The sequence below is a fragment of the Loxodonta africana genome, chromosome 3 (genome assembly GCF_030014295.1).
Source record: "Loxodonta africana isolate mLoxAfr1 chromosome 3, mLoxAfr1.hap2, whole genome shotgun sequence".
NCBI lineage: Eukaryota > Metazoa > Chordata > Mammalia > Proboscidea > Elephantidae > Loxodonta > Loxodonta africana.
This window is the reverse complement of record NC_087344.1, coordinates 134,197,769-134,320,858: the sequence shown is the minus strand read 5'-3', so window position 1 is coordinate 134,320,858 and position 123,090 is coordinate 134,197,769. Positions and strand designations below refer to the sequence as shown.

The 123,090-nt window shown below is 39.1% G+C and overlaps 1 protein-coding gene, 1 long non-coding RNA gene and 1 pseudogene across 2 annotated transcripts; all 3 read left to right on the top strand.

Annotated features, from left to right (window-relative positions):
• The first annotated feature begins 1,514 nt into the window (after nucleotides 1-1,514).
• Nucleotides 1,515-54,082, top strand: LOC100663326 (guanylate-binding protein 4-like; annotated as a pseudogene).
• Nucleotides 54,083-60,584: 6,502 nt separating this feature from the next.
• LOC135230743 (uncharacterized) lies at nucleotides 60,585-71,782 on the top strand. The gene is made up of 3 exons (XR_010321438.1): nucleotides 60,585-61,352; nucleotides 65,196-65,298; nucleotides 66,353-71,782. It is a non-coding gene; the product is annotated as an uncharacterized LOC135230743 (long non-coding RNA).
• Nucleotides 71,783-72,813: 1,031 nt separating this feature from the next.
• On the top strand, nucleotides 72,814-109,023 carry LOC100663607 (guanylate-binding protein 4-like). Its single transcript, XM_023549397.2, has 11 exons — nucleotides 72,814-72,831; nucleotides 74,115-74,310; nucleotides 78,876-79,003; nucleotides 90,771-90,880; nucleotides 91,082-91,278; nucleotides 92,961-93,206; nucleotides 94,281-94,561; nucleotides 101,271-101,483; nucleotides 102,429-102,531; nucleotides 103,037-103,224; nucleotides 104,133-109,023. The coding sequence occupies exons 2-11, from the start codon at nucleotides 74,121-74,123 to the stop codon at nucleotides 104,331-104,333; spliced, it is 1,857 nt and encodes a 618-aa protein (XP_023405165.2). The 5' UTR covers nucleotides 72,814-72,831; nucleotides 74,115-74,120; the 3' UTR covers nucleotides 104,334-109,023.
• Nucleotides 109,024-123,090: the final 14,067 nt, after the last annotated feature.

Here is a 123,090-nt window from a genome sequence, read left to right as displayed (position 1 = left end):
ACAGATCTGACTCTCACAGAAAAGGAAAAGGAGATCGAATGTGAGGAGCAACTCAGTAGACTAGATAGCCACAAAAGCTCTTAAAATGTTAAATAATTTGGCCGAGTAAACCTGTGATCATCAAAGTAAAGCAAGAACAGCTAAGATGTGTCTTAGCTGAGGAAGTCATTCTGAGTGTGGCATAATACAGTCAGTAGCCTTATGGTTTCCCAGGGGGAAAAAATGGTCAGCGGGAATTTCATCTATGAAGTAGCAACAATAAGAAGTAAGTGCAGGGAAAAAGAAAAAAGAGGTAACACTGCAACCCTACATGAATTTTCTTCTTTCTTTCCTCCTCAGTAGAACGTGTGAAAGCTGAATCTGCAGAGGCTGTAGCAAAAATGTCAGAGGAAATGCAAATAAAGCATCAGCAGATGATGGAACAGAGAGAAAAGAGTCATCAGGAACATGTGAAACAATTGACCGAGAAAATGGAGAGAGATAGAATACAGTTGTTGACAGACCAAGAGAGGATTCTAGCTCTTAAACTTCCGGTATTTAATATGTGTCATTTCAGTTTTTCCTTCCACTGTTCCTAATCAAAAACACAGCATGAAGGTTATAGCTTTACACCCAGAATAAGTTCTTTGCTAGCCCAGCATTCTGGTCACCTGCTTATTGACTTACTCCTAGTTCTGCCCATTTCTTATCTTTTACATGAACATTTGGATGGAACCTTTCATTATTACAATACTCAATAAACAGGGACTATAAATTGCCAGGCCCTACACAAAGTGTTTTACAGGCATTACGTATTTCAATTCTCATCTTATAGCATAGCATAGGAACTATTATATTCTCATTTTTAAATGAGGAAATTGTAATTTCATGAGAAATAAAGTTACTTTTCAGGGTAATACCTTATGAAAAAATATGTAGCCTGTCTTTCCTACTTAATGGAATCTACAGTAATTTTGTTTCTGTCATATCTGGTATGACTTTATCTCTGTAAGCTCCCTAATGAGTAGGAAAATTCCCAAATCATCTACTCACTTAACTGCACTGGTTAAGTGCCCAGCATGTCAGAACCTTCCGGTTCTTAGGCCCTACTCCAAATCTATGTTGAGTCTAGATGTTGGGTCAGAAATGCAGAATGGTTTACTGCAGGCCCTGATCTCATCAAATGTTTCGTCTTAGTCCTTCCACCATATTTCAGAGGATTGAATTGAATTCCATGATCAGAAATCTTCCCTGATTCTGAGCATCCTATAGGAACGTTCCCATTGATTTCAACCTTCCTTCTGAGCAAAAAAAAAAAAAAAAATTTTTTTTTCTGAGCCATATACATGAGAATAAATATTATACAGGTGAGAGTTGAAGCAAAAAAACAAAAACAAAAAAATGACAATTAATATAAACGGTTGTGTTCAATGTGAATTCAAGGATGCCTGGGTAGAATTCTGGGAAACCAATATTTCAGAGACTATAATAAAAAAAGCAACCCTTAACCTGGAGAAAAAACTCAAGAAAAATTCATAGCAAGGATAGGAGACTGAAGAGAAAGTGATATAATGGAAGTTAAGGGAGGAAAGTATTTCAAGAATGAATGTCAAAAAGATCTTGAGGAACTAATGGAGGTTCTGTATTATAAAGGAAACTAATTTGGCAACTTTGGGACAAAATTTAGTGATCCTATTTTATGCTGCATGAGACTCAGTATCCTCTTCCTCTTTAGGAATGGGAACAACTTCTCAAGGAGGAATTCAGGGAGGAGAGAATAAAACTCCAGAAAGAGATCCAGGATCTTCAGATGAGCAACAGAGAGACAAGTCTATTGTGTATCATAATTTAAAAATACAAAGAACAGAGCTTTCCTCTCCTATACCTTCTCACCAGGGCTTAAGTTCAACGAGCAAATTCAGAACAATTAGATAATTTTAACTAATGCAAACTTGAAATCGTGACGCCTGCTCCTTTTTTTAGACCCATAAAGTTGTAAAGATGCAATTTAGGTGGGAAGCCAATGTGCTTCCTATTGAATCTTTTCATTTCATACTTATTTTTAATACTAATATTAAAGATAGTCATAGACTGGATCCTATATTTGCAAACATGCACATTGACTCTAGAGAGATTGTAAATTTTATAATTGGGATGCATTTTACAATGAGGAGTTATCAGGCTAGTTCAGTTTAGTTCAGGGTTCACTTTTCCATCCTTATCCACACTACTCTTCTATATATCCTCAGCCTTATGCTCTTAATCAAGGGTTTAGTTGTATCCTGTAATGGAGTTGCAGTGTTGGGAACATAGACCAAATCAGACGAGGGCTTAACATATTTTTTGGGCACAGTTCAGCATAATTCCTGCCAGTTACCAATAGGTCACATAACGACTGCAATAAGACGGAAGTTCTCATATGCCATCAATGCCAGAGACAACTAACTAGCTTCAATGTGTAGACATTGTCCAGCTCTCAAATGGGTAGAGGTTGTATGGTCTTTAGACATTGATGGGGCTCCTGGGTCCTGGCAGCATGGAGAGCTCATGTCTGCAGGGAATGGATGTATAAAATGAGATTCAGCCTTCTCAGTTTCTAGAAGCCCTTTTGGTAATTATTGTCCCTCTTCCCAGGCCTGGTACACCTGGGATCATTCAACTACAGCAAAAACAGCAGACATGTGTCTTAGCTTCCAAAGCCCTTTCTGAGTGTGTATAATATAGAAAGTAGCATTAAGGTTACCCCCCAAAAATGGCCCCAGGGAACTTCCTATATAAAATAGTAACAATAACAAATAAGTGTGGAAGGAAGAAGAAAGCAAAACTGCAATTTTACATGATTTCTTTTCTTCCTATTCCATTTCAGTGGAACATGTGAAATCTGAATCTGTACTGACTCCAGAAGAAAATGTGGGAGGAAATAAAGTATCAGCAAATGGTGGAACAGAAAGAAAAGAGTGGCCAGGAGCATATGAAGCAATTGATTGAGGAGATGGAGAAGGATAGGGACCAGGTACTCACAGAGCAAGATAGGACTCTAGCTCTTAACTCTCAGGTATCCAATCATGTCATCTCAATTTTCTCTTCCACTGGCCGCAGGTCCAAAACACAGAGTAGGGGATGCATGACACCCTGAGGAAGTCCTTTCTAGTCCAGACACAATACTACATTTTTTTCATTCCCATTGTTTGAAATTCCACACTTACTGCCTCTTTACAGAGGTAGACGGTTTTTTAAACAAACACTTGTATGGCCATACTATGTCCCAGACATCTGGAGGTAAGCCATCTTGGACCATAAAGAGGCATGCGATAGTTAAGCAGGAAATAGAAAGAGCTAGTGTCCCTGATGACTCTGTGAGGAAAAGCCATGGACTTTTTCTTTGGACACATATGAGAGAGGGAAGTAAACTTTCAGGTATTTAAGCAACAGTTTTCTGTTATTCACAGATAAACTAAAATCCAAGCTGATACAGAATCTATGGTATAAATTTGGAACTCTATTATTCATTTTATATCATGAACATTAAACTGGCAAGAGACTCATTAAATATAAAATGTATAAGCAAATAAATGTAAGAAACTGGATTGGTTGTTAGGGACTGTCATGCCTTTCACAAAATATGAGTTGACCTTGAATCCTTTATGAGACACAAACCCTGTAAATAGGTTGGCCTAGAAACATCTCAGTAGTGTATTAAATGATGCTACAGAAATAAGAGGATCCATTCATATTATACTATGTATTACAGTGACTTCATATGTAATTAGTCAAGAGGAATCTTTTCATTGTTGTTGTTTTTGGTTTTCTCTTCCTTAATTTCTTCCCAGTTGATTATATATATATATATATTTTGATTGTGGTTTAGATGAAGGTTTACAGAGCAAATTAGTTTCTCATTAAATAATTAATATACATATTGTTTTGTAACATTGGTTACTGACCTCATAACATGTCAACACTCTCACTTTCTCAACCTTGAGTTCCGCATTATCAGCTTTCCTGTCCCCCCCCCACCCCCGCCATCTCTTCCTTGCCCCTGGGCTAGTGTGCCCATTTAGTCTCTTTTTGCTTTATAGGCCTGTCTAATCTTTGAGTGAAGGGTGAACCTAAGGAGTGACTTTAGTACTGAGTTAAAAGGGTATTTGGGGGCCATACTCTCAGGGTTTCTCCAGTCTCTGTCAGATGAGTAAGTCTGGTCTTTTTATGTGAGTTAGAATTTTGTTGTACATTTTTCTCCAGCTCTGTCTGGTACTCTCTACTGTGATCCCTGTCAAAGCAGTCAGTAGTGGTAGCTGGGCACCATCTAGATGTGCTGGACTCAGTCTGGTGGAGGCTGTGGTAGTTGTGGTCCATTAGTCCTTTGGACTAACCTTTCCCATGTGTCTTTGGTTTTCTTCATTCTCCTGTGCTCCAGATGGGGTGGGGCCAGTGGAGTATCTTGGGTGGTCATTCACATGCTTTTAAGATCCCAGATGCTACTCACCAAATTAGGATGTAGAACATTTTCTTTACGAACTACGTTTTGCCAACTGAGCTAGATGTTCCGCAAGACCATGGTGCCCAATAATTCGGTCCCACGGGGAGTTTGGATGTCTCTATGAAGCTTCCATGATCTTGCTTTGGTCAAGTTGTGTTGACTTCCCCTGTATTGGTTGCTGTCTTATTCTTCACTAAAGTTACCACTTATTTATTGTCTAGCATTTTTCCTTCCCCACCCTCCCCCGTTGTAAACTTCAAAGATTGTTTCTTTCTGTGTGTAAACCTTTTCGTGAGTTTTATAATAATGGTCTCCTACAGTATTTGTCACTTGCGATTGACTAATTTCACTCAACATAATGCCCTCCAGATTGATCCATGTTGTGAGATGTTTTACGGATTCATCCTTGTTCTTTATTGTTGCATAGTAGTCCTTTGTGGGTATGTGCCATAGTTTTTTTGTCCATTCATGTGTTGATGGGCTCCTAAGTTGTTCCTATCTTTTTGATATTGTGAATAATGCTGCAAAGAACATGGCTGTGCATATGTCTATTTGTGTGACAGCTCTTATCTGAGATATATTCCTAAGAAAGGGTTGCTGGATTGTATGGTATTTCTATTTTCAACTTTTTAAGGAAGCGCCATATCATTTTCCAAAACAGTTGTAACATTTTACATTCCCACCAGCAGTGCATAAGTGTTCCAATCTCCCCACAGCCTCTCCAACATTTGTTATTTTGTTTTTTGTTTTTGTTTGTTAGTTTGTTTTTTGATTTGTACCAGTAATGTCAGTGTGAGATGGTATCTCACTGTGGTTTTGATATGCATTTCTCTAATGGGTAATGATCATTTCCTTATGCGTAGGTTAGCTGCCTGAATGTCTTTTGATTAAGTGTCTGTTCATATCCTTTGCCCATTTTTTAATTGGGTTGTCTTTTCGTTTTAGAGGTGTTGGATTTTCCTATAGATTTTAGAGATTAGACCTTTGTTGGATATATCATAGTAAAAAATATTTTCCCAGTCGGTAAATTCATTTTTACTCTTTTAGTGAAGACTTTTGAGCACAACTTTTTAATTTTTAGAAGATTCCAGTTTTCTCACTTATCTTCTGGTGTTTGTATATTGCTAGTTATGATTGGTATGCTATTTATATCTACTATTCTTTTTTTAATTTATTGTGCTTCAAGTGAAAGTTTACAAATCAAGTCAGTCTCTCATACAAAAACTTACACACGCCTTGCTATGTAGTCCTAGCTACTCTCCCCTTAATGAGATAGCACATTCTTCCTCTCCACCCTGAATTCCTTGAGTCCATTCAACCAGCTCCTATTCCCCTCTGTATTCTCATCCCGCCTCCAAACAGGAGTTGCCCACATAGTCTCATGTGTCAACTTGAGCCAAGAAGCTCACTCATCACCAATATTATGTACTGTCTTATAGTCCAGTCCAATTCCAGTCTGAAGAGTTGGTTCAGGAGTGCATCCAGTCTTGGGCTAACAAAGGGTCTGAGGACCATGACCTTTGGGGTCCCTCTAGTCTCAGTCAGACCCTTAAGTATGGTCTTTTTACAAGAATTTCAGGTCTGCGTCTCACTGTTCTGCTCCATCAGGGATTCTCTCTTGCGTTTCCTGTCAGGGCAGTCATCAGTGGTAGCTGGGCACCATCTAGTTCTTCTGGTCTCAGGATGATGGAGTCTCTATTTTACATGATCCTTTCCATCTCTTGAGCTCGTATTTACCTTATGTCTTCAATGTTCTTTATTCTCCTTTATAACAGGTGGGTTGAGACCAATTGATGCATTTTAGATGGCCACTTGCTAGCTTGTAATACTCCAGATGCCACTCACCAAAGCGGAATGCAGAACATTTTCTTAATACATTTTGTTATGCCAATTGACCTAGATGTCCCCTGAAGCCATGGTCCCCAAACCCCTGTCCCTGCTACTCTGGCCTTCAAAACATTCAGTTTTATTCAGGAAACTTCTTTGTTTTTGGTTTAGTCCAGTTGTACTGACCTCTCCTGTATTGTGTGTTGTCTTTTCTGTCACCTAGAATAGTTCTTGTTTGCTATCTAATTAGTGAATACCTCTCTCCCTCCTTCACTCCCCACCCTCATAACCATCAAAGAATATTTTCTTCTGTATTTAAACTATTTCTTGAGTTCTTATAATAGTGGTCTCATACAATATTCTTGCTTTTGCAACTGACTAATTTCACTCGGCATAATTCCTTCCAGATTCCTCCATGTTATGAAAGGTTTCGCGGATTCATCAGTGTTCTTTATTGATGTGTGGTATTCCATTGTGTGAATATACCGTAATTTACCCATTCATCCATTGATGGGCACCTTGGTTGCTTCCATCTTTTTGCTATTGTAAACAGTGCTGCAATGAACATGAATGTACATATACCTGTTTGTGTAAAGGCTCGTATTTCTCTAGGATATATCCCAAGGAGTGGGACTGCTGGATGGTATGGTAGTTCTATTTCTAATTTTTTAAGGAAGTACCAAATTGGTTTCCAAAGTGGATGTACCATTTGACACTCCCACCAGCAGTGTATAAGTGTTCCAGTCTCTGCACAACCTCTCCAACATTTATTATTTTGTGTTTTTTGGATTAATGCCAGCCTTTTTGGAGTGAGATGGTATCACATTGTAGCTTTGATTTGCTTTTCTCTGATGGCTAATGATCGTGAACATTTCCCCACGTATCTGTTGGCTACCTGGATGTCTTCTTTAGAGAAGTGCTTGTTCATATCCTTTGCCTGTTTTTTAGTTGAGTTATTTGTCTTTTTGTTGTCGAGTTTTTGCAATATCATATGGATTTAAGAGATCAGGCGCTGGTCAGAAATGTCATAGCTAAAAATGTTTTCCCAGTCTGTAGGTAATATTTTCACTCTTTTGGAGAAGTCTTTGGATAAGCATAGGTCTTGATTTTTAAGAGCTCCCAGTTACCTAGTTTCTATTCTGGTATTTGTGCATTGTTAGTAATATTTTTTATACTGTTTATGCCAGGTATCAGGGCTCCTAGTGTTGATCCTATTTTTCTTCCTCGATCTTTATCATTTTTGATTTTATATTTAGGTCTTTGATCCATTTTGATTTTGTTTTTGTGCATGAAGTGAAGTATGTGTCTTGTTTCATTTTTTTGCAGATGGATATCCAGTGTCAGTGCCATTTGTTAAACAGATTGACTTTTCCCCATCTAACAGACTTTGGGCATTTGTCAAATATCAGTGGCTCATATGTTGATGGATTTGTGTCTGGATTCTCAATTCTGTTCCATTGGTCTACGTATCTGTTGTTGTACTAGTACCATGCTGTTTTGACTACTGCAGTGGTATAATAGGTTCTAAAATCAGGTAGTGTGAGGCCTTCAGCTTTGTTCTTCATTTTCACTAATGCTTTACTTATCCAAGGCCTCTTTCCCTTCCATATGAAGTTGGTGATTTGTTTCCCTGTTTCATCAAAAAATGTCATTTGTATTTGGATTGAGATTGCATTGTATCTATAGATCGTCTTGGGCAAAATTGACATTTTTACAGTGTTGAGTCTTGCTATCCATGAGCAAGGTATGTTTTTCCACTTATTTAAGTCTCTTTTGGTTTCTTACAGAAGTGTCTTGTACAGTTTTCTTTATAGGTCTGTTTAGTCTTTGGCTAGTTGACTCCTAAGTTTTTTACCTCCCTGGGGGCTATTGTAAATGGTATTGATTTGGTGATTTCCTCTTCCATGTTCTCTTTTGTTGGTGTAGAGGAATCCAACTGATTTTTGTATGTTTATCTTGTATCCCGCTACTCTGCTAAACTCTTCTATTAGTTTCATAGTTTTCTTGAGGATTCTTCAGGGTTTTGTGTGTATAAGATCATGTCATCTGCAAATAGAGATACTTTTTCTTTGCCAATTTGGATGCCCTTTATTTCTTTACCTAGCCTACTTGCTCTGACTAGGATCTCCAGCAGAATGTTGAATAGGAGTTGTGATAAAAGGCATCCTTGTCTGGTTCCCTTTCTCAAGTCAAATGCCTTCAGACTGTCTCCATTTAGGATGATGTTGGCTGCTGCCTTTGCATAAATGCCCTTTATTATGTTGAGAAATTTCCTTTTATTCCTGTTTTGCTGAGAGTTTTTATCATGAATGGGTATTGGACTTTGTCAAATGCCATTTCTGCATCAATTGATAAGATCATGTGGTTTTTGTCTTTTGTTTTATTTATATGGTGGATTACACTGATTGTTTTTCTAATGTTGAAGTATCCCTGCATACCTGCTATGAATCCACTTGGGCACGGTGAATTTTTTTTTTTTTTTTTGATATGTCATTGAATTCTATTGGCTGGAATTTTGTTGAGGATTTTTGCATCTATGTTCATGAGTGATATAGGTCTGAAATTTTTTTTCTTTTTTTTTTTTGTCTTTACCTGGTTTTGGTATCAGCAAAATGCTGGCTTCACAGAATGAGTTTGAGAGTGTTCCATCCTTTCTGTGCTCTGAAATATTTTTAATAGTAGTGGTGTTAACTCTTCTCTGAAAGTTTGGTAGAATTCTCCAGTGAAACCATCTGGGCCAGTGCTTTTGTTTGTTGGAAGTTTTTTAATTACCTTTCAATCTTTCCTTTGTTATGGGTTTATTTAGTTGTTCTACCTCTGTTTGTGTTAGTTTATGTAGGTAGTGTGTTTCTAGAAATTTGTCCATTCCTTAGTAATCTGATATGATGCTTTTAATTTCAGTTGGGTCTATTGTGATATCACCCATCTCATTTCTTACTTGGCTAATCGTTTATTGATTTTGTTAATCTTTTTGAAGAACATGGTTTTCTTCTTGTTAATTCTTTCAGTTCCTGTTAATTGTTTCCAATTGTTTTTCTGTTCTCCATTTCATTTAATTCTGCTCTAATTTTTATTTTCTTTCTTCTAGTGCCTAAGGGATTCCTTTGTTGCTCTCTTTCTAATTGTTCAAGTTGTAGGGATAATTCTTTTATTTTGGCCATGTCTTCTTTTTGAGTGTGTGCATTTTTTACTATATATTAACCTTTGATGACTGCTTTAGGTATGTCTCAAAGATTCTGATAGGAAGTGTTTTCATTCTCATTTCATTCTGTGAATTTCTTTATTCTGTCCTTAATTTCTTCTACAACCCACTCATTTTTGAGCAAGGTGTTGTTCAGTTTCCATGTGTTTGATTTCTTTTCCTTGGTTTTTCTGTTATTGATTTCTACTTTTGTGGCTTTATGGTCAGAGAAGCTGTTCTGTAATATTCAATGTTTTGGGTTCTGTTAAGGCTTGCTTTATGACCGAATATGTGGTCTTTTCTAGAGAATGTTCCATGTTCGTTGGAAAAGAAAGTATACTTGTCTTCTGTTGGGTGGAGTGTTCTGTGTCTATGAGGCCAAAGTGGTTAATTTTGGCATTTAAATATTCCATGTCTTTATTGAGGTTCTTTCTGGGTTTTCTGTCCTCCACCAAAAGTGGTGTGTTGAAGTCTCCTACGTTATTGTGGAGCTGTCTATCTTGCTTCTAAATGGTGTTAGAGTTTGTTTTATGTATCTTGAAGCCTTGCTATTGGTGCATAAATTTTTAATATTGTAATATCCTCTTGGTATATTGTCCCTTTAATCATTATGTAGTGCCCTTCCTTGTCCTTTATGGTGAACTTAACTTTAAAGTCTATTTTGTCAGAAATTGATATTGCCACTCCTACTCTTTTTTGATTGCTGTTTGCTTGATATATATATTTTTTTCCATCCTTTGAGTTTTAGTTTTTTTTGTGTGTCTTTAGGTCTAAGTTGTGTCTCTTGTAGGCAGCATATAGACGGATCTTGTTTTTTTATCCATCTCATTATTGGTGCATTTAGTCCATTTACATTCAGCTTAGTTATAGACGGGTTTGAGTTTAGAGCTGTCATTTTGATGTCTTTATTTTGTGTGTTGTTGACAGTTTTTTTTTTCACTTAATTTTTTGTGCTGAGCAGTTTTTCTATATAAATTTTCTTTTCCTCTTTTTCATTTTTGTTCATTTTGTTTTTGCTGAGTCTTTATGTTTTTCTTGTATTTTATTTTGATGTGTAGGGTTGTTAGTCTCCTTGTGGTTACCTTATTATTTACCCCTGTTTTTCTAAATTTAAACTAAACATTCATCTCTCTATATTGCCTTGACTTCTCCGTATGAAAGATCTATAACTAGATTTTTTCAGTCCTTCCTTATTGATTTAATGTTGTCATCTTTTACATACTAACACTGCTGTTTCCCTGTTTTGAGAGTTTTATCTTGATTTGTTTTCGTTATTTTCCTCTCTGGGTTCATATCTGGTTTCCCTGTCCTGTGTTCTAGTCTTGGGTTGTTATCTGATGTTATTGATTTTGTAACCAGAGGGTGTGCTTTAGTATTTCTTGCAGTTTTGGCTTGGTTTTTTCAAATTCCCTAAACTTCTGTTTATCTGGAAATGTCCTAATTTCACCCTCATATTTGAGAGACAGTTTTTCTGGTTATATGATTCTTGGCTGACAATATTTTTCCTTCAAGGCTTCATATATGTCATCCCATTGCATTCTTGCCTGCATGGTTTCTGCTGAGTAGTCTGAGCTGATTCTTATTAACTCTCCTTTATAGGTCACTTTTCGTTTATCCCTAGCAGTTCTTAAAATTTTGTCTTTAGCTTTGGTTTTGGCAAGTTTAATTATAATATGTCTTGGTGACTTTCTATTGGGGTCTTCCTTTTGTGGGGTTCAATGAGCATATGGGATAGATATTATCTTATCTTTCACGATATCAGGGAATTTTCCTGCCAACAAATCTTCAACAATTCTCTCTGTATTTTCTGTTTTCCCTCCCTGTTCTGGTACTTCACTCACTCATAGTTTATTTCTCTTGATACAGTCCCACATGATTATTAGGGCTTATTTATTTATTTAAATTATTTTTTTCTGATTTTTCTTTGAATATATTGGTGCCAAGTGTTTTATCTTCAATCTCACTAATTCTGACTTCCATTTCTTCAATTCTTCTCCTCTTTCTATTAATCTAATTCTGAAATTTTATTGTTAATCTTCTGAATTTCTGATTGCTGTCTCTCTATGGATTCTTGCAGCCTATTAAATTTTTCTTTATGCTCTTGAATAACCTTCTTAATTTCCTTCACTGCTTATCTGTGTGTTCCTTGCCTTGTTCAGTGTTTTGCCTGATCTCATTATGTCTTGAAGAGTTCTTTATATTAATCTTTTGTATTCTACCTCTGGTAATTCCAGGAAGATATCTTCATCCAGAAGATTCCTTGATTCTTTTCTTTGGGAGCTTGTTGAATCTATCATGGTCTGCTTCTTTATGTGATTTGATATTGACTGTTGTCTCTGAGTCACTGATAAGTTATTGTATTAATTTGTTTGATGTTTGCTTACTCTGTCCTAGCTTCTTGCTTGTTTTGTTTTGATATGCCCAAATAGGCTGCTCTAGTGAGCTAGCTTTATTATTGGAGACTTTGAAGCTTTAATGTCTGTCACCAGATGGCTAGAGCTGTTACCATGTATATGAGCCTGGGAGTCCATTCACTTTTCTTGTATGGCTTCAGCTCAGGTGTCCAGGTAGTTGGTTACCAAGTGTGTGGTGCAGAGTCTCACCTACAGTCTTAGAGGAGCAGTGGTAAATGGAGTATGCACAGGTTTCTGGTTGCAGCTGGAGATCACACACTGAAAAAGGCAAAGGGCTGACAACCATCCCCGAAGTGTCAGTGAGGAAGGAATGTCACTGTTCTCTAGAGCACACAGGTGGGTGGGCTCTGCAGCCATACCATAGGCACCCAATGCTTTTAGCTGTAAGGACTGGGAGACACCACTTATGCTTGGACCTCTTTTGCAGGTGGCTAGGTGGCGTGGGTAGTGCCACCAGTCCTCAGGCCCTTGATGTGAGTAGGTGAGGACCCTGCTTAATAAGCAGGGCAGTGTCAAAGGTAAAAAACCCTCCTCTCCACCACACAGCTGAAGCAGTAAAAGTCAGACTTTGGGCACATACACCCTTGTACCACAACAAGGGCCTAGCTGCTGAAATAGGGCTACACAGGTGCATGCAAGGCTGAGAGGCATTCAAAGTCCATGGACCACTTGTGCTTGGACAGGACCCACTTCTACCCTAAATTCCCAGCTTAGGGGAGCCAGCAAGTTATTTTTTCCTCATTTGTTAATTTGTTCCTTCTCCAAGGCCAGGCTCAGTGTGCACAGCAGGACCTATCTCAGGCCCAGGGAAATCGACTGTCACTGAAGCTGGCTTGGGGCTAGGGGCAAAGGGAGGAGGAACCAGATAAATGGGAGAGAGTTCTTTCAAAAGGGAAGGTATCTGATCCACGCAGTAAACTAGATGCAAGCTCTTGTCTTATGCCAAGAGCGCTGTTCTTCAATGATTCTGGAGGCTTGGGTAGACTCTGTGCTGCTGGCTCTCTGTGGCCAAAAGCTACCACCAGCCCCATCCCAGTTATGCCAGGGGATCAGGGCTGAGGGGCACTGGTTCCAGTTGAGTCTCGTCTGGCAACTCCTTGCTGCTTCTGAACCATCTCTCCTCCCCCCTGCAACTCAGTCTTGTTTCTTAACTTTGCCTTTGATGTTCAGGGCTCCTAGACTGACATATATATAATTAATTCACTTGTTTTTTGGGTCTTTGTTGTAAGAGGGACCACTAGAAGTGTCTGACTGCTCCACCATCTTGGCTCCACCCTAATAAATACTATTTATGTATTAGGGCCTTTAGCATTGACCCTATTTTTTCTTCTATGATCTTCATAGTTTTTGGTTTTATATTTTGGTCTTTGATCCATTTTGAATTAGTTTTTGTGTATGGTGTGAGGTTTGGGTCTTATTTCATTTTTTTACAGATGGACATCCAGTTTTGCCAGCACCATTTGTTAAAAGGACTGTCTTTTCCTCATTTAATGGACTTTGGGCTTTTTTCGAAGATCAGGTGACCATAGGGGAATGGATTTACACCTGAGCTCTCATTTCTGATCCATTTGGCCAGTGTGTCTGTTGTAGCAGTACCAGGCTGTTTTTGCTACTGTAGTTGTGTAGTTGGTTCTGAGGTCAGGTAGTGCAAGTCCTCCTACTTAATTCTTTTTCTTCAATAGTGCTTTACTTATGCAGGGCCACTTTCCTTTCTGTATAAATTTCATGACTTTTTTTCCATCTCGTTAAAGAATGTTGTTAGTATTTGGATCAGGATTGCATTGTATTCGTAGATTTCTTTGAGAAGAATTGAAATTTTCACAATGTTGAGTCTACCTATCCATTATCATGACATGTTTTTCCGTTTGTGTATGCCTCTTTTGGTTTCTTGCAGTAGTGTTTTTAGTTTTCTTTGTTTAGGTCTTTTATGTTCCCAGTTAGATTTATTCTTAAGTATTTTATTTTTTTAGGGGCTATTATAAATGGTATTGCTTTCCTGATATCCTTTTTGTGGTCCTTTTTATTTGTGCATAATAAAACAACTGATTTTTGTATTTTTATATTGTATCTAGCCATTATTCTGAATCTTTCTATTAGTTTCAGCAGTTTTCTTGAGGAGTCCTTCATGTTCTTTATGTATAAGTTCATATCATTCACAAGTAAGGATATTTTTACTTCTTCCTTACCAATTTGTATGCCCTTTTTATCTTTTTCTTGCCTTATTGCTCTAGTTAGGACTTCCAGCACAATGGTAAATAGGAATGGTGATAATGGACATCCTTGTCTTGTTCTGGTTCTCAGGATGGAACGTTTTCAGCCTCTTTCTGTTAAAATGATGCTGGCTCTTGGTTTTGTATAGATGCCCTTTATTATTTTGGGGAAATTCCCTTCTATACCTGTTTATTGGAAATTTTTATCAGGAATGGGTTGTTGGACTTTGTTGAATGCCTTTTCTGTGTCAACTGAGGTGATTCTTTTGTTTTATTTATGTGGTGGATTATGTTGATTGATTTTCTCAAGTCGAACCATTCCTGGATACCTGCATACCTTTTCAATGTCTTCTTTGGTTACAAGACTGTTCAGATTTTCAACCTCAGCTTGTGTTAGTTTAGGTATATAGTGTGTTTCTAGAAATTTGTCCATTTCCCCTTGGTTTTCAAATTTGTTGGAGTATAGTTTTCTGTAGTACTGTTATGATCCTTTTTATTTCAGTTGGGTCTGTTGTAATGCCCCCTATTTCATTTCTTATTTGGGTTATTTGAGTCCTCTCCTTTTTTTTCTTTTGTCAGTTTGGCCAGAGGTTTGTCAATTTTGTTGATCCTTTCAAAGAACCAACTTTTGGTTTTGTTGATTCTTTCTATTGTTTTTTCTACTCTATTTCATTTATTTCTGCTCTGACATCTATTATTTCCTTTCTCCTGGTGGCTCTGGGCTTCTTTTGCTGTTTTCTTTCTATTTGTTTGAGTGGTAAAGTTAACATTTTTATTTTATCCCTTTTTTCCATTTTGATGTGTGCACCTATTGATATAAATTGACCTCTGAGCACCGCCTTTGCTGTATCCCAAAGGTTTTGGTATGATGCGTTTTCATTCTCATTTGATTCTAAGAACTTTTTTTTTTATTACATCTTTGATTTCTTCTATCACTCAGTGGTTTTTAAGCAAGCTGTTATTCAGTTTCTATATATTTTATTTTTTCCTTGCTCTTCCTGTTATTAATTTCTGCTTTTATAACATTATGATCAGGGAAGATGTTTTGTATTATCTCAATGTATTGGATTTTGTTGAGAGTTGCTTTGTGGGCTAAGATGTAGTCTGTTCTGGAGAACACTCCATGTGCATTGGACAAGAACGTGTACTTCGCTGCTTTTACGTGGATTGTTCTATATGTGTCTATGAGGTCAACTTGGTTGGTTGTGGCATTTAGATCTTCTGTATCTTTTTGAGTTTCTTTCTAGATGCTCTGCACTTTAGTGAGAGTGGTGTGTTGAAGTCTCCTACAATTATTGTCAATTTCTTTTTTCAGTGCTGTTAGAGTTTGTTGTATATATTTTGGAGCCCTGTCATTGGGTGTTTATAGTCAAGAAAAATCATGCAGTTTCCCTATCAAGAAACTAATCAGAAAGAAAAATATACATATATTTGTTGGAGTTGATTCAGACACAAATTTTTGTAGTAGGTTGTGTAGCAAGACACGCAGATCAGCATTCAAACCTGATTTTCTCATTGACTGACTATGCATAAGCAAATCATTCAGCCTATCTATACTGTCATTTACCTACTAAGAAGAGATAAACCTTGTTAAATTTTAAGACTCTTGAAAGGATCAACAAGATAATGTACGTAAGTTATCTGTACCATGGCTTGTCACCCTGAGAGATTCAGTAAATAGAATATCATTTCCAGAGACGTGAGTCTTTGGAGACAAGTTATACCCTAAGTATCATCATCAATATTACCAGGCATTATGGGCATGATGAAGAAAGAGCTCTGTGATCTGCCAATGCCAAGCTACATATTCTTCCCTTAGAATTGTACAAAAAGTAAAAAGTTGATATAAGCAGGAAGCTGATATGCACATGACTTGAACACAATTCGAAGTGACTTTGGGATCTTATATTTTACAGACAAACTCTTCTGTGTTTGCAGGAAACCATGGCATTTAAACCCACCATGAAGGTCCCCATTTGTCTAATAGAAAACCAGAATGAACAAATGATGGTGAATCCAAAAGCATCAAATATTCTTGACAAGATTTCTCAGCCTGTGGTGGTGGTGGCCATTGTAGGGCTATATCATACAGGAAAATCTTACCCGATGAATTGCCTGGCAGGACAGAACCATGGTGAGTGTTGTTCTGTGGAAGCGGCTGTTAGTTTGGAACCATGATAATGTAGGCTGATTATGGCTTCTTGAGAGTCATCTTAAGAAATAGCCCAACTCCTCCCAATAAATAAAATTTCCAGTATTTACCACAAGATTTACAACCTCAACCCCATTTGTGGACAAAATCTCACCCTTTTCTACAGTAATAAAAATGAGTTCTCCTGTTCCTATCGAAAGATCAACCCCACTGATTGCATGAGTCCCACCCATCCTGCTCAGGAGCTGAGCTCTGATGATTATTCTGTCTTTTTCCTGCAACATTTTGCTAAAACTACAGGGTCATTCCAAGTGACAGACAAATGTAGTTTATTATGTCCTATTTACAAAAACGAAAGGAAGGAGGAAATGAAGGATCAATGTATATCTGATATCTCAGTGGAGCTACCGTTCTTTTTTTGATTCATTTCATAGCAAAATTTTTTAAGTTATACCCTCTTCTCTTTCATCTGCTATTAATCCTTTCAAGCTTGTGAACTATACATAGTTCACACAGAAGAGTACATAAATCACAAGTGTACAATAAAATTAGTGAATATAGAGTGAATATTTGTGGAAACATTGCCAGGTCAAGAAATAAAGCTTTATTGACACTTAAGAGCCCAAATGACATCCACTTACGACCTTACTACAGTTCATCAATATTTTGATTTTTATGGTACTGCTTTTTTTTTTTTTAGAAATGGTTTTACAATTTCTGTATGCATTTATTTAAAAAAAAGCTTAGTTTATCATTGCTTTTAAACTTTATACTAATGGAATTATATTGTACGTATTCTTCTGTCTATTGCTTATTTGCCTCATTAAGAAATGTATAGGATTCACCCAGTTTATCATGTATATCCATAATTTACTTCTTTTCACTACTGTATAGTATGCCAGTCTACAAAAGTGCAAAAATATATCCACTTATGATTGATGAACATTTGTATTTTATGCAGTTTTTATCATTTATGAATGAGGCTGTCATGAATTTTCTAGTACTTATAATCTTTACACATGTACACAGCTTCCCTTATGTAATGTATCTGATGTACCCAGAAGCAAAATTGCTAGGTTACAAGTTTGTGAGTTTTCAGCCTTTCTAGATAATACGAACAACTTTCCAAACTTTGTTTGCAGTTTACACACTTATAACAGTTATTGAATATTTTTGCATTCTTACCAACACTTGGCAATGTCAATTTTACACTTTTGCAGATCTGGAGACTGTATGGCCTTCGCTTCAGCGTAAATAAGTTTGAGCTCCTTTTCACTTATTTATTTGCAGTTCTTATTTTGTGGTCTTTTTTATTTTGTATAATTTCTATTGTTGTCATTGATATTTCGGAGAATCCCTTCGTGGCCCTCTTTGTTCTCTTGGTCCATGCAGACCACGAAGACCTTTTTTCAAATGTCTTACTCCCTCTGTTACAGGACCACTAGGGGTTGAGGCTCTTGTTCACTACACTCTCAGGATCCCATCAATCCAACTCTCTCTCTTATTCTCTTTATCATCCTCCACTTCTCTCTCCACTTCCTTCATTTTCCCTTCTTCTTTTTCTGCTTCCCAATCTCCCACTGGCTTCTAAACAAAATATTTTCTCTCTATCTTTTCTATAGGGTAATTCTTGATCACCACTCAGGGGAAGGCACTTTTCCTTGTCTAGCCCAAATAAATACATAAGAACTTTACTCACTTTGATGTGCTAAAGTTTAGGAATAAAAGAGAAAAATCCAAGAACCTGGACTATATGAAGAACTGGGCATCAGGATTGGAGGAAGACTCATTAACAACCTCTGATATACAGATAACACAACCTTGCTTCCTGAAAGCAAAGAGGACTTGAAGCACTTACTGATGAAGACCAAAAGCTACAGCCTTCAGTATGGATTACACCTCAACAGAGAGGAAACAAAAATCCTCACAACTGGACCAATAAGCAACATCACAATAAAAGGAGAAAAGATTGAAGTTGTCAAGGATTTCACTTTACTTGGATCCACAATCAATGCCCGAGGAAGCAGCAGTCAAGAAATCAAATGACGTAGTGCATTGGACAAATGTGCTGCAAAAGACCTCTTTAAATGTTAAAAAGCAGAGTTGTCACTTTAAGGATTAAGGGGCACCTGACCCAAGCTGTGGTGTTTTCAATCGCCTCATATGCACGTGAAACCAGGACAATGAATAAGGAAGACCAAAGAAGAATTGATGCCTTTGAATTATGGCATTGGAAAAGAATATTGAATATACCATGGACTGCCAGAAGAACAAACAAATCCATCTTGGAAGAAGTATAGCCAGAATGCTCCTTAGAAGCAAGGATGATGAGACTTCATCTCACATACATTGGGAATGTTGTCAGGAGGAATCAGTCCCTGGAGAAGGACATCATGCTTGGTAATGTAGAGGGTCAACAAAAAAGAGGAAGACCCTCAACGCGATGGATTCACACAGAAGCTGCAATAATGGGCTCAAGCATTACAATGATGTGAGGGTGGCTCAGGACCAGGCAGTGTTTTGTTCCGTTGTGCATAGGGTCACTATGATTTGGAACTGACTCAACAGCACCTAATAATAAGATTTTAGAACCTTAAAAGACAGATAACAGTGAGGGAGTTTCAACAACATTCTTTTTATTTTCTACTCAAAATAAGATCGAGTAATAACCAGGTAATTTCCCAGTGATCTTGTGAGGAATTCTCTGACCTCAAGATGTTTTAAACACCTTAAATATGACTTTACCACACCTTCCATATTCTTGTAAGATTATGAAGAAAGAAATTCACTCAAAATCAGTGTCCACGAGGAGGACTAAGTCACTACTTCTATCACCTTGGGTGACTTGCTTGCTTTCTTATTCCTCTTATGATGTAGGATGATGACCTCCAATTATACCTTATCCTTTCTCATTGGAGGCACTGAAGTTGGGCTTACTCTGTATTAATCGGCAAACAATCAAAAATTATCATGAAATAGAAGAGTACAGACCAATTCTTGCTTTCATATTTTTGCCTTGGGGGAAACCTTATAGTGGTTAAGTGCTACAACTTCTACCCAAAAGGTCAGCAGTTTGAATCCACCGGTGCTCCTTGGAAACTCTGTGGAGCAGGTCTACTCTGTTCTGTAGGGTCGCTATGAGTCAGAATTGACTCGATGGCAATGGGTTTGGTTTTTGCGTTTTTTTTTAATAATTTTTATTGAGCTTTAAGTGAACGTTTACAAATCAAGTCAGTCTGTCACATATAGGCTTATATACACCTTACTCCATACTCCCACTTACTCTCCCCCTAATGAGTCAGCACTTCCGGTCTCTCCCTTCGTAACACTTTTGCCAGTTTCCAACCCTTTCTACCCTCCCATCTCCCCTCCAGACAGGAGATGCCAACACACTCTCAAGTGTTCACCTGATACAAGTAGCTTACTCTTCATCAACATCTCTCTCCAACCCATTGTCCAGTCCCTTCCATGTCTGATGAGTTGTCTTCGGGAATGGGTCCTGTCCTGGGCCAACAGAAGGTTTGGGGACCATGACCGCCGGGATTCCTCTAGTCTCAGCCAGACCATTAAGTCTGGTCTCTTTATGAGAATTTGGGGTCTGCATCCCACTGATCTCCTGCTCCCTCAGGGGTTCTCTGATGTGCTACCTGTCAGGGCAGTCATCAGTTGTGGCCGGACACCATTTAGCTCTTCTGGTCTCAGGATGATGTAAGTCTCTGGTTCATGTGGCTCTTTCTGTCTCTTGGGCTCATAGTTGTTGTGTGACCTAGGTGTTCTTCATTCTCCTTTGATCCAGGTGGGTAGAGACCAATTGATGCATCTTAGATGGCCGCTTGTTAGCATTTAAGACCCCAGATGCCACGTATCAAAGTAGGATGCAGAATGTTTTCATCATAGTATTATTTTGCGAGTTGACTTAGAAGTCCCCTTAAGCCATAGTCCCCAAACCCCTGCCCTTGCTTCGCTGACATTTGAAGCATTCAGTTTATCCTGGAAATTTCTTTGCTTTTGGTCCAGTCCATTTGAGCTAACCTTCTGTGTATTGAGTATTGTCCTTCCCTTCACCTAAAGTAGTTCTTATCTACTAACTAATCAGAAAATAACCCTCTCCCACCCTCCCTCCCTCCCTCCCCTCCTCCTAACCACAAAAGTATGTGTTCTTCTCAGTTTATACTATTTCTCAAGATCTTATAATAGTGGTCTTATACAATATTTGTCCTTTTGCCTCTGACTAATTTCGCTCAGCATAATGCCTTCCAGGTTCCTCCATGTTATGAAATGTTTCCCAGATTCGTCACTGTTCTTTATGGATGCCTAGTATTCCATTGTGTGAATATACCACAATTTATTTAACCATTCATCCGTCGATGGACACCTTGATTGCTTCCAGCTTTTTGCTTTTGTAAACAGTGCTGCAATAAACATGGCTGTGCATATATCTGTTTGTGTCAAGGCTCTTATTTCTCTAGGGTATAATCCGAGGAGTGGAATTTCTGGGTTGTATGGTAGTTCTATTTCTAACTTTTTAAGAAAACGCCAGATAGATTTCCAAAGTGGTTGTACCATTTTACATTCCCACCAGCAGTGTAGAAGAGTTCCAATCTCTCCGCAGCCTCTCCAACATTTATTATTTTGTGTTTTTTGGATTAATGCCAGCCTTGTTGGAGTGAGATGGAATCTCATTGTAGTTTTAATTTGCATTTCTCTAATGGCTAATGATCGAGAGCATTTTCTCATGTATCTGTTGGCTGCCTGAATATCTTCTTTAGTGAAGTGTGTGTTCATATCCTTTGCCCACTTCTTGATTTGGTTGTTTGTCTTTTTGTGGTTGAGTTTTGACAGAATCATAGATTTTAGAGATCAGGCGCTGGTTGGAGATGTCATATCTGAAAATTCTTTCCCAGTCTGTAGGTGGTCTTTTTACCCTTTTGGTGAAGTCTTTAGATGAGCATAGGTGTTTGATTTTTAGGAGCTCCCAGTTATCTGGTTTCTGTTCGTCATTTTTGGTAATGTTTCGTATTCTGTTTATGCCTTGTGTTAGGGCTCCTAATGTTGTCCCTATTTTTTCTTCCATGATCTTTATCGTTTTAGTCTTTATGTTTAGGTCTTTGATCCACTTGGAGTTAGTTTTTGTCCATGGTGTGAGGTATGGGTCCTGTTTCATTTTTTTTGCAAATGGATATCCAGTTATGCCAGCACTATTTGTTAAAAAGACTATCTTTTCCTCAATTAACTGACACTGGGCCTTTGTCAAATATCAGCTGCTCGTATGTGGATGGATTTATATCTGGGTTCTCAATTCTGTTCCACTGGTCTATATGTCTGTTGTTATACCAGTACCAGGCTGTTTTGACTACTGTGGCTGTATAATAGGTTCTGAAATCAGGTAGAGTGAGGCCTCCCACTTTCTTCTTCTTTTTCAGTAATGCTTTGCTTATCCGAGGCTTATTCCCTGCCATATGAAGTTGGTGATTTGTTTCTCTATCACCTTAAAAAATGACATTGGAATTTGGATCAGAAGTGCATTGTATGTATAGATGGCTTTTGGTAGAATAGACATTTTTACTATGTTAAGTCTTCCTATCCATGAGCAAGGTATGTTTTTCCACTTAAGTATGTCCTTTTGAATTTCTTGTAGTAGAGATTTGTAGTTTTCTTTGTATAGGTCTTTTACATCTTTGGTAAGATTTATTCCTAAGTATTTTATCTTCTTGGGGCTACTGTGAATGGTATTGATTTGGTAATTTCCTCTTCGATGTTCTTTTTGTTGATGTAGAGGAATCCAAGTGATTTTTGTTTGTTTATCTTATAACCTGAGACTCTGCCGAACTCTTCTATTAGTTTCAGTAGTTTTCTGGAGGATTCCTTAGGGTTTTCTGTGTATAAGATCATGTCATCTGCAAATAGAGATAATTTTACTTCCTCCTTGCCAATCCGGATGCCCTTTATTTCTTTGTCTAGCCTAATTGCCCTGGCTAGGACTTCTAGCATTATGTTGAATAAGAGCGGTGACAAAGGGCATCCTTGTCTGGTTCCCATTCTCAAGGGAAATGCTTTCAGGTTCTCTCCATTTAGAGTGATGTTGGCTGTTGGCTTTGCATAGATGCCCTTTATTATGTTGAGGAATTTTCCTTCAATTCCTATTTTGGTGAGAGTTTTTATCATGAATGGGTGTTGGACTTTGTCAAATGCCTTTTCTGCATCAATTGATAAGATCATGTGGTTTTTGTCTTTCGTTTTATTAATATGGTGGATTACATTAATGGTTTTTCTAATATTAAACCAGCCTTGCATACCTGGTATAAATCCCACTTGGTTGTGGTGAATTACTTTTTGATATGTTGTTGAATTCTATTGGCTAGAATTTTGTTGAGGATTTTTGCATCTATGTTCATGAGGGATATAGGTCTGTAATTTTCTTTTTTTGTGATGTTTTTACCTGGTTTTGGTATCAGAGAGATGGTGGCTTCATAGAATGAGTTGGGTAGTATTCCGTCATTTTCTATGCTTTGAAGTACTTTTAGTAGTAGTGGTGTTAACTCTTCTCTGAAAGTTTGGTAGACCTCTGCAGTGAAGCCGTCTGGGCCAGGGCTTTTTTTTGTTGGGAGTTTTTTGATTACCGTTTCAATCTCTTTTTTTGTTATGGGTCTATTTAGTTGTTCTACTTCTGAATGTGTTAGTTTAGGTAGGTAGTGTTTTTCCAGGAATTCATCCATTTCTTCTAGGTTTTCAAATTTGTTAGAGTACAATTTTTTGTAATAATCTGATATGATTCTTTTAATTTCAGTTGGGTCTGTTGTGATGTGATCCTTCTCGTTTCTTATTCGGGTTATTTGTTTCCTTTCCTGTATTTCTTTAGTCAGTCTAGCCAATGGTTTATCAATTTTGTTAATTTTTTCAAAGAACCAGCTTTTGGCTTTGTTAATTCTTTCAATTGTTTTTCTGCTCTCTAATTCATTTAGTTCAGCTCTAATTTTTATTATTTGTTTTCTTCTGGTGCCTGATGGATTCTTTTGTTGCTCACTTTCTATTTGTTCAAGTTGTAGGGACAGTTCTCTGATTTTGGCTCTTTCTTCTTTTTGTATGTGTGCATTTATCGATATAAATTGGTCTCTGAGCACTGCTTTTGCTGTGTCCCAGAGGTTTTGGTAGGAAGTATTTTCGTTCTCGTTGCATTCTATGAATTTCCTTATTCCCTCCTTAATGTCTTGTATAACCCAGTCTTTTTTCAGGAGGGTATTGTTCAGTTTCCAAGTATTTGATTTCTGTTCCCTAATTTTTCTGTTATTAATTTCTAGTCTTATTGCCTTGTGGTCTGAGAAGATGCTTTGTAATATTTTGATGTTTTGGATTCTGTAAAGGTTTGTTTTATGACCTAATATGTGGTCTATTCTAGAGAATGTTCCATGTGCGCTAGAAAAAAAAGTATATTTTGCAGCAGTTGGATGGAGAGTTCTCTATAAGCCAATGAGGTCAAGTTGGTTGATTGTTGTGATTAGGTCTTCCGTGTCTCTATTGAGCTTCTTACTGGATGTCCTGTCCTTCTCCGAAACTGGTGTGCTGAAGTCTCCTACTATAATTGTGGAGGTGTCTATCTCACTTTTCAGTTCTGTTAAAATTTAATTTATGTATCTTGGAGCCCTGCCATTGGATGCATAAATATTTATTATGGTTATATCTTCCTGATCAATTGTTCCTTTTATCATTATGTAGTGTCCTTCTTTATCCTTTGTGGTGGATTTAAGTTTAAAGTCTATTTTGTCAGAAATTAATATTGCTACTCCTCTTCTTTTTTGCCTATTGTTTGTTTGATATATTTTTTTCCATCCTTTGAGTTTTAGTTTGTTTGTGTCTCTAAGTCTAAGGTGTGTCTCTTGTAGACAGCATATAGACGGATTGTGTTTCTTTATCCAGTCTGAGACTCTCTGTCTCTTTATTGGTGCATTGAGTCCATTTACATTCAGCGTAATTATAGATAAATAAGTGTTTAGTGTTGTCATTTTGATGCCTTTTTATGTGTGTTGTTGACAATTTCATTTTTCCACTTACTTTTTTGTGCTGAGATGTTTTTCTTTGTAAATTGTGAGACCCTCTTTTTCATAGTATTTGACTTTATGTTTGTTGAGTCTTTATGTTTTTCTTGGTTTTTATTTTGAGTTATGGAGTTGTTATACCTCTTTGTGGTTACCTTAATATTTACCCCTATTTTTCTAAGTAAAAACCTAACTTGTATTGTCCTATATCACCTTGTATCACTCTCCATATGGCAGTTCTATGCCACCTGTATTTAGTCCCTCTTTTTGATTATTGTGATCTTTTACGTATTGACTTCAATGATTCCCTATTATGAGATTTTTTTTTGTAATTAATCTTAATTTGTTTTTGTGATTTCCTTATTTGAGTTGATATCAGGATGTTCTGTTTTGTGACCTTGTGTTGTGCTGGTATCTGATATTATTGGTTTTCTGACCAAACAATTTCCTTTAGTATTTCTTGTAGCTTTGGTTTGGTTTTTGCAAATTCTCTAAACTTGTGTTTATCTGTAAATATCTTAATTTCGCCTTCATATTTCAGAGAGAGTTTTGCTGGATATATGATCCTTGGCTGGCACTTTTTCTCCTTCAGCGCCGTGTATATGTCATCCCATTGCTTTCTTGCCTGCATGGTTTCTGCTGAGTAGTCTGAACTTATTCTTATTTATTCTCCCTTGAAGGAGACCTTTCTTTTCTCCCTGGCTGCTTTTAAAATTTTCTCTTTATCGTTGGTTTTGGCAAGTTTGATGATAATATGTCTTGGTGTTTTTCTTTTTGGATCAATCTAAAATGGGGTTCGATGAGCATCTTGGATAGATATCCTTTCGTCTTTCATGATGTCAGGGAAGTTTTCTGTCAGCAGATCTTCAACTATTCTCTCTGTGTTTTCTGTCCTCCCTCCCTGTTCTTGGACTCCAATCACACGCAAGTTATCCTTCTTGATAGATTCCCACATGACTCTTAGGGTTTCTTCATTTTTTTAAATTCTTTTATTTGATTTTTTTTCAGCTATGTTGGTGTTAATTCCCTGGTCCTCTAGATTTCCCAGTCTGCATTCTAATTGCTCGAGTCTGCTCCTCTGACTTTCTATTGCGTTGTCTAATTCTGTAATTTTATTGTTAATCTTTTGAATTTCTGTATGCTGTCTCTCTATGGATTCTTGCAACTTATTAATTTTTCCACTATGTTCTTGAATAATCTTTTTGAGTTCTTCAACTGTTTTATCAGTGTGTTCCTTGGCTTTTTCTGCGGTTTGCCTTATTTCATTTCTGAGGTCATCCCTGATGTCTTGAAGCATTCTGTAAATTAGTTTTTTATATTCTGTATCTGATAATTCCAGGATTGTATCTTCATTTGGGAAAGATTTTGATTCTTTTGTTTGGGGGGTTGTAGGAGCTGTCATGGTCTGCTTCTTTATGTGGTTTGATATCGACTGCTGTCTCCGAGCCATCACTAAGATATAGGAGTGGTTTGTTCTATAATTGCTCACTGAGTCTTATCTTGTTTTGTTTTCTTTCAATATAAGTGAATGGGCTACTAGATTGTGCCGCCTTGTTTGTTGTAGCCCTTAACTTACTTATGACCTATTACCAGCTGGTTTGGGCTGTTGCCAGATATATATGCCTGAGTCTATTCACTATTCTTGAATACAATCTGATTTTGGGTCATCAAGTGTGTCCTGCACCCTAACACCTATCCACCTCGAGAAGTAGTGGTGATAGTTGTGTGCACCAGATTCTATTAGCAGCTGGGGTTCACACTCCAGGGGGGGCAGGATGCTGACAGGCTTCCCCCAAGTGTCAGTGAGGTAGGTGTGTCTCTATTCCTATAGCACCTTGGTGGAAGGGCACTGCAGCTGTACCTTTGGCCTCCAATGTAAGTACCTCTACTGATTGGTAGGTGTCACCCTCCTTAGACCCCTAAGGCAAGAGGCTAGGTGGTCTGGGGGGAGCTTCAGCCCTCAGTTCCCTGTTGTGGGTCAGTTAGGACTCTGTTGAATAAGCAGAGATATCACACCTGGGAAACTTGTTTTTCCAGTAAATCCACTAAAAAAAATGCAGTCAGATCCCTATCAGAAATGCCTTTGGATTATAACTGCCAGCTTGTTCCCTGTAAGGATGAAAGCCCGAGATTTGGATCATATATGCTTGGCTGGAGCTGGTTCTGTGTTTTTAGTCCAATTAGGGAAGGATTTTTGGTCTCTGGGTTTTTTGTGGTTGCTTCTCTCAGGCTGGAAGAATGGGTTAGGAAAAGACCAAAAAAAAAGGGAAAAGCAAAGTTGCCGTGGAGCCGGAGCTGGTCTCCCTCTGGCTCAGGAAATTCCAATGTTAATGAAGCCGCCTGGGAAGGGGGGTGCAGAAAAACAGGAGAGTAGCACCCCGAAACATAGCCAAAGTTGCTTATCTTGCTTGGGATGACTATTTTATCTGTCGCCTATGTGTGCTGGCTGTGTGGAGATTGCCCCCGAGGGTCTGGCCCGCTAAAGCCGTGGTCATATCCTCCGCTGCCAGTCCAAAGCCCAGAGTCAAGGTTCCCCGGCTGGGACGCTGCACTCCTGGCTCCAAAACCAGTCACTGCCTCCTGGGGACTTCTCGTCTCGCCCGCTGCATCACCACACCACCCCCGCGGACCGGCTGGGCCCCCTCCCGGGTTAGTTTAGGGGAGTAGGGCTGCACCCCATGTTTGTGCAGCAAGTAGATGCTGTGTTCAGCTCCCCTGCACCCAGTCCAAAGCCCAGCACCAAGTTTCCCCAGCTGGGATGCTGCACTCCCGGCTCCACAACCAGTCACTGCCTCCCGGGGACTTCTCCCACCAGCCGCGTCGCCATGCCGCTGGCGCGGACCAGCTGGGCCCCCTCCTGGGGTCAGTTCAAGGGGGTAGGGGTGCACCCCTTGTTTGCGCCGTCACAAGATTTTGTGTTCAGCTCTCCTGGGCCCAGTCCTAAGCCCGGTGCTAAGGTTACCTGACTGGGACGCTGGCTCCAGCCTCTGAAAACAGTCGCTGCTTCCCCATATTTGTTCGTTCTCTGTCTCTGTCATTCAGGTCAACTCTTTAAATCTGTGTTTGTTGTTCAGGGTTCATAGATTGTTATGTATGTGATCGATTCACTTGTTTTTCAGAGTCTTTGTTGCAAGAGGGATCTGAGGTAACGTCTACCTAGTCAGCCATCTTGGCCCCCACCACTTTTTTTTTAAGTGAGATTTTAATAATGTGAGCCATGCTGAACTGTGCTCCCCTAGGTATCTCATCACAACCATTTCTAGTCTCAGTTGAAGGAAGCATTGCTCAAAATCTTGGAATGCTGAACAGGACATATCATCAGGATTCTGAACATGGCCCTCAAATTCTCTTCACTGTGGGTTTAAGCCTTTGGAAATCAAAGCCAGCAAGAAGTCTCACACACCTTTGCTGCTTTTCCTTCTGTTATACCCCCATCCTAACACAGTAAGCCAAAAAAGAAGCAAAAATCAAAGAAAACCATTGATGTTGATTTAATTCCAACAATGGTAACACTGTGTGTCACAGAACTCATTATTCTCTTGAACAGGAGAAAGGGAAAGATGAATATACAGAGGGAAAAAGGGGGAGAAAATCCAGCCAAGGCTAATGCATTTGTCCTGGTCCTGGAAGGACGCAAATAACCTACTTAAGAGATCATTAAAGAAAATTTAATGGAGGGACTATTTAGAAGAAAACAGGCAGGCAAAGAAAGGCAATGAAAGATAGGGAAATACACGGAAAGTGGCTGAGTGAAAAGAGCTGTGACCTGAGGTAGAGAAACAGAGCTACTGGGACACTGTGGTCCAGTAGGAACTGGGGAGGGGAGACTTATGACTGACTTCTAGTTGCCTGTTAGTACCCCCCACTGATTGAAGTCTACCAGAATTTGGAACACAAAGAAGCCCTGGTAATACAGACCATAAAAGTCAAAATTCTGAGGCACAGGTCAGTATGCAGTAGAGTGAATCTGACAAAGGGAAAGGGGAGGTGAAAAAGACAACTGGTATATCAAAATCTTCTCTGCCACGCCAGAAATTATAGCTACTTCTCACCAGGATACAAAACCTCATTATTTCTTCCTTCTTCCCCAGCTATCTCATGCATTTACTCTCTACTATTTATGAAATCTGTTTCATTTCCTTTGTTACTACTTCCACCTTGATTGGCCACCCCGTTCCATCAGATTGTTGATCTATGGACAAGATCAGTGTAACCTACAAAGCCCCAGGCTGAGTCAGAGGGCTTTTGTTAGTGCAGTCTGTACATCTAACTAGCTCTATTAATGAGTGGCAGTTTCTGAATTTCACTTGCATCAACCACAAAATGAGTGAGTTGGACTAAATGATGGCTTCAGGCCTTCCCAGTTCTAAAATTCTAAACATCTCCTAACTACTCTAGGATCTCAGCAACTAATTACTCTTGTATTCCAAAACCACATTGATTTTCCTGAATATTTAGACTTTGTTATTACTCATCTCTAACACTTAAATGATTTCAGTTGTTTAACAAATCAAGACTCTTAAACTACATGCATAGGGGACCAAATTATGGATTCCCCAAATGTATTTCAGGTTCACTTTTCACTACTCTGCTACTGGAAGCCTGTTTCAGCAGAACTGGACTAGATAAACCACTCACTGCAGTTCTTCCCTGTGTTGGGGTATTCTCCTTTTGAAAGTTTTCCTCTTAATTTTGAAACCAAATAAAGAAAGAGATATACAGATAGGTAGATAGGGAGGGAGTGAGAGGGAGAGATAGTTTCCACTGGGTCGACTCCAACTCATGGATACTTTACGTACAAGAGAACAAAATGTTGCCTGGTCCTGCTTCATCCTCACAATCATCAGCTTTTCAAACTCATCTTTGAGGTTATTGTGCCAATTCATCTCCGAATGTCTTCTTTACCTGTTGGCACCTACTTCACCAAGCATGATGTTTTCCTCAATCAATTGATCTCTCCTGATTACATGTCCAAAGCAAGCAAGTTGGACAACGTTCTGTTGTCATCCATAATATTTTTATGTGCTAATTTTAGGAAGTAGATTATCAGGCTTTTCTTTCTATTCTGGCTTAGCCTACAAGCTCCACTGAAACCTGTCCACCATGAATGTCCCTGCTGATATTTGAAATATCAGTGGCATAACTCCCAGCATTGCAGCAGCAACAAGTTGCCCCAGTGTAAAAAACTGACAGATGAGCTGTGTGGTGGAAATAAGGAGAAGAAAGTGCTACATAAGGATGAACAGGAAATATAGAGCTTTCATCTCAGCTGTCTCTCTGATTCTACTCATAAATTTCATGCTTCTTTTCATCTTGAGTGTCAGATAAAAATATACACATTAATAGAGATTATATTAATTCTGTAAAGTGATGGAGTTTGAGCCTTTATGAGAATGAAATGAATAGAGGACACAAAGTATTTCTTGAGAAAGTCCTTAATATGTATAATGGTAAGATGGCTATCCTTGCTGAAATGGAAGCACCCCTCTCCACGCCAGACAACTGCAGTCCTTCAAGTTTAGTTAATGTAGTCCCTGAGCAGCCTGGACTGTCTGCTGTCATCGTATGTTGTTTTCTCCACTTACATTGCAGGCTTCCGTGCGGGCTCCACAGTGAGGTCTGTAACCAAAGGCATCTGGATGTGGTGTATACCTCACCCCTCCCAGCCCAATCACACCCTAGTCCTTCTGGATATTGAAGGCCTGGGCAATGTGAAAAAGGTAAGGCAGAGCATCATGGGAAAATCTTCTTTGCTCTTGATTATCTACTTGCCTTTTAATTCTCCTTCTTAATTAATATTTGTGACATATTCCTCTAAATTGAAAATCCAAATTATAGTTGTTGTTGTCATTATTAAAGGCCATCAATTTGATTTTTGTCTCTTAGTAACCCAATGTGTCAAAATATAATTGCCCCATAGGGTTTTCTAGGCTGTAATCTTTATGGCCGAAGATCTCCATGTCTTTCTCCCAGGGAACAGCTGGGTGGTTTGAACTGCCAACCTTTTATTTAGCAGCCAAATGCTTAACCATTGCACCACCAGAGCTCCACCCAAATTATAGATAATGAAGTTAAATTCTGTTTGCTTGAACTTATTTCTTTGGTAAGCTCAAACATTTTCGTATATTAGGGATAAATCTTCTTATTTTTATCACAAAAGTGAATAATGCAATTTAACAGATATTTACTGAGCTGCTGAATTCCAGGGCTCTGTGCTAAGTGCTACAGACACAGCAGTGAAAAAGGTAAAGGCCTAGGACCTATTTGGGAGACAACAGGTACACAGTGTGATCAGCACAAGGTGCCATGGATGCACAAATGTAGGCGCCTAGCTCAATTGTACAGGTTAGAGAAAGCTTCCAAGAGGAAATGGTATTTAAATTGCCACCCAAGAGGTCAATGGCAGCTACAAGTTAAAGTGTGGAGATTATGGGGTTGGAAGTAGGAGACATGTAAATAAGGCTTCAATGAACAATTTAACTAAATTACCTTCAGAATAGCATCAGCTATACTGGGAACATGCACAAAGGTTTTAGCCTACGTTTCTGGGATTTTGAGTTGAAATTTTAACTGACTTCTATAAAAGCATGAGCTTCACCCATGAAAAACCTCGTGAATGGGGTTATTTTAAGTATTTTTCTTTATTGTACCTGGTGCAGTTAATAGTTCCTTCTCATTTTCTATTAGTTCACGTCTAAATTGAAAGTTGTAGCAGTAGGTCTTTGGTTTCCATTACAGCAAAAATAAAAAGGGGGGGGGTGAGGGAGTGGGGTGAGAGGTTTACAAATTCTGAATTTAAAAATTCAATTTTAAAGTTCTCAATAATCACCTCAATAATCACCAAAGTACAGCTAAGATGTACTTTAAACTTATTTCATCCGAATTGTAATTATTCAAAAAACAAAACACACCAAACATTAAATGACTAATTGCAGCAGAAATACTATACATGACCTTAGAACTTGTGATGTGACTTGGATAGTATCTAATTCTATTAGCCTGGCCTTCAAGGACCTTCTTGTCTTATCTGGGGTCTCGTTTCCAACCTCATCTTCCACTCCTGCCCACCTACCCACAGCTCCAGTTAAATGAAGTAACTCTAAAATACATCTATAGAATCACTTTTTCTAATATTTCTGACTTAGCTTGTGTTAGTCATTCCACCAGCATGATTCCTTGGACATTCTACCAACTCTTTAATCTGTTTTCAACCTACTGCCATCGTTTCACAGCAGGACAGTCTCTTCTTGCTCTAAACACACTGGGTACTTGTTTCAGTTTATTTCACTTACCACTTTTTCTTTTAGATCATAGCTTTTGGTTTCACTCTTGAAAGAGATTATTATTTTAGTTGCTGTTATGTTTTCATACATATCTGCCCATCCGTACCATCATCTTGAGGGCAAAGACTGTCTTACGGAACTTTGCTTCCACACAACCAAATGCAGTGTCAGGCGTTTTGTAGATGCTCAATGAATACTTACTGAATTTAATGAAATAGCAGTGTATTTCTAATATCGCCCATGATAGGTAAAATTTATACAAGGAATAATTTCTCACTTATTACTGCAAACCTACTCAGTTCTGAGACCTGAATTATATAAACCCAGTGCCGTCAAGTCAGTGTCTTTCACTTCTTTTAATTACTAAAAAAAATCCTTAGATCCTGAGTGGGGTCCCTGTAAATACAAAAAAATGAGGTTCAGATTTAACATTGTCTTAAAAACTTGTGTCCTTAGACATGTTATTCAGCATTAAAAAAAAAAAAATACAAAACCACAGTTATCCAGTGGATTCTGACTGACAGCGACCCCATGGGGTTTCCAAGGCTGTAAATCTCTGTGGAAGCCGACTGCCTCATCTTTCTCCTTTGGAGCCACTAGTAGTTTCAACCACCAATATTTTGGTTTGTAGTCAGATGCTTTAACCACTGCTCTACCAGGGCTACTGAATAAACAACTGAATGAATGAATGAAGAGTAGATTCCCAAACCCCTTACTCTAATTTACTTTCTAGGGTGACCCAAAGAATGACTTATGGATCTTTGCACTGGCCGTGCTCCTGAGCAGCACCTTTGTCTACAATAGCATGAAGATTATCAATCACCAGGCCCTGGAGCAGTTGCAGTATCCTTCCAGAAGCTGAATGACCATGTTTTATTGAGTTTATAGGAATGGCAACTGAGACTGTTTCTTCTTTCTGTGACCCATTGTTATGGTTGAAGAGGTGGGGATATAGGGCAGAAGTTAATGTTTATAAAATGTGTTTCTAAATGATCTGGAAGTTATTATATAGGCCACAATTCCTTCCTTAACTAAGTTCCTAGCTATGTGACTGAACTAACAGCTAATCAGAGCAAAATCCTCCTCCAGATCTGAGTTTGGGAGTTTCTTTCCAGATTTTGTGTGGGTCGTACGGGATTTCACCCTGGAGTTGGAGATAGATGGAAACCCAATCACTGAAGACGAGTACCTGGAGGATGCCTTGAAGCTGATTCCAGGTATCAGAGTGTGTCCTGGATTATGAAAAATTCACTAGGTGGGATAAACTAAGCCTTGTCATCATCACTTAACTTTAAGTTTTACTTGAAACTTGATTGAGACACATGCAAATGGTGATTGGCAATTGTTGAATAGTGATTGAATAGTGATTGGTGTTTGGTTTTTGTGGATTGCTATTGCAGATAGTCCCTGACTTAGGACATATTCCAGTTAAGATGAAGCGCACCTACAACCACCTGTTTTTTTTTTTTTTTTTTTGTACATCTTTTCTTAGTAATATGTACTACATACAGTGTTGCAGCTCTTAAGTTGCTGATGTTATCATTGTCAGACATTCACTCACAGATGTTCAATGTTATGATTTACTGTTCAAAACACTGCTATATAGCGGGCTATGAAAACCAGAAAAAAAAAAAAAAAGAAATTTCACTTACATTGGAATCAATTTACAGTGGGGTTCTGGGAATGGAACCCTGTCATAAATCAGGACTACCTATACTTGAAAAACTTCAGTTACTTGCGTTTAAGCTTACTGAGGAAACTTCAGGCCCAGTGCTGGATTATTATCATATATTTTTTCCATTCTACATTTTATTTATGTCTATTGTGCTTTAGATGAAGGTTTACAGAGCAAATTAGTTTCTCATTAGACAATTAATATACTGTTTTGTGACACTGGTTGCCAACCTTGCAACATGTCAACACTGTCCCCTTCTTGAGCTTAGGTTCCCCATTTCCATTCGTCCAACTTTCCAGTCCCCTTCTGCCTTTCTGTCCTTGTCCCTGGGCTGTTGTGCCCAAGTAGTTTGGTGTACTTGGTTGAGCTTCATGTATTGTTTGTTTTGTGGGCCTGTCTAATCTTTGGCTGAAGGGTGAACCTCAGGAGTGACTTCAGTAATGAGTTGAAAGTAATGGATACCTGGGGACCATACTTTTGGGGTTTCTCCAGTTTTTGCCACACCAGTAAGTCTGATCTTTTTTTGTGAGTTAGAACTTTCTTCTACATTTTTCTCTAGTTCTGTCTGGGACTGTCTACTGTGACCCCTGTCAGAGCAATCAGTGGTTGTAACCAGGTGCCATTTAGTTCTGCTGGACTCAGTCTGGTGGAAACTGTGGTAGTTGTGATCCATTAGTCCTTTGGACTAATATTTCCCTTGTGCCTTTGGTTTTCTTCACTGTCCCTTGCTTTAGATGGAGTGGACCTGTAGAGTACCTTAGATGGCCACTCACAAGCTTTTAAAACCCCAGATGCTACTCACCAAGGTAGGATGTATAACATTTTCTTTATAGACTATGTCATCCCAACTGAGCTAGATGTTCACTGGGATCATGGTCCCCAGCCCTCAGTCCAGTAATTCAGTCTCTCAGAGAGTTTAGATGTATCTATAAAGCTTCCATGACCTTGCCTTGGCCAAGTTGTGTTGACTTTTTCAATACTGTGTACTGTCTTACCCTTCACCAAAGTTCTCTATCTCTTTTTTGTTAAAAATAGTTCTCTATTTTCTTTTTTGTTAAAAAGTGCTGTCTTTTCCCCCACTTAATGGACTTTGGGCCTTTGTCAAAGATCAGGTGACTATAGGTGGATGGATTTACATTTCTGTTCTCTATTCTGTTCCATTGGTCAATGTGTCCGTTGTTGTAGCAGTACCAGGCTGTTTGGATTACTGTAGTTGTATATTAGTTTCTGAGGTCAGGTAGTGTGAGTCCTCCTACTTTCTTTTTCTTCAATAGTGTTTTACTTATCTGAGGCCTCTTTCCACATGAAGTTAATGATTAGTTTTTCCACCTCATTAAAGAATGCTTTTGGTATTTGAATTGAAATTGCTTTGTATTTGTAGATTGCTTTGGATAGAATTGACATTTTCACAATGTTGAGTCTATCTATCCATGAGCATTGTATGTTTTTCCATTTATGTAGGTCTCTTTTGGTTTCTTGCAGTAGTGTTTTGTAGATTTCTCTGTATAGGTCTTTTATGTCCCAGGTTAGATTTATTCTTAGGTATTTTATTTTTTAAGTGGCTATTATGAATGGTGTTGCTTTCCTGATTTCCTTTTCATAGTTCTCTTTATTGGTGCATAAGAGTCCAATTGATTTTTTTTTTTTTAATATTTATCTTGTATCCTACTACTCTGCTGAATCTTTCTACTAGCTCAGTATTTTTTTTGTGGAGTCTTTTGGGATATCTATATATATGGTCATATCATCCGCAAATAGGAATGGACTTCTGAATTCTCTTTCAGGCAGTTCCGGTGCCTTTTCTTCAGCCAGAAGGTCATCTGGTATTTTATTTTGGTCACTTTTGGAGCCATCCTCTCCTTTTTTAAATTTGTTTTGATATTGTCTGCTATCCCTGGAAGATTCAGGAATTATTTTCTTCATTTATTGATGGTAGATTTATTTGTTTCCTTCTGCTTTTTTGTTTTATTTGGTTATATGTGGGCAGGTGGGATGAGTGTGTTTCGTTGCTTGCTCATCTGTGGGCATACTTCTTACCACCTTGTCCAGGGGGGAAGGGCCAGTTGCTCAGCTATGGTGCAGCAGGGTAAGTCCAGTGTGGGGGGGGATGGGGATGGGACATTTGCAGTATGAACTGGGGCCAGTAGAGCAGGGCCAGGAGGAAATGCAGGGCAGTTTCAAAGGTGAGGTTCTCACTGTTGCCCCTCAGGGGTGCAACACTCAGCACACAGTGCAGATAGGCAGGAGGGAAGGGAGAGGATGTGATATGTGGAGCTAAGTGGATGAGAGAAAGAAGGGAAAGAAGAAAGAGAAACAGAAGCAAAAAAATATGAAAGAAAAAAGTAAATAAAATGGTAGCACAGTGAGATTTGGCTGGTGGGGATAGGGCAGAATCGGGGAGGACAAGTGCTGGTGGCTCTCTAGCCAAGTGATGCCTCTCAACTTGTCGAGAAGGGATGTGGGAGGCACACAGGCACTAGATAGGTGGGAAAAAGGAGAGGAAAGAAGGGAGAGAAGAACCCAAAATAACAGCAACAACAACGAAAATAAATATGATGCTGAGGGAGCTGGCCATTGGGGATGAGGCAGAATTGGTAGTGGTGGAGAGCTGATGTCTCTAGCCCCAGGTGGCATAACAAGGCCCCTCAGGAAGGGATGGAAGTAATTCAGGGCCTGGGTGGGAGGGAATAGGACAAGGGAGAAAGGGAAAGATAAAGAAAAATAAAAAAATATGGCACTGAGGGAGCTGGCTATTGAGGTGGCGCAGACCAGAGGAGGCCATATTCCAATGGCTGTCTAGCTGAGTGGTGCAGCACAGCCTCTCAAGAAGGACCTGGCACAGCACACAGGGCTAGGTAGGTTGGAGAAAAGAAAGGAAGGAGGTGAGAGGAAGAGAGAAGAAACAGAAAAAAAAAGCAAACCAACTAAAAAAATGTGGTGCTGAGAGAGCCAGCCAGTGACAGTGGCACAGACCCGAGGAGCCCATGTGCTTGTGGCTTTTTAGCCAAGTACTGCCACACAGCCCTTCAAGAAGGGAGAGGGACAATGCACAGCACAATGTGGGCAACAGAACGGAAAGGAAGGAAGGGAAAGAGAGAGGAGAAACAGAAAAAAAAAATGACATTAAGGGAGCCAGCTGGTTGGGGCAGCACAGACCTGGGGTGGGAGTGTGCTGCTGGCTCTCTAGCCAGGCAATGTGACATAGTTCTTTGAGAAAGGGTGGAGAAGGCTAAAGGGGATACCTGGGTGGGAGAAAGGAAAGGAAGGAAGGGAGGAGGAGAAAAGAAAGAAACAAAACCAAGAAAACAATAACAAAAAAAAGTCACTCTGGGAACTGCCCGTTAGGGGTGGGTCAGACCCAAGAGACAGTGAGCTGGTGTCTGTCCAGCTGAGTGACTGTGGCCCATTGGAAAGTAGTGGAGGTTGTGTAGAGGGAAGAAGGGTGGGGGTGGAAAAGTGTATCCCTGGTTACTAGGTGCTCTGTCTCTTATTGGGTGTCCTGTGGAGTTGCCTTCCCATGCTACCTGTTCCTGATTCTTGGTGGTTGCTTTCCAAGATGGTGAATCTGTGCCTCATTAGCTGGTATGGGACCTCCAACCCATAGCTCTTCTTGTTATCTGTTCTCTCTTAGTTTCTTCTTCCATTTGGTGCTTGATCAAATTCTTTACCCTTTCACTTGATGCTTAGGGTTCCAGGATTGAGGTTTGTATATGTTTTACTCAGTTTTTCTGGTCTTTTCTGCAGAGGGCTGGCATGGTGCTTCTGTCGATAGTGTCATGTTGGCTCTGCCTCTATCATTATATTATTTTAGATCAATTACTACCATATCATGAAAAAAAATTTTTCCAGATTGAAATTGCTGCTCTAAATTCCTAAGTTGTACATACTTACATTCTCATGTTCCTTATTAAGTGCCGCATTTGTTCTATAATGAGAAATATAGCTCATCATATTGAGAGTTAATGAACACCAAATCACAGTGCTGTATCTTTCACAGAAAGAATATTTATACCATAAATGTTCCAGAAAAAAAAAATTCAACATACCTCCAGTAAGACTTTCATTTTGCCTTTCTCATGACTTCACTTTCTTCATTCTTACAACCTGATACATTATGTTACTATTTTAATATTATAAATTAACTACATGGATGGTACTTAAGAGAATGGACAACTGTGACTTCTGGAAGGAATATCCATTTTAATTTAGGCATTCTATCAACAAGTATTTGTTGAACCCCTAATACTGGCCACAAAATCACTCTGTAGGGCACTGTGAAGTTTGAATCAAGTAGATACAGAGAATTGTTGATGTTTCCAAATTACATTAGTTCAACCTTACTTTTTGGAGGTTCCTACTAAAGGAATTACTAAACGTATTTATACTGTTTGTATTCTGGGCACTACAATGTCTAAAAGTTTTTTTTTATTCCTGTCTTGGGTATTAACTCTCTTATGCCTGATATTTTCAAAAGCAATATCTTACCCTTATTTCTGGTATTACTTTATTTTAGGGCCCACATTTAATTTCTGACATGAATGGAGACGCTAGAATCAGAAGAGCACTACTGTCCAGTTTTTCCATTAGTCAATCATTCAATAAACATTTATTAAGTAGTAATCTACCAGAATCCATACGAGTGCAGAGGAAATCACACAGAAGTTTCCTCACTTGAAATCAGTGCTTTCCCTTCTTCTCCAGAAAAACTTCCTTGTCTCTTTGCTGTGTACAGAAATGGATTTTGCTGCCTTTGATAGATTGGCACAGGGTTGATTTGTCATGAGGATCACATGATTGAATAAAAGGAGATTTACAGGCACAGGAGCTGCAATGATGCAAACCCATTGACACTGAGTTGATTCTGACTCATAGTGACCCTATAGGACCAAGTAGAAATGACCCATAGGGTTTCCAAGGAGCAACCGGTAGATTAGAACTTCTGACCTTTTAGTGAGGAGCCAAATGCTTAACCACTGCTCCACAAAGATCCATGGAAACAAAAGTTGATAGGACCCTTGCCTGAAAGCTGTCCTTTCAATGATTGTTCTTTTTCCACTTCTGTAGGTGGGAATCCCCAAATCCAAAATTCCAACCTATCTAGAGAGTGCATAAGGCATTTCTTCCCCAAACAGAAGTGCTTTGTCTTTGACCAACCTACCAGTGACAACAATCTCTTACACCAGATTGAGGGAATGCTAGAAGAAAAGCTAGATTGTAATTTCTGGATGAAATCCAAAAAGTTCTGTTCCTATATCTTCAGCCATGCAAAGACCAAGACCCTGGGAGGGGGAATCGTCATCACTGGAAACCACAGGTCACCTTTGTCCCAAAGCATTTCTGTTTGTTGATCAATGTGTGTGAAACTGTGACTGTTCTGTGGGTTTGTCAGTAATTTTGTTTAAATCTGTAAATGTGAATGTGGAGAATCAAATGTTCATGCCACACGTAGAAATACATTTTTCTTAATTAAAGCCTACATATCTGAGGGTTTCCTGAACCCTAATATACCTGAAGATCCAAATCCACTAATATACAAAAAGACAAAATGGAATTAAAGAAAGAATGTCTGCATTGTGAGGACAAGTTCTATGGGATAAGTGCCTCACAGTGAGGATAGAAAGTATATTTTGTGAATTTACACTGGTCAGAAAATAAATAGCAGGACATAAGTCCATGCACACCACTTGAGACTTTGAGAAACAAAATTAAAATTTAATCTTATATACTCAGCTATCTTCATGGACCTGTGACTTGTGAAGACAACTAGTAACTCAAATGTCAGAAAGGCCCCAGTGTCAGAAGAAACCTATGCTTAGTGGAAGGCTTTTGGAAGTGTTGTCAAGTCCTTGATTTTTTTTTTTTTTTCTTCCACAAGACAGGTCATGTTTTTCCTTTTTACAGAGCCAAACAAATTGTGTTTCTGGTCTTAATTATGTACTTGACTTCACCTATCTAATCTACTCCTTTTTATTTTATTTGATGGGAAAATATATTTTCAGGATACCCTTGAGCGTATTGACTGTGATCTGTAATTTTAATTATAATGTGATAAATGGGGAAACAAAATGAAAGAGTGGACAGGAAAACAATGATGTTTTTAGGTGGAAATGAAGTCACAAAAGAAGAAAATAAATGAAAGTTCATTGTAATCAGTGCTTTTGTGATTTTTATAATGCAAATTCCTGAAGTTTGTAAACCACTGGGTTAGAACTCGATTTTATACATAAATTTCCTGGCTCATTCAGGGCTGGGGACTCTGGTGGAGACCTATGTGGATGCCATCAACAGTGGAGCAGTGCCTTGCTTAGAGAACACTGTGACAACTTTGGCCCGGCTTGAGAACTCAGCAGCTATACAGAAGGCAGCTGACCACTACAGCAAGCAGATGGCCCATCGCTTGAGGCTCCCCACAAACACACTCCAGGAGCTGCTGGACATGCACGGGGCCTGTGAGAGGGAAGCCATTACACTCTTCATGGAGCACTCCTTCAAGGATGACAAAAGGGAATTCCAGAAGAATCTCATGGTACTGTGTCTTAGTATTTATTTATACTGCCTTATTCCTGTCCATCTAGAATGATGCCTAGAGCCCACGTTTTTATCCCATGGCTCATCTCCTTCTCGTGGTAGGAGGAGCCTGGATTTTTGTGAGTGACAGGGCTCTGCAGGACTGCAGTTCACCTTTTTTCCTAAAGATGGGCACTTTATTAGTACAAACAAATTATCACAAACATAGCTGTAAAGCAACACACATTATTGGCTTAGGGTTCTGTAGGGGGTAGAGCCCAAGTAAGGTGACTCAGATTTCTGCTCAGTGTTTCACAAGCTGAAAGTGAGTTCTCAGAGGAGCTGCATTCTCATCTGGAGGCTCTGGGGAGCCACTAAATTCATCTGAATTTTTGGCCGAATCCATACCTATGTGGTTGTAGAACTGATGTACCCATTCTCTGAATGACTGTTAGCCAGATGGGTGCTCTTAGGTCCTAGAGGCTACTTTGGGCTATTCCATATATCCTCCTCTGTAGTCAAGCCAACAATAGTGCCACAAATCCTTCTCTTATTTCTACTATCTCTGACTTCTTCTGCCACTACCCAAAGAAAACTTTCCGCTTTTAAATGGTTCATGGGATTAGGAAATGCCCATCTGGGTAATCTGCACTTCTTAAAGTCAACATGTGGCATACAACGTCACCTAATGACAGGAGTAAAATCCATCATATTCATAGACTGAGGAGCTATGTAGAACGTGAACACCAGCACAGAGAAAGTTGATAAAAAGGCTATTTCTTCTTATCATAGGAACTTTCACTCAAATTCTACCTTTCAGTCTGTGTTTCATTGCCCTAAAGTGACAAAAATTTCTTAGTTCATATTGACTAAAACCAGCTGGATTAATTTACACATGGAAGCAAAAAGTTTCTGTTCCTATATATTCCCACGTGAAAACCTTCGCTGAAAGAAACCATGAAGTGTTCCAAACTCTGTTCAGAGTACACTTAGACATCATCACTGGGCGAGTTGCTATATTATATATACATTTTCATCCATAGCAACCCAGGTTCCCTAGGAAAGTCTACTTCCAATACAGTCAGATCTCCTTTGCTCATTTTTGATGGTAAGGTCACTGTTAATCATACTACGTTGTTGTTGTTGTTAGCTACCGGTGAGCTGGTTCTGACTCATACAGACTCTGTGTACAACAGAATGAAACACTGCCCTGTCTCGAACCATTCTCACTCTTGTGGCTGTGTTTGAGCCCATTGTTGCAGCCGATGTGTCAGTCCATCTTGTTGAAGATCTTCCTCTCTTTCATTGACACTCTACTTTACCAAGCTTGATGTCATTCTCCGGGGACTGGTCCCTCCTGATAACAAGTCCAAGTACGTAAGACAAAGTCTGGCCATCCTTGTTTCTAAGGAGCATTCTGGCTGTATTTCTTCCAAGACAGGTTTTTTCATTCTACGGGCAGTCCATGGTATATTCAATATTCTCTCTACTTGGGTCTTCTTTATTCATTGTTTAGGTTTTGCACGCATATAGAGTGATTGAAAATGTCATGGCTTGTGTCAGGTACACCTTACGCCTCAAGGTGCCATCTTTGCTTTTTAACACTTTAAAGAGGTCTTTTGTAGCTGATTTGCCCAATGCAATATGTAGTTTGATTTCTGGACTGCTGACTCCATGGGTGTTGACTGTGGATCGAAGTAAAGTGAAACCCTTGACAATTTCAGTATTTTCTCCATTTATCATAATATTGCTTCTTAGTCCAGCTGTGAGGACTTTCGTTTTCTTTACCTTAGTCGACTCAATGGCAATGAGTTATGTTGAAGTGTAATCCATACTGAGGGATTGATTGATTGATCTTCCTTCATCAGTAAGCACTTCAAGTCCTCTTCGCTTTCAGCAAACAAGGTTGTGTAATCTGCACATCACAGGTTGTTAACGAGTCTTTCTCCAATCTTGATGCTATGTTCTTCTTCAGGTAGTCCAGCTGCTCAGATTATTTGCTCGGTATACAGACTAAGTATGGTGAAAGATACCACCATGACACATAACTTTCCTGACTTTAAACCTCATAGTATCTTGTTCTATTCAAAGGTCTGCCTTTTGGTCTATGTACAGATTCTGCATGAGCCAATTAAGTGTTATGGAATTTCCATTCTTCACAACATTATCCATAATTTGCTTTGACCCACACAGCCGAATGCCTTGGCATAGTCAATAAAACACAGGCAAATATCTCTCTGGTATTCTCTGCATTCAACCAGGATCCATTTGACATCAGCAATGATATATCCTTCATTCCACATCCTCTTCTGAATCTGGCTTGGATTTCTGGCAGTTGCTTTCGATGTACTTCTGTAACTGCTTTTGAATTATCCTCAGCACTATTTTACTTGTGTGTGATATTAATGATATTGTTTGATAATTTCCACATTCTGTTGGATGACCTTTCATTAGAATGGGCATATATATGTATATCTTCCTGTAGGTTGACCAAGTAGCTGTTTTCCAAATTTCTTGGCATTAATGAGTGAGCCTTTCCAGTGTTGCATTCATTTGTTGAAACATCTCAATTGGTATTCTGTCAATTTCTGGAGACTTGTTTCTCATCAATGCCTTCAGTGCAGCTTGAACTTCTTCCTTCAATATCATTGGTTCTTGATCATATGCTACCTCCTGAAGTGGTTGAAGGTCAATCAATTCTTTTTGGCACAGTGACTCTGTGTATTCCTTCCATCTTCTTTTGATCCTTCCTATGTCATTCAATATTTTTCCCATAGAATCTTTCAATATTACAATTTTTGCTTAAATTTTTTTGTTAGTTCTTTCAGCTTGAGGAATGCTGAAAGTGTTCTTCCCTTTGTTTTCCTTTTATTTCCTTATGTATTTATATCATGCTTTAAGTGAAGGATGACAGAGCAAATTACTTTCTCAATTAATACACATGTTGTTTTGTGACATTGATTGCCAACCCAATGACTTGTTAACACTTTCCCCTTCTTGACTTTGATTTCCCATTATCATTCATCAAGCTTTCCTGTGCCCTCTTGCCTTCTTGTTCTTGCCCCAGGGCCAGTGTGCCCATTTATTCTCCTATACATGGTTGAACTACATGTATTATTGTTTAATTTATTGGCCTGTCTAATCTTTGGCTGAATAGTGAACCTTAGGAGTGGCTTCAGTACTGAGTTAAAGGGGTGTCTGGGGGTCATACTCTAGGGGGGTCTCCAGTCTCTACCAGACCAGTAAGAGTGATGCGTTGAAGTCTACTACTATTATTGTGGAACTATCAATTTCTCTTTTCAGTCCCATTAGAGTTTAAGTATATTGGAGTCCTGTTGTTGGGTGTGTAGCTATTTATTATGGTTATGTCATCCTGGTGGATTGTCCATTTAATCATTATATAATACCCTTCCCTTTCTGAATGGCAATACTAATCTCAGATAAAATAGACTTTTCTTAAAGTCTATTTTATCTGAGATTAGTATTGCCATTCCTGCTCTTCTGTTTGCTTGATATATTTTTTCCATCCTTTGATTTTTTATATATTTATGTCTTGTTTCTAAGGTATGTCTCTTGTAGGCGGCATATTGATGGGCCCTGTTTTTTTAATCCATTCTCTCACCCTCTGTTTCTTTGTGGGTGTATTTAAACCATTTACATTCAGTGTGATTTTTGGTAGGTGTGAGTTTATTGCTGTCATTTTGTAGTGCTTTTTTCTGTGTGTGTGTGTGTGTGGTGCTGACATTTTTTTTGTTCCTTTTACTCTCCTGTGCTAAATTCCTTTTGTTTGTGAATTTTGGTTTGTTTTTTTCTTTCATTTTTGTAGGTGTTGTTTTCACTGACACTTCAGGTTTTTCTTCTTTATTTTGATGAGCAGGTTTGTTAACTCTCTTTGTGGCTACCTTGGAATTTATGCCCATCTTCCTAAGTTTGGACTAGTCTTTTATTACTTGACATCATCTTGACCTCCTTTCTACTTCAAAGTTCTATACCTATACCATTTATACCCTATTTTATTGTTTTGATGTTGTCATTTACAGATTGATGTCTCTGGTTCCCTGTTGTAAAATTTTTTGTTTTTGTTTTATCCTTGAGAGTTCATTACCTAGGTTGGTATCTGGCTCATGCTGCCCTGTGTCTAGATTCAGGTCATTGTCTGATGTTGTTTGCTCTCTAACCAAAGGACGCCCTTTAAGAATTCTTGTAAGTTTGGTTTTGTGTTTTTACCTGTTACTTTAATTTCTGTTTATCTGACAATGTCCTAATTTCACCATCATATTTGAGTGAGAGTTTTGCAAGATCTATTATTCTTGGTTGGCAATTTTTTTTCTTTCAAGGTTTTATATATGTCATTCCATTGCCTTTTTGCCTTCATGGTTTCTGCCAACTAATCAGAACTTAGTCGTATTGTTTTCCCTTTGTATGTGACCTTTAGTTTTTCTTGAGCTGCTTTCAAGATTCTTTCTTTGTCTTTGGTTTTGGCAAGTGTAATTATGTTATGTCTTAGTGTTTTTCGTTTGTGGTTGATCCTATATGGGGTTCATTGTGCTTATTGGATGGCCATCTTTTCATCTTTCATGATATTAGAGAAGTTTTCTGTCAGCAAATCTTCAGTGATCCTCTTTGAGTTTCCCATTTTCTTCCCCTGTTCTGGAACTCCTATCAGATGCAAATTTTTGCCCTTGATTGTATCTCACAGAGTCCTTAGGTTTTCTTCATTTTTCTTTATTCTTTTCTCTTTTTTTTTTCCTCAAACAATGTGGTATCCAAGGATTTGTCTTCAATTTTGCTGATCTCATCTTCCACTGTTCCAAATTTTCTCCTAAAATCTTCTCTTGCTTTGTCCATTTCTGAAATCTTGTTATTTATCTTTTGGATTTCTAATATCTTTTTTGTATCATTTCTAATTATTTATTTTGACATTTTGTTCATGTATTATTGTTTATGAATTATTCCATTGCTTTGTCTATTTTCTCTGATTTCATCTGTATTTTCAATGATTCTGTCTATTTTTTCCTTAGTTTTGTCTGTGTTCCTTCATCTCTTTTCTAAACTCTTGGAGAGCCCTTAATATTAGACTTTTGAATTCCTTATCAAGCAGTTCCAGTGCATTTTTTCTTCTACTGGAATGTTATATGGTGTTTACTTTTGTTCACTTACTGGCGCCGTCATGCCCCCTTTTTTTTAATGCTTTCTTGTTGCTGCTGTCTCTGAGATATTTTGGAATTGTTTATTTATTTATTGGTTTATTGACTGCAGGTTTGTTTGTTTTGTCATGCTTTTTTGTTTTATTTGGTTTTGTCTGGGCTGGCACACAGGCATGTTTTGTTGCTTGCTTGTCTCTGGGCGAGATAATTCTCACCACCTTATCCAGGTGAGCAGGGCTGGTCTTTCAGCTATGTTACAGCAGAGTAGGTCCAGCAGGAGGTAGGGGGGCTGGAGATGCGTCCTTTACAGCACGAACTGGAGCAGTGTGACATGGGTTCAGGGGCTCTAGGTTTCTGTATCTGTGCAGCTCAGGGAGGCAATACTCAGTGGGGTGAGGCCAGGGGACTGTGTGGGGTGGGATCTGGGGCTGACACCAGTCTTTTCAGGGGCATGCAGCTCAGCAGGGTGAAGCCAGGGGCAGGAGGAGGTGGGGCTGGGGTCCAGGACCCTTGCAATTGCCACTCCAGGGCACGACACTTGGTGTTCTGTGCAGAGAGGCAGGAAGGAAGGGAAAGGATGTGATGTGCAGAGCTAAGTAGCACAGACAAATAAGAGAGAGAGACAGAAGCAATAAAATGAAGAAAAAATACATAAATAAAATTGTGCCACCTTGGGAGTCAGTTGGTGGTGGGGAAGCAACCTTGGGAGGATATGTGCCAGTGGCTGTCTAGCCAACCAGGGGGGCATGTCCCATCAAGAAGTGGAGGGAGCAGTGTATGAGGCTAGGTGGGCAGGAGAAAAAAAAAAGGAAAGAAGGGAGAGAAAGAGAAGAAACAAATGAATGGCAAAAAAAAAAAGGCGCTAAAAGAACTACCCACTGGGAGTGGGGCGTAAATGGGGTGGTGGCAAGCTGGTGTCTCTCTTGTCAGGTGGTGCAGCATGGCCCATCAGGAAGGAGCAAAGGCAGTGCAAGGCCTAGGTGGGAGGGACAAGGGAACAGGAGAAAAGCAAAGGTAAAGAAAAACAAAAAATATGGCAATGTGGGAACTGGTTGGAGGTAGCAGTGCAGACACAGGGAGGCCATGTGCTGGTGGGTCTCTAGCCAAGGAGCGCTTCATGACCCATGAAGAAGGGGTAGGGGTGGTGCATGGGGACAGGTGGGTGGGAGAAAGGAAAGGAAGGAAGGGAGAGAGAAGAAACAAAAATATAGCACCAAGGGATCTGGCCTTTGGAGGCAGGGTGGAACCAAGGAGGCAGCAAGGTGGCGTCTCTTGCAGGTCATGTGGCATGGCCTGTCAGGAAAAGGCGAAAGCAGTAGAGGGCCTAGGTGGGAGGGAGAAGAAAATGGAGAAAGGGAAAGATAAAGAAAAATAAAAATATGGCACTCAGGAAGTCAGCCAGTGGGGCAGGGCAGAACCAGGGAGGCCGTGTGCTGGTGGCTCCCTGGCTGTGTGCTGCAGCACCACCTGTCAACAAGAAGCAGAGCTGGTGCATTGGGCTAGGTGGGTGGGAGAAAGGAAAAGAAGGAAGGGAGAGAGAGAAGAAACAAATATGGCACTGAGCGAGTTTGACCTTTGGGGTCACGCAGACTCAGGAAGGCTGTGTGCCAGTGAGTTTCTATCTAAGCGGTGCAACATGGCCCACCAACAAGGTGTAGGGGCTGCACGTGGGGCTAGGTGGGCTGGAGAAAGGGAAGGAAGGAAGGGAGAGAAAGAGAAGAAACTAAACAAACAAAAAAAATGGCACTGAGGGAGCCAGCTGGTGGGGGTGGCACAGACACAGGGAAGCTCTGTGTCCTTGGCTCTCTAGCCGAGCAGTGGGGCACATTCCATCGACAAGTGGTAAGTGTGGCTCCTGGGACTAGGGGGGCAGGAGAAAGGAAAGGAAGGAAGGGAAAAAGAGAGAAAAAGCAACCATCTATCTATCTATCTATCATCTATCTATCTATCTATCTATCTATCTATCTATCTATCTATCTATCTATCTATCTATCTATCTATCTAATTTATCTATCTATCTATCTATCTATCTATCTATCTATCTATCTATCATCTATCTATCATCTATCTATCTATATCATCTATCTATCTAGCTAGCTAACTATCTATCAATCTATCTATACATACATACATATATACATACATACATATGTATATAGCACTAGAGGAACCAGCCATTGGGGAAGTGTGGGCCCAGGGTGGAAGTGAGCTAGTGTCTCTCTGGCTGAGTGACTGTGGCCCATTGGAAAGCAGCAAAGGCAGAATAAAGGGCAGATGGGTGGGGGTGAGAAAGTGTGCATCTCTGGTTAATGGATGCACTGCCTGGGAGCTCCATAAAATTACCTTCCTGTAACCCCTGTCCAGGTTCATTGGTGACTATGTGTCAAGATGGTGAATTCATGCCGTGTTAGTTGGTAGGGGACATCCACTCTGTAGCGCTCCTTGTTCTCTTTTCTCTGTTATTATTCCATTCACTGCTTGATCTAGTTCTTTATCCCTTCATTCGATGCTTAGGGTTCAGGATTGATGTTTGTATCTCTTTTACTTAATTTTTCAAGTCTTTGTTTTAGAGGAACAGCATGGTGCCCTGTCTCTAGTGTCATGTTGGCCTCACCTTGTTTCATTTTCTAAATCCAGGTCTTGCACATTTCATTATAATACATTACTTTGTCTTCTAAATCCACCCTTTGAAATCTTCTGTTCAGTTCTTTTACTTCATATTTGTGCTCATATTTGAAATACAGGTTACTTAGCTCCCAGCATCATAGCAACATACAAACTACCACAGTACTACAAACTATCATACAAGTGGTGGAATCATACTGTAGTCTAAGAAAATCATGAAGATCATGTCATCCCCACCCTTCATTTTACATATGATGAACCTGACCCCAAAGGAGTTAAAGATGTTTGCTAGATCACACAGAAATTAGTCAGAACTGGGAGGAGTAACACATGTCTCCTGATTCTGGTCCTTTCCATGACCTGTTTCACTGTGAATCTGTCAGACTGCTTTTTCCAAGAAGTCCACAGCTGGATCATTCTGTCTAAGAGCATCCTTCCATTGTATTTCTCTACATTTCCTTGCAGGAAACCACAGAGAAAAAAGAAGGAGGATTTCATTATACAGAATGAAGAGGCATCTGACAAATAGTGCCAGGCTGAGCTTAAGCAGGTTTCTGAATCCCTGATGGAAAGTGTTTCAAGAGGAAATTTTTCTGTTCCTGGAGGACACAGTCTCTACTTAGAAGCAAAGAAGAAGTTTGAGTAAGACTATGCATGGGTTCCCAGGAAAGGAGTTAAGGTGAGGAATAAGAGAACAGAAGAAAGTCCAGCCAAGTTGAGGCCTAGAGCCTTGTCTATCCTGAAAAATCTAAGACCACAGCACCAGTTTTGGGGACAAAACAGAGCATAGGGTATCTTGACATCTTTAGTTTTTATATGCACAATTAGTTTGATACTCTTGAAAAGACAAGAATATTTTTTCCCAAGGAAAGGATTTAGAATCAGGAATCCAAATGAAAGAGAATATCTCTTTCATTATCATGCAATGTAATAGTTTTTTTTTCTAAATACAGGTAATATAAAGATTCAAGACTCAATTTTGTTTGTTAGGTACTGTCATGGGTTGAATTGTGTCCCCCCAAAATATGTGCCAACTTGGTTAGGCCATGATTCCCAGTATTGTATTGTTGTCCTCCATTTTATGATTTTCCTATATGTTATAAATCATAATCTCTTCCTGTGGTTAAAGAAGATTAGGGTGGGATGTAACATCCTTGCTCAGGTCACACCTTGATCCAACATAAAGGAGTTTCCCTGGGGTGTGACTTTCACCACCTTTTATCTTACAAGAGATAAGAGGAAAAGGAAGCAAGCAGAGAGTGGGCAACCTCATACCATCAAAAAAGCAGTGCTGGGAGCAGAATGCATCTTTTGGACCCAGAATTCCTGCACAGAGAAGCTCCTAGTCCAGTGGAAGATTGATGACAAAGACTTTCCTCCATAGCCAACAGAGAAAGTCTTCCCCTGGAGTTGAAGCCCTGAATTTGGACTTCTAGCCTACTAGACAGTGAAAAAATAAATTTCTCTTTGTTAAAGCCATCCACTTGTGGTACTTCTGTTTTAGCAACACTAGATAACTAAGAAAGGTATTTATTAATATCACCTAAAATAAAGACAAATGTATAGTCAGTTAAATATGGTGCACTAGGAGTTACCATCCTCCACATGTCTGTCAGTTTGTCGTACTGTGAAGGCTTGCATGCTGCTGTGATGCTGGAAGCTATGTCACCAGTATTCAAATACCAGCAGGGTCACCCATGGTGGACAGGTTTAGCTGAACTTCCAGACTAAGAAAGACTAGGAAGAAGGACCTGCTGGTCTACTTTTGAAAACAAAAAAAAAAAATTAGCCTGTGAAAACCTTAGGAGTTGTAGTGGAATATTTTCTGATATAGTGCCAGAAGATGAACTCCTCAGGTTGGAAGGCTCTCAAAAGATGACTGGGGAAGAGCTGCCCCCTCAAGGTAGAGTTGACCTGAATGATGTGAAGTCAAGCTTTTGAGATCTTCATTAGCTGATCTGGCACAACTCAAAATGAGAAGAAACACCTGCAAACATCCATTAATAATAGGAATGTGGAATGTACAAAGTATGAATCTACAAAAATTGGAAATTGTCAAAAATGAAATGCATAAACATCAATATCCTAGGCATTAGCAAGCTGAAATGGACTGGTACTAGCCATTTTGAATCTGACAACCATATGGTCAACTATGCTGGGAATGACAAATTCAAGAGCAATAGCATTGCGTTCATCATCAAAAAGAACATTTCAAGATCTGTACTGAAGTATAACACTGTTAAAAAAAAAAATGCCTACAAGGAAGACCTGTTAATACATCTATTACTCAAATTTACTCTCCAACCACTAAGGCCAAAGATGAAGAAATTGAAGATTTTTACCAACTTCTGTAGTCTGAAATCTATTGAACATACAATCAGGATGCGTTGATAATTACTGGTGATTGGAATGCAAAAGTTGGAAACAAAGAAGAAGGATTGGTACTTGGAAAATATGGCCTTGGTGATAGAAATTACCCCAGAGATCTCATGAAAGAATTTTACAAGACCAACAATTTCTTCATTGCAAATATCTTTTTCCCACAACATAAATGGCAGCTATACATTTTTTTTTTTTTTTATACATGTAGACCTCACCGGATGGAATACACAGGAATCAAATCGACTACATCTGTGGAAAGAGGCAATGGGAAGGCTCAATACCATCAGTCAGAACAAGGCCAGGGGCAGACTGTGGAACAGGCCATCAATTGCTCATATACAAATTCAAGTTGAAGCTGAAGAAAATTAGAACAAGTCCACCAGAGCCAAAGTATGACCTTGAGTACATCCCACCTGAATTTAGAGACCATCTCGAAAAAAGATTGGCACATTCAACACTTATGACCAAAGACCAGACGAGCTGTGGAATGACATCAAGGACATCATATATGAAGAAAGCAAGAAATCACTAAAAAGACAGAAAAGAAAGGAAGGACCAAAACAGATGTCAGAAGAGACTTTAAAACTTGCTCTTGAATGCTGAGTAGCTAAAGCAAAAGGAAGAATTGATGAAGTCAAAGAGTTGAAGGGAAGATTTCAAAGGGTGACTCGAGAAGACAAAGTAAAGTATTATTATGATATGTGCAAAGACCTGGAGTTAGAAAACGAAAAAAGAAGAACACACTCTGTATTTCTCAAGCTAAAAGAAGTGAAGAAAATTCAAGCCTCGAGTTGCAATAGTGAAGGATTCTATGGACAAAATACTGAACGACCCAGGAAGCATCAAAAGATGATAGAAGGAATATGCAGAGTAAGTGTACCAAAAAGAATTGATTGACAGCCAATCATCTCAGTAGGTAGCACATGATCAAGAAGCAATGGTACTGAAAGAATTCCAAGATGCACTGAAAGCATTAGTGAGAAACAAGGCTCCAGGACCTGACAGAATACCAACTGAGATGATTCAACAAATAGACGAAGCACTGGAAGTTCTCAATTATCTATGCCAAGAAATTTGGAAGACAGCTATCTGGCCAACTGACTGGAAGATATCCATATTTATGCCTATCCCCAAGAAAGATGATCCAATCAAACGTGGAAATTATCAAACAATATCATTAATATCACACAAAAGTAAAATTTTGCTGAAGATTGTTCAAAACGAGTTGCAGCAATAAATTGACAGAGAACTGCCAGATATTCAAGCTGGATTCAGAAGAGAACATAGGACCAGGGATACCATTACTGATGTCAGATGGATCCTGGGATACCAGAAAGATATTTACCTGTGTTTTATTGGTGATGCAAAGGTATTGGACTGTGCGGATTATAACAAATTATGGATAATATCGCAAAGAACGGGAATTCCAGAACATTTAATCGTGCACATGCAGAACCTGTACATAGATCAAAAGGCAGTCATTCAAACAGAACAAGAGGATACTGCGTGGTTTAACGTCAGGGAAAGTGTGTGTCAGGGTTGTATCCCTTCACCATACTTATTCAATGTATGCTGAGTAAATAATCCAAGAAGTTGGACTATATGAAGAAGAATGCAGCAACAGGATTGGAGAAAGACTCATTACTCATTAACAACCTGGGTTATGCAGCTGACACAACTTTGCTCAAAGTGGACTTGAAGCACTTGCTAAAGAAAATAAAAGACTACAGCCTTCAGTATGGATTATACCTTAACAGAAAGAAAAAAAATCCTAACTGGGCCAATAAACAACATCATAATAAACACAGAAAATATTGAAATTGTCAAAGATTTCATTTTACTTGGAGCCACAATCAACGCCCACGGAAACAGCAGTGAAGATTTCAGACAGCGATTGGTTGGGCAAATCTGCTGCAAGAGACCTCTTTAAAGTGTTAAAAAAGCAACGATATCACTTTAAGGACTAAGGTGCACCTGAACCAAGCCATGGTGTTTTTAGTTGCCTTATATGCATGAGAAAGCTGGACAATGAATAAAGAAGACCAAAGAAGAATTGATGCCTTTGAGATGTGGTGTTGGCAAAAAATATGGAACATACCATGGACTACCAACGGAATGAACAAATTTGTCTTGGAGGAAGTACAGCCAGAATGCTCCTTAGAAGAGAGGATGACTTTGTCTCATATGTTTTGGACACGCAATCAGGAGACTCCAGTCCCTGGAGAAGGACATCATGCTTGGTAAAGTGGAGAGTGAGGGAAAAAGAGGAAGGCTTTCAATGAGATGGATTGACATAGGAGCTGCAACAATGGACTCAAGCAAAACATCAATCATAAGGATGGTGCAGAACCGGATAGTGTTTCCTTCTCTTGTACATGGGATTGCTATGAGTCTGAACTGACTCAATGGCACCTAACAACAGCAGGAGTTGTCATACTGCCATACACAGAATATGATAGTAATGATGATGATGATAATAGTCAACACATATAAAGCACTCATTTTCTAAATAGGAGTCGTGGTCTTAGGTGCTTTTGTTGTAGTATTAAGTTATCTAAGGTCCAACAGCCAGCAGGTGATAGAGCTGGTAGGGTAGTACAGAGTTCATAGTGACTATTAAAATTTGAGAAGAAAGCTTAGGAAAGCTTTCTGTAAAAGGAAATAGGAGGTAGAAGTTGAAGTACTGATAGATGTTGTACTGGTTGATAATGAGTAGTCAGCATCCAAGCAGAAGATAAACAGTGTGAAAATATATGAAAACAAAAGAGGTTATGTGTTTGTAGAACTGCAAACAAATCTGGTTGACTGTAACCTGTGTGGGTGGTAGGCACTATCACTAGAAGAGAGGGTTAGAGAGTTAGGAAGGAGCTGAAAGGGAGGGTTTTTGTGTCTCACAAATAAGCATGGAATTTATATTGTTGTTACAGAAAGAAAGGAAGCACTGGGGATTCCCAAGTAGCTTGAAAACTTTACAGGGTCATGCTTGGGGTTTTATCAAGCACTAATTTATTAGAAGAGACTTTATCTTTGCTACCTGATGTGTCTTTGCTCCTTTTTTGTTCTTCAGGTAGGTGAAATTCTCCAGAGCTTCCTGCAGTGGCAGCCGCCAATGGAGGAATCCATCTTACAGTCAGATAGAGCGCTCTCTGATTCAGAGAAGGCCAAAGCAGGTGTGCAGGCAGGGTTCAGTTACAGTAGGGTGGGGAGGCTCCTGCAATGCCCTGTGACAGATCTGACAGGCAGATCTTCCTGAAACAATAAGATTTCTCTCCTTCTGCAGAACATACACTCTGCTCAATCTGAAAATAAAGAGGGTAGTTGTGGTTGCATGTCCAGCCGGACAGGCAGTTCCTTTCCTATCACAGAGTCCTTGATGATGTGGATACTGGGAGAATTGAGAGATGTCAAACGCTTCCTTCAATTTAGAGTCTCTGATATCAGAACAGCAGAGCATAGGATTGACTGCTTTTCTTCCCTCCCTAAAACCTTTGCGGGACAGTGGAGCAGGCCAAGACAGAGGCAGCTGAGAATAAACAGGAATTGCTGAAAATGAAAAATCAGGAGCAGTAGAAAAAGATGAAGTCTCAAGAGGGGAGCTTCAAGGAAAACATGGAGCAACTGAAAAGGAAGATGGAGAGGGAAAGAGAAAACCTTCTGAGAGAGTGGGAAAGGGTGCTGGAGCATAAGCTGAAGGTAAGTCTGTCCTGGGCCTGGGCAGTGCATGGTGAGCAGTGCTCTGGTACATCAGAAAGGGAAAAGTCAAAATCTGAAACAAATTCATGAAACTAAAGGGAAACACAAACATCATTTAATTAACTATAAGCTCAAATCCAGCTGGATCCAGCTGAAGTCATTAACTCCATAAGACTACCAGCACCTTCTGTAGTATTAGGCTTTTGAGAGGATAAATAACATCCTCCAGATCTTTTCATTGGTATCTGTGTTGATTATAGGATGGCGTTATCATGTCCCAGTGGACTATGGTCTTGGACCTCTCATCTTATAGTCATTAGGATTCTTGGTAGCACATCAAAGAAACCTGAAATAGATCAATTCAGTCTTGAAAGTACCTGATTTGGCCTCATATAAAATACAAGGATCCTAAAGCTCTATAATTGGCTACACTTGTTTCCCAAACTGCCTGAGTTACCCTATAAAGCACAGAGAAAAATTCTTTCCTTGTCCCAACATGGTGGTTGATAATGAGTGTTATCTACAGGGTCAGCAATTCCCATTATTTGTTAGATGTGTGTGGCATGCTCCCTTGGATGAAATTGAAAACTAAGTCACATCAACCTACATTCCATCTGAAAGGGCATCATTTGGGCTGGAACACATTCTGGGAATCATTCTCAGGCCTGATTTAATTTTGACCCCTCCTCACTTTCGTTGAGATAGTTCTGAGAGAATCTTAGATTGATAGAGACCATGGATACTCTCACTACCCAGGCCCAAATAAATGGAGAATTGGACAGCTTCATCAAACAGACCTCTACGATGGTAGAGAAATAGACACATGAGCTTATACTGGATGAAGCTGTTATAGACAAAACCGGGACTCTTCATAACTGGAGATTTTCAAAATATATCCTTTTCTCTTTATAGGTTCAAAAAGAACTGCCAAATGAAGGATTTAAAAAGAAATCCGAGATGTTAAATAAACAGATAAATCGTCTACAAGAACAGATTGAAAGAACAAAGGAAAATAATGACTCATGGTTTTCAGAGGCCCTTGGTATAGCTGGCCAAATATTACTGACAGCACTACCTTTTCTGATACGTGTAGGAATGAGATTTATCAAATAACATATTAAATGTGGCTTGAATTCTTGTTAAGCAAATTAAACATTGAGAATTCTTTTGCTGATATTGTGGCTCATTTTTCAAGTTCATATGTTTGTGTTAGTTTCATTTTTAAAAGGTAAAAACTAAAAAGTGAGAGGTGGGGCCAAGATGGTGGAGTAGTCAGATGCTTCCTGTGATCCCTCTTAAAATAAAGACCAGAAAAAACAAGTGAATTGATTATATATGCACCCAATGACAGGTCTCTAAAATACATAAAACAAACTTTAACAGCATTGAAAAGAGAGATACGAAACTCCACAATAATAGTAGGATACTTTGACACACCACTTTCGGTGAAGGACAGAACATCCAGAAAGGAGCTCAATAAAGACACAGAAGAACTAAATGCCACAATCAACCAACTTGACCTCATAGACTTATACAGAACACTTCATCCAAGAGCAGCAAAGTATACTTTCTTTTCCAATGCACATGGATCATTCTCCAGAATAGACCACATTTAGGTCACAAAGCAAGCCTTAACAAAATCCAAATCAATGAAATATTACAAAGCATCTTTTCTGACTATAAACCCATAAAAGTAGAAATCAGTAACAAAGAAAAAGTAAGGGAAAAAAACCAAACATACGGAAACTGAACAACACCTGCTTCAAAAGTTACTGGGTTATAGAGGAAATTAAGGACAGAATAAATAAATTCATAGAATCAAATGTGAATAAAAACACACCCTACTAGAACCTTTGGTACACAGTGAAAACAGTGCTCAGAGGTCAATTTATAGCAAGAAATGCACACATTCAAAAAGTGAAAAGGGCCAAAATCAAAGCATTAACCTTATAACTCAAACAAATAGAGAGCAACAAAAGAAGCCCTTGGGCACCAGAAGAAAGAAAATAATAAAAATTAGAGCAGAATTAAATAAAATAGAGAACAGAAAAACAATTGAAAGAATGAACAAAACCAAAAGCTGGTTCTTTGAAAAGATCAACAAAATTAATAAACCATTGGCCAAACTGACAAAAGAAAAACAGAAGAGGAAGCAAATAACCCAAATAAGAAATACCATTGGCCAAACAAAAGAAAAACAGGAGAGGAAGCAAATATCCTGAATAAGAAATGAGATGGGCAATATCACAACAGACTCAACTAAAATTAAAATAACCATAACAGAATACTATGAAAAATTGTACTCTAACAAATTTGAAAACCTAAAGGAAGTGGACAAATTTCTAGAAACACACCACCTACCTAAACTAACACAAACAGGTAAAACAACTAAATAAACCCATAACAAAAGAAGAGATTGAAAACGTAATTTAAAAACTCCCAACAACAACAAAAAAAGCTCGGGCCCTGATGGCTTCATTGCAGAATTCTACCAAACTCTCAGAGAAGAGTTAACACCACTACTACTAAAGGTATTTCAGAGAATAGAAAAGTGTGGAATACTCCCAAACTCATTCTATGAAGCCAGCATAACCCTGATACCAAAACTGGTAAAGATACCACAAAAAAAGAAAATTACACACAAATATCCCCCATGTACTTAAAGGCAAGAATCCTCAACAAAATTCCAGCCAATAGAATTCAACGTCATATCAAAAAAATAATTCACCATGACCAAGTGGGATTCATACCAGGTAGGCAGGGATGGTTCAACGCTAGAAAAACAACAATGTAGTGCATCACATAAAAAATCAAAAGACAAGAACCACATAATCTTATCAATTGATGCAGAAAAGGCATATGACAAAGTTCAACACCCATTCATGATAAAAAAAAATCTCAGCAATATAGGAAGAGAAGGAAAATTCCCCAGCATAAGAAAGGGCATTTATACAAAATGAACAGCCAACATCATCCTAAATGGAGAGAGTCTGAAAGCGTTCCCTTTGCGAACAGGAACCAGACAATGATGTCCTTTATCACCGCTCTTATTTAACATTGTACTGGAGTACTTAGTCAGAGCAATTAGGCTAAAAAAAGAAATAAAGGGCATCCAAATTTGGTAAGGAAGAAGTAAAAGTATCTCTATTTGCAGCTGATATGATCTTGTACAAAGAAAACCCCAAAGAATCCACAAGAAAACTCCTGGAACTAAGAAGATTTCAGCAAAGAATCAGGATACAAGATAAACATACAAAAATCAGTTGGATTCCTCTACGCCAACAAAGAGAACTTCAAAGAGGAAATCACCAAATGAATACCATTTACAATAGCCCCCAAAAAGATAGTACTTAGGAATAAATCTAACCAGAGATGTAGAAGACCTATGCAAAGAAAACTACAAGACACTACTGCAAGAAACCAAAAAAGACCTACATAGGTGGAAAAGCATACCTTGCTCATGGATAGGAAGACTCAACATTATGAAAATGTCTATTCTACCCAAAGCGATCTACAGATACAATGCAATACTGATACAAATTCTAATGGCATTTTTTAGTGAGTTGAAGAAACCAATCGCCAACTTCACATGGTAAGGGAAGAGACCCTGGATAAGTAAAGAATTACTGAAGAAGAAGAACAAAGTGGGAGGCCTCACACTATCTGATTTTAGAACCTATTATACCACCACAGTAGTCAAAACAGCCTGGTACTGGTATAACAACAGGTACTTAGACCAATGGAACAGAATTGAGAATCCAGGCCTAAATTCTTCCACCTATGAGCAGCTGGTATTTTTCAAAGGCCCAAAGTCCATTAATTGGGGAAAAGACAGTCTCTTTAACAGGCGGTACTGGCATAACTGGATATCCATCTGCAAAAAAAAGTAACAAGACCTATACCTCACACCATGTACAAAACTAACTCAAAATGTATCAAAGATCTAAATATAAAATCTAAAACGATAAAGACCGTGGAAGAAAATAATGGACAATACTAGAATCCCTAATACATGATATAAACAGAATACAAAACATTACCAACAGTGCACAAACACCAGAAGAGAAATTAGATAACTGGGAGCTCCTAAAAATCAAACACTTATGCTCATCTAAAGACCCAAAGACTTCACCAAAAGAGTAAAAAGACAACCTAAAGACTGGGAAAATAGTTTTGGCTACAACAAATCCGATCAGCCTCTAATCTCTAAAATTTACAAGATACTGCAAAACCTCAACAACAAAAAGACAAATAACCCAATTAAAAAACGGGCCAAGAATATGAACAGGCACTTCAGCAAAGAAGACACTCAGGTGCCCACCACATACATGAGGAAATGCTCAAGATCATTAGCCATCAGAGAAATGCAAATCAAAACTACAATGAGATACCATTTCACCCCAACAAGCTGGCATTAATCCAAAAAAATTACAAAATAACAAATATTGGAGAGGTTGTAGAGTGGCTGGAACACTTATTCACTGGTAATAGGAATGTAAATGGTATGACCACTTTGGAAATTGATTTGTCCCTTCTGTCAAAAGCTAGAAATAAAAATACCATACGATCCAGCAATACCACTCCTTGGAATATACCCTAGAGAAATAAGAACCTTCACACAAATAGGTATATGCATTCCCAGGTTCATTGCAGCACTGTTCACAATAGCAAAAAGATGGAAATAACCAAGGTGCCCATCTACAGATAAATGGATAAACATATTATGGTATATTCACATAAAGGAATACTATGCAACAGTAAAGAACAACAATGAATCTTTGAAACATCTCATAACATGGATGACTCTGGAAGGCATTATGCTGAGTGGAATTAGTCACAAAAGGACAATTATTGTATGAGACCACTATTATAAGAACTCCATAAAAGGTTTAAACACAGAAGAAAACATTCTTTGATGGTCTCAAGGGTGCAGAGGGAGGGAGAGGTGCATTCACTAACTAGATAGTAGACAAAAATTATCTTAGGTGAAGTAAAGGAGAACAGACAATACAGAGGAAGTCAGCACAACTGGACTAAACCAAAAGCTAAGAAGTTTCCTGAATACAACCAAACAATTCAAGGGACAGAATAGCAGGGGCAGGGGTCTGGGGACCATGGTTTCGAGGGACATCTAGGTCAATTGGCATGACAAAGTTTATTAAAAAAATGTTCCACATCCCACTTGGGTGAGTGGCATCTGGGGTCTTAAAAGCTAGCAAGCGCCCATCTAAGATGCATCAATTGATCCCAACCCACCTAGAGCAAAGGAGAATGAAGAACACCAAAGACAAGTAAAATATGAGCCCAACAGAACAGGCCACATAAACCAGAGACTCCATCAGCCTGAGACCAGAAGAACTAGCTGGTGCCTGGCTACCACCAATGACCGCCCTGATAGGGAACACAACAGAGAGTCCCTGGCAGAACAGGAGAAAAGTGGGGTGCAGAACTCAAATTCCAGTAAAAAGACCAGAATTAATGGTCTGACTGAGACTGGAGGAATTCCAGAAGACATGGCCCTTGGACTCCCTGTTAGCCTCAAACTAAAACCATCCCCGAAGCCAACACTTAAGAAAAAGTTTAGACTGGACTATAAGACATAAAATGATACTTGTGAAGAGTGTGCTTCTTAGCTCAAGTAGATACATGATACTAAATGGGCAGCTTCTCTCCGGAGGCGAGATGAGAAGGGTGGAGAAGAGCTGGTTGAATGGACATGAGAAGTGCAGGGTGGAAAGAAGGAGTGTGCTGTCACATTATAGGGTGAGCAACTAGGGTCACATAACAATGCGCGTATAAATTTTTGTTTGAGAAAATGAATTGTAAACTTTCACTTAAAGCACAATAAATAAATAAAAACAGATAAAAAGTTATATACAAACATAATAAAGACTTGTACTAATGGTCTAGAATCACATACCAGTGGTTTAAGGTAAAATATCTAATAAGTATCATACCTTGATTCAGAAAGTACTGCATTTCAAATAACTTTAAGAAGTAAGGATAATGCACTCTGAAAAAATAATTTAAATTAATTTAAAGTAGATTCAATAATGATAGTCTACAGTGTTAAAAAAAGATGTGAAGAGTTTGAACAAAATTATTTTATGAAATGTGAGTATGAAAAAATGACATATCTACATGGGTACATTACATAAATATAATGTGATTTTTAAATATATGTATAACTAAGTTAAAAAGATTTTGCATAAATATTTTACTATTTCTTATGCATTTCAAAGGTTTATTTATTCAAATTGGGAAAAATTAGGTGTTTGTCAATATTTACTCCTTTATTGCATTGTTTTGCATTAAGTAGATATTATATACCCTCCCTTACACTCTCTGTTTCCATCTTAGAATGGAGACAAAAACCACTTATTTTGCCTTATTGTAGTCAGGGCTGAATTAGACATGGAAGATAAGTAATACTTAGAAAACAATCAATAAGAAAAAACTGCTCTTCTCATTACTATTCACTCGGCAAAGAGAGAAAGGCAGTGTAGTGAAGTGTTTCAAGAAGAGAGTTTGGGATCAAAATGGCTTAGGTTCAGTTTACTCATAGTGTTGTGCTTTTGGAAAGTGATTAAATCTTTCTGTGCCTTTGTTTCTATAAATTTATGGGGAAACATTTATTATGAAATTTATGTTAGATAACCCATGGGAAGAGATCACTATCAAACCTGGAACAAGGGTGAAATACATGGAAGCTACCCTTCTCACTGTGTATGGGAACTAAAAAAAAAAAAGTGCCAGGTTATGGCTGGGTATTCATAAATGAGTAAGATGTGTCCTTTCCCTCACTTATTGCATCTATAAATGTGAGTGTGTTAGTTATTTCAAAAAATTGTACCTAAAAAGAACATGATGCTTCTCATTCTAAGAGGCTTCTCAAACTGGCCTCCAAATGTGACATAAATTTCATTGCATTCAAACAATCAAATGGACATTCCTTTTTTTTTTTTTTTTCCTTCATAGCAAAAGATCTCTAAGAGCTTTGTCAAAAGTAAAAGGTGATGGTCTTAGTTGAGGAATTGTGCAAAACCCATGTACCCTCCCACTAGCATGTTGTTGTTAAAATGTTGTTGTTAGGTGCCATTAATTCATTCCGATTCATAGTGACCCTATGTACTACAAAACAGTTGAAACACTGCCCAGTCCTATTCCATCCTCACAATTGTTGCTTTGTTTGAGCCCATTGATACAGTCACTGTGTCAATCCATCTCACTGGGGGTCCTCCTCTTTTTCCCTGAGTCTCTGCTTCACCAAGCATGATGTCCTTCTCCAGGTACTGGTCCCTCCTGATAACATGTCCAAAGTACATGAGATGAAGTGTCACCATTCTTGCCTCTGAGGGACATTTTGGCTGTGCTTCCTCCAAGACAGATTTGTTCGTTCTTCTGGCGGTCCAAGGTATATTCAATATTCTTCACCAACACTGTAACTCAAAAGCATCGATTCTTCTTTTATTTTCATTGTTCATTGTCCAGCTTTCCCATGCATTTGAGGCAACTGAAAATCTATCATAGCTTCCTGCAGATCTTTCATGGTTGTTGAGTTACTTCCTTTCCCTCAGTGCTTTCAGTTTCATGTTGCTCTAATTCTGCGGAAAAGGTTGCTTTATTTACTTACTTCCTTCCTTATTCTTGAGTAAGTCCTGAAAGCCCCAGGTTTTTGGAGGGGTGAAATAAAAGTCCCAGGATCCAGAGAGAGACTGAGAAGGAAGAGAAATCTCTCCATCAATACTGTGGAGGAAAAAACAGGTGAGAATTCTTACTACTTTCTCATCAAGCAGCTTTCTCTTCAGCTCTTCTGCTCTAGGGCATAGAGCCTGTGATAACTTTAGGGAAGGGTATGGAAAAAAAAAAAAATTTTTTTTTTTTATGAAGGTATGCACTATGAGTCTTAATCCACTGGATGGCAATGTTTTTTTGTTTGTTTTTTTAGGAAGGTATTTAAATTTTTTTTTTTTTATTCATAAGGGTCAGTTAGTTTTCTTAACAATGACCAGCACCAGGATAGGCTGTCCTGAGCCTGAGGTGGGAAAGCAGTTCAGATGAAATCCTGGCTCCCTCAGGCTACAGGCACGTCCCTGACAGGCCCTGTCTTGCTCTGGGCTGAATCAGGCACTAGCAGAACCTGAACAGAGAGCTCAAAAGGCTTTAAGATTGTCTTTTTCTTTCTTGACAGTATCTGTGCTGACTGGGGACTCGATTAAACTACCAAAGACTTTGAAGGAACTTTCTCTGTACTGTTCCAACTGCAGCTAAGAAACTGAAAGAACTACTTATTTTCATAAGAAGGAAAGAAGAGTAAATAAGATATAGTATAAACAGTCCAATGACTCTGTTAAAGAGAAAAGAAAGAAAAAGCTGAAGCGCAGTTTCATGAAAAGAACATTCTTTTTATTTTCTAATTTCCAAATGCTTGAATTTTACTTTATTAGGTTAACCCTTGTTTTTGTTTTTAATTGTACTTTAGATGAAGGTTTACAGAACAAACTAGTTCCTCATTAAACAGTTAGTACACATATTGTTTTACGACATTGCTTAACAACCCTACAATATGTCAACACTCTCCCTTCTCAACTTTGGGTTCCCTATTACCAACTTTCCTGTCCCTTCCTGCCTTCTTGTCCTTGCCCCTGGGCTGGTGTGCCCATTTAGTCTCATTTTGTTTTGTGGCCCTGTCTAATCTTTCACTGAAGGGTGAACCTCAGGAGTGACTTCATTACTGAGCTAAAAGAGTGTCTGGGGGCCATACTCTTGGGGTTTCTCCAGTCTCTGTCAGGCCAGTAAGTCTGGTCTTTTTCTGTGAGTTAGAATTTTGTTCTACATTTTTCTCCAGCTCTCTCTGGGACCCTCTATTTTGATCCCTGTCAGAGCAGTCAGTGGTGGTAGCTGGACACCATCTAGTTGTACTGGTCTCATTCTGGTGGAGGCCATGCTAGTTGTGGTTCCTTAGTCCTTTGGACTAATCTTTCGCTTGTATCTCTCTCCCTTGCTCCTGAAAGGATGAGACCAGTGAAGTATCTTAGATTGCTACTCACAGGCTTTTAAGACCCCAGACGCTACTCACCAAAGTAGAATGTAGATGGTGAGTAGCGTCTGGGGTCTTAAAAGAATATGCATTTTAATCATATGCTTATACTATTTTTTAAAATGAATTTCTTCCTTTAGAAATAGTCCAGGCTCACTTGTCCAATTTCTGAGTGCCCACTTATTCCTTAAACCTTTTCAAGTAGAAATTCAACCCCCTACTTTACTGATACTTTCCTCTAAAGAATCTACAGTGTACAACATCTCTGCTTACTGTGACCTTTCCCTGCCCTTCTGAAAATCTGATCCCTCCTTCTGGAAATATCTCCCCTGGATTCCTTGGCATGGCAGTAACTTCATTTATCACTTACTTGTCTGTCCAGCTCTCTCTTCTTTGTCAGCTCTTCCTTCTCCTCCTATCCACCTCTAAAAAAGAAAAACAGAACAGAATAAAACCTGTAAGTGGATGACTGGAAATATAGATTTTTTCAAATAGCTTTTTTTCTAGGTTTCTTAATCTTTTTCTCTTACTTTCAATTCTTTCTTTTTTTTTTTTTTTGTTCTGTGCTATATTTTTCACTCTTCTTTCTCTCTCATTATAACCAAGAAATACTATGGTATTCATGATTTAGTTTTAGCCCCAACATAGCCCTAGGGACTAAGTTTTACAGTTTCCATTTTCTAGAAAACATGTTTAAAATTGGTTAAATGGCATGGCAAATATCATACAACTACGAAATCTAATCTTGCTCCAAACAAAGCACTCTGTAGCCGACAAAATATATTGACTTTTTTGGTGCTTCTATTCATTTTTGCCTTTCTGTTCATGTCTTCACGTACAAAGGGTCTTTTTGATATCTCCCTTTATTCACCTTAACTTTTTGAACAAGTAAAATACAGTGATAATAACTATTTTTAATATCCTTCTCTGCTAATTCTAGCATCTTATTATGTCCTGCCATAATTTTGATTGATTGGTTTATTTCTTCATTATGAGTTGCATTTTCCTACTTCTTTGCATTCCTGGTAAATTTTAACTGGGCTCTAAAAAATTTGAATTTTACCCTCTTGGGAGCTGGATATTTCTGTATTCCTATAATTATTCTTGAGAATTCTTGCAAACAGTTTGGGCCTCTAAGTTTTGTTTCTAAGGTTTACTTCCTGGTGGTGCAGTGGTTAAGAGTTCAGCTGCTAACCAAAAGGTTGGCAGTTTCAATCCACCAGCCACTCCCTGGAAACTCTATGCGGCGGTTGAATTCTGTACTACAGTGTCACTATGAGTCAGAATCGACTCAACGGCAACAGGTTAGACAAGACATAAGCAGTGCTCAGTCTAGAGCTAATTAGCCCGCAGTACTGAGGAGAGACCCTTTAATGTACTTTTTCCAATGCCCCCCAAATTATGAGATTTTCTAGTCCGGCTGATGTAACAAGCACTATTACTGGTCCTATTAGAGCCTCAGGAACAGTTCCCTCTAATGCTCTGGGTGGTTCTTTTCACTGATCTTGGGTAGTTTCTTTATACACATGCCCTGATCAGCCTTCAGCTGATACTTGAGGGGATATCTGTGGTACCAAAGAGTTCTCTCTCTATATAGCTGTCTCATTTATGGTACTCCATTCATGACATTCTAGCCTTTTTTGTCTCCACATAGTTCCAATTCCATTTTCTCAACTCAGAGTGTCTGCCTGGCTCCGACTGGGTCCCCTTCCTGAAACTGTGTTTTGAAGCTCTCTCAAATCAGTGAAATAGGACAATCACAAGGCTACTTTGTTGGTTTGTTTCTCGAATCTTAGGGCTTACTACCCTTTTTTTACCTGATGTCCATCGTGTTAAAAATTGTTGTTTTGTATATTTTGTCCACTTTCTAATTGTCTCAGAAAGGAGGGTAATTCCAGCTGTTATTGCAGACATTGCAGCAAATTGATTTTTATTTTAGCAAAGGCAGAAAAACACAATTCCCATGAGAAAACTGGTTTGAATCTCAAAGAAGTAACCTGTGTTGTGTCAGGTTCAATTCAGATTGCACAGATTGAGACATAGAAGTTTAAAAAAAATGAAAGTTAAGGCATTAATAAGAGAGATATAAAGATGTCTTATATGTCACAATTAGAAAAATGCTTTCAGTCTATTTTGAAATGCCACGTCAGCAGCTATGTATAAATACTCTTCTAAAAGTAGAGTTCAGAGAATAAAAGAGCCATGATTCATCAGAGAATGCGTCACAATAACCTGTTAGTATACAAAGAAACAAAATCTGCCTGAACATGGAACCTTGATATGCAGTGAGCACACTGATAGGGGTTAAAGCATGACCTCTGTGGTAGGACAGTGAAGGTGTGTCACTAGCCTTGGCAGCTGAAGGCAAACTGCTTCTGGTGGGCTTTCAAAACAGGTAAGGAGAAAAAAGCATTAGCAAGATCAATAGCTGCCTACCAGGTATTTCTTTGTTCAAGCAATGAAGCCACATCTGGCACAGCAGCTGCAATTGGAGTCACTGCCTGGTTAAGTTTTCAATAATCCACTGTAATTCTCCAAGATCCATCTGTTTTTTTGTTTTTTCTCAGACTGAACAGGTGAGTTAAATGGGGATGTGTTGGGAATCACCACCTCTGCATCCTTCAAGTCCTTGATGGTGGCAGTGATCTCTGCAATCCCTCCAGGAATGTGGTACTGGTTTTGCTTTAATTTTTTCCTAGGTAGGGTCAGTTCTAATGGCTTCCCGTGGCTTCTCCTACCATAATGGTCCTTACTCCACTTGTCAGGGCTCCAGTGTGGGGGTTCTGCCAATTGCTGAGTATATCTATTCCAATTATGCATTCCTGAACTGAGGAAATCACTACAGGATAGTTTTGGGACCCACTGAACCCACTGTGAGCTGAGCCTGAGCTAAGACCCCATCAATAACCTGACCTCCATATCCCCCCAGTATGACTGATGGGCCACAATGATGTTTTGGGTTTCCTGGAATTAGTGTCAGTTCAGAGCCAGTATCCAGATATCCCCCCAAAAATCTATTTCCTTTTCCTTGATAAACCATCACTCTCATAAAAGGCTGCAGATCCCTTTGAGGAAGTCTGGGGAAAAGATTAACAGTATAAATTTTTGGCAGTATTGCTTGGCCATTCCTCAAGGGGACCTGACCTCTGCTTCATTCAAGGGCTGGTGGGTCTGTAAGCTTGATCAAGTCTGGGGATTGATCGAAGGGCCATGACTCTATACTCTGGTGATTCGAGTTCGACTGCCATTCACTAGACCTAGAATTCTTCCAATTGTACAGATCAAGTACTATTTAGTAGATTTTCCATCTTTCCACTCCTAAGAGCACCATGAGTAAGTAGCCAACGCCCTAAGTGCATACATGTCAGACTATTCTGATTACTGCTTTGACTCCAGTGTTCATTATGGTAACCACACCCACCTTGTATTTGTTGATTGAGTGCCACCACTTGGCCCCTACCATCATCACGGGGTCCAATCAGCCCCACTGTAGTTAGGTGTCTTAATTCAGTTAAGGCAGCTCCCACTGTCAAATCTCACTTCTAAAGAATAGCAGTCACAGCAGTTTTCAAGGATACTGGGACTCCCTTCAAAAATTTATTCCTCATCATTGTGGTAAAGGTTGTGTCCTCTGGGCATTCCACGTGTGGGCTTGTGGGTCTAAGCTGATAAATTCACTCTAACATGCTGATTTCCCTAAGCCTTTTGATACTTTCTTCTGCAGTATACCAACGTAGATCTGCTACTTCACCTCGATAGGCTTCCATAATCCAGACTTCAGTAAATCAAGCAAATAAACTATTAGACCCTTTTCTAATCTCTGGAGCTGAAACCTCTCAAGCTATTGAATGAAGAATTTGTGCTTAGTGGGCCCATATCAATAAACTCACACTGATTCAACTTTATGTTTCTTGCACCATTACCCCACACCCAATACCAATTCCCACATATATTCCCCAGGTTTCTGTTTGTATATACTAGAAAACTCAAGCAGTTCTTTTGGAGTGTAGCATGCCTCCTCCTGAGTCACATTGTACTTCAGCTTTCGGGGCTAACAGGGACTTATGTCTATTTATAGGTCTAGAAGCAAAAATGAGTGGTGGCAATGTGTTTTAAGAACATTTAGCAATCAATGTCTTGCAAGGGATTTGCCTCATGAGATGCCCCAGGCAATGACTCATATTGCCCCAGGTGATGTGCCCAAAAAAGACTTTTCAGATATAGCTGGGTTAATGGCATCAAATGGGGGTGGAAGTGCTAATGGTTTTGTTGGCACTGGTGATTTAATGGAATTTAGAGGCTCTGTGTCCCCAGCTTTCTGATTATCTGCCCATATGTCCCTATCCCAATTTCAGGATCACATTTCTTCCTAATTAATGCCCTCATTATAATTTCTGACTCCATTTGAGGTTGGGGATTCAATTGGCATTATAATTCAGCCACTCATACGGTAAGACTCTGGGTTTGCTTTCCGCCATATCAGCTCTCTTACTACAAGAAATGAGATTTTCTTTCAGGGCACAAGTGGCAATTTTGGGATCATTTATGTGGCTCTTGAGCTTTGACTCTGTAGCCATGAGCTCATCCTTCTTTCACCACTTTGTCTAGGGAAAGTAGAGCCAGCCAATCAGCTTCCTTATACTTCTCATTCCGACAAAATCATGGAAAAGTATCAAACATGCCATCACACAGAGCCTCACTTCTCACCAAAACCTAATCTACTGGTGGTGATATTTTGAGTATTTTTATTGCCACCTCATACCATGGACTAGCAATTCCTTCTTTACTACTGGAAGTAGAGTCATCAACATCTTTCAAACTAACCAGACTTGAGAACAAATCCGGAAAAATCATCCTTACAATTTTGTTTCTCTAGAACTACTCTCAGCACCAAATGTCTTAGGCTGGGTTCTTTACGGAAGCAAAACCAACATATATACGTTCTTTGTTATTAGGCGCCGTCAAGTCAGCTCTGACTTATAGTGACCCTGCGTACAAGAGAATGTTACACTGCCCGTTCCTGTGCCACCCTCACAATCTTTGCTATGCTTGAGCCCATCGTTGCGGCCACAGTGCCAATCCATCTCATTGAGGGTCTTCCTCTTTTTCTCTGACCTTCCACTTTACCAAGTGTGATGTCCTCCAGGGACTAGTTCCTCTGGATAACATGTCCAAATTATGTGAGACAGAGTCTCACCCTCCTTGCTCTAAGGAGCATTCTGGTTGTACTTCCTCCAATACAGACTTGTTCATTCTTCAGGCAGTCCATGGTATATTCAATATTCTTTGCCAATGCCACAATTCAAAGGTAGGTGTGTGTGTGTGTGTGTATAGAAAGATAGAGATTTATATCAAGGAAACAGCTCATGCGTCTGTAGAGGCTGGAAAGTCCCAAATTCATGGGTCAGGCTGAAGGCTGAAGACTGAAGGCTTCTCCTGACTTATGTAGCTGCAGGGGCTGATGAACCTAAGATCAGCAGGTAAGATGGCAGACTCTTGGCTCAAGTCACAAGAACCAGAGGTCAGATGGTGACAAGCCAGATGCAGGATCTAGTGCAGAGCAAAAGCCAGCAAGTTTTGTCAAAAAGTCCATATATACTGGATGCAGGCCATACACTCAAAGAAACTCCATTTCAACCAACCGACTGGATGCTCATAGCAAATCTCGCCATGGAGGTGATTACATCATTACATAACTGCCAAACTACATCGTAACTGCCAAACCACTGAGAATATGGCCAGTCAAGTTGACCCACAACCTTAGCCATCAGAATAGACCTTAAAATGATGACAACCACCTATTTGTAATCATCATCATAAGAAGACCCAATGGTCCAATTTGAAAAACAGAAGTTTACTTGTAAATTTACCGTATAAACTAGCAATCTCCAATCTCTTTTTTTTTCTTTCTCAGTCCTTTTATTGATTGATTGTGCTTTAGGTGAAAGTTTACAGAGCAAATTACTTTCTCATTCAACAATTCATACTCAAATTGTTTTGTGACACTGGTTGCAATTCCCACTACGTTTCAACACTCTTTCCTTCCTCACCCTAAATTTCCCATTTCCTTCTGTCAATTTTTCCTGTCCCTTCCTGACTTCTTGTCTTTCCTTTTGGGCAGGACTTGCCCATTTGATCTCATATACATGATTGAACCAATAATCACATTCCTCAGGTGTTATTGTTGTTTTTCATAGACCTGTCTAATCCTTGACTGAAGGGTAAGTTCAGGAATTACTTCACTTCTGACTTAAAAGGGCATCCACTGACCATGGTCTCGGGGATTCCTCTAGTCTCTTGTCAGATCAGTAAGTCTGGCCTTTTTTTTTTTTTTTTTGTGATTGTGAATTTTGTTCTACATTTTCCCCCCGCTCTATCCAAGAATCTCTATTGTGATCCCTGTCAGAGCAGCCTGTGGTAGTAACCAGGCACCATTTAGTTGTTCTGGACTCAGGCTCCCGGAGGCAGTGGTACTTGTGGCCCATTAATCTCTTGGACTGGTATTTGTGTCTTTGGTTTTAGTCATTCTCCTTTGCTCCAGATAGGATGGAACCAGTGGAAGTTTCTTAGATGGCTGCTCACAAGCATTTAAAATCCCAGACACTAATCATCAAAGTTGGATGTAAAACATTTGCTTCATGGGCTATATTATGTCAATTGACCTAGATGACCCCCATGACCACAGGCCCCAGCCCTCAGCACCAGTAGCTCAGTGTCTCAGGGTGTTTGGATGTGTCTGTGTATGAACAAATCAGTCTTGGAAGAAGTACCATCAGAATGCTCCTAAGAAGTAAAGATGGCAAGGCTTCATCTCATATACAACAAGTTATCTAGTTTACCTTCCGGGGTTTGTGCCTTGCTACTTATGGTTTGTATCCTATTTATGCTGTGTATTATGGCCTCTAGCATTGTTTCTGTTTTTTCTTCCATGATCTTTATAGTTTTAGATGTTATATTTAGATCTTTGATCCATTTTGATTTAATTTTTATGTATGATGTGAGGTATCAGTCCGTTTCATTTTTTTCCAGATGGACATCCAGTTTTGCCAGAACCATTTCTTAAAGAGACCATCATTTCTCCATTTAAAGGACCTCGGGCCTTTGTCAAAGATTAGTTGGCTGTTGGTGGATGGGTTTATATTTGGGTTTTCAATTCTGTTCCATTGTTAATGTGCCTGTTTTGTACCAGTACCAGGCTGTTTTGACTACCATGGCTCTGTAGAAGGCTCTGAGAGCAGGTAGTGTGTGCCCTCCTACTTTGTTCTTTTTCAATAGTGCTTTATTTATCCAAGGCCTTTTTCTTCCCCATACAAAGTTAGTGATTTGTTTTTCCATCATGTTAAAGAATGCTGCTGATATTTGGATTGGGACTGCACTGTATCTACAAATTGTTTTGGTTAGATTTGACATGTTCACAATGTTGAGTCTTCCTGTCCATGAGCATGGTATATTTTTCCATTTATGTAGGTTTCTTGCAGTAGCATTTTCTTTGTACACGTCTTTTACCTCCAAGGTTAGGCTTATTCCTAAGTATTTTATTTTGGGGTGGCTTTTATTAAAAATGGTGTTATTTTCTTGAATTCCTTTTCAAAATTTTCTTTGTTGGTGTATTGGAATCCAACCGATTTTGTATTTTGGTCTTTCCTGCTACTCTGCTGATTCTTTCTATTAATTCCAGTAGTTTTCTCATGGAATTTTTGGAATTTTCTATGTATATATATTTCTGTGTGTAGGATCATATTATCTGTGTTTTCCATGACTTTGTCAATTTTTTTCCTTGATTTTGTCTGTGTTCTCCTTGCTCTCTCTTCTAATCTCTTGAAGATCCCTAAATATACATCTTTTGAATTCAGTATCTGGTAGTTCCACTGCCTTTTCCTCTACCAGGAGATCATCTGATTCTTTGTTTTGATCACTTGCCGGAGCCATCTTGTTGTTCTTTTTTATATGTTTTGATATTGTCTGCTGTCTTTGAGACATTAAGGTATTATTTTCTTTATTTAATAATTGCATGTTCATTTTTTGTTGTTGTTGTTTCATCCTGCTTTTTTTGTTTTTTTTTTCAATCTGTCAAGACTTGCAGGTGAAGAGTTTTTTGCTGCCTGCTCATCTGTGGGCCTGATAGTTCTCACCCCCTTGTCTGCGTGGGCAGGGTAGAAGCAAACAGGGTGAATCTGCTTCACTGTGTACTGGTTTGGTAACATGGCTGAGGGTGGACTGGGCAGGTGGTGTCTGGCTCCTGATGATCCCGTGGTATGGGAATATTCACAGCTCCTCACCAGATACGTGGGGGTGTCAGACATGGAGTTGCATGGGCTCTCTTCCCATAGTTTAGCAGCTGGTCAAGTGGCAGTGGGGGGTGTGGGTTTATAAGGTGGTGGGCCTCAGCAGCAGGGAAGCTGTAGCTGTGGCAACACACCAGGAACCTATGGGAAGAGGGGTGGCACACAGGGCTAGGTCACAGGAGGGGGAAAGAAAAGAAAACAGAGAGAAAGAGAGAAAAACGGAAGAGTAGCTGGTGGTGGGTGGGGGTGGGGCAGACCTGGAGGCAGGCGAAAGTGGGGGAGGTGGTGTATGAGGTTAGGTGGGAGGTAGAATAGGAAGAAAGGGAAAGAGAAAAAAATATTGGATGGCAGGAGCTGGCAAGTGGGGGCGGGATGGACCCAGTGTCTCTCTAGCCAAACAGCATGGTGTGGGCCGTAGGGAAGCAGTGAAGGTGGGGTATGGGCATCATGTAGAGATAGTCCCATTTGATTTCAACCGTCCTTCTAGGCCATATGTATGAGAATCAATATTATACAGGTGAGAGTTGAAACAACAAAAAAAAGTGACAATTAATTTAAAGTGTGTTCAATGTGAGTTAGAGGAAACGTGTATAGAATTCTAGGATACTAATATTTCAAGGACTATAAGAAAAAAAAGGCAATTGTGAACCTAGGGAAAAGGCTCAAGAAAAATTAATAGCAAGGATAGATGGCTGAAGACAGAGTGATATAATGGCAGTTAAGGGAGAAAATTATTTCAAGAATGAGTGTCAAAAAGATCTTGAGAGTTAACGGAAGTATTGTACTATAAAGGAAACTAATTTGGCAAATTTGGAACAAGGTTAGTGATTCTATTTTACACTGTGTGAGACTCAGCATCATTTTTCCTTCTTTAGAAACAGGAACCATGTCTCAAGGAGAAATTCAGAGAGGAGAGAATGAAACTTCGGAAAGAGATCCAGAATTTTCAGGTGACAAGCATAGAGACAAGTCTATTGTGTATCACAATCTAATAACACAAAGACCAGAGCTTTCCTCTTCCACTTCCTCTCACCAGGGCATACTGACTCTAGAGAGATTTAAATTTTGTGATTAGGGTACATTTTACAATGAGAAGATATCAGTCCAGTTCGGTTCAGGACTGACTTTTTCATCCTCATCCTTACCACCTTTCCATATATCCTCAACTTCATGCTCTTAATCAAGGGTTTACTTGTGTCCTGTAATAGAGTTGGAGTGTTGGGAACATAGAACAAATCAGAGGGGGACTAAACAAACTCTTTGGGAAGAATTGAGCTTCATTCTGTCAATTATCAATGGGTAATATAATGGCTTCAATACAAGCTAAGCCCTCATATGCCATCAATATTAGAGATAATTAACCTAGCTTCAGTGTGTAGGCACCGTAGAGCTCTCAAATAAATAGGGGCTGTATAGGTATAGGGTCGCTATGAGTCGGAATCAACTCGACGGCAACGGGTTTTTGGTATGATCTTTAGGAATTGATGGGACTCCTAGGTTCTGGCAGCAGGGAGAGCTCACATGCGGGGGGAGTGGATGTACAAAAGGAGGTTCAGCCTTCTCAGTCCTCAGAAACCCTTTGGGTAATTACTGTCCCTCTTCCCAGGCCTGGTACACCTAGAATCGCTCAACTAGAGGAAGAACAACAGACATGTGTCTTACCTCCCAAAGCCCTTTCTGAGTGTGTATAACACAGCAAGTGGCATTATGGCTACTCCCAAAAAATGGCCCCAGGGACTTTCCTACATGAAATAGTAACAATAACAAATAAGTGTGGAAGGAAGAAGAAAGTAAAAGTGCAACTTTACATGATTTTCTTTCTTCCTATGCCATTTCAGCAGAACATGTCAAGGTTGAATCTGTACAGGCTCCAGAAAAAACACTGGAGGAAACAAAGTATCTAGCTCCTAACTCTCAGGTACCCAATTGTGTCATCTCGATTTTCTCTTCCACTGGCCTCAGATCAAAAACACAGAGTAGGGGATACATGACATCCTGAAAAAGTCTTTTCTAGTCCAGACACAATATTACATTTTTCATTTTTGTTGTTTGGAATTCCACACTCACTGCCTCTTTACAGACGTAAATTTTTTTAAGCAAATACTTGTATAGCCATGCTGTGTCCCAGACATGTGGAGGTAAGCCATCTGGGACCATAAGGAAGCATGAGAAAACACAGCCAAGCAGAAAACAGAAAGAACTAGTGCCCCCGATAACTTTGTGAAGCAGAGCCATGGACTCTTTCTTTGGATGCTTATGAGAGAAGGAAATAAAATTTCAGGTATTTAAGCAACAGTTTTCTAGGGCTTTTCTATTACTCACAGACAAACTAAAATTGAACGTGATACAGAATCTATGGTATAAGCGTGGGACTCTATTAATCGTTTTATATCCTGAGCATTTAACTACCACCAGACTCATTAAATATGTAATGAATAAACAAATGAATGTGAGAAATAAGATTGGATGTTATGGACTGTCGTGCCTTTCACAAAATATAGGTTGACCTTAAATCCCCTATAAAACAAACAAACCCTGTATACAGACAAGTTGGTCTGGAAACTTCTCAGTAGTTTATGAGATGACATTACAGAAACAAGAGGATCCATTCATGCTACACTATGTACTATAGTGATTTCACATGTGATTAGTCAAGAGAAATCTTGCAGTTTCCCTAGGAAACTAATCAGAGGGGAAAAAAATTTATTTGATGAAGTTGATTGAGACGCACGTAGCAGGTTGTGTAGCAAGACAGATCGCTCTTCAAACCTGATTTTGTCGATACAATCATGACCAATCATTCAGCCTATCTACACTGCCTTTATTCATCTACTACGAATAGATGAAGTTCTTTAAGCTTTAGGATTCTCATAAGGATCAGTAAGATAATATACAGAAGTTAACAGTGCCAGGGATTGTCACATTGAGGGATTCAGTAACTAGAATATCATTTCCAGAGAAGGGAGTCATTGGAGACAAGTTATACCCTAAGCATCATCATCAATATCACCAGGCATTATGTGCATGATGAAGGAAGAACTCTATGATCTGCCAATGCCAAGCTACATACTCTTCCCTTAAAAAAAGTACAAAAAGTAAAAAGTTGATATAAGCAGGAAGCTGATATGCACATGACTTGAACCTCACTAGAGATGACCTTGGGATCTTGTATTTTACTGACACACTCTTCTGGGTTTGCAGGAAACCATGGCATTTAAAACCATCATGGAGGCCCCCGTTTGTCTAATAGAAAACCAGAACGAACAGCTGATGGTGAATCCAAACGCACTGAAGATTCTCGACAAGATTTCTCAGCCTGTGTTGGTGGTGGCCATTGTAGGCCTATATCGTACAGGCAAATCTTACCTAATGAACCGCCTGGCAGGACAGAGCCATGGTGAGTGCTGTCCTGGGTAGGGGCCGTTATCTTGGAACCAGTGAAAATGCAGGCTGATCACACCTCCTTGACGGTCATCTTAAGGAATACCCCTACTCCTCCCAATAAAGTCAACTTCTAGTATTTATACGATTTGCAACCCTAACTCTGTAGGTCCACAAAACCTCACTCTTTTCTCCAGTAATAAAGAAGAGTTCTCCCAACCTTATCAAAAGATCCACCCCACTGGTCCCATGGGTCCCATCAGCCTCTCCTGCTCAGGAACTCAGCTCGGACAATTATTCCATCTTTTTCTTGCATCATATTTCTAAAACTATAGGGTCATTCCAAGTAGTATACACACATATTTTATTATGTCCTATTTACAAAAATGACAGAAAGGAGGAAATATCCCACATTTCAATGGAGCTCTCATTCTTTTTTTTTTTTTTTGCTCCATTTCATAGCAAAACTTTGTGAAATTATACCCTCTTCTCTTTTATCTCCTATTTATCTTTTCAAGCACATGAACTATAACTCACACAGAAGACTACATAAAACACAAATGTACAATAAAATTAATGAATATAGAGTGAACATTTGTGGAATCACTGCCAGGTCAAGAAATAAAGCTTTACCAACACCTAAAAGCCCAAATTATACCTGCTTACAACCTCACTAGAGCTCATCAGTATTTTGATTTTTATGTATTGTTTTTTTTTTTTTTTTTACTTTTTAGAAATGGTTTTACAATCTCTGTATGCATTTATTTATTTTTTTAATTTAGTTTGCCCTTGCTTTTAAATTTTATAATAACGGAATTATATTGTATGTGTTCTTTTGTGTATTGCTTGTGTCCCTCATTAAGAAATCTACATGATTTACCCACTTTATCATGTATGTCCATCATTTATTTCTTTTCACTACTTTATAGCATGCTATTCTTTGAAAATACCAAAATATGCCCATTTATGGTTGATGACCATTTGCGCTTTATATATTTTTTAACTTTTATGAAGAAAGCTGGCATGAATTTTCTTATACTTATAATCTTTTTTTTTTTATTATCTTTACACATGTACACAGCTTCCCTTGTGTAATATACCTGATATACCCAGAATCAAAATTGCCAGATTACAAGTTCGTGTGTCTTTAGCCTTTCTAAATAATACCAAACAACTTTTCAAATTTTATCTGTAATTTGTACACTGGAGACTGTATGTCATATGCCTCATTATAAATAAGTTTGACCACCTTTTCATATATTAATTTGCATTTGGATTTCTCATTTTATGGGGTTTTTTATTTGGTTTAATTTCTTTTGTTCTTATTGATGTTTCAGAGAATCCTTTCATGGTCCTGTTTGTCCTTTTGGTCTATGCAGACCATGAAGTCATTTTTTCAAAAGTCTTACTTCCTGTTACAAGACCACCAGCAGTCAAAGCTCTTGTCCACTAGACTCTCAGGATCCCATCAGTCCAACTCTCTTTCTTACGCTCTTTATCATTCTCTAGTCCTATCTCCATTTCCTTTATTTCTTCCTCCTCTCTTTTTACTTCCCAATTTCCCACTGATTTCTAAATAAAACATCTTCTATCTTTTCTTTAGAGTAATTTTTGATCACTAATCCAGTGAAAAGCACTTTCCTTGCCTACCCCAAATAAACTTATAGGAATTTTATTTCTTGATGTATCAGAGTTTAGAACCATGAAAGACAGATAACAGTGAGGGGGTTTCAACAACATCCTTTTTATTTCCTGCTCAAGATAAGATCAAGTAATAATCAGGTAATTTCCCAGGGCTCTTCTCAGGAATTCTCTGATCTCAAAATGTTTTAAACACCTTAAATGTGACTTTTCCATCCCTTCCATATTCTCGTAAGAATACAAAGAAAGAGATCCATTCTAAATCAATGTCCATGAACAGGACCAGGTCACTACTTCTATCACCATGGTGGTGACTTATACCTCTGATAATGGAGGATGATAACCTCTAATTATACCTTGTCCTTTCTCACTGGGGGCACTGGAGTTGGTCTTACTCTATATTAATCAGCAAGGAATCAAAGATTATCACAAAATAGAAGAGTAGAAACCAATTCACGCATTTATAGTCTCCCCTTGGAGGAAACACAGGATTTGGAATTTAATAATGTGAGTCATGCTGAATCGTGCTCCCCTAGGTATTTCATCACATCCATTTCTAGTCTCAGTTGAAGGAAGCATTGCATATGGCACATGCTCAAAATCTTGGACTGCTGGACAGGACATATCATCAGGATTCTGAACATGGCCCTCAAATCCTCTTCACTGTGTGTTTAAGCCTTTGGAGATCAAAGCCAGCAAGAAGTCTCACAGGCTTTTGCTGCTTTTCCTTCTATTATACCCCCATCCTAAGACAATAAACCAAAAAAAAAAAAAAAATCAATAATAATAATAACAAAAAACAAAGAAAACCATTGATGTTGATTTAATTTCAACAATGGCAACACTATGCATCACAGAACTCATTATTCTCTCTATGAGGAGAAAGGGAAAGATGAACATACAGAGGGAAAAGGGGGGAGAAAATCCAGCCAAGGCTAATGTATTTGTCCTGGTCTGGGCAGGACACAAATAACCCACTCAAGAGGTCATTAAAGAACGTTTAATGGCGGGACTATTTACAAGGAAACAGGTAGGGCAAAGAAAGGCAATGAAAGATAGGGAAATACACAGAAAGTGGCTAAGTGAAAAGAGCTGTGACCCGAGGTAGAGAAACAGAGCTACTGGGAGATTGTGGTCCAGTAGGAGCTGGGGTAGGGGGGACATGTGACTGACTTCTAGTTGCCTGCTAGTACCCCCCAGTGACTGAAGTCTACCGGAAGTTGGAACACAAAGAAGCTCTGGTAATATAGGCCATAAAAGTCAAAATTCTGGGGCACAGGTCAGTATGTAGAACAGCAGAGTGAATCTGACAAAGGGAAAGGGGAGGTGAAAAAAGACAACTGGTAAGTCAAAATCTTCACTGCCATGCTGGAAATTATAAGTATTTCTTGCTAAGATATGAAGCCATGGAATGCCCATTACCTCCTCCCTCTTTTTTTAGCTTTCTCATTCATTTGCTTGCCAAGATTCATCAAATCTCTTTCATTTCCTTTTTACTATTAAACCTTGATTGGCCACTCCTATTCTGTCAGACTGTTACCCTGTAGACAAGGTGAGTGTGACCCACAAAGACCCAGGCTGAGTCAGAGAGTCTTTCTTAGCGCAGGCTTTACCATTAACTAGTTGTGGTAACCAGTGACAGTTTCTGTGTTTCACTTGCATCATCCAGAAAATGAATGAGTTGGACTAAATGATGGTTTCAGTACTTCCCAGTTCTAAAATGCTAGAAACCTCCTAAATACTCCAGGATCTCAATGACTAATTACTTTTGAATGCCATTACCACATCGATTATCCTGAATATTTTATCTGACTTTATTATTATTCATCTTTAACACTTAATTGATTTCAGTTGTTTAACAAATCAAGACTCTTAAACTACTTGCATAAGGGCCCAAATTATAGATTCCTCAACTATGTTTCAGGGTTCTGTTCTCACTACTCTGCTACTGAAAGCCTGTTTCAGCAGAACTGGACTAGAGAGACCACTCACTGCAGTTCTTCCCATTTTAGTGTCTTCTCTTTTTAAGAGGTTTTCTCTTAATTTGGAACCCAAATAACGAAAGAGATAGATAGACAGTTAGATAAGGAAAGAGAGAGAGAGATAGCTTCCATCCCGTCCACTTCAACTCATGGATACTTTATGTACAATAGAACAAAATGTTGCCTGGTCCTGCCTCATCCTCACAATCATCAGCATGTTCCTATTTTTGCAGTTATTGCACCAATCAGTCTCACTGAGGGTATCCTTCACCCTTTCGACACTCTACTTCACCAGGCATGATGTCTTCCTTAAGCAATTGATTTCTCCTGATGTCACATCCTAAGCAAGCAAGTTGGACAATGTTCTGTTGTCATCCATAATATTTTTATTTGCTAATTTTCAGAAATAGATTACCAGGCCTTTCTTTCTATTCTGTCTTAGTCTGGAAGCTCCACTGAAACCTGTCCACCATGAATGACCCAGCTGGTATTTGAAATATCAGTGGCATAACTCCTAGCATCATAGCAACAAGAAGTCACCCCAGCACCACAAATGGACAGGCAGGTGGTAGAAATAAGGAAAAGGAAGTGCTATATATAGATGAACAGGAAACGTAGAGCTCTCCTGTCAGCTGTCTCTCTGATTCTACTTATAAATTTCGTGCTCTTTTTTTCCTCTTGAGTGTCAGATAAAAATACGTACATTAATAGAGATTATGTTAATTCTGTAATGTGACAATAGTTTGAGCCTTTAAGAAAATGAAATGAATAGGGGACTCAAAGTGTTTCTTGAGAAAGTCCCTGATATGTATAATGGTTTGATGACTATCCTTGTTGAAATGGAAGCAACCCCTCTCCATGCCAGGCAATTGCAGTCCTTCAAGTTTAATTAATGTAGTCCTGAGCAGCCTGGACTACCTGCTGTCACCATATGTTGTTTTCTTCCCTTACAATGCAGGCTTCCAAGTGGGCCCCACAGTGGAGTCTGTAACGAAAGGCATCTGGATGTTGTGTATACCTCACCCCTCCAAGCCCAATCACACCCTGGTCCTTCTGGATATTGAAGGGCTGGGCAACGTGAAAAAGGTAAAGTAGAGAATCATGTAAAAATCTTCTTTGCACTTGATTATCTACTTACTTTTTAATTTCACCATCTTAATTCACTTTTGTGACATATTTCTGAAACTGAAAATCAAAATCATAGATGTTGTCGTTAGGGGCCATCAAGTTGATTTTTGACTCTTGGTGACCCCATTTGACAGAGTATAACTGCCCATAGGGTTTTCTAGGCTGTAATTTTTATGGCAGCAGATCACCAGATGTTTCTCCCGTGGAGACACTGGGTGAATTTGAACCACCAACCTTGTGGTTAGCAGGCAAGTGTTTAACCATTGCACCATCAGAGCTCCAGCCAAATTATAGATAATGAAGTTAAATTCCGTTTACTTGAATATATTTCGTCGGCATGCTCAAACATTTTGGTATATTAGGAATAGATCTTATTTTTAACACAAAGGTGAATAATGCAGTTTAACAGATTCTTATTGAGCAGCTGAATTCCAGGGCTCTGTGCTAAGTGCTACAGACACAGCACTGAAAAAGGTAAAGGCCTAGGATTTATTTGGGACACAACAGGTGCACAGTGTGATCAGCACAAGGTGCCATGGATGCACAAAAGCAGGAACCTAGCTCAGTAGAACAGGTTAGAGAAAGCTTCCAGGAGGAAACGGTATTTAAATTGCAACCCAAGCAGTCAACAGGAGCTGTGTATTAAAGCGTGAAGACAATGGGGTTGGAAGTAGGAGACATGCAAATAAGGTATCAATGAAGCAATTTACTTAAACCACCTTTGGAAAAGGCATTGGCCATTTTGAATCAGACAGTCATATGGTCTACTACACCAAGAATGACAACTTGAAGAGGAATGCAGTTACATTCATCTTCAAAAAGAACACTTCAGCCGGGGGGCCAAGACGGCGGACTAGGTAGACGCTACCTCAGATCCCTCTTGCAACAAAGACTCGGAAAAACAAGTGAATCGATCACATACATAACAATCTACGAACCCTGAACAACAAACACAGATTTACAGATAGAAAATGAACAAATACGGGGAAGCAGCGACTGATATCGGAGCCTGGAGCCAGCGCCCCAGTCAGGGGATTTTCTGGAAAAACAAGTTTCCCAGTGATGGCTCGGAGACAGCAGTCGATATTAAAACCACATAAAGAAGCAGACCATGACAGCTTCTCCAACCCCCAAAACAAAAGAATCAAAATCTTTCCCAAATGAAGATACAATCCTGGAATTATCAGATACAGAATATAAAAAACTAATTTACAAAATGCTTCAAGACATCAGAAACGAAATAAGGCGAATCACAGAGAAAGCCAAGGAACACACTGATAAAACTGTTGAAGAACTCAAAAAGATTATTCAAGAACATAGTGGAAAAATTAATAAGTTCAAGAATCCATAGAGAGACAGCATTCAGAAATCCAAAAGATTAACAGTAAAATTACAGAATTAGACAATGCAATAGGAAGTCAGAGGAGCAGACTCGAGCAATTAGAATGCAGACTGGGAAATCTGGAGGACCAGGGAATTAACACCAACATAGCTGAAAAAAAATCAGATAAAAGAATTAAAAAAAATGAAGAAACCCTAAGAATCATGTGGGACTCTATCAAGAAGAATAACTTGTGTGTGATTGGAGTCCCAGGACAGGGAGGGAGGACAGAAAACACAGAGAGAATAGATGAAGATCTGCTGACAGAAAACTTCCCTGACATCATGAAAGACGAAAGGATATCTATCCAAGATGCTCATCGAACCCCATTTAAGACTGATCCAAAAAGAAAAACACCAAGACATATTATCATCAAACTTGCCAAAACCAAAGATAAAAAGAAAATTTTAAAAGCAGCCAGGAATAAAAGAAAGGTCTCCTTCAAGGGAGAATCAATAAGAATAAGTTCAGACTACTCAGCAGAAACCATGCAGGCAAGAAGGGAATGGGATGAAATATACAGAACACTGAAGGAGAAAAAGTGCCAGCCAAGGATCATATATCCAGCAAAACTCTCTCTCAAATATGAAGGCGAAATTAAGATATTTACAGATAAACACAAGCTTAGAGAATTTGCAAAAACCAAACCAAAGCTACAAGAAATACTAAAGGAAATTGTTTGGTCAGAAAACCAATAATATCCGATACCAGCACAACACAAGGTCACAGAACAGAACATCCTGACATCAACTCAAATAGGGAAATCACAAAAACAAATTAAGATTAATTAAAAAAAAAAAAAGCTCAAAATAGGAATCATTGAAGTCAATATGTAAAAGATCACAATAATAAAAAAGAGGGACTAAATACAGGTGGCATAGAACTGCCATATGGAGAGGGATGAAAGGCGATATAGGACAACACAAGTTAGGTTTTTACTTAGAAAAATAGGGGTAAATATTAAGGTAACCACAAAGAGGTATAACAACTCTATAACTCAAAATAAAAACCAAGAAAAACGTAACGACTCAGCAAACATAAAGTCAAATACTATGAAAATGAGGATCTCACAATTTACAAAGAAAAACATCTCAGCACAAAACAGTAAGTGGAAAAATGAAATTGTCAACAACACACATAAAAAGGCATCAAAATGACAACACTAAACACTTACTTATCTATAATTATGCTGAATGTAAATGGACTAAATGCACCAATAAAGAGACAGAGAGTCTCAGACTGGATAAAGAAACACAATCCGTCTATATGCTGCCTACAAGAGACACACCTTAGACTTAGAGACACAAACTAAAACTCAAAGGATGGAAAAAAATATGTCAAGCAAACAATAAGCAAAAAAGAAGAGGAGTAGCAATATTAATTTCTGACAAAATAGACTTCAGACTTAAATCCACCACAAAGGATAAAGAAGGACACTACATAATGATAAAAGGGTCAATTGATCAGGAAGATATAACCATATTAAATATTTATGCACCCAATGACAGGGCTGCAAGATACATAAAGCAAATTTTAACAGAACTGAAAAGTGAGATAGACACCTCCACAATTATAGTAGGAGACTTCAACACACCACTTTCGGAGGATGACAGGACATCCAGTAAGAAGCTCAATAGAGACACGGAAGACCTAATTACAAGAATCAACCAACTTGACCTCAATGACTTATAGAGAACTCTCCACCCAACTGCTGCAAAGTGTACTTTTTTTTCTAGCGCACATGGAACATTCTCTAGAATAGACCACATATTAGGTCATAAAATGAACCTTTGCAGAATCCAAAACATTGAAATATTACAAAGCATCTTCTCAGACCACAAAGCAATAAAACTAGAAATCAATAACAGAAAAACTAGGGAAAAGAAATCAAATACATGGAAACTGAACAATACCCTCCTGAAAAAAGACTGGGTTATAGAAGACATCAAGGAGGGAATAAGGAAATTCTCAGAAAGCAACGAGAATGAAAATACTTCCTATCAAAACCTCTGGGACACAGCAAAAGCAGTGCTCAGAGGCCAATTTATATCAATAAATGCTCACATACAAAAAGAAGAAAGAGCCAAAATCAGAGAACTGTCCCTACAACTTGAACAAATAGAAAGTGAGGAACAAAAGAATCCATCAGGCACCAGAAGAAAACAAATAATAAAAATTAGAGCTGAACTAAATGAATTAGAGAACAGAAAAACAATTGAAAGAATTAACAAAGCCAAAAGCTGGTTCTCTGAAAAAATTAACAAAACTGATAAACTATTGGCTAGACTGACTAAAGAAATACAGAAAAGGAAACAAATAACCCAAATAAGAAACGAGAAGGATCACATCACAACAGACCCAACTGAAATTAAAAGAATCATATCAGATTATTACAAAAAATTGTACTCTAACAAATTTGAAAACCTAGAAGAAATGGATGAATTCCTGGAAAAACACTACCTACCTAAGCTAACACATTCAGAAGTAGAACAACTAAATAGACCCATAACAAAAAAAGAGATTGAAACGGTAATCAAAAAACTCCCAACAAAAAAAAGTCCTGGCCTGGACGGCTTCACCGTAGAGTGCTACCAAACTTTCAGGGAAGAGTTAACACCACTACTATTAAAGGTATTTCAAAGCATAGAAAATGACGGAATACTACCCCACTCATTCTATGAAGCCACCATCTCCCTGATACCAAAACCAGGTAAAGACATTACAAAAAAAGAAAATTACAGACCTATATCCCTCATGAACATAGATGCAAAAATCCTCAACAAAATTCTAGCCAATAGAATTCAACAACATATCAAAAAAATAATTCACCACGATCAAGTGGGATTTATACCAGGTATGCAAGGCTGGTTTAATATCAGAAAAACCATTAATGTAATCCACCACATAAATAAAACAAAAGACAAAAACCACAGGATCTTAACAATTGATGCAGAAAAGGCATTTGACAAAGTCCAACACCCTTTTAGGATAAAAACTCTCACCAAAATAGGAATTGAAGGAAAATTCCTCAACATAATAAAGGGCATCTATACAAAGCCAACAGCCAACATCAGTCTAAATGGAGAGAACCTGAAAGCATTTCCCTTGAGAACGGGAACCAGACAAGGATGCCCTTTATCACCACTCTTATTCAACATCGTGCTAGAAGTCCTAGCCAGAGCAATTAGGCTAGACAAAGAAATAAAGGGCATCCGGATTGGCAAGAAGGAAGTAAAATTCTCTCTATTTGCAGATGACATGATCTTATACACAGAAAACCCTAAGGATTCCTCCAGAAAACTACTGAAACTAATAGAAGAGTTTGGCAGAGTCTCAGGTTATAAGATAAACATACAAAAATCACTTGGATTCCTCTACATCAACAAAAAGAACATCAAAGAAGAATTAACCAAATCAATACCATTCACAGTAGCCCCCAAGAAGATAAAATACTTAGGAATAAATCTTACCAAGGATGTAAAAGATCTATACAAAGAAAACTACAAAGCTCTACTACAAGAAATTAAAAAGGACATACTTAAGTGGAAAAACATACCCTGCTCATGGATAGGAAGACTTAACATAGTAAAAATGTCTATTCTACCAAAAGCCATCTATGCATACAATGCACTTCCAATCCAAATTCCAATGTCATTTTTTAAGGTGATAGAGAAACAAATCACCAACTTCATATGGAAGGGAAAGAAGCCTCGGATAAGCAAAGCATTACTGAAAAAGAGGAAGAAAGTGGGGGGCCTCACTCTACCTGATTTCAGAACCTATTATACAGCCACAGTAGTCAAAACAGCCTGGTATTGGTACAAAAACAGGCACATAGACCAGTGGAACAGAATTGAGAACCCAGATATAAATCCATCCACATATGAGCAGCTGATATTTGACAAAGGCCCAGTGTCAGTTAATTGGGGAAAAGATAGTCTTTTTAACAAATGGTGCTGGCATAACTGGATATCCATTTGCAAAAAAATGAAACAGGACCCATACCTCACACCATGCACAAAAACTAACTCCAAGTGGATCAAAGACCTAAACATAAAGACTAAAACGATAAAAATCATGGAAGAAAAAATAGGATCTACCCTAGGAGCCCTAATACAGGGCATAAACAGAATACAAAACATTACCAAAAATGATGAAGAGAAACCAGATAACTGGGAGCTCCTAAAAATCAAACACCTATGCTCATCTAAAGACTTCACCAAAAGAGTAAAAAGACCACCTACAGACTGGGAAAGAATTTTCAGATATGACATCTCCGACAAGCACCTGATCTCTAAAATCTATATGATTCTGTCAAAACTCAACCACAAAAAGACAAACAACCCAATCAAGAAGTGGGCAAAGGATATGAACACGCACTTCACTAAAGAAGATATTCAGGCAGCTAACAGATATGTGAGAAAATGCTCTCGATCATTAGCCATTAGAGAAATGCAAATTAAAACCACAATGAGATTCCATCTCACTCCAACAAGGCTGGCATTAATCCAAAAAACACAAAATGATAAATGTTGGAGAGGCTGTGGAGAGATTGGAACTCTTCTACACTGCTGGTGGGAATGTAAAATGGTACAACCACTTTGGAAATCTATCTGGCGTTATCTTAAACAGTTAGAAATAGAACTACCATACAACCCAGAAATCCCACTCCTCCGAATATACCCTAAAGAAACAAGAGCCTTGACACAAACAGATATATGCACACCCATGTTTATTGAAGCTCTGTTTACAATAGCAAAAAGCTGGAAGCAACCCAGGTGTCCATCAACGGATGAATGCGTAAATAAATTGTGGTATATTCACACAATGGAATACTACGCATCGATAAAGAACAGTGACGAATCTGTGAAACATTTCATAACATGGAGGAACCTGGAAGGCATTATGCTGAGTGAAATCAGTCAGAGGCAAAAGGACAAATATTGTATAAGACCACTATTATAAGATCTTAAGAAAGAGTATAAACTGAGAAGAACACATACTTTTGTGGTTACGAGGGGGAGAGGGAGGGAGGGTGGGAGAGGGTTTTTTACTGATTAATTAGTAGATAAGAACTGCTTTAGGTGAGGGGAAGGACAACACTCAATACATGGAAGATCAGCTCAATTGGACTGGACCAAAAGCAAAGAAGTTTCCGGGATAAAATGAATGCTTCAAAGGTCAGCGGAGCAAGGGCAGGGGTTTGGGGACCATGGTTTGAGGGGACTTCTAAGTCAATTGGCAAAATAATTCCATTATGAAAACATTCTGCATCCCACTTTGAAATGTGGCGTCTGGGGTCTTAAATGCTAACAAGCGGCCATCTAAGATGCATCAATTGGTCTCAACCCACCTGGAGCAAAGGAAAATGAAGAACACCAAGGTCACACAGCAACTAAGAGCCCAAGAGACAGAAAGGGCCACACGAACCAGAGACCTATATCATCCTGAGACCAGAAAAACTAGTTGGTGCCCGGCCACAATCGATGACTGCCCTGACAGGGAGCACAACAGAGAACCCCTGAGGGAGCAGGAGATCAGTGGGATGCAGACCCCAAATTCTCATAAAAAGACCAGACTTAATGGTCTGACTGAGACTAGAGGAATCCCGGCGGTCATGGTCCCCAAACCTTCTGTTGGCCCAGGACAGGAACCATCCCCAAAGACAACTCATCAGACATGAAAGGGACTGGACAGTGGGTGGGAGAGAGATTCTGATAAAGAGTGAGCTAATTATATCAGGTAGACATTTGAGACTGTGTTGGCACCTCCTGTCTGGAGGGGGGATGGGAGGATAGAGAGAGTTGGAAGCTGGCAAAATTATCACGAAAGGAGAGACTGGAAGGGTTGACTCATTAGGGGGAGAGCAAGTGGGAGTAAGGAGTAAGATGTATATAAACTTATATGTGACAGACTGACTGGATTTGTAAACGTTCACTTGAAGCTCAATAAAAGTTAAAAAAAAAAAAAATTTTCAAGATCTAGCCTGAAGTACAATGCTTTCAGTGATAGGGTAATATTCATACACCTACAAGGAAGACCAGTTAATACAACTATTATTCAAATTTATGCACTAACCACTAAGGCCAAAGATGAAGAAATTGAAGACTTTTACCAGCTTCTGCAGTCTGAAATTGATCGAACATGCAATTAGGATGCATTGATAATTACTGGTGATTGGAATGTGAAAGATGGAAACAAAGAAGGATCGGTAGTTGGAAAATATGGCCTTGATGATAGAAATGATGCCAGAGATCGCATGATAGAATTTTGCAAGACCAATGACTCCTTCACCGCAAATACCTTTTTTCACCAACATAAACGGCCACTATACACATGGACCTCACCAGATGGAATACACAAGAATCAAATTGACTACATCTGTGGAAAGAGACAATGGAAAAGCTCAATATCATCAATCAGAACAAGACCAGGGGCCGACTGTGGAACAGACTGTCAATTGATCATATGCAAGTTCAAGATGAAACTGAAGAAAATTAGAACAAGTCCACGAGAACCAAAGTACAAACTTGAGCATATCCCACCTGAATTTAGAGACCATCAAAAGAATAGATTTGATGCATTGAACATTAATGACTGAAGATCAGACGAGTCGTGGAATGACACCAAGGACATCATACATGAAGAAAGCAAGAGGTCATTAAAAAGACAGGAAAGAAAGAAAAGACCAAAATGGATGTCAGAAGCGACTCTGAAATTTGTTCTTGAATGTCGAGCAACTAAAGTAAGAGGAAGAAATGAAGAAGTAAAAGAACTGGACAGAAAATTCAAAGGGCAGTGTGAGAAGACAAAGTAAAGTATTAAAATGACACGTGCAAAGAGTTGGAGATAGAAAACCAAAAGGCAAGAACACGCTCGGTGTTTCTCAAGCTGAAAGAACTGACAAAAAAAATTCAAGCCTCAAGTTGCAATAGTGAAGGATTCTGTGGGGAAAATATTAAACGATGCAGGAAGCATCAAAGAAGATGGAAGGAATAGAGAGTCATTACACCAAAAACAACTGGTCGACAGTAAACCATTTCAAGAGGTAGCATATGATCAGGAACTGATGTGGTGTTAAGGAAGAAGTCCAAGGAGACAGAATAGAAAGAAAGGCCTGGTAATCTACTTCTGAAAATTAGCAAATAAAAATATTATGGATGACAACAGAACATTGTCCAACTTGCTTGCTGAAGGCACTGGCAAAAATCAAGACTCCAGGAATTGACAGAATATCAATTGAGATGTTGCAACAAACGGATGCAGAACTGCGAGTGCTCACTCATCTATGCCAAGAAATTTGGAAGACAACTACCTGGCCAACTGACTGGGAGAGATCCATATTTATGCCTAGTCCCAAGAAAGGTGATCCAATCAAATATGGAAATTATTGAACAATATAATACATATCACACACAAACAAAATTTTGCTGAAGATTATTCGAAAGCAGCTACAGCAGTATATCAACAGGGAACTGCCAGAAATTCAGGTTGGATTCAGAAGAGAGCATTGAACCAGAGATATCACTGCTGATGTCATATGGATCCCGGCTGAAAGCAGAGAATACCAGAAGAATGCTTTCTTGTGTTCTATTGACTATGCAAAGCCATTCGACTGTGTGGGTCAAAAAAAATTATGGATAACATTGAGAAGAATGGGAATTCTGGAAGACTTAATTGTGCTCATTAGGAACCTGTACATAGATCAACAGGCAGTTGTTCAGACAGAAAAAGGGGATACTGCATGGTTTAAAGTCAGGAAAGATGTGCATCAGGGTTGCATCCTTTCACCACACTTATTCAATTTGTATGAGAGCAAATAATCTGAGAAGCTGGACTACATGAAGAAGAATGGGGCATCAGGATTGGAGGAAGACTTAATAGCAATTTGCATTATGCGGATGACACAATCTTGTTTGCTGAAAGGGAAGAGGACTTGAAGCACTTACTAATGAAGGTCAAAGACCACAGCCTTCAGTATGGATTACACCTCAACACAGAGAAAAAAAAAAAATCCTCACAACTGGACCAATGAACAACATTATGATAAACTGAGAAAAGATTGAATTTGACAATGATTTCATTTTCCTTGAACCCGCGGTCAACAGCCATGGAAGCAGCAGTCAAGAAATCAAAAGATGCATTGCAACGGACAAATCTTTTGCAAAGGGCCTCTTTAAAGGGTTGAAGAGCAAAGATGTCATCTTGAAGACTAAGGTGCTCCTGACCCAAGCCATAGTATTTTCAATCGTATCATATGCATGCTAAAGCTGGACAACGAATAAGTAAGACCAAAGAAAAATTGGCGCCTTTGAATTGTAATGTTGGCAAAGAATGTTGAATAGACCACGGACTGCCGAAAGAATGAACAAATCCCTCTTGGAAGAAGTACAACCAGAGTGCTCCATAGAAGCAAGGACGGAGAGACTGTGTCTCACATACTTTGAACAGGTTGTCAGGAGTAATTGGTGCCTGGAAAAGGACATCATGCTTGGTAAAGTACAGGGTCAATGGAAAAGAGGAAGACCCTCAACGAGATGGATTGACACAGTGGCTGCAACAATGGGCTCAAGCATAACAACCATTGTGAGCATGGTGCAGACTAGACAGTTTTTCATTCTGTGGTACATAGGGTCGCTTTTAGAACTGACTCAATGGCACCTAACAACAACTACACCAGGAACATTCATAGAGTTTTTAGTGTAGGCTTCTGGGATTTTGATTTGAATTCTTAACCGACCTCTACAAAAGTATGAGCTTCACCTATGAAAAACATTGTAAATGGAATTATTTTATGTATTTTGTCTTTATAGTTTCTGGTGCAATCAATAATTTCTTCTCATTCTATATTAGTCTGAGTCTAAATTGAAAGTAGCAGCAGTAGATCTTTGGTTTCTATTCCTTAAAAAAAAAAAAAAAAGGGTGGGATGGGGTGGCGGGAGGTTTAGAAACTCTGAATTTAAAAGTTCAGTTTTAAAGGTCTCAATAATCACCAAAGTACAACTAAGATGTACCCTAAACTTATTTCATTTTATCTAAATTGTAATTATTCAAGGAACCAAAACAAACCAAACATTAAATGACTAATTGCAGCAGGGATACCGTACATGACCTTAGAACTGGTGGTGTGACTTGGGTAGAATTTAATTCTATTAGTCTGGCCTTCAAATACCTTCTTGTCTTACCTTGAGTCTCATCTCCAACCTTGTCTTCCACTGCTACCGACCTACCTACCCACCAAAGCCAAATGCACTGCCATCAAGTTGATTCCGACTCGTAGCGACCCTATAGGACAGAGTAGAACTGCCCCAGTGAGTTTCAAAGGAGGGCCTGGTGGATTCAAATTGCCAACCACTGGATTCAAACTGCCAACCACTACGCCACCAGGTTTTCCCACCTACCTACAGCTTCAGTTACATAAAATAACTTTAAAACACCTTTAGAGAATCACACTTTCTAATATTCCTGACTTACCTTGTGTTAGTCCTTCCACCAGCATGATTCCCTTGACACTCTATGAACTCTTCCATGTTCAGCTATTTTCAACCTACTGCTGTCATTTCACAGAAAGACAGTCTCTTCTTGCAGTCTCTGAACTTACTGAGTCCTTGTTTTGGTTTATTTCACTTGCCACTTTTTCTTTTAGAGTCTAGGTTTTGGTTCCACTCTTGAAGTTATTATTTTATTTGCTGTTATGTTTTCATATGTATCGGCCCACCCATACTGTCATCTTGAGGGCAGAGACTATCTTATGGAACTTTGTATCCACACAACCAAATGCAGTGTCGGGCGTTTTGTAGACACTCAGTGAATACTTACTGAATTTAATGAAATAGTAGTGTATTTCTAATACAGTCCATGATAGATAAAATTTATACAAGGAACAACTACCCACTTATTACTGAAAACCTATTCAGTTCTAGGACTTGTATTATATATATTATGCATATTGACAGTGTCCTTCACTTCTTTTAATTACTGAAAAAAACCTGAGACCCTGAGAAAGGCCAATGTAAATACAAAAAATGGGATTCAAATTCAACATTCTCTTCGAAATTTGTGTTCTTAGACATATTATTCAGCAATTAAAAAAAAAATCCAAACCCAGTGCCATCCAGTTGATTTCGACTGACAGCGACCCCATAGGGTTTCCAAGTCTGGAAATCACTACAGAAGCAGACTGCTAAATCTCTCTCTCATGGAGCCTCTGGTGGTTTCAACTGCCAACCTTTTGGTTAGCAGTTGAGCACTTTAACCACTGAGCTACCAGGTCTAGTGAATAAACAACTGAATGAGTAAATAAAGAGTAGACTCCCAAGTCCCTTACTCTAATTTACTTTCTAGGCAGACCCTAAGAATGACTCGTGGATCTTTGCACTGGCCGTGCTCTTGAGCAGCACCTTTGTCTACAACAGCATGAAGACCATCGACAACCAGGCCTTGGAGCAACTGCAGTATCCTGCCAGAAACTGAACTACCATGTTTTATTGAGTTTATGGGAATGGCAACTGAGACAGTTTCTCCTTTTCTGTGGCCCACTGTTATGGTTGAAGAGGTGGGGATATAAGGCAGAAGTTAATGTTTATAAAATGTGTTTCTAAATGAACTGAGAGGTATTATATCAGCCACAACTCCTTCCTTAACTAAGTTCCTAGCTATGTGACTGAACTAACAGAGCTAATCAGAGCAAAATCCTCCTCCAGATCTGATGAAGTAGAGGATTCCACTGAGTTTGTGAGTTTCTTTCCAGATTTTGTGTGGGTTGTACGGGATTTCACCCTGGAGTTGGAGATAGATGGAAGCCCCATCACTGAAGATGAGTACCTGGAGGATGCCTTGAAGCTGATTCCAGGTATCAGAGCATGACCTGGGTGGTGAAAATTCATTAGGTGGTGGGATCAACTAAGCCCTGTCATCAGCACTTAACTTTAATTTTTATTTGAAACTCAATTAAGACTCATGCAAATGGTGACTGGCAATTTTTGAATGTTGATTGATGATTAGTTTTTATGGATTCCTCATCTAAGACATATTTGAGTTATGACAAAACACACTTACCACCATCTTTTTTTTTTTTCTGTACATCTTGTCGTTAGTGATATGTACTACTTACAATGTTGTAGCACTTAAGTTGCCGATGTTTTCATTGTCAGACATTCACTCACAGATATTCAATGTTATGATTTACTGTTCAAAACACTACTGTATAGCAAGCTATGAGAACTAAAAAATATAAATAAATTGGTATTCGTCTTACATCAGAACTGACTTACAATGGAGTCGTGGGAACAGAACCCTGGTAAGTCAGGGACTAGGTGTACTTGAAAAACTCTAGTTGCTAGCATTTAAGCTTACTGAGGAAATTTCAGGCCCAATGTTGGGTTATTATTATATTATTTCAGATCAATTGATACCATATCATGAAAAAGAAGAAAATTTCAGATTGCATTCAGTGCTCTAGCTTCTTAAGTCGTACATGCTCATGTTCCTTTTTAAGTGCTAAAAAAGTGCTACATTTGTTTTACATTGAGAAAAATAGATCATCCTATTGGAAGTTAATAAACACCAAATCACAAAGCTGTATCTTTCGCAGAAAAGGTATTTATACCATAAGTGTTCCAGAAAAAAAAAAAAAATTCAACGTACCCCCAGTAAGACATTCAAATCCTTCATTTTACCTTTCTCATGACTTCACTCTCTTCATTCTGACAACCTTACACATTATGTTACTATTTTAATATTAAAAATTACACAGATCTTACCTAAGAGGGTTGACAACTGTGGCATCTGGAAAGAATATCTATTTTTAATTTAGGCATTCATTTCATTCATTCTAGCAACAAGTATTTATTGAACAGATGATGTTTTCCACAAAATCACTCTATAGGGCACTGTCAACTCTGATTCAATCCGACGTAGAAAACTGGTGATGTGCCCAAGTTATATTAGTTTAACCGTACTTTTTGGAGGTTTCTACTGAAGGAATTCCTAAACATATTTATAGTATTTGTATTCTGGGGAGTATGACTTCTAAAAATTTTTTTTTTTTTTAATTACTGACTTGGGTATTATCTCTCTTATGCCTGATGTTTTCAAAAGCAGTATCTTACCCTTATTTCTGGTATTACTTTATTTTAAGGCCCACATTTAATTTCTGTCATGGAGACACTAGAATCAGAAAGGTACTGCTGACCAATTTTTCCATTAGGCAATCATTCCATAAACATTTATTAATTACTGTTCCACCGGAATCCCTACAAGTGCAGAGGAAACAACACAGAAGTTTCCTTACTTGAGAGCGATGCTTTCCCTTCCTCTCCAGAAGTACTTCCTCGTCTCTGCTCTGTACAGAAATGTATTTTTGCTGCCTTGGATAGATGGGCACAAGGTTGATTTGCCATCAGGCATTACATGATTGAATAAAAAGAGATATATAGGCAAGGGAACTGCAATGATGGGAAGATCATTAAAAGTTGACAGGACCCTTGCCTGAAGGCCGTCCCTTCAATGATTGCTCTTTTTCCACTTCTGCAGGCAGGAATCCCAAAATCCAAAATTCCAACCTGTCTAGAGAGTATATAAGGCATTTCTTCCCCAAAAGGAAGTGCTTTGTCTTTCACCAGCCTACAAGTGAGCATAATCTCTTACGCCAGATTGGAGGAGTGCCAGAAGAAAAGCTGGATTTTAATTTCCAGGTGAAATTAAAAGAATTCTGTTCCTATATCTTGGACCATGCAGAGACCAAGACCCTGAGAGAGGGAATCGTCATTACTGGCAATCGTGAGTCACCTTTGTCACAAAGCAAGTCTCTGTTGATCAGTGTGTGTGAAGCTGTCATTGTTTGGTGGGTTTGTCAGTAATGTTATTTGCATCTGTATGTGAATGCGGAGAAGCACATGTTCGTGCCACACTTTGAAATGTGTGTTTCTTAAAGTCCCCATGAATGCGTGTTCCACAAAGCCTAATAGATAAAAAGCCTGCTGGCTTAATGGTTCAGAGCTGGGCTGCTTACGAAAAAGCTTGGCACTTCAAATCCACCAGTCACTCCTTAGAAACGGTGTGGGGCATTTCCACTCTGTCCTGTAGGGTTGTAGGAGTCGAAGCAGACTCGACTGCACCTAACAACAACAATGTATCTGCAGATCCAAATCCACCAATTATAAAAAGACAAAATGGTACTGGAGAGAGAATGTCTATGTTGTGAGGAGAAGTCCTATGTGATACATAAGTGTAGAAAATACATATTTTGAATTTAAGCCAGTCAGAAAATAAGTAGCAGGTCATGAATCTCTGCATACCACCTGAGACTTCCAGAAACAAAATTAAATATAATCTTATGTACCGGGCTGTTTTCATGGCCCTGTGACCCGTGCAGTCACATAGTACCCCATTGTCAGGAGAGCCCAAAGTCAGAAGGACCTATGCTTAGTGTGTTGCTTTGGGCCACCATCATCAAATTCTTGATTTTTTTTTTTTTCACAATGGGTTCTGCATTTTCATTTTGTACTTAGACACACAAAATATGTAGCTAGTCTTATTCATGGACTTGATTTCACCTATCTAATCTACTCCTTTTTATTTTATTTGATGGGAAAATATATTTTCAGGGTAGCCCTGAGTATATTGACTGTGATCAGTAATTTTAATTATAATGTGATGAATGGGAAAACAAAAATGAACGAGTGGACAGGAAAACAATGATGTTTTTAGATGGAAATGAATTCACAAAAGAAGAAAATAAATGAAAGTTCATTGTCTTCAGTGCTTTTGTGATTTTCTTAGTGCAAATTCCTAAAGCTTGTAAACCATTGGGTAAGAACTCGATTTTATACATAAATTTCCTGTCTCAATCAGGGCTGGGGACTCTGGTGGAGACCTATGTGGATGCTATCAACAGTGGAGCAGTGCCTTGTTTAGAGAACGCAGTGACAACTCTGGCCCAACGTGAGAACTCAGCAGCCGTGCAGAAGGCAGCTGACCACTACAGCAAGCAGATGGCCCAGCGCTTGAGGCTCCCCACAGACACACTCCAGGAACTGCTAGATATGCACGCGGCCTGTGAGAGGGAAGCCATTGCACTCTTCATGGAGCACTCCTTCAAGGATGACAAGAGGGAATTCCAGAAGAATCTCATGGTACTGTGTCTTAATATTTATCCTGCCTTATTCCTGCCCTTCTGAAATGATGCCTGGAGTCCACCTTTGACCCCATGGCTCATATCCTTCTCATGGTAGGAGGAGCCTGGATTCTTGTGAGTGACAGGGCTCTGCAGGACTGCAGTTCACTTTTTTTCCTAAAGATGGGCACTTTATTAGCTCCAATAACTATAAACAAATTATCACAAACATAGCTGTAAAGCAACACACATTATTAACTCAGGGTTCTGTACAGTAGAGTCCATACCAGCTGGCCAGTTTTCTGCTCAGTGTTTCACAAGCTGAAAATGAGTTGTCAGAGGAGCTGCGTTCTCATCTGGAGGCTCTGGGGAGCCACTAAACTCATCCGAATTGTTGGCTGAATCCATATCTGCGCTGTTGTAGAACCGATGTTCCCATTCTTTGAATGACCGTTAGCTGGGGGATGGGGCAGGCACTCTTAGGTACTAGAGGCTACTTTGGAAACTTTCCATGTACCCTCCTCCACAGTCAAGCCAGCAAAGGTACATCACATCCGCCTTTTATTTCTGCTATCTCTGACTTCCTCTTCTGCCACCAGCTGGAGAAAAGTTTCTGCTTTTAAAGGGTTCATGTGACTAGGAAATGGCCATCTTGGTAATTTGCACTCCTTAAAGTCAACATGTTTCATACAACATGACCTAATGACAGGAGTAAAATCCATCATATTCTCCGGCTGAAGGGCTATGTAGGATGTGAACCCAACAGGACAGAGAATTTGATTAAAAGCTTATTTCTTCTTACTACAGGAACTTTCTCTGAAATTCTTTTAGTCTGTGTTTCACTACTGTAAAGTGTAAACTAAAAAGAAAAAATTCTTAGTTCGTATTGAGGAAAACCAGCTGGATTTTAATTTACGGATGCAAGGAAAAAGTTTGTGTTTGTATATATTCCCACACTAAAACCTTCACTGAAAGAAATCATGAAGGGTTCCAAACTCGGTTCAGAGTACACTGATGTCATTACTGGGCGAGTTGCTATATATATATATATATATTTTTTTTTTTTTCATCCATAGCAACTCAGGTTCCCTAGGAAGCTTTACTTCCACCACAGTCAACTCTCTGTCGCTTATTTTTGATGGTGAGGTCACTGTTAATCATATTATGTAGCTGTTGTTGTTAGGTGCCAATGAGTCAATTCTGACCCATACTGACTTTATATGCAACAGAACAAAACACTGCCCTGTCCTGAACCATCTCCATAATCATGGCTAAATTTGAGCCCATTGTTACACCCAACACGTTGAAGGACTTCCTCTTTTTTTGCTGACCCTCTGCTTTACCAAGGATTATGTGCTTCTCACGGGGCTGTTCCCACCTGATAACACGTCCGACCGCATGAGGCAAAGCCTGGCCGTCCTCATTTCTAAGGAGCATCCTGGCTGTACTTTTCCAAGACAAATTTGTTCATTCTGCTGGCAGTCCCTGGTATATTCAATAGTCTATACTTTATTTCCGTCTTCTTTATTCATTGTCTAGCTTTCGCATGCATATAAGATGATGAAAATGCCATGGCTTGTGTCAGGTGCGCCTTAACCCAAAAGGTGATATTTTTGCTTTTTAATTTTTTAAAGAGACCTTTTGCAGCATATTTGCTCAATGCAATACGTCGTTTGGTTTCTGAACTGCTGATTCCACGGGTGTTGATTGTGTATCCAAGTAAAATGAAATCTTTGACAACATCAATATTTTCTCCATTTATCATAATGTTGCTTATAGATCCCGTTGTGAGAATCTTTGTTTTCTTTATGTTGGAGTGTAATCCATAATGGAGGGTTGATTGATTAATCTTCATCAGTTAGTGCTTCAAGTCCTCTTCACTTTCGGCAAGGAAAATTGTGTCATCTGCATATCACAGGTTGTTAATGGGTCTTCCTCCAATCCTGATACCATGTTCCTCTTCAGACAGTCCAGCTTCTCAGATTATCTGCTCACCATACAGATTGAATAAGTATGGTGAAAGGATTCAACACTGACACACCTTTCCTGATTTTAAACCATGCGGTATCCCCTCATTCTCTTCGAACAATTGCCTCTTGGTCTATGTACAGGTTCTGCATGAGCACAACTAAGTGTTCTGGATTTCCCATTCTTCTCAATGTTATCCATAATTTCTTATGATCTACAAAGTTGAATTCTTTTGCATAGTCAAATAAACATCTTTCTGTTATTCTCTGCTTTAAGCCAAGATCTATTTGACATCAGCCACGATATTCCTCGTTCCATGTCCTCTTCTGAATCCAGCTTGAATTTCTGGCACTTTCCTGTCAATGTACTCCTGCAACTGCTTTTCAGTTATCATCAGCATAATTTTACTTGCATGTGGTATTAATGATGTTGTTATTGTTAGGTGCCATCAATTTGGTTCTGACTCATACAAACCTTATGTGTAAAACAACAAAACATTGTAGTCCTGCGCTGTCCTCAAAATCATTGCTATCCTTGAGCCCGTCTTTGCAGACAGTGGATCTATCCATCTCATTGAGGAACCTCTCCTTTTTTGCTGACCATCTACTTTTCCCAGGATGATATCCTTCTCTAAGGACTGGTCCCTTCTGAAACATATCCAAAGTACATGAGACAAAGTCTAGCCATTCTTGGTTCTAAGGAGAATTCTACCTATAATTCTTCCAAAACAGATTTGTTCATTCTTCTGATAGTATATTCAATATTCTTCACCAACACCATAATACAAATGCATCGATTCTTCTTTGGTCTTCCTCATTCATTATCTAGCTTTTGCATGCATATGAGGTGATTGAAAATACCATGGCTTGGGTAAGGCTCACCTTAATTCTCAAAGTGACAACTATGTTTCTTAAAAATTTAATGAGGTCTTCAGTGGAAAAGAATTGAGAACCCAGATATAAATCCATCCACATATGAGCAGCTGATATTTGACAAAGGCCCAGTGTCAGTTAATTGGGGAAAAGATAGTCTTTTTAACAAATGGTGCTGGCATAACTGGATATCCATTTGCAAAAAAATGAAACAGAACCCATACCTCACACCATGCACAAAAACTAACTCCAAGTGGATCAAAGACATAAACATAAAGTCTAAAACGATAAAGATCATGGAAGAAAAAATAGGGACAACCTTAGGAGCCCTAATACAAGGCATAAACAGAATACAAAACATTACCAAAAATGAAGAAGAGAAACCAGATCACTGGGAGCTCATAAAAATCAAACACCTATACTCATCTAAAGACTTCACCAAAAGAGTAAAAAGACCACCTACAGACTGGGAAAGAATTTTCAGCTATGACATCTCCAACCAGCGCCTGATCTCTAAAATCTATATGATTCTGTCAAAACTCAACCACAAAAAGACAAACAACCCAATCAAGAATTGGCCAAGGATATGAACACACACTTCACTAAAGAAGATATTCAGGCAGCTAACACATACATGAGAAAATGCTCTCGATCATTAGCCATTAGAGAAATGCAAATTAAAACTAAGATGAGATTCCATCTCACTCCAACAAGGCTGGCATTAATCCAAAAAACACAAAATCATAAATGTTGGAGAGGCTGTGGAGAGATTGGAACTCTTATACACTGCTGGTGGGAATGTAAAATGGTACAACCACTTTGGAAATCTATCTGGCGCTGCCTTAAACAGTTAGAAATAGAACTACCATACAACCCAGAAATCCCACTCCTCGGAATAAACACTAGAGAAATAAGAGCCTTCACACAAACAGATATATGCACACCCATGTTTATTGCAGCTCTGTTTACAATAGCAAAAAGCTGGAAGCAACCAAGGTGTCCATCAAGGGATGAATGGTTAAATAAATTGTGGTATATTCACACAATGGAATACTACACATCGATAAAGAACAGTGACGAATCTGTGAAACATTTCATAACATGGAGGAACCTGGAAGACATTATGCTGAGCGAAATTAGTCAGAGGCAAAAGGACAAATATTGTATAAGACCACTATTATAAGGTCTTGAGAAATAGTATAAACTGAAAAGAACACATACTTTTGTGGTTACGAGAGGGAGAGGGAGGGAGGGTGGGAGAGGGCTTTTTACTGATTAGTTAGTAGATAAGAACTGCTTTAGGTGAAGGGGAGGACAATACTCAATACATGGAAGGTCAGCTCAGTTGGATTGGACCAAAAGCAAAGAAGTTTCCGGGATAAAATGAATGCTTCAAAGGTCAGCGGAGCAAGGGCAGGGGTTTGGGGACCATGGTTTGAGGGGACTTCTAAGTCAATTGGCAAAATAATTCTATTATGAAAACATTCTGCATCCCACTTTGAAATGTGGCGTCTGGGGTCTTAAATGCTAACAAGCGGCCATCTAAGATGTATCAATTGGTCTCAACCCACCTGGAGCAAGGGAGAATGAAGAACACCAAGGTCACACGACAACTAAGAGCCCAAGAGACAGAAAGGGCCACATGAATCAGAGACCTACATCATCCTGAGACCAGAAGAACGAGTTGGTGCCCGGCCACAATCGATGACTGCCCTGACAGGGAGCACATCAGAGAACCCCTGAGGGAACAGGAGATCAGTGGGATGCAGACCCCAAATTCTCATAAAAAGACCAGACTTAATGGTCTGACTGAGACTAGAGGAATCCCGGCGGTCATGGTCCCCAAACCTTCTGTTGGCCCAGGACAGGAACCATTCCCAAAGACAACTCATCAGACATGAAAGGGACTGGACAGTGGGTAGGAGAGAGATGCTGATGAAGAGTGAGCTATTTGTATCCGGTGGACAGTTGAGACTGTGTTGGCATCTCCTGTCTGGAGGGGGGATGGGAGGATAGAGAGAGTTGGAAGCTGGCAAAATTGTCATGAAAGGAGAGACTGGAAGGGCTGACTCATTAGGGGGAGAGCAAGTGGGTGTACGGAGTAAGGTGTATATAAACTTATATGTGACAGTTTGACTTGATTTGTAAATGTTCACTTGAAGCTCAATAAAAGTTAATAAAAAAAAAAAAAGTTAATGAGGTCTTTTGCACAGATTTGCCCAATGCAATACATAAGTTAATTCCTTGACTGCTGCTTCCATGGTCATTGATTGTGGATACAAGTAAAACGATATCTTTGATAACTTCAATCTTTTCTCCATTTATCATGATATTGCTTATTGGTCCAATGGTGAGAATTTTGTTTTCTTTATGTTGAGGTGTAATCCACACTGAAGGCTGTAGTCTTTGATCTTCAACAGTAAGTGCTCCAAGTCCTCTTCACTTTCAGCAGGCAAGGTTGTGTTATCTGCATGTCACGGGTTGTTAATGAGTCTTCCTCCAATACTAATCCCACATTCTTCTTCACATATTCCAACTTCTCAGATTGTTTACTCAGCATACAGACCGAATAAGTATGGTGAAAGGATACCACCCTGATGAACAACTTTCCATATCTTAAACTATATGGTATCCCCTTGTCCTGTTCGAACAACTGCCCCCTGGTCTATGTATAGGTTCTTCTTGAGCGTAATTAAGTGTTCAGAAATTCCCATTCTTCACAATGTTACCCATAATTTGTTCTGATCCACACAGTAAAATATTTTTGCACAGTCAATAAAACACAGGTAAACATCTTTCTGGTATTCTGTGCTTTCAGCCATGATCCATCTGATATCAGCAATGATATTTTTTTTTGTTCTATGACCTCTTCTGAATCTGGCTTGAATTTCTGGCAGCTGCCTTTTGATTTACTCCTGCAACCGCTTTTGAATTATCATTAGCAATATTTTACTTGTGTGTGATATTAATTGTATTGTTTGATAATTTCCTTATTCTGTTGGATGATCTTTCATTGGAATGGGCACAAATATGGATCTCTTCCAGTCAGTTAGCCAGGTAACTGTCTTCCAAATTTCTTGGCATAAATGAGTGCGCAGTTCCACCATTGCATCCGTTTGTTGAAATATCTCAACTGATATTCTGTCAATTTCTAGAACCTTGTTTTTCACCAACGCCTTCAGTGCAGCTTGTACTCCTTCCTTCAGTACCATTGGTTCTTGATCATATGCTACCTCCTGAAACAGCTGAACATCAGCCAATTCTTTTCGGTACACTGACTCTGGGTATTCCTTCTGTGTTCTTTTGATGCTTCCTACGTTGTTCAATGTTTTACCCATAGAACCTTTCAATGTTACAACTTTTGGCTTGAATTTTTGTTAGTTCTTTCTGTGTGAGGAATGCTAAGTGTGTTCTTCCCTCTGGTTTTCTAACTCCAACTCTTGCACATTTCATTATAATACATTATTTTGTTTTGTATAGCAGCTATTTGAAATCTTCTGCGCAGCTCTTTTACTCCATCTTTATGTTAGTATTTGAAATGCCAGTTACTTAGCCCCCAGCATTACAGCAACATTCAAGCCATCACAGTACTACCAACTGTCAGAGGAGTGGTGGAATCATACTATAGCTTAAAAAAATCATGGAGTTGAAGTCATCGACACCCACCATTTTACATATGATGAATCTAATCCCAAAAGAGTTAAGGATGTTCAAAAGATCCCACAGAGAATTAGTCAAAACTGGAAGTACCACATGTCTTCTGATCCTATCCTTTCCATGTCCTGCTCCGCTGTGAAGCTGTCAGGCTGCTTTTTTCCAAGAAGTCCACAATTGGATAATCCTGAGTAACAGCATCCTTCCATTGTATTTCTCTACATTTCCCTGCAGGAAACCATAAAGAAAAAGAAGGAGGATTTCACAATGCAGAATGAAGAGGCATCTGACAAATACTGCCAGGCTGTACTTAAGCAGCTTTCTGAGCCCCTGATAGAAAGTATTTCAAGAAGAACTTTTTCTGTTCCTGGAGGATACAGTCTCTACTTAGAAGTAAAGAAGAAAATTGAGCAGGACTATGCCCAAGTGCCCAGGAAAGGAGTTAAGGTAAGGAATAAAAGGACGGAAGGAAGTCCAGCCAAGTTGAGGTTTAGAGTCTTTGTCTTGCCTTCTGAAAATCTAAGATGACTATATCTGCTGTAGAGACAAAGCAGAGCACAGGGATATCTCAACACCTTCAGTTTTTATATCTACAATTAGGTTCTCTTGAAGAGACAAGAATATTTTCTCCCAAGGAAAGGAATTAGAATCAGGAATTGAAATGAAAGAGAACATTTCTTTCATTACCATGCAACGTGAGAGTTTTTGTTCTAAATACAGGTGATATAAAGATTGAGTTCAATTTTGTTTGTAAGGTATTTATATTACCTAAAATAAAGACAAATGTATAGTCAATTGAATACAGTGCACTAGGAGTTATCATACTGCCATGCACAGAATATGATAATAATGATGATGGTGATAGTCAACACATATAGAGCACTCTATTTCTTTAGCAGTCATGGTCTTAGGTGCTTTGTTGTATTATCAAGTTGTCTAAGGTCCAACGACCAGTAGGTGATACAGCTGGTAGGGCAGTACCTAGTACTTAGTGACCTTTAGAATTTGGGAAGGTGGCTTAGGAAAGCTTTCTGGAAAAGGAGATAGGAGGTACAAGATGAAGTATCAATAGATGTTATCCCGGTTCATAATGGGTTGTTAGCATTGAAGCAGAAAATACAGTATGCAAAATATGAAAACACAAGAGGTTATGTGTTTATATAACTGTAAACTTGGAGAGGAGGCTTGAGAGATAGGAAGTAGGCTATAATGCTATAATGGAGGGTTTTCATGTCTCACAAATGCACATGAAATTTATATTGTGGTTACAGAAAGAAAGGAAGTACTAGGGGATCCTAAATAGCTTGAAAGGTTTACAGAGTCATGCCTGGGGTTTTATCCAACAATAATTTACAACAAAAGACTATACCTTGGCTCCTTTTTGTTCCTCAGGCAAATGAGATTCTCCTGAGCTTCCTGCAGCGTCAAGTGCCAATAGAAGAATCCATATTGCAGTCAGATAGAGCCGTCTCTGATGCAGAGAAGGCCAAAGCAGGTATGCAGGCCGTGTTCAGTCACAGTAGGGTGGGGAGGCTCCTGCAATTCCCTGTGACAGATCGGAAAAGAAGAGCTTCCTGAAACAGTAAGATGTCTCTGCTTCTGCAGAACATACACTCTGCTCAACCTGAAAATAATGAAAGGAGTTGTGGTTGTATGTCCAGCCAGACAGGCAGTGCCTTTCCCATCACATTCTGAAAAGTGTCCTTGATGGTCTGGATATTGGGAGAATTGAGAGATGTCAAACCCTCCCTTCAATTTAGCGTCTCTGATATCAGATTAAAAGAAAAAAACAGAGCACAAACCAAAAAAACAAACCCGTTGCCGTCGAGTTGATCCCAGCTCATAGCTATCCTCTAATACTTAGTAAAACTGCCCCGTAGGGTTTCCAAGGAGCAGCTGGTGGACTTGAACTGCCCACCTTTTGGTCAGCAGCCAAGCTCTTAACCACTGTGCCACCCTGACTATTTTTTTCTTTCCTCTTTAAAACCTTTGTGGAACAGTGTTGAAGGCGAGGATAGAGGAAGCTGAGAAGAATCAGGAGATGCTAAAAGGTGAATATCAGAATCAGCAGATAAAGGACCTACAGAGGAGCTTTGAGGAAAACATGAAGCAATTAGAAAGGAAACTACAGAGGGAAAGAGAAAGCTCTCTGAAAATGCAGGAAAAGATGTTGGAGCATAAGCTGCAGGTAAGTCTCTCCTGGGCCCGGGCAGTGCGTGACAAGCAGTGCTCTGGTACATCAGAAAGGGGAGAGTCAAAATTTGAAACACATTTATGAGCCTAAAGAAATGTAAACATCATATGATTCACTAAAACAACAAATCCATTCGGATCCAGCTGAAGTCATAACATCCACAAGACTGTGCACCTTCTCTAGTGTTAGCCTTTGGAGAGAATGAATAACATCTCCCAGGTCTTTGGGCTGCTATTTGTGTTGATTATAGGATGGTCTTATCGTGCCCCAGTTGAATATGATCTTGGGCCTCTCATCCTATAGTCCTTAGTATTCTTAGTGGTACATCAAAGAAACCTAAAATAGATCCATCTGGTCCTGAAAGTACCTGATTTGGCCTCATATGAAATGCAAGAGTCCTGAAGCTCTAAAACTGGTTGCATTTGTTTGAATCTGCCTGAGTCACCCTGTAAAGCACAGAGGAAAATTTTTTCCTTGTCGCAACATACAGGTTGATAATGAGTGTTATCTATAGGGTCAGCAATTCCCATTATTTATTAGATATGTGTAGCATGCTCCCTTGGGTGAAACTGAAAATTAAGTCCTATCAACCTACATTCCATCTGAAAGGGCATCATTTGGGCTGGAACTCATTATGGGAATCATTTTCAGGCCTGACCGAACTTTGACCTCTCCTCATTTTAATTGAGGTATTCCTGAGAGAATCTTAGGTTGGTATTGACTATGGATACTCTGACTATCCAGGTCCAAATGTATAGAGAATTGGACAGATTCATCAAAGAGCCCTCGATGGTGGTAGAAAAATAGACACACGTGCTTATACCCAATGAGGTTGTAAACCTGACACAACCGGGACGCTTCAAAACTGGAGATTTTAAAAATGTATCCTTGCCTCTTTATAGTTGCAGAGAGAGCTGATGGTTGAAGGATTTAAAAAGCAATCTGAGATATTAAACGAACAGATAAATCAACTACGAGAAGAGATTAAAACAACAAAGAAAAATAAATTCTCCGGGGTTTCAGAGGTACTTGATGCTGCTGCGCCAATATTACGGGGAGCACTATGTCTGCTGCCACTTGCACTAGGGCTTTTCTTGCCTTAGAATTCTTGTTAAGGAAATTATACAACGAAGATTCTTTTGTTTATGTTGTGACTCATTTTTGAAGTATATATGTCATGTGAGTTTCATTTAACAAAAGTTTAAAAATAAAAAGTAATTTCTAGACAATATAAGAGACTACCATAAACAAGGACAAAATTAAAATAGAATAAATTTAAAGAAATGAGAAAAAATAAGTTAGAAGGTGTAATAGAAGCGAATATCAAATTTGCAATACCATCAAAACAAAAAAAATATGGTGGAATATAATTACCAAGAAGAATGTACAATTACTATGAAGAAATATTTAAAATGTTACTAAAGGATACAAAAACTAATAAAAATGGACAAAATAGTAATGTCAATATGCTATAAGTCAACATATACACTTAGCATGATTCAAATAAATATATCACACCTTTTTTTGGAAGTAGGCCAATTTATTTTAAAGTTTGTAGGGAAAACCACAAACAAAAATATCCAATGCAATTTGGAAAAAAATGAGGGGGGACCAGCTCTAACCATACATTAAAACATCTCTACAATTAGCGCAGTAGTGCTGGTATCTTAATACTCAAACAGCAATATAACAGACTTGAAAGTCTAGAAATCAATGCAAAGTCATACAGAAATTTAGTGTATGATAAATTTAGTGTTTCAGATTAGTGAAGGAACACGAATTAATCAGTAAATGGTATTTGGACAACAGGTAGCCACATGTAAAGCCGCTGGTAAAGATTGATCAGCCTTTACTAGGAAAACTTTGCCTGAACGTATACAGGAGGGTGTAGTCGGGGCAGTGAATTGCTCTACTCAATCTGCAAAATAGTGATGAGGATATCAAGCGAAGCCAGGGTAGATCTTGGATGCTTTAGATATAATTGTACAAACAAATACTTCTAACCCAAGCATTCAGGTAATGAACGGAAGGGATGTCTTTTAATTCTTTAGGAATTTAATCAAGCCTTACCAACTGGTCATTTAAGACTTTGGTCTTTCCTTCCTGGAATAAACACATCTTATTTTATGGTGTAATATTCTTTAATTGTGAAGCTACATTTCTGTATTATTTACTAGGAGAGGGGAAGGAATGTGTAGAAGTACTAATTTCCTTACTTGATAAAGTAGGAAGTTCATCGATACATATAAAATTGAGAATTGTAATTGGTTTCGGTAAATTGAAGCCATTTCAGTCCTCTTCACTGTGGTCTTAGGGCTGTTGCAGGGCTTCTGGGGAACTGCATTCACAGAGAAGAAAGGACACATGGGAATAAACAGTACATTTTCTTTCTCAGTATGTTGAGTCCACATTTAGTACTCAGAACAAAAGCATCCATTTTGAAAACATGAAGGCAGCTGTCCTAAGAAAATAAGAAAACAGTAGTCAGGAAAAAAGAGAAAGAAATCAGGATCCTTAATGATACGCTTGAACTGTATATTAACCCAGCACCACTAATGGCTTTCACCCAGATTTTGTGGAGGTTAGATTCTAAGTGTTTAAACTTAGGCCATTTTAAGTCTTCTACTTTTGTAAACTACATTATGGTTTTTTGCTTGTGCTTGCATTATTTTTATGATTTAAAAATATTTTCAAGTAATGGCAAAACATACTGAAAAATTTTTAGAAAAATTAAAAGTGAGGAAGGTGACCTTGGCATGATAAAAATAGACACTATTTTTCAATTGTCAAAATCATGGTTAACGATGATTCTTACTGTCATGCGCTTGAGAGTCAGTATCACCATAATAATTTAATATGGTTCTGGGGGGTCTTAAGCCACATATTGGGACAAAAAATAGTATACATTTAAATTGAATTTGAAATGTAGTCCACCATTTTTCTCTTCCTCTAACACTCACTCAGGAGATTTGGCCTTACCGTGTCTTTTAAGTGTTCTCTTCAGGACAATTTCTCAGCATTCGTGGCCTTTCCCCAGTAGTCCTGGCTCCAGAATAGGCCACAATTCTGTGGATCAATATAGCAATTTCTTCATACCATAGTACATACAATGAGATGACAGATTGAGAGAAGCTACTATTTCTTATTATATTCTTTTCCCTGTCTGCAAAATACACATCCGACAGGAATATCTTAACAAATAGTCAAAATAAATGAATTCAAAAACTATCTTCACAGAGGAGAGGAAGAGTTTAGATTTTTGACAATAATGTCTTTCCTTAGGGTCAAAAGGCCAAGGGAATATGTTTTTCAAATTATGTACGAGGCTATATAAAAATCTATAACTATAAATTATCTATAAGTTATTTTTAAATTAGTATAAATTGTAAATAATTTAATTACCTACAAATCAATTTATATTTGCCTGCTATGTCCAATACTGTTATAACAGGATTCTGGAGGAATCTCAACAGGTCATCCTAATTTTCACTCAGAGAAATTGGTTAATAAGAGGATGCAAAACAATGTATTGGAATAGAATTTCACTACCAGATGCGAAAACAAAACTTGAAGTCATTTTAAATTAAAATACTGAGTTTAATAAGTGTAGATAGAAACAGGAATTCTGGGAAGATGGCAGATTAACAGGTTTAAGTTTTCACCTTCCCCCAAAAGCACACTAAGAAAACTGTGCTCAGCCTTGAAGGACTCTGAATCGGTGAGCAGAGGAGAGCAGAAGAGAACTGCAGTTGGACACAAATTAAAGACCAGCCACATATGCAGTAACACTGCTTCTTACACTGTCTCTGCCCCTCCCACCCAGCCACACGCATATACTACCAGCTGATGTAAACTAAGGAAGCAGCCTCAGTAAAAGAGTTTGCTATCCCAGGAAACATACACCCTGCCTGGGCAAAGATGAAAGTGCCTAACTTCTGCTCTGAAATCAACAAGGTAGTCCTCCCTGCAGGTTCTTTCAGAGTATGCCTCCTCTCCCCCTTCTGGTAACTGTCAGTTGCTACAAACTACTATAGCTACAGAAGCTCTACAGAAGTACCCCTGCAGTGAATCCTGATGCCACAGCCAAAACACTGCCTGCCTGTGCACACGGAAAATCCAATAGCTCAGGCCTGAAATCAATAAGCCAGATCTCCCTGAGGGTCTGTTCAAGTCTGTCTACCCCACCAGTCAGCACTGAGAACAGCTGACTGTGGCTGCTTTGAGCTAGAAAGTGGATGCCTTAAGTGAGGCCTGCTCCCCCAGCCACCACACTGCTACTGGAGCTCTGAAAACAGTAACAGATCGCCCTGGAAGTCCATTTGGGTCTGTCTGCCCCCTCCCCCTAAGTTAGCACTGAGAACTGCTGGCTGTGGCTGCTATGAGCTATGAAGTCGGTGTCTTAAATGGAGTCCATGACCCCAGGCACACACTGCTTCCCTGTGCAAATGCGAAAGGCACGAGCCTCTAAGATCAACAAGACAGATGTCCAGGGGATTTTTCTGGGTAGTGTCTCCCCTCCCCCCCGACATGGAACAAAGTCTGACTGTGCTTGCTTCCCCTGATTGCCACTTCAGATATAAGTGTGCCACCACAGAACAAGGAAGGAAGCCTCAGGCAAAACCTGAAGACAGCACTCATCCCTAGAAGGGGCTCATTATGTGTGGACTTTCTGATTGAAAATGTGATGGCAGAAATAGAGCAGGGGTGGGAGCAATAACTGTAAGGAGAAGACAGAATCCCCTGGTGGATAGATCAATTAGTGTATGTTCTCTGTTATGTTTGGGAGACATTGAAAATTCAAAACCAACATCTAGAACTTCGAAATCCTAATTAAAACAGACAGGGAGACAAAGTCACCATAGCAAGGAAGAAGTAGTAGTAAGCAAGATCCAAAGACTCTGCCTGCCTAAAATTTCTTCCAGAATGTAGCTCTGGAAAAATACACCAAATTATGGGGGTAATTGAGAAAGTTAACACGTTGTGAAATTCCAAAGTCCCAACAAAAAATCACAAGGCACACACAAAAAGAATGAAAACAATGGTGCATCCAAATACCGAGACAAAGGAAGTGGAACTGCATCTATGAAGGCCCAAATAATGAACAAAATGTAAGAACATAATACAACACTATTAAACATACTCAAAGCATTAAAGGTAAACACAAAGATCTAAAAGAAATCAGGAAAATATTGCATGAACCAAACAAGGATTTAAAAAAAGAGAAACACACTAAAAACAAACCAAACAGAAATACTGGAACTGAGAGATGATAGCTGAAATAAAAAGATTTAACAACAGATTTGATCAGTTAGAAGAAAGAATCAGCAAACTACAAGATAAGATAGTTGAAATTACAGAAGGCTAAACAGCAACCAGGAAGGAGGCTCAAAACTGCTGAACACAGTTTAATGGAACTATAGGACAACACCAGGAGAATGAATATGCATCATAGGAATCCAAAAAGGAGATGAGATAGAGAAAGGGGCAAAAAGATGAAGACATGATGGCTGAAATTTTTCCAACTCTGACAAAGGATGTAAACTTATAAATCCAAGAAGCTCAATGAACTCCAAGCAGGATCTACCCAAAAAGGTCTACTATGAGACACATTATAGTCAGATTCTCAAAAAATAAAGTGAGAATTCTGAAAAAAAAAAGAGAGAAGCAAACCATCACATATAAAGAGTCCCCGAGAAGATTAACAGCCAATTTCTCCTCAGAAATCTTGGAGGCCAGAAGGCAATGGAAAGATATATTTAAAGTGCTGAGAGAAAAAAAAAAAAGAAGGAAAAACTGTCAACCAAGAATACCATATCATATCTGGCAAAACTCTTCTTCAAGACTGAGGATGAAATTAAAACATTTCCAGATAAACAAAGGCCATGAGATTTCATACTACCTGAGAGACCCAACAAAAATGTAACGGAAGTCCTTCAGACGGAGAAGAAAGGACACTAGAAAGTAAGTCAAAGCCATAAATAGAAAGATCTCCAGTAAAGATAATTGCATGGGCAGGTATAAGAACTAGTGCTAAAGTTTTTTTCTTGATAATTCTAATTTTTATATCCTTCATGCTTTATAATGACAAATGTCTAAAAGCAAGTATAAAATTATGTTATAGGGCACATGATGTATAAAGATGTGATTGGTGATAACAACGACAAAATGGGGAAGGGAAGAATGCTATAGGTATAGAGAATTTGTATGTTACTGAAGTAAGTTGCTATCCATTTGTTCTAGGATGTTATAAATGCAAGATGTTCAATGTAATAGTCATGATAACTGCTAAAAAAAAATCTGAAAATATACACAAAAGGAAAGGAGAAGGGAATCATCAGAGTTGAGAAATTTTCAGCTGTAACAAAACACAAAAGTTTGTACTATTAGAGAAAATAGACAAAGAGGCTTAAGACACATGAAAAACCAATAACAAAATGGCAGAAGTATATCCTTCCTGATCAGCAATTACAATGAACACAAATGTACTAAATACTCCATTCAAAAGGCAGAGTGGCCAAATGACTAAAAAGCATGATCCAAATATACGCTGTTTATAAGAGACATGCCTTAGGCCCAAGGACACAAATAGGTTGAATGTGAAAGAATGGAAATATATATTCCATGAAAATAATAGCCAAAAGAGAGCTAGGTGGCAATTTTTAATATCAGACAAAATAGACTTAAAGTCAAAATGTGTTAGAAGAGCTAAAGAAGGACTTTATATTACAATAATAGGGCCAATTTATCATTAAGATATAACAACTATAAATATATATGTACCTAACTGTAAATATATATGTACCTAACTGTAAATGTATATATAAAATTATACCTACCGATAAACCAAACACTGATAAAATTGAAGGGAGAAATGAACAGCTCTAGTATTTAGTATCTAGGACTCGATGGCACTGGTATTTAGTAAATAGCCCTAGTACAGTATTTGGAGACTTCAATACACTACTTTCAATAATGGACAAAACATCTATAAAGAAGATCAACAAGGAAACAGAAGACCTGAATGGCACTATAAATCAACTAGACCTAACAGACATATATAGAACACTCCACCCAACAACAGCACAATACACATTCTTTTCCAGTACACCAGGATCTTTCTCCAGGATAGGCTACATGTTAGGTCATAAAGCAAGTCTCGATAAATTTAAATCATACAAAATATTTTCTCAAACCACAGTGGAGTAAAATTAGAAAATAACAGAAAGAAAACTGGAAAATACATAAATGTATGGAAATTAACTAACACACTGTTAAACAACAAATAGGACAAGGAAGAAATCAAAAAAGAAATCAGTCAAGTGACTATGAAAGTGCAACATACCAAAACTTAAGGAATGCAGTTGTGGCAGTCCTCAGTTTTCCCAGAAGAAAAGAAATAGCAGAGATCAAAGCAGAAATAAATGAATCACAGAATAGAAAAACAATAAGAGAATTAACAAACCCAGACGTTGGTTCTTTGAAAAAATTAAACAAATATATTGACAAATATTTAGCTAGGCTGCCAAAGAAAATAAGAAGATACAAATAACCAAAATAAAAGATGAAAAGTAGAGACATTACAACTGACCTCACAGAAGAAAAAAAGAGTCATACCAGAATATTATAAACAAGTGTACACCAACAAATTTCATGACTTAGATGAAATGGAAAATTCTTGGAAGCACAAAACCTGGCTAAACTGACTCAAGAGGAAATGTAAAATCTCAACAGATCCATAGCAAGTGAAGAGATTGAATCAGTAATCAAAAACTTCCCAACAATAACAACACAAAAGCCCTGGACCAGATGGCTTCACTGAGAAATTCTACCAAACATCTAGAGAAGAATTAACATCAACCCTGTTCAAACTCCTCCAAAGTATAGAGGAGGGGAAATACTACCTCAGTCTATGAGGCCATTATTACACTGACATCAAAGCAAAGAAAGGCAGCACAAGAAAAAAAAAGTATAGGCCATTATCCCTTTAGAAAGTAGATGTAAAAATTCTCCAGAAAATAATAGTGAACGGAATCCAATAGCATATTGAAAGAATTATACATCTCATTAAAATCATACAGATTGGATTTACAATCACAGGAAAACCACATTTGATGACAAAATGGTGGGCAATTACACAATACTGATAATCATGGACTAGCAACAATGACAGGTATTTTGGGGAGACACAGTTCAACCATGACAGATACAGTAATCAAAATAGTCTGGTACTGGTGTAACAATATACACATAGACCAATGGAACAGTATTGACAGTCCATAAATAAACTCATGCATCTATGATCAACTGATTTTTTATTAAGGTACTAAGTGCATTCAATGACAAAGGAAGATCCTCTTCAATAAATGGTGCAGGGAAAATTGGATTTCCACACTCAGAAGAATGAATCAAAATCCATGCCTCATACCACACACAAAAACAATTCAAAATGGATGGAGGACCTAAATGTGAAAACTAAAACCATGAAATTCTTAAAAGAAAACAGGGATGTGGCTGTGGGGCCGTTATTAATGACAGATTTTCAGATATTATGACAAAAGCAAGAACAGCAAAAGACAAATCAGATTAATGAGACCTCATAAAAATTAATTACTTTTGTTCATGAAATTATTTTTTTAAAAAGTGTAGAGACAGCGTGTGGATTGGGAAAAAATCTTCAGGAACCATCATTCTGACAAAAGTCTAATATCAAAAATATTTATAAAGCTTCTACAACTTAATAAACAAACAACACAATCCAAAAAAATGGGTAAATGACTTGAAGAAACATTTCAACAAAAAGGACAGTCAAATGCCCAACAAGGACATGAAAAGATGCTCAATATCATTAGCCACTATATGGATGCAAATCAAAATCACAATGAGATGCCACTTCACTCCAATTAGGATGGCTAAGATTAAGGTGGCATTCGACTGTGTAGATCACAACAAATTATGAACAACATTGCGAATTCCAGAACCTGTACATAGATCAAGAGTCAGTTGTTCAGCCACAACAAGGGGATACTGTGTGGTTTAAAGTCAAGAAAGGTATGCCTCAGGGTTGTATTCTTTCATCATACCTATTCAATCTGTTTGCTGAGCAAATAATCCGAGAAGCTGGACTGTATGAAGAAGAACAGGACATCAGGATTGGAGGAAGGCTCATTGACAACCTGCATTATGCAGATGACATGACCTTGCTTGCTGAAAGTGAAGAGGACTTGGAGCACTTACTGATGAAGATCAAAGACCATAGCCTTCAGTATGGATTACACCTCAACATAAAGAAAACAAAAATCCTCACAACTGGACCAATAAACAACATCATGATAAACAGAGAAAAGATGGAAGTTGTCAAGGATTTCATTTTACCTGGATCCGTAATCAACACCCACAGAAGCAGCAGTCGAGAAATCAAAAAATGCCCGGCATTGGGCAAATCTGCTGTAAAGGACCTCTTTAAAGTGTTGAAAAGCAAAGATGTCACCTTAAAGACTAAGGTGCGCCTGACCCAAGCCATGGTATTTTCAATCACATCATATGCATGCGAAAGCTGGACAATGAATAAAGAAGGCCAAAGAAGAACTTGCGCTTTTGAATTGTAGTGTTGGTGAAGAATATTGAATATACCACGGACTGCCAAAAGAACGAACATATCTGTCTTGGAAGAAGTACAACCAGAATGCTCCTTAGAAGCAAGGATGGCGAGATTGCGTCTTACATACTTTGGACACATTGTCAGGAGGGATCAGTCCCTGGAGAAGGACATCATGTTGGTGAAGTATAGGTTCAGCAGAAAAGAGGAAGACTCAACGAGATGGATTGACACAGTGGCTGCAGCAATGGGCTCAAGTGTAACAACAATTGTGAGCATGGAGAAGGACCAGACAGCATTTCATTCTCCGGTACATAGGGTCGCTATGAGTTGGAACCCACTTGAGGGCACCTAACAACGACAACAACAAGATTAAACAAAGGGGGGAAGGAGGGAATAACAAATGTTGGCAAGATTATGAAGATTGTGGAGAAACAGAGTCCTTATCAATTGTTGGTGGGAACGCAAAATTGCACAGCCAACGTGGAAAACAATTTGGTGGTTCCTCGAAAGTTAAACATGGAACTACCATATAACCCAGCAATTCCACTTCTAGGTATATACCTAAGAAACCTGAAAACAACAATGTGAACAGACACATATACACCAATGTTCATTGCATCACTGTTCACAACAGTGAAAAGTGGAAACAACCTAATTGTCCATCAACAGATGAAAGGAAAACAAAACAAAACAAAACAAAACATGGTACATACGTAAAATGAAATACTTGCTGTTGTTAGGTGCTGCTGGATTAGTAGAACACCCAGGTCTGTGCCATACTCACAATCCTTGCTATGCTTCAGCCTATCACTGAAGCCACTGTGTCAATCCATCTCGTTGAGGGACTTCCTTTCTTTTCGTGAACCTCTACTAAGCCTTATGTCCTTCTCCAGGAACTGATCCCTCCTGATAATGTCCAAAGTACGTGAGACAAAGTTTCACCATCCTCACAGCTAAGGAGCATTCTGGCTGTACTTCGTCCAAGACAGATTTGTTTGTTTTTCTGTCAGTTCAAAGTATATTTAATATTCTTCAACAACACTGTAATTCAAAGGCATTGATTCTTCTTCAACCTTCCTTATTCATTGTCCAGGTTCTGCATGCATGTGAGGTGATTGAAAATACCACAGCTTGGTTAGGCACACCTCAGTTCTCAAAGTGACATCTTTGCCTTTTTTTTTTTTTTTTTTAACACTTTAAAGAGCTCTTTTGCAGCAGATTTGCCCAATGCAATGTGTCTTTTGATTTCATGGGCATTGATTGTGGAACCAAGTAAAATGAAATCCTTGACAAATTCAATCTTTTCTCCATTTATCATGATGTTATTTATTGGTCCAGTTGTGAGGATTTTTGTTTGCTTTATGTTGAGGCGTAATCCATACTGAAGGCTGTAGTCTTTGATCTTGATCAGTATGTGCTTCAAATCCTCTTCAATTTCCATAAGCAAAGTTGTGTTATCTGCACATTGCAGGTTGTTAATGAGTCTCCTTCCAATTCTGATGTTCAGTTCTTCTTCACATAGACTAGCTTCTCAGATTATTTGCTCAGCACATAGATTGAATAAGAACTGTGAAAGAATGCAATCCTGACACACGCCTATCCTAATTTTCAGTCTTGCAGTATTGTCTTGTTCTGATCAAACGGCTGCCCCTTGGTCTATATACAGGTTCCTCATGAGCACAATTAAGTGTTCTGAAGTTTCCTTTTTTTGAAATGTTACCCATAATTTGTTATGATATGTACAGTCAAATGCCTTTGCATAATCAATAAAATTATGGTAAAATTTTCTCTGGTATTTTCTGCTTTCACCCAAGATCCATCTGACATCTGCAGTGATATCCCCCATTCCATGCCCTCTTCTGAACCCAGCTTGAATTTCTGGCAGTTCCCTGTTGATGTACTGCTGCAACTGCTTTTGAATTATCCTCAGCAAAATTTTACTTGTGTGTGGTATTAATAATATTGTTCAATAATTTCCACATTCAGTTGAATGACCTTTCACTGGCACGGGCACAAATATGGTTCTCTTCCAGTCGTTTGGCCAGGTAGCTGTTTTCCAAATTTCTTGGCATAGATGAGGGAGCATTTCCACCATTGCATCCATTTGTTGAAACATCTCAGTTGATATTCTGCCAATTCCCGGAGCCTTGTTTTCAGCCAATGCCTTCTGAGCAGCTTGGACTTCTTCAATCAATACCAATGGTTCTTGACCATATGATACCTCCTGAAATGACTGAACATCGACCAATTCTTTTTGGCACAGTGACTCTGTATATTCCTTCCATGTTCTTTTGATGCTTCCTGCATCATTCAATATTTCCCCCATAGAATCCTTCAATACTGCAAATCGAGGCTTGAGTTTTTTCTTCAGTTCTTTCAGCTTGAGAAATGCTGAGCCTTTTGGTTTTATAAATCCAGATCTTTGCACAATATAATTATTCATTTTGTCTTTTCAAGCCATTCTTTGAAATCTTCTGCTTATCTCTGACTTCATCATCTCTTCCAGTTGATTTAGCTGCTCTGTGTACAAGAATAAGTTTCAGAGTCTTTTCTCACATCCATTTTGTTCTTTCTTTCCTGTCTTTTTAATGACCTTTTGTTTTCTTCATGTATGCTGTCTTTGATGTCATTCCACAATTAGTACAGTCTTCAATCATTAGTGTTGAATAAATTAAACTATTCCTGAGATATTCTATAAATTCAGATGGGATATACTCACGGTCATATTTTGGCTCTTATAGACTTGTCCTCATTTTCATCAGCTTCAGCTTGAACTTGCATATGAGCAGTTGATGGTCTGTTCCACAGTCATCACCTGATGATATGGAGCTTCTCCATTAACTCTTTCCACAGATGTAGTCAATCTGATTCCTGTGTATTCCATCTGGCAAGGTCCATGTGTGTATTCACCATTTACATTTTTGAAAAAGGTATTTGCAAAGAACAGGTCATCGGCCTTGCAAAATTCTATCATGCAATCTCTGGTGTCATTTGTATCACTAAGGCCATATTTTCCAACTACCTTTGTTTCAACTTTCACATGCCAATCACCAATAATTATAAATGCACCCTGATTGCATGTTTAATCAATTTCAGACTGAAGAAGTTGGATGAATCTTCAATTCCTTCATCTTTGGCATTAGTCATTGTTGCATAAATTTGAATAATAGTTTTATTAACTGGTCTTCCTTGTAGGCCTTTGGGTATCACTCTATCACTGACATCGTTGTACTTCAGGGTAGATCTTGAAACGTCCTTTTTGACGATGAATGCAATGCCATTCTTCTCCAATTTATCATTCCCGGCATAGTAGACCATATGATAGACAATATGATAGGCCAATACCAGTCCATTTCAGCTCAGTAATGCCTAAGATATCAATAATTCTGCATCCCATTTAATTTTTGACAACTTCCAATTTTCCTAGATTCATACTTTGTACAAAATCTGTACATCATGTGTGACCCTGCTGGTATTTGAAATACCAGTGACATAGCTTCCAGCATCACAGCAAAGTGCAAGCCACCAGATTACAACAAACTGACAGATGAGGGGTGGGATGGAATACTACTCAGTCACAGCGAAAAATGAAGTCTTGGTCCATGTTACAATATGGATGAAACTTGAAAACCTTATGCTCAGTGAAATAAGTTCATCACAGAAAGACAAATATTGCATTATCTCACTAATACAAAATAACAAGAATAGGCAAATGTATAGAGACCAAAGTTTATTAGTGGTTACCAGGGGTGGGAGGGAGGGGAAAGGGTGAGCCATTCTTTAGAAAGCAGTGAGGTTTTTTTTGTTTGCTTGTTTTTTATGGTGATGGGATATTGGGCAACAAGTGTGGGCAATGGTCTCACAACATTATTAATGTAATTGATATCATTAAATTGTATACCTGAAAACTGTTGACAAATATTCTTTATATTTAAACAAAAAAACCATATTATATATATATGTATGGAAACCCTGGTGGCGTAGTGGTTAAATGCTACAGCTGCTAACCAAAAGGTCAGCAGTTTGAATCCACCAGGCCCTCCTTGGAAACTCTATGGGGCAGTTCTACTCTCTCCCAGAGGGTTGCTATGAGTCGGAATCAACTCGACGGCAGTTGATTTTGGTATATATATATAATAAAAAACGAATAAGCAGAAAGAACAGAATGAATTTTAGAGAAACAAATTTAAATGTAAATAAGAACAACAGTATAGCTATCTGAAAAAAAATTAATCCGTGTCAGGTAAATGACATTAAGATAAATACCTGTGGGTAAAAGTTTCAAAATTTCTGATGTGTGGTCTTGAGGCTGGCTACTTTGGTACTCAGTGCTCCTCCCTCTTTGCCCTCTCCATTCCTTTGCTTTTATTATTTGTGTTGAAAATCCATCTCACTTAGCAGAGTAAGTTCTATTTAGAGCTTACTATTTTTTTTCTATGTCTAAATACACTTAATACATCCCTTAGCACTAAAACAGGCCTGTGTACACAGCACATACTCTCTTCACCCACGAATATTGTGGTTTGTTTTTTAACTACCTGTTCTTGTCTCTATTGTATAGGAGAATCATTATCACCAGCTAAATAAATGCTTCTCTACAGCAGTGAACCTAGAGCATGTAGCGTATAGTACTTTAGGTGAAAAGCAGCTTAATATAAGTGCATTCACGGCACACCACTGTTGAAAATAGTTTGGCAGCTCCTTAAAAGGTAAACATAGAATTATCATATTACACAGCAATTCCACTTGTAGGCATATACCCAAAAGAATTGAAAGCAGGAAGACAAACAGATACTTGTATACCCATGTTCATTGCTACACTATTCACAATAGTTAAAGGTGGAAAGAGCCTAAATGTTCATCAACAGGGGAATGGATAAAGAAAATGTGATACATGCATACAATGCAATATTACTCAACAATAAAAAGAAATGAAGTCCTGATATATGCTACAAAATGGATGAAACTTGAAATCATTATGCTGAGTGAAATAAGTAAGCCACAAAGGGGGAGACTCACACTTAAGGGGTTACTGAGCTTCTTTGAAAGGTGATGGGAATACTTGGAAACCAAAAATGAAAGCATGATAAACATAACTAATGTCACTGACATGTACATGTGAAATATGTTGAAATGGCAAACAATTTGTTACATATAAATGTACCACAATAAGATAAAAGAAAACATTCCAGGACTTCTGTGAAGATGGTGGCATGAGAGGAGTAAGTTTACAAACTTCCCAACAAAAACACCAAGGAGTGGGGTGGGGCCAAGATGGTGGGTTAGTCAGACGCTTCCTGTGGTTCCTCTTACAACAAAGACTCAAAAAAACAAGTGAATTGATTATACATTACAATCTAGGGGACCTGGACATCAAAGAAAAAGTTGAGGAATCGGACTGAGCAGCAGGGGGAAGGAGAAACAATTCAGAAGCAACAAGGAGTTGCCAGACCTGACCTGGCCAGCACTCACACCATGCAGGCTGGATCAACTGGCACGTGCAGTGAGGCAAGCAGTGGGTTTCAGGGTGCATTTTCAACATTGGGAGAGACCAAGCAGCAAAGAGTCTGCTCAACCCTCCAGAACTAGTGAGAAGTGGTGCTGAACAGGCAAAAGATAAGTACATGCATGTAACCTACCTCGTGGATCAAACCCCCACTCCATTGGGAAGGACCTTGCTCCCATTTACCTCCCCCCCCCAACTCTGCTCCAGGTCCCAGTCTGGCTTCAGTGATTGCTAACCCCCTGGGCCAGAAGTAGGACCCATTGTGTGTTCTGAGCCATTCTCCCAGCTTTGGAGTGGGAATGAATTAACAATCAGGAAAAAATAATCTGCCAGCTCCACTAAGCTGCGAACTCAGGGTAGGCACAGCCCCTTGGCCTAGGGACAGACATAAGTGGTCCATGGACTTTGAATACGCTTCACCCCTGCATAGACCTGTGTGGGCCCATTTCATCAACATAGGCCCTTATTAGCACAGTACAACAGAATATATACCTAAAGCCTGTTCTCAACTGTATCAGCTAAAAGGGGGATTGGCAAATTTGTGACATTTGATACCACCCTGACCATTAAGCAGGGTCCTCACCCACCCACATCAGGGACCTAAGGACTGGTGGCTCCACCCACTCCACCAAGCCACCCACAACAGGGGTCCAATAATAAGTGGTTACTCCCAGTCCCTACAGCCAACAGCACTGAGTGCCCATAGTCCAGCTATAAAACCCATCTACCTATGCACTTTAGAGATTAGGAACACCCCTTCCACGCAGAAACTTAGGGGCAGCTGTCAGACCCCTGCCTTGGTCAGCACAGGACACTCTACTGCAGCCAGATACCTGTGCCAACTCCAATCACTCCTGTCCATATAGGACTGCAGGTGAGAACCTGCATCACACACTTTGTGACCGATGTCCTAGACACCTGAGCTGAATTCACACAAGAAAAGTAAAGACTCCTGGGCTCACATACCTAATAACAGCTCTAGCCACTTGGAGACAGGATGTGAGAGGTTCAGAAATGCCAATAATTTAAGTAGTTCACATAACCAGCCTATTTGGCCATATCAAAAAAAAAGAGAAGCTGGGACACAGAAGCAAACATGAAATAAATAGATATAATAACACATTGATGGCTTAGAGAAAACAGTCAATATCAAACCACACAAAGAAGCACACCATGATGGCTTCAGCAAGCCACACACACACATACAAAAAAAAATCAAGAGAACTTCTTGGAATCAATGGAAGTAGAATTCAAAAGAGTAATGTACAGAATTCTTTGAGAGATCAGGAAGGGACAGAGGAAGAAGATGGAGGAATAGACAAAGGCTTCCAGTGATCCCTCTTACAATAAAGACCCGAAAAAAAAAGTGAAACAATTATGTTTATGACAAGCTAGGAGCCCTGAACATCAAAGTTAGAAAACAGACTGAGCAGCAGGGGAAGGAAGAGACAGTTCAGAAGTGGAGAGGAGTTAACAGACCTAAATTGCTGGGATCCCTCAGGCACCATTCCCGGGAGCAGCTGTGGCAGGCTGGTAGTAGCGTTCGGCTGCAGTTTCCTCGGGGAGAAGCAGCCAGCCACACAGTCTGCTCACACCTACGGAATCAGAGGAGAATGCCGCTCTCGGCAAAAGCTGAGTACTTGTGTATATTTATATATTTATTTATATATTTATATATATCTCGCCCCAAAGCCAGCTTCAGTGGCTGTTGATCTCTCTGGGCCTGATATTGGACTTGTTGAACCCTGAGCCATCCTCCCAGCCTTGGAGTAGGAATAAATTCACAATTGGGGGAAAAGATAATTTGCCAGCTCCACTAACCGGGGGAGCTCAGGACAGAAGTGGCTCCTACCCAGCCATAAATGGCCCATGGACTTTGAATAACTTTCCCCCCTGCATGGACCGGTGTGGTCTTATTTTAGGAGAATAGGCCCTTGTTGGCAGACTGTAACCATTTCAGCTGTGTGGCAGAGAGGTGGGTGTTTGATATTTGACACCACTTTGCCCATTAAACAGGGTCCTCACCTATCCACATCAGGGGCCTAAGGAATTGTGGCTCCACTCAGATCACCCAGCAACCCACAACAGGGGTCCAAGGATAACTGGTACCTCCCAGTCCTTACAACCAAAAAGCACTGGGTGCCCATGGTCAATCCACAGAACACACCCACCTGTACACTCTAGGGACCAGGGACATGCTTTCATCCCAGACACTTGGGAGATGGTTCTTAGCCCCCACCTGCAACCAGATACTGGTACCTACACCAATCACCTCTGCCCTCTGAGACTATAGGACAGAGCCTGTACCACACACTTGATGATCAGCTATCTGGACACCTGAGCTGAAGTCATACAAGAAAAGTGAATGAACTCGTAGACTGATGTACATGATAACAGATCTAGTCATCTGGTGACAGGACTTCAGAGTTTCGAAGGTGAAAATAAACAAGCTAGCTCACTCAAGCAACCCATTTTGGCATATCAAAACAAAAAGAAGCAAGAAACTAGGATACAGTAAGCAAACAGAAAATAAACTCATACAATAACTTATAGATGGCATGGAGAAAACAGTCAATATCAAGTCACATAAAGAAACACACCATCATCAACTTAACAAGCTCTCAGCGCAAAGAATCAGTGGATCTTCTGGATGAAGGTGCCTTCCTGGAATTACCAGATGTAGAATTCAAAAGGCTAATACACAGAACTCTTCAAGACATCAGGAACGAGATTAGGAAGGAGATCAGCCAATATGCAGAACAAGCCAGGGAACACACAGATAAAGAAGTTGAAGACATTAAAAGCATTATTCAAGAACATAATGAAAATTTTAATAAGCTGCAAGAAGCCATAGAGAGAAAGCAATCAGAAATTCAGAAAGTTAACCATAAAATTACAGAATTAGACAACTCAATAGAAAGTCAGAGGAGCAGAACTGAGCAAGTGGAAGGCAGCATTGCTGAGATTGAAGATAAGGGACTTGGCACTAATACATTTGAAGAAAAATCAGGTAAAAGAATTTAAAAAAATGAAGAAACCTTAAGAATCATGTGGGACTCTATCAAGAGAAATAACCTACAAGTGATTGGAGTACGAGAACAGGGAAGGATAACAGAAAATACAAAGAGAATTGTTGAAGATTTGTTGGCAGAAAGCTTCCCTGATATCATGAAAAATGAGAAGATTATCTATCCAAGATGCTCATCGAACTCCACATAAAGCAGATGTTAAAAGAAAGTCACCAAGACATATTGTAATCAAACTTTCCAAAACCAGAGATAAAGAGAGAATTTTAAGAGCAGCTAGGGATAAACGAAAAGTCACCTATAAAGGAAAGTCAATAAGAATAAGCTTGGGGAGGCGGAGCCAAGATGGCGAACTAGGCAGAAGCTACCTCGGATCCCTCTTACAACAAAGACACGGAAAAACAAGTGAATCGATCACATACATAACAATCTACGAACCCTGAACAACAAACACAGATTTAGAGATGGAGAACGAACTAATACGGAGAACGAACTAATACGGGGAAGCAGCGATTGTTTCCAGAGCCTGGAGCCAGCATACCAGTCAGGTACGGCACAAGCACAGAGAGCGCTCCACCCCCCTGAACTAACCCCGGGAGGGGGACCAGCTGGTTCCATGGGCGGCATGGGACGCAGCCGGTAGGAGAAATCCCCAGGAGGCAGTGACTGGTCTTGGAGCAGAAAGAGCAGCGTCCGAGCCGGGGAACCATCCTGCAGGGATTTGAACTGGACGCAGGTATGGCATAAACACGGAGAGTTGCTCCACCCCCCTGAACTAACCCCGGGAAGGGGCCCAGCTGGGTCGTGCGGGCGGCGTGGGACTCAGCCGGTAGGAGAAGTCCCCGGGAGGCAGCGACTGGTATTGGAGCGGGGAGAACAGCGTCCCAGCCGGGACATTCGGTCACGGCACAAGCACGGGGAGCTGCTCCACCCATCTGAACTAACCCCGGGAGGAGGCCCACCTGGTTCTCGGAGGCGGCACGGCCACGCAGCTGGAGGGAAGAGAAGTCCCCGGGAGGCAGCGACCGATTTTGGAGTCGAGAGTGCACCATCCCAGTAGGGGAGCCTTGACGCTGGGCGTGGGGCTGGAAGCGGAGGATCTGACCGTGACTCCAGCGGGCCAGACCCCCCGGGGGCAATCTCCACACAGCCAGCACACATAGGCGACGCACCCGCGGGAATCTCAGATATAATAGTCATTCCAAGCAAGACAAGCAGCTCTGGCTATATTCTGAGGTGCTACTCTCCTATCTCTCTGTTCCCTCCCGAACCCTCCCCAGGCGGCTTCATTAACATTTGAATAGCCTGAGCCAGAGGGAGAACTCTGATAGGGATCTGACTGCATTTTTTTTTTTAGCGGATTTTCTGGAAAAACTAGTTTCCCACTGATGGCTCGGAGACAACAATCCATATCAAACCACTTAAAGAAGCAGACCATGACAGCTTCTCCAACCCCCCAAACAAAAGAATCAAAATCTTTCCCAAATGAAGATACAATCCTGGAATTATCAGATACAGAATATAAAAAACTAATTTACAGAATGCTTAATGATATCACAAATGAAATTAGGATAACTGCAGAAAAAGCCAAGGAACACACCGATAAAACTGTTGAAGAACTCAAAAAGATTATTCAAGAACATAGTGGAAAAATTAATAAGTTCAAGAATCCATAGAGAGACAACATGTAGAAATCCAAAAGATTAACAATAAAATAACAGAATTAGACA

Excerpts from the sequence above, each read along its gene's own strand:
- LOC100663607 (XM_023549397.2), top strand. The coding sequence starts at position 74,121 with ATGGCATTTAAAACCATCATGGAGGCCCCCGTTTGTCTAATAGAAAAC. Across the intron at positions 90,881-91,081 it reads CAGGCCTTGGAGCAACTGCA|CTATGTGACTGAACTAACAG; the intron begins GTATCCTGCCAG and ends CTAAGTTCCTAG. Across the intron at positions 103,225-104,132 it reads TGTTGGAGCATAAGCTGCAG|TTGCAGAGAGAGCTGATGGT; the intron begins GTAAGTCTCTCC and ends GCCTCTTTATAG.